Here is a 144,179-nt window from a genome sequence, read left to right as displayed (position 1 = left end):
CACATCCATTGTTCTCCCCACCTGAGGGGTTACTGGGCCCGGGCCCAGCCTCTCTCCGCTCATGCCACCGCAGCACAATTTGTTACTCATAAATTAGCCGTGCTATCTATCTCCCCGACTGCAGGGCCGTCCCCGCTGCCAGACTGGCTGTACAGGCGAGCCCGGCCAGGATTCATTATCACGAGAAATTTGACAGGATATTAAATTTACTAATCCTGAACTTTCCGGACTGACCCCTAACTCGTGAACAAACAATACCGATATCTGCCGACGAAACACTTTCCCTGTTTTTTCCCTTTCTCAGTGTGTTCCACAACCATGCCCACACATACACACACACACACCTTATCACACACCTTTACACACAGTTATATATAAGCACATAGTGTTTTGGGCACAGAGACACCCCTCTAAAAGCATAGAGGCGTGAAATGCAAATTGTTTTCATTTATATCTCTCCCTCATATAATTTCCAGCACCTAGTTCTTACAGGTGTGTGTTTGTGTGTGATTATGCCCACACAAATCAAACTTCTTCAAAACACCCCCACAAAACACTTATCGACAAAACTTCAAGTTTGCAAGTTTGCTCTTCCCACAAAAAATGCACAAGCAAAACACACACACACACACACCACACACACGTTCTCATTCACTCATGAACATATCATTTTGTCTGCTGTTAGTTTGTGTAACCTATAATTCACCAAAGGGACACTCAATTCTGTCCTTTCCCTGCATCTACTAAATAAAAAAGGAAAATATTGTAACACTCTCCTTGTTTTGAATAATAATAATGGTATTTGTTGCACCGTCTGTCTCATTGCCTGCACAGTTCTTGCTCTCCCTCCCCGCACAAATCAGACACTGTACATATGTTTTGATAACTCGTGTTACTCTTTGTTTATTCTTCTTGGAATCAGCCTTCAGAGTAGCTTCCAGCTCCGGGAATATTTTTAGCAAGTTTAGTATATTACAGCAGGATTTAGCACATGGTTCATTCATCAGCTTTTGCTTTGCAAATGCAAAATAGAAACCCAGATTTCCACTCACATTCTGCCCATTTAGCATGGAATAATTCAGCTTTAAAAAACTGGTAGGCTCTCCTACCTAAAAAAACTCCCGCAAAACCCAGAGCCAATTAAGTTGCTGAAAACAGCAGATTTCCACTGATACCATCCAGATAAAGCTGACCATTAAATCGCAATTTAACATCCCTTGGCTGCAGTAGCTGCTGACAACCTCTAAAGCTTGTAATCTCATTTAACCCCCTCCTGTCATGAGCAGCCCCACCCCTTAGCATAATGCCGACCAAATTAGACCTGACATGGCAACAAGAGAAATAAAAATCTCTTTAGCTTAAAAGTCATGCCATAGCGGGTAACCCTGACCTTCGGCTACCCTCATCCCCCCCCCCCCCCAGGGCTTGGGGTCCACCGCCTTTCTCCAGGGACCCCAGAGAGGCTGGACAGAGAAAGAGGCATAGCTGTTTCCCCCTGGGGACAAATTACAGAGAAATTTCTTAGACAATGCAAAGGAAATTTCACCTGGCTGCTTCAAGCCTTTCTTTAGTAATAAAAGATGAACCCCGATCGTTCTGTTCAAACTAGTCTGGCTCAATATTTCCCTTTGCCTGCCGCGCTCTCTGACTTAGAAGCCAGGAGCAGCTCTGTTGGAAAAAAGTCCTCCCGTCTTTGCCTTTAGACTCCTTGCATTTTAAATGAGGTCATCTTAGCTGGTGGTTGGAGTCTTCAAAAGCCATCTCCCGTAACTGGCATTTACTGGAGGTCTGTTTTCATAAGGAGATCCGACTGCTTCTAAAATCCCCAAGAAGCAAACCCACCCAAGCTTCAGAGGTCCAGACAAAAATCCCCTCATTTTAGGAAGCTGGGTGGTGATGGAAACGAGCAGACAGGGTGGGCTAGGGTGGTGGGACTGAAAGGGGGGGGGGGGGAAATCACCCCAGGATACCCCTATGGTATTTAGGAAACAGCCACTCTGAGCAAATCCAGAGTACTTTCAGAATCAGAGAGAGGCTCTTTCAGAATCAGAGAGAGAGGATCAACGCGGCACGTTGATCCATTTGGAAAGTTAGAAGAGTTGATCTGACACGATTCTACCAGTGTTCGTTTCCCAAGGAAATTTCAAGCAGTCACTCTCCTGGACCCAGGGGGTCTAGGGAGCGAGGTCACTTTCCCTCTTTTCTAAAGCAAAAGATGTTTTCAGAACTCAAAAAGGAACCAATCGTTCAAAAGTCCAAGGTTTGGGTTTCCACAGTCGCTTTAGGCCAGAAAAATCCCAAACTCCAAACTGGCAATTCATTTGCTCTCAACTTTCTAAATCGCCTTCCTCTCGCCTGCAGAGCGGTGACATCAGTGTTGTGCACCACACTTCAAAAATACATTTTAAAACAGGAAACCTTAATGCCTCCTCCTCCTCTCTCCTTCCTCTTTCCCCTGGAACAAATTCCCTTCATAAGGCAGATCAAATAGAGGATGAAGAAACATCACCCTGTCCAACTAAATCCACACAAATGTGAAGATGCCCTTCTGAGAGAAACTTCTGAATGCCACCGCCACCAGATGCTTAACTTCATCCCAAGCCCTCTGAGCCTCTCTCTTTATCTGCTCCGGATCATTCTGTAACTTACCGATTCGCTGAAGAAACTTTCAGACCGTGTAGAAACGGAGTCCTAAAAGAAGCAGACTCATTACCTGGACACATGGATTTTCATTTCTCCACTGCTTCAGATGCCTGCTTTCTCGTGCTGCAGATTAACTCAGATTCTGAAGCACTCCCTTTTTTTTTTTTTTGACGCTTCACTAAAGTTGGCTAAAATTGCTGGGACGAAACCGCGTAAATGTTTATTTCGACTTCCCAGTTGCAGTAGTGTAGTCCCTCTCAGTCTGCCCAAGCCTCTTTAGCAATGGAGTGGTTTATTTAATTTGTCAGAATAATGGAAGCAGCTGAATGAGAGACAGAGAATGCAGTGTGCTATAAAAGAAACAAAGGCTAAAAGTACCACTATTTTGATTCCCTTTTTAAAATTACTTCCAAAGTGTGGTATCTATTGTGAAGAATAATGCTGAACAAAGCACAGTGTCTTGGCAATATTCACAGAGCTTATTCACACACAGTCAGTTCTGTCTGTACATTCAGAGGTAGAATACTCTTATAAATGATGTATTATAAGGACTATAGTTTCTATTGTATTCCCAGTGTAAACAAAAAGACAGACAGAGTCTGAATGGCATATGGGCAGTGAGGCCACACTTATTCAACCATTCTAGTAGGATTGGGAGGGAGGAAAAATGCGATGCTTTTTTTAAACTTAAATCGGGTGAAAAAACAAATCGCCGGTGAATTCGATAAGGCCACATTTCCTCTCCCTCCCACCATGCCAGGCCCATCTGGGCAGCCCGGGTCCCTGTCTACCATCCCCGAGGGTCACTTCTGATGCCCTTGGCTGGTGCTAGTTAGGGTGGGGGAGGAAGGAGAGGTGATGATGATGATGAGATGATGCCCTTTCCTCACTGGCTTAAGTGTTTGTCCTAGTGGCTAGGGAGAACTAGCACAAAGATGAGACATTTATAATATTTTTTTTAATAAGGGAAAAGAACCCCCACAAAACTCGCTGTCCTGACAGAAACAGACCCAAAAGTCACAGAGCAGGAGTCCCAGCCCAGATGGTCCTCCCAGTTCAGATGGTCATAGTCCACACTGACCCAGCCTAGAGTCCCAGATCACGACTATGCCAGAAGGTCCCAGGCCAGACAGTCCCAGACCACTTTCACTCCAGATGATCCCAGTCTACCCAGTCATTCCCCATCCACTCCCACTCCAGACAGTCCAAACCAAAAAAAATCCCAAACCACTCCCATTCTACATTTCCAGACCAACCCTATCAATCAATCAACCAGTGGTATTTATGGAGCATTTAATATGTGCAGAACAATACAACAGAATCAGAAGACAGGTTCCCTGCCCATAACGAGCTTATGGTCTAGAGGGGGAGACGGACATTAACTTGAATAAATAAGTAATTTATAATATGTAATCTAAAGATGTGTACCTAAGTGCTGTGGGGTTGGGAGTGGGGCAAATATCAATTGTCCAAAGGTCACAAGATTCAAGTGAGGAGATGACGCAGAAGGGAGATGGACCTAGTCCAGACAGTCCCAGACCACCCGACTCTAGTTGGTCTGAGTCCAGACAGATGTAGTTTGCCTAACAATGACCCGCTTCTCGTTTTTTGGGTCCCTGTATTGGGGATGAGCAGATAATAATAAATAACATTTGTTAAAGCACTGTGTGTCAAGCACTGTTCTAAGCTTTGGGGTAGATGATACAAGATTATCAGGTTGGATACAGTCTCTGTCCCATATGGGGCTCGTACTCTTAGCCCCATTTTACAGATGAGGTCACTGAGTCCCACCTCAGTGCCTGGCACATAGTAAGCACTTGACAAATACCATAATTATTATAATTTTTATTGTGAGTTAAACTGGGTGCCTAGACAAACTCAGCAGCATAGAATCTCTCAGTCCTGACTGTGTGGGTTTGAAAGGGATTTTCATATGGAAAAGTTGGTTTTTAATAATTATAATTATGGTATTTATTAAGCACTATACACAAAGCGCCAGATTTAGTATCTGGGGTAGATACAAAATAATCTGGATGGACACAGTCCCTGTCCCAAATGGGGCTCACATTATAAGGGGGTGAGGAAGAGAGGCTCAACTCTTTTCTGGTGCCAACCTAGCTGAGGTGAGGTCATGCCCAATTCTATCACCCACATGGCAGCCGCCCCTCCCAAGCCAGAGCCTGGGCAAATGGAGATGGAGGAGGTCAGCTTCTGATAGCTCAGCTGGTAGCATGAGGAGCTGTAGTTGTGAATCCTAAGACATACGCTGGTTCGATTTTGGCTTGAAGGACTCTTTGCTTTCCCTCTAGACTGTAAGCTCGTTGTGGACAGGGAATATGTCTGTTTATTGTCACGTCAAACTCTCCCCAGTGCTTAGTATAGTGCTCTGCACATGGTAAGTGCTCAATAAATACTATTGACTGATTCACTCACTGATGGAAATCTTAGCAAACCAGAAGCAAGCTCCAGCCCTCTTCCATGCTGATTTGAGGAAATGTCCCTCACAGAAACTTCCTCCCTAGTGTTAGAGATTCACAGGGGCATTTTGACACCTGTAGATTTTGTCGTTTTCTTTCTTTTTTCCAGACTGAAAGACATTTGACATCAACTCGACTCAGTTGATGAAAGGGCAGTTGAGCTCAGAAGAATTTTCCAGGAAAGCAGAATTAAGAGAAACAACTATTGGGAATGAACTACAGAAAAAAAAATCCTAATTTTGCATGTCCCCTGGTGAATTTCAGGTTGGAAATGTAATCATATTAATAATTACACTGATATTTGTAAAGTGCTAGCTAAGTACCAAGCAACTGTACTAAATGCCTCCGCTTGCTGGGATTTACAGAACTATCCCTATGACTCACGGTCTAGCACCTGGGATATTCCTTCCTTAAGGAGTTGATGCGAATATCCTGATACATAAGCATGAGCATCTTCTTGAGATTATGCACGATTGTGTTTGCATGGGACAAAAAACAATGTGCATTTACTCCCTTGAAGCTCCTTAAGAATCCAACTATTCCTTTACAGTGGACTTCTTTTCAGCAAACAGCAGGGCCTAGTAAAGAGAACTGTCAGAAGGCCCTGGGTTCTAATCTCTGTCACCATTTGTCTGCTGGGTGTCCTTGGGCAAATCACTTAACTTCTTTGTACCTCAGTTCCCTTATTTGTAAAATGGGAATTAGTGAGCCGATGTCCAACTCGATGAACTTGTATCTCCCCCAGTGCTTAGTACATTGCCTGACATATAGTAAACGCTTAACATATATCATTAAAAAAAACAGTGGGGCGATTTGCAGTTTGGCTGAAATCCATTTGGTTAAGGTCCTTCAGAGAGACATTGTTCCTTTAAAAGGGCATTCTCAGTCACTCCTTCTGATTGGCTGGGGAATCTGTCTGATTGACAACTGTTCCCTGGCAGGGCTTAGAGGTATCTCCACATTCCTAGAACAAGGGCATTGAAAGCTAGGGGGTTAAGTCGCAGCCAGCCTTTCGAATGAGGACAGTGGATTAATTGCTCTTATCTGCTAATGATTGTAGTTTAGATAAGAGCCAAGACACAGCTGGAGTCTAAGTGGCATGGTAAACCCCGAGGAGGAGGAGGGTGGGAAAAGTGGAAAAATCCCACTAGTAGTCTGTGTGGGGATAATTAACCAATCTATGGTATTAACTGAGCATCTACTGTGTGCAGAGCACTGCACTCTGGGTGGGTTTGCCCATATAGAGCATGGACTTGGGAGTCAGAAGGTCATGGGTTCTAAACCAGGCTCCTCCTTGGACAAGGACCTTCACTGGGCCTCAGTTACCTCAGTTACCTCATCTGTAAAATGGGGATTAAGACTCCTCCCTGGTGCTTATTTACAGAGTAAGTGCTTAACAAGTACCATTAAAAACAAAAAGTTTCTGATTTTTTTCAACATCCATCTGATGCTATTTCCTCGGAAGTGGAATCATTTAGTTTAGTTTTCAGGATCTCCAAGTTCCGCTTCCTTAACATCATAAGTTTTTTCTTCTTCACCTAGCTCTTCTCCCTGGTTTGGAGTCTTTCTATTTACTCTTGTTTGAATTTGGGTCAGGTCATAACCATCTACAAGCTGACTACTGATTTAAAGGGGGGAATGGGGGCAGGGTCGGGGTGGGGGGAATAGGGGAGAGGAATGGAAATGGTGAATTTCTAGGTGGTGAGATGTTTATAATAGTAATGGAGCACCTAGCTTTTGGGATCAAATAGCAAACTAATCTAAAAAGAACAATTCTCCGGTCTTTCTGTTTTTCATTTTCATTCTTTCGCTCTCATTTTTTTAGTTGCTTTAACATTCTCTACAGTCTTCCTTCCCAACCGCATAATATTAAAAGCACTCTGTTCTAATCCTCTCCTAGGCTGCCTCAATTAATCACTTCTTTATTACAAAACTTGGCTCCTTGCCCTTCCCTAACAAGCTTTTACCTTATTTTCACTCCGCTTCTTTGAAGCGGAGGCCTCTACTCATCAACCCTCCCCAGGTTCTCTGTCTTCCCTCTATTTCTCCTTCTTTCTGACAGTATTTCATCATTCAGCTTGTTTCTTCTTCTCTGATTTCAGTTTTACCTCTAGGTTGAAATGGGATTATTACTATTGTATTTTCTTTTGTTCTGATGTATTTCATGGATTTGCTTCTCTGCAGTTCACTTGATAGATTAGAATTCTCTCTCTACTCCACCTTCACCTGACTCCCAGAAGAGAGTAATCCCTTACTGCAGGACTGATTTGAGTACATTTTTTTAGGACTTTAGTTGTTCCAAAACCATAACTCCACCAACTAAAGAAACTGGTGAAAAATCCAAGAATGAAATGAACGTAAGAGCCAAAAATCAATGCTATTTATCAAGCTTTTTACTGTGTGCTGAGCATTGTAGTAAGCGTTTGGGAGACTACAATCCATCAGAGTTGGTAGAAACATTCCTTGTCCACAACAAGTGTACAGTCTAGAAGGAAATCATTCATTCATTGTCATATTTATTGAGTGCTTACTATGTGCAGAGCACTGTACTAAGCACTTGGAAAGTACAATGCAGCAATAAAGAGAAAGGATATGTCCAATATCAACCTTGTTTCTTTGCCTTCTAAAATTTCTTGATATTTGGATTTATATTAATGTTAAACTCTTTCCCATCCAGTGTTCTTTGTAGCAAAGCTTTAAGGGGGAAAATGGGCTAGCTATTGCATTCTTTTAAAAAATGTCAGCATTTCCAGTTCAGAGTTATTGTTACAGAAAAACACTGTCCAGCTGCTTAAGGAGTCTATATTCTGGAATGTGATTCTTAACAAAAAGGCCAATTTGGAAAATCAAGTTATTTGGGAGAATTCAGGATTGTCTCAACTGCTATGGCCAAATTTCCAACCCACTGAGAAGCTGCTCCATCCACTAGGCCACACTATTTCTCAATGGGTTGTTGGTTTTAACATAAAGGTCAGTCTTAATCCCATCAGTGTTCAAATTTGAAAATTAAACAAAATCACTGTCTCAGCTCTGACCTTTTGCTAATTCCCCCATTATCAAATATTTACTTACAGTGTTTCCCAAAGTCAAATTTGTAACTCTTGAGCACACAGTCACAGTCTAGTCACTCTCACAGTGAGCCCAAGAGTTACATGGTTCTTTGATAAAATTACAATTCCTTTCACTTTTAATATGCCACACACATCAGTCATCCCAGCAGAAGAAAACACAAATCATCAAACTGGGGAATAAATCAAAGTAAACTGCTCCATGGCTTTTGCTAATTTCATAGGGACCTCTTTCACAGGAAGAAAAACGAGAAGGGGAAGTGAAAAGTCTCTCAAGATAGTGTCTTTTATTGAATTTAAAGTGCCCACAAAAGGTGCAATGTTTACATTGAGGGAAATCACACCAGATGCTTGAATCTCTGAAGTTTTGGGAAAAATATTCCTGTTTCCTTCCTCATATTGTAGCAAATAATCTGACATTTTAAATAACTTCACACTTAAGCCCCATCAATTGGATCTCCCAAGGTTAATTGATTATTTCTACAGACAATCATGCTGGAAAGGGTCAGAGTGCTTACATCTTTTCATTAATCCTTGCTGATGGATGGGAGGGTAGGATTGATTTAACTCTTTCCCTGTCTACTTGCCCAGGTCGCCTCCTACATCCCTGGCAATTTTCAAATGTGCCACTGAAACCTAAGTGCCATAGTTCCACGTGGCTAAAATCGAATTCAACAAATGCTGGAAGCAATGTCCAAGTTATGAACAAATTCACACAGGAGTTAATAATAATGGAGTTAGTTGTTAAGCACTTACTATGAGACAAGAATCGGGTAGATACAATCTAAGTAGATCAGACTTAGATCAGCCCTCTTCCATAAGGGGGAGGGAAAACAGGAATTTTTTCACTGTTTTTCAGACGAGGCCCCTGAGGCACAGAGGAGTTAAGTGACCTGCCCAGGGTCACACAGCAGGCAAATATGGCAGAGTCAGGATTAGAACCCAGGTCCAGACTCTTTCCATGAGATCATGCTGTGCTTTCCCCTAAATGAGGTGCTCAAAATTTACCACTCAGCATTTTCCAACCCTAAATGTCCATCCACAAAGACCCTCTGGGGTTTTCTACAAAGGGTGAGCTGTATCAGCAATTGCATATTTGCTATTGGCATTGTTTCCAGTGGCTCGGGAGGACCAGGAAAAATTCCCTTTCACCTCATGCAAGGTCACTATGTTTCATTTGAAAAGCAGCCTGATATAATGGCAGCTTTCTTAACAGGTGTAAAAATCATTGCTGGCATAAACAAGTTTTGTAAGAAGAACCAACAAAAACATGAACTTGGTAATATGCCAGGAGATGGCAGTTTTGTTTTTTTCCCATGGTATTCACTAAGTGCTTACTATGTTCCAGGTGCTGTTTTAAATGCTGGGGTAGATCAGGTTGGACACAGTCCATGTCCCAAATAGGTCACAGTCTTAACCCCCATTTTACAGATGAGGTAACTGAGGCCCAGCAAAGTGAAGTGAGTTGCTCAAGGTCACCCAGCAGACAAATGGCAGAGGCAGGATTAGAAGCCAGGACCTTCTGACTCCCAGGCCCATTCTCTATCCCCTAGGCCACACTGTTTCTCAATTGTTCTAAACTCTTTTGCTGTGGGGCACTATGATTTTGGATGGCAGTGTCTGGATGTAAGTTAAGATGATTTTATTTTCTCACCGTTTCTCAGTCCCTCAACTTCTCCCCCAGGCATCTAAATTTCTGGTTTCTGAGGGGAGACTCTTTTGTATTTGGAGACTCTCCATATTTTTTATGGTATTTGTTATGCACTTACTATGTGTCCAGTCCTGTTCTAAGTGCCAGCAGAATCAAGTTAATCAGGCTGGATACAATCCCTGTCGCACGTCGGAGGGAGAACAGGTACTAAATCCCCATTTTGCTGTTGAGGTAACTGAGACACAGAGAAGTTAAGCGACTTGGCCAGGGACACAGCAGGCAAGTGGCAGAGCCAGGACAAGAACCAAGATCCTCTGACTGCCGGGCCCCTGCTTTTATCCACTAGGCCTGCACCCTCTTTTCTCCAGTCATGGCTCAAAGGGGCCGAAAACACTTTCTTCAGGAGAGTTGGCTTCCCTTTGCTAGCCTCTTTGAACCCCAGGATTCCATCCTGCCTGTCACCTCAGACTCTCTCCCCACCTTAATCCTAACTGCTTAATGATACCACCTGGAGCTGTAGAATCGGGTTCAGTTCTCTTATTCAGCACAGGGATTGCTGTTTTCCCTTTCTCATTTCACTTGGATTTGCTCCCTCTTTTCACCCCTCAGCACTTATGCCCATGTCCACAATGTATTTATTTCTACTAATGTCTGTCTTCCTCTCAACTGTGAGCTTGTTTTGGGCAGGGAACTTGTCAACCAACTCTGTTATGTTGTACTCTCCCAAGCACTTAGTTGAGTGCCCTGCACACAGTAAGCATTTAATAAATATCACTGATTATCACTGTGGCAGGTTCTTGTGTCTACTCAGGAGTCTGGGAGACATGGTCATCCACACTCCCTAATAATAGTATTGTGCTATTTCTTAAGCACTGAGTATGTGCCAACTACTGTGATAGATACAGGGTAATCAGATAAATTCCACTGGGACTCACAGTCTAAGGGGGAAGGAGAATAGATGTCAAACCCCCATTTTACAGATGAGGTAACAGGCACAGAGAAATGACTTCCCCAAGATCTCCTTCAGGCAAGTGGCAGAGATTAGAACACCAGTCTCCTGACTCTTACTGCTGTATCTGAATAATAATAATAGTAATTTGTTAAGCACTTACTTTGGGTCAAGTGCTAGATACAAGCTAATCAGGTTGGACACAGTCCCCGTCCCACTTGGGCTCACAGTCTTCATCCCCATTTTACAGATGTGGTAACAGGCCCAGAGAAGTGATTCTCCCGAGGTCACACAGCAGACAAACGGCAGAGCCAGGATTAGAACCCAGCTCCTTCTGAGTCCCAGGCCCGTGGTCTCTCCACTACGCCACACTGCTTTCTATTTCGATGAAGCAGTGACGGTGGCTCTCTTCCTTTGTGGTGGAGTGGGAGGCAGTTTTTCCAACCGTTGGCTAGAAGCTTGTGTCCAAGCCCTCAACCTACCCCCCTCAAAGCTGCCAGCCCTCCCCCTTTCCCTTCTCTCCCAGGAGAAGCCCCCCTCCCACTCCCGAATTGGAAGGAGAAGGCCTCAGCTTTATTTACATAACACAAGAGCGAGAACAATAAACAAGCATTAATCATGATCATTACCGCAAATCATCCCAAATCACACCGCAGACCACTCTGGCAACAAGCTATAGATTTGCCCTTTCCCCGTCAAAGAGGATGATGGTGACTTCTTAGGAGAGGACTCACCCCCCACCCCATACAAAAATAAAAACAACCAAAAACCACGTGTAAATTAAACACACGCTAAGAGCCCACTGTGGAGCAGATTTGTTCGGCAAATAGGGAGAAATGTGCATCTTCAGTATTCACCTGCACACTGTGATGTGACAGATATATTATTGCCCTCGGTACAATTATTTAAACCCTGTAGGAATTCCCGGTGTCAGGGAATGTCAGCCTACTGTTATTAGACAAGTTTAATTAGGATCTACCCTGCTGCTCCTAACAAGTATTTAATTAACTTCTAGGCAGGGTAATTAGCTTTAGATTGTGCCTGGTATTCTACCTCACCTTCTGTTGACACTGGGCCTTTGCTAAGGCAGCCTGCTTTGCTGACAGTGTAATGGATAGCGTCATTGGGAGGCTGGAGATCAAGCAGACTAGTCTAATAAAAAAAAGATGAAGATAAAAGACAAAATAATGACTGTCAGGTCACGGTCCGAGAGTAGGCCATAGATCAGGCCGGCGGACACAAAACAAGCAAGGAGGGAAGATTTGACCTGCGTATTCAGGCAGGGAAAATAGTGGTGCATTTTAGGAACTAAAACAACAGCCTTCTATCCCTTCCACCCGATATTCCACCCTTCCCTCCAGGCTCATAGTGGGAAAAGGGGATCTCTCCTCTTTAAGCACTTCACACTCACTCCCAGCTCTACTTGTGCTTGTAGTTATATTTTTATTTAGATTGATGTGACACCCTCTAGAGTGGAAGCGCCATATGGCCAGAGAAGAGGTTTAAAGTATTCTACTCTCTCTCAAAAGCTTAGTACCTGAATGCGGCCCCCCATAAACACCAATAAATATCATAGGTTGGTTGATCAGGTGCAGGCACTTTCAGTTGATCAGGTGTAGCCACGTTTCTGCTAATCAGGCTCAGCTGGGTGGGAAGGTCACAAGACCCCACTCTGCAGTTCCTTTGCATAGATGCCTCAGGTTTCACAAAACACTTTTCCCCTCTCCTGCACATTTTTAGAAGCCGGGACCCGACTTCAGGATCAATAGGATTAGTCAATCCAGTCAATAGGATTAGTCATTCAAGCGGCGGGGAAGACACACGGTTCGCACCACACAAGGTACGTTTAGGAAAATGCAAATCGTATTTTTTGACTCAAGATTGCAATTGACCTGGAATGAAGATTTGCGGCGTTGACTCCTTGACATTCCGTTTGGAAGTTCGACCTAAGGTTTGCCCTAGGAAGGGATATATTGACCTTATTAGTAAAGACTGATAACGGGCTTCACTGGTGCTAACGAGGTTTAACTTACTAGCTGGATCAAAGGGAGCTGTTCCCTTCAGTCACTGGTATTTATTCGTTAAGGGCTTATTATGTGCCAAGCACTGTTCTGAGTACTAGGGTAGATACAAGGTAATCGGGTCCGATGCAGTTCCTTTCCCACGTGGGGATTCACCGTCTTAATCCCCGTTTTACAGAGGAGGTGACTAAGGCACAGAGAAGTGAAGTGATGTGCCCAAGTCACACAGTAGACAAATGGAGGAGCCGGGATTAGAACCCGGGTTCTTCTGACTCCCAGGCCTGTGCTAAACCACCTAAACCATACTGCTTATTGAGTGCTTACTTTGTGCAAAACACTGTGCTTTGTGCTTGGTGGAACACAATACAGCCGAATTGATAGTTCCCCTGTCCAGATGATTTTACAGTTTAGAGGGGGAGACAGACATTAATATAAATAATTTATAATAAGTCTTGTTCCAATTCAACTGAAAAGCTATCGTTTGAGGTCTGCAGAGGATTTTTTTTTTTTTGCTTCTTTGGGGGTCCACTTATTTGACACATTTCCTGGGAGTGCAAGATAGATAGTCCTGAGAAGTGTCACCGCCCTTGTGATAAGACGTGGGCCCCGGAATCAGAGGAGCTGGGTTTTATTCCTGACTCTGCCCTTGCCTGCTGGGTGTCTTTGGGCAATTCATTTCACTTCACTGAACCTCAGTTTCCTCTTCTGCAAAATGGGGTTAAAATGCCGGTTCTCCATATTCTTTAGACTGAGAGCTCTGGGTGGGAAAGGGACTATGTCAGACCTGATTACCTTGTTTAGTACATAGTAAGTACCATATAGTATTATCATTATTGTTATTCTTTCTTCCGCTCCTGTTATCAGCCTGCTTGGGCTCAGAGGCTGCTCTGACACCACCTTGATGGTTTGCGGAGATGAGGGGGTGCCATCAATGTCAACCAGGAAGATAAGTGGAAACCAGGATTCCTGGAGGGCAGGACCCCCCGGTTTTTTTTTTTAAAGGGTTCCCATCTCTCAGAACCTCCCTCCTCATTAGATCCTCAGAGAAACACCTCCAACAAAAACGCTTCTTCAAAAAAATCTGATCAGCACAGGTTGGGCTATTTTGTCTGCGAGCTGGGAAGAACAGTTTCCCACAGAAGGTGGCAGAAGAGGCTAGAATGTTATCTTTGACATGACCTTTGCTCACAGAGGAGAATCAGTTGAGGTTCCAAATGGGAAAGGAGATGCGCGTTCTGGGGATCATAAATAATGGACAGAAATGGAAGGAGGGAGGTAAAGAAAATTTTAAAAAAGTGAATTTCAAGAAAGCAGTTGTTGTTAGTTAAGAGGAAGTGGAAGAAATGACAGCAACATTAAGGTCACAAGAAAATGCAGTCGATCCCAGCATCTAAGACCAGGAGCCTCAGTTAATTTTAAAAAAGGACTGTTCAGTAGTCTGGACTACAATAGGCACCCCTCAAAGGAGAAACTAAGCCATAGAATGTGAATAATAATATGATTATGGTACTTTTTAAGCCCTTACTATGGTGTCAAGCACTATTCTAAGCAGTGGTGTAGATACAAACTAATCAGGTCAGATACAGCCCCTATCCCACATGGGGCTCACGGTCTAAGTATGAGGGAGAACAGGTATTGAGGAAATTGAGGCACAGAGAAATTAAATGACTTGCCCAAGATCATACAACAGGCAAAGGGCTGATCCGCGATGAGAACCCAAGTCCTATTAAGAATTTGAGAAGCAGCATGGCCTAGTGGATAGAGCACAGGTCTGGGAGTCAAAGTCATGGGTTCTGATTCTGACTCTGCCACTTCTCTGCTGTGACCTTGGGCAAGTCACTTCACTTCTCTGGGCATCAATTCCCTCATCTGTAAAATGAGGATTGAGACTGTGAGCTCCACATGGGGCAGGGACTGTGTCCGACTCACTCTGTATCCACTCCAGTGCCTGACCCATAGTAAGTGCTTACCAAATACCATTATTATTATTATTACTACTAATTCTGTGGGCCTCTGGCCTCATCTGAAAAATGAGGATTGGGTCTGTGAGTCCCACGTGGGGCAGGGTCTGTGATCCCACGTGGGGCAGGGACTGTGAGTCCCACGGGGGACAGGGACTGTGAGTTCCACGTGGGGCAGGGACTGTGTGCCCCGCGTGGGACAGGGACCGTGTCCAACGTGATTTGCTTGTATGCACCACTGTATTAGGCGTATCTGGCTTATAGTAAGTGCTTAAATATAATTAATATTATTATAAAAGTGGACTTGACCCTTTGATAAACCCATATAAATGAAGACCCCTCCTAGCCAAAGGATGTGGAACTGGAAAAATTTGGATATTTGGATTCTCAGTTTTATGACAGGATAGGAGATTTCCTCTTACTGACTGGATATCCTTTTACGTGGTTCGATTGTTAATAGACCTCAACAAAGAGTCATGCACACGAAACAAAAACAATGCTTAAAAACCCCAAGAGCATTTCTGGCCTCTAGGGACTATTTAAATGGATGTTAGAGTTGTATTCACACCTGAGTGACTTCCTACACCCTGGTGAATACTCCAACTTTAATCTCTCTCTTTTTTTTTTTTTTTTTTGGTCCGGAATAAGAAATGCACGATTTATTCTTCGATCTCCAGGCTGTGGTTATCAGGAGCGCTAATCACACCCCTGTGGGATTAGAGAGAATTGGCTGTTTTTCCTGCCTTGTTACAACCCAGAGGTGTGATTATCTCACGCTCACCACACCCTCTTGTTTCTCATGACTTCAATGAAATAAATGAACTGTTAAATTGACAGAAATGAACTTCCAGCAGGCCCTGGAATCTTGGAGGAAATGGCACAGATATCTAGGGTTCAGTCTTCAGATTCGTTTAATAAGAATAATAGTAATATTTAAGTGCTTACTATGTGTCAGGCACTGTTATAAGCACCCTTTGCATGTACCTGATCTGAATGTCCTTGCTGGGATTTTTTTTTCCCCTTTGGAGTTACTTATGCCCTATAAGTTTGAGTTGTATGATTACTTATCTGGTCTCTTGAATTTTTTGGTCTGTGATCTACATTTTACCAGAGTCGATCAATCGTATTAATTGAGCACTTCCTTTGTGCAGACCACTGTATTAAGCAGTGGGAGAGCACAAAACAATGATTTAACAGACACATTCGCTGTGCACAATGAATTTACAGTCTAGAGGGGTAGACAGATATTAATGTAAATGAATAAATTATGGATATGTACATAAATGCTGTGGGGCTGGTGCTGGTGAATTAAGGGAACAAAAGTCAGGGTGAAAAGAGGAAATGAGAGCTTAGTCAAGGAAGGCCTCTTGGAGGAGATGTGCCTTCAATAAGGCTTTAAAGGTGGGGAGTAATTGTCTAAATCTTAAACATTTAGTGCTTTTTTTTTTTTTTCCAACATCCCCTAGGCTTTCAACAGGGCTTTTTTTCCTCAACTCCTTTCAGCTGCTTCTCCCTAACAAAGGCCTGCAACTTCTCAGTTTCCTTTCCCCAAATTACATATCCTTAATGATGCATTTGGGTTCTTCTCTTTCCTCCTTTCTTCCCACTGCAGAATTCTCTCCCACAGTTTACCTCCTGCACTAAAATCCTGCCCACTTCTCAGATTTAAATCCAGCGTATTAGATTTCCTTGTTGGCTTTCTGACTAGTTGTTCCAGGAAACAGCTATTTATCCTATCCAAAAACTTTACCTTCTCTTCCTGATGAGTTATTCAGTCAGTCTATGAGGAGATAATTGCAGTTTCTCACTCAAACATGTCCTAGTATTACATCTTCCCCATTTACTTCTAACATTTCCTGATCATTTTTCTCACCTGTTCTACTAAACCCTGCTACTAAGATTTTTATATTGAAGCTGGATTTTCTAACATTATTATTTTTTTTGGCATGTAAAAGTTTACCTATGTGCCATACACTATACTAAGCACTGAGGTAAGATATAAGCTTGTCAGTCTAGATACAGTCCATGTCCCCCATGAGGCTCACAGTCTTAATCCCCATTTTACAGATGAAGTAAGTGAGGCAAGGAGAAATTAAGTCACTTGCACAAGGCCACACAGCAGTCAAGTGGTGGAGGTAGGATAAGAACCCAGGTCCTTCTGACTCACAGGCCTGTGCTGTCTCCACCAGTCAACACTGCTCCTCTTATGGTATTTAAGTGCTCACTGGGTGTCAAGCACTGTTCTAAATTCTGGGCAGATACAAGTTAATCAGGTTGGACACAGTTCCTATCCCACATGGAGCTCACAGTCTACAGAGAGAGGGAAAACAGGTATTTAATCCCATTTTACAGTTAGAGGAAACTGAGGCACAGAAATGTTAAGTGACTGGCCCAGCAGATGAGAAGTGAGCCAGGATTAGAGCCCAGGTCCTCTGACTCCCAGGTCCATATGCTTTCCATTAGACCATCCTGCTTCTTTCGAAAGGAATTCCATAGTACTGCTCTTATCCATTAAGATTTGTCTGTTTTTCCTGTTTTTATTGCTTCTCATATACCCCCTTTGCCTGTGCATCTCTCCTGGCCTTTTCTATAATTTCTAATTTAGCAATTCTGCATCTTACTGATTTTTCTCCTCTCTCTCATATCTCAGAGACGAATTATGCCCAAATTCTCAGTAACTCCCAAGCCTTCCAATCCCTCTATTTTATATCTAAAAAACTGCTACCATTTGTACCACATCATTTGCAGATTGGGGATTCACTTTGTGGACATACAGATCTTTACAAATAAGCAAACCCACCAGATTTGGTCTAATGGAAATAGGATGGTTCTAGTCTCAACTCAGCTACTGGTTGTGTGTACTAGGACAAGTCACTCTGTGCCTTCAAATGATGATATTTCGACCTGCCTTTCTTTACCTTACAAGGATCTTGTGGGGGTAAAATGAGATAACTGGTGGGAAGACCTTTGATAAAAATGAACAGGAGTGGGTTTTTTTATAGTATTAAGACCTTGCTACATGCCAGGTGCTACACTAAGCACTGTGGTAGATACAAGATAATCAGGTTGGACCCTATCCATGTCCTCAAAGGGCTCACAGTCTTAATCCCCATTTTACAGATGAGGGAATTGAGGCCCAGAGAAGTCAAGTGATTTGCCCAAGATTACACAACAGACAAGCGGCAGAGCTGGGATTAGAACCCAGGTCCTTTGGATAATAATAGCTAATAGATAATAGTTATTATCTATTAATGACTCTCTGTCCCTCTAGACTTTGATTGTGGGCAGGGAATGTGTGTGTTATACATTGTTATATTACACTCTCCCAGGAGCTCAGTACAGATCTCGGTAAACAGTAAGCGCTCAATAAACATGATGGACTGACCATAAAAAAGGCATTATTAGCTGTTAGAGTGGTCAGGTAATGACTGCAGAACCAGGGGAGCAGTGGAGGGGAAGGGCCGTGGAGATGGAGGTAAAATCGATTCCAAACCATTGGCCATTATCTGCATGTAGGTTGAAAATGGAAGTTAAGATCGAGTTCAAGTATGGATGGCTTGAGGAGTTTAAAGAGATGGAGCAAGATGCTGTAGACTAGGAAGCAGCGTGGCTTAGGAGGTAGAACACTGGTTTGGGAATCAGAAGGACTTAGATTCTAATCCTGGCTCTGCCACTTGTCTGCAATGTGACAAGTTACTTCACTTCTCTAGGCCTCAGTGACCTTATCTGTAAAGTGGGGATTAAGAGCATGAGTCCCATGTGGGACAGGGACTGTAACTAACCTTATTAACTCCAGTGCTTGGCACATAGTAAGCACTTAACAAGTACTATAATCATTATTATCATTCTTCCCACTCTGTATTCATAAAATTCAGTTAAATAAAAGTCAATTTAGAGAACGTGAAAACAATCCTGAAAAACGTTTCTGGAAAACCTCTCTGACTGGCATACGAAAAGGGGGATGGGGGGAAGTGTTTCAAGGCAACGAAAACATCCCGATAGTCTTCTCTGCCCGCCAAGGCTGAGACTCGGAAATAGCGTTCTCTATAAAATCCATTTCTTTGGGCACCAGGTGATGATTCCTAAAGAAATATAAACCTGAACGCTGTGGTCTCTAGGTTCGGTTTCGGTTATTGCAGCCCGTGGAAAATTATACTACAATCAAATGTAGCAAATTCTATAACCGGCAATTTTAAATTGTGAATCCTAAATTGATATATTCTACACAAATAAAAGGGCCTGATTTTGTGCTTTGAAATCTGCTGTTTGCCTTCCATTTGCTGTATAATGCCATCTGACTTCTTAAAAAACGGCTGTTCCTTTTCTCCCTCCTGCACCTGCTTTGCTTCAAAAATGTCAGCAGCATAATCCTGGATTGCTCCTGTGTAATGTCAGTGCTGGCATCAGTTGATGAGCACTAGGCAAGAGAGAGGTGAGAGGAAGCAGACAGACTCTGATCTGGGCAATGGGAGCATGGCACAGGAAATACAAAAAATAAAAAAAAGCAGAAAAAGGCACCTTCTCCACCCCAGATATCCCCCACACCCTAAAAGCTAAGATGGGGAAAGTTTATCTGAGACAGAAAAGGAGGTTAAAATAGAGGGGCTGGATTAGAAAATAACATATTTTTAATAGTGTTTAAGTGCTAGGCACTGTACTAAGTGCTGGGGTGGTTACCCCAGCGCTTAGAACAGTGCTCGGCACATAGTAAGCGCTAAACAAATACCAACATTATTATTATTAAGTGCTTACCATGTGTCAGGCCCTGTACTAAGTACTGGAGTAGTTACAGGCTAATCTGGTTGGACACAGTCCTTGTCCCACATGGGGCTCACAGTCTTAATCCCCATTTTACAGATGAGGTAACTGAGGCCCACAAAAGTGAAGTGATTTGCCCAAGGTGTCACAGCAGACTCGTGGTAGAGACTGGATTAGAACCCAGGTCCTTCTGACTCCCAGGCTGTGCTCTATCCACTAGGTCTTGCTGCTTCTCTATAATTTTGCCTCACATAATAACTGTGGAATTTGTTAAACCCTATGTGCCAAGCACTGTACTAAGCCCTGGGGTAGACACAAGGTTATCAGATAATCAATTGATCGATATTATTTGACTGCCTACTGTGTGCAGAACACTGTACTAAGCACATGGAAGAGTACAATACAATATAATTGGTAGATACATTCCTTGCTCACAAGGAGCTAAATGTCTAGAAGGGGGAGACTGACATTAATATAAATAAATCAATTACAGATAGGTACATAAGTGCCGTGGGGCTCATGGAGGGGTGAATAAAGGGTACAAATCCAAGTGTAAGGGCGTCGCAGAAGGGAGTGGGAGAAGAGGAGATGAGGGTTTAGTTGGGAGAGGCCTCTTGGAGGAGATGTTCTTTTAATAAAGTTCCAAGGTTGGGGGAGCAATCATCTGTAAATTATGAAGTAGGAAGGTGTTCCAGGATGTGGGCTAACTTACTGGGAGCTCCAAACTGAACCCCTCTAGGGTGATCCTCAGCTGAGCCAGGAGAATTGTTGTCAGATGGATCACAACTTCAGCGGTGGCCTAGGGCGATTGAAATCAGTGCTGCGGGGTTAACGTTCATTGTGTTGTACTCTTACATGCAGAGTGCTCTGCACAAAGGAAGTGCTCCATAAATCCCTCTGATGATTATGATTACCATTATTATCATTATTACATTTAAGCACTTACTATGTGTCAAGCACTGTTCTAAGAGCTGGGATCGATCATTATTATTATATTTTTAAATATTATGCGTCAAGCACAGTTCTAAGGGTTAGGGTAGATAAAAGATAACTGGTTCAGACACAGTACCTGACTCAAATGGGGCTCACAGTCTAAATAGGAAAGAGATCAGGGATTGATTCCCTTATTTTACAGAGGAGGGAACTGAGGCACAGAGAAGTTAAGTAACCGGCCCAAGGTCACAAAGCAGGCAAGTGGCAGAGCAGGGATTAAAACGGAGGTTCTCTGCCTGCCAGGCCTGTGTTGTTTCTACTAAGCCACCCTGCTCCTTGATTACTATTGTACTGTTTTATTGTACTCCCTTAAGCACTTAGTACAGTGTTCTGCACACAATAAGCACTCATTAAATACAATTGATTGATACTCACTGATTATTCTATGTCATCCCTTTTAAACAGTCGGAGCCAGATAGATTTGTAGCAGTTGGTGAGTAGGGCCAATGTTTCAATGTTTCTTTAAGGGTTGCTTTAGCCTGTTTTTATGACACTATCGCTACTACCGGTAGTCACTTATTTTCAAATAAAATTGTGTAAAATTTATTGTACACGCCTTAAGGGCAGGGATCATGTCTACCAACTCTATGATACCGTACTCTTTCAAATGCCTAGTATAGTGCTCTATGAACAGTAACTGCTCAGCAAATATTGTTGATCGATTTGACTGTAAACCTCTATCGTCATTTCTTCATATGGCTCTCTGACACTGTTTCACCAGGAAATTGCTTTTGAGGTATGAATATGATGGATATTTTCCAGCTTGGGTGAGCAGTCTCCCCTAGCCTACTACTTCCAGCAATATCGGTTATTTCTAAGGTCACATGAGGATATAAATGGAGGAGCCAGGATTAGAGGCCATGGGTTCTAATCCCAGATCTGCCACTTACCGGCTGGGTGACTTTGGGCAAGGTACTTGACTTCTCTGTGCATAATAATTATGGTATTTGTTAAATGCTTACTATGTGCCAGGCACTGGACTAAGCCCTGGAGTGCATTTCCTTCATTTGCAAAATGGGGATTCAGTACCTGTTAATACTAATGATGGTATTTGTTAAGCACTTACTTAATAATTGAACATACTTGTTAATCGCTTGTTACTTGTTAAGTGGTAAGCATTTACTTAACAAGCACTGTTCTAATCTCCCTTCTGTTTAGTCTATGAGGCTACATGGGACCTGATTATCCTGTGCTTGACATATAATAAGTGCTTAAATACCACAGTTATTATATTTGAGTTTTGCATTTTCAAGACTATTGATTAAATACCTGTTCTTCCTTCTACTTACACTGTGAGCCCCATATGGGACAGGGACTGTGTCTTATCTAATGAGCTTGTATCTACCCCAGAGCTTAGAACAGTGCTTGACACATACTAAGCCATAGGAGATACCCTAATTATTACTATTATTGATGTAGTGGCTAGAGCATGGGCCTGGAAGTCAGAAGGTCATTTCGAATCCCAGCTCTGCCACTTGTCTGCTGTGTGACCTCGGGCAAGTCACTTAATTTCTCTGGGTTTCAGTTATCTCATCTGTATTATGGGGATTCAAACTTGAGCCCCACATAGGACAGGGACTTTGTCCAACCCGATCTGCTTTTATCCACCCCAGCCCTTAGTACAGTGTCTGGCACATAGTTAAGTGCTTAACAGATACCATCGTTATTATTAATAATCCTAATCAATATATTTTATTTTCCTTTTTCAATTAGTTTGACCGAGTCAATCCCTGTTCTACTTACACTGAGTCCCACTTGCATATATCTACAGTTCTATTTATATTGATGCCTGTTTACTTGTTTTGATGTCTGTCTTCCCCCTTCTAGACTGTAAACCTGGTGTGGGCAGGGATTGTCTCTCTTTATTGCTGAATTGTACTTTCCAAGCACTTAGTACAGTGTTCTGCACACAGTAAGTGCTCAATAAATATGATCGAATGAATGAACAAAGGATGTGTCCAGCCTCATTAAGTTGTATCTAGCTACCTCAGCGCTTAGACCAGTGCTTGACACACAGAAGGTGCTTAGCAATTACTGTACCACGAGTATCAATTATTATTATATTTTGATTTTTGCATTTTCAAGATGATTGAAAGTACCTGTTCGCCCTCCTACCTACAGTGTGAGCCCATGTGGGCCAGAGAGAATATAAAATCTTACTTGTATCTGTCTACCCCTGTGCTTAGAACAATGTTTGATATATAGTAAGCACTTAATGAATATTATTAATACTATTATATAATAGTAATATTAATAATTTCATAGTCCTCTAGACTGTAAGCTCACTGAAGGTAGGGAATGTCTGTTTACCATTATACTGTACTCTCCTAAGTGCTTAGTACAGTGGTCTACATGCAGTAAGTGCTCAATACGTATGATTGACACCATTATTTTTATTATTATTAGTATCTGCCTCCTGTGTACAAGGCACTTGGGCCAGAGAATACAATGGCAGCCAAAGGCCCGCAGAGTCTGGCGTTTCAGGAATACATTCCAGAGCTGAAGGAAAGAACAGATCAGCATTCTTAATGCTTGAATAAAATATGAGGCAACAGCACATTACATTTGCATGAGAATCTTATAGACAATAAGGCCATGAATATTCCAAAATGATTCCAAAAGGCAGCATACTAGAGGGGGAAAATCATCTATATCGGCAATGGGTCTGGAAGAAATCAGAAGTTTGTTTGATCTACAAGGTTTGGGTTTCCAACAAATGAATGTTCGCTTTAGAAAGGAAAGGCCAGGGTCTGCTGTTTTTTTTCGATCCGGGTTTTGGTCCTGTAGAATCGACTCAGAAAAAGAGGGAAGGTAAATGGTGAATTCGTTCTTTCAGAAACTGCACATTCTTCTCGCTGAGTGAAGGGCCAATTAATGCAGAAAGAGCCCTCTCACTAACATTTCAGCAATGCTGAATGCAAACAAAATGTGGGAGTGAATCATCATGCTAGCGGTTGGTTCAGTCTGCCTAGAACCCATAAAAGAGGTAGTGAGCACTGAGTTAAATCCTGGGATGAAAGTATAAACTGGAATCTTTCCTCTTGTTCTAGGGGTTAATCTTGAATTCATCCATCAACCAAGCAAGCAGTGGTATTATAGAGCACTTACTGAATGCTTACTAAATTCTTGGGAGAGTGCGATAGAGTTGGTAAACACGATCCCTGCTCTCAATGAGCTTACAATCTATTTATATTAATATCTGTCTCTCCCCCTGGACTGTGAGCTCATTGTGGGCAGGGGCTGTCACTATTGTACTTTCCCGAGTGCTTAGTACAGTGCTCTGCATAGTAAGCACTCGATAAATCACACTGATGAGAAGTGGCATTGCACAGTGGTTAGAGTCTGGAACTGGGAGTCAGAAAGTCGTGGATTCTAATCCCGGCTCCACCACTCATCTGCTGTGTGACCTTGGACAAGTCACTTGAATTCTCTGGGCCTCAGTTCCCTCTTCTGTAAAATGGGGATTGAGATTGTGAGCCCCATGTGAGACAGGGACTGCTTCCAACCCGATTTGGTTGTATTCCCCCGTAGCGCTTAGTTCAGTGCCTGGCATACAGTAAGCGCTTATCGAATACCACAGTTATTATAGCGGAGGAAGGGAATGTATGTCTCTTAATTTTGTTGAAATTGCACAGATTAATCCAGGTGAACCTGGTCAAGTTTGTGGTTCTCTAATTTTTGGATGTACTGTTCCAGGAATCAAGAGGGCAGGAAAGTACTGTCAGGATGTTTCAATAAGGGATTTCTCTCAAACAGGGAATTCAGTCAATCATATTTATTGAGCACTTACTCTGTGTAGAGCATTATGCTGCGTGCTTGGGAGAATATAACAGTCTTGGAAGACACATTTAATTCCTACCTGCAATGTAAATGAAAGGGAAGTGGTGTGGCCTACTAGAAAGAGCACAGGCCTAGGAGTCAGAGGACCTAAATTCTAATCCTGGCACCACCACTTGTCTGCTGTGACCTTGGGCAAGTCACTTCAGTGTGCCTCACTTCATCTGTAAAATGGGGATTAAGACTGGGAGCTCCATATGGGAATGAACTGGGTCCAAACTGATTATCTTTTACCTACCCCAGCACTTGGTATATCACCTGGCACAAAGTAAGTGCTTAACAAATATGATAAAAAATATAACTATATAATTAGAATACATGAACTGATATTTAAAATATAGTGTTGAACAAAATGCTAAATATTATCAAACTTTGTCAAAAAAGCACTCCAGTTTCCTCTAAGCAGATGATTTTAAAGTTCACCATCTTGATCATTTCAACATTTCATTTGAGCAATGATGTATTTAACCAATATTTTTAACTGTTTACTAAATATGTTTTGGAAAGATTGTACAATTTCACAGTTAGCATGGTGCTAAAAAAGTCTCTATGTCTATTCTTTTTGCAGTGTGTAACTCAGAAACAGCTGAGACCCTTTTTGGAAGTACTTCATTATAAATCATTGAAAACAGGAATGCATAACAGAAATGCTGACACACAATCCCAAGTACTGTAAGTAAACGCCTTAAACATTTTCATATATCTAAATATGACCGAACTACAATATTTGACAGGCTTCTTGCTGGGAGAAAGGAGGCTTGCAAGGATGATCAAACGGCTGCTCTGGGGTCAGTCGAAATCAAATAACTGTATGCATTATGGGCAGCGTGAGAAACAAGGTGGCCTAGTAGATAGAGCCGGGCCTGGGGGTCAGAAGGTCATGGATTCTAATCCCTGATCTGCCACTTATCTGCTGTGTGACCTTGGGCAAGTCACTTCACTTCTCTTGGCCTCAGTTATGTCATCTGTAAAATGATTGAGACAGTGAGTCCAATGTGGGACAGGGACTGTGTCCAACCTGATTTGCTTGTTTCCACCCCAGCTTAGTACAGGGCCTGGCACATAGTAAGCGCTTAACAAATACCACAGTTGTTGTTGTTAAGGGGGAGGGAATTCTAGGCAGGAGGGTGGGCACGGGCAAGGGGTGGATAGCAAGAGTTAAGACAAGAACCAATGAGTAAGTTGGCATTAGAGAAGTGATGTGTGGATGGGGTTTTAGCTGCGGGAGGAGGGTGTGTTGATTGAGTGCCTTAAAGTGGTTGGAGAGGGATTTCTGCTTGATGCATAGAGGAATGGGCAACTATTGGATGTTCTGGAGGAGTGGTGAGATGTGCTCTAATAATAATAATAATTGAAGTATTTAAGCACTTACTCTCTGCCAGGCACTATGCTAAGCACTGGGGTGGATATAAGGAAATCAGGTTAGGCACAGTCCCCCATACAGTAGTCAAGGTGGGATAGGATAAGTGCTTGGATATGTGAAAGCAGTTTGGAGGGAGAGGAAAGGATGGATTTTAGCAAAGTTGGGAAAGTTGAACCAACAGGACTTAGTTATGGATTTAATATATGGGTTGATAGAGAGGAGTCATGGATAACACCACCAAGGTTATGGGCCTGTGAGTCAGTAAGAATGGTGGTGTTTTCTACAGTGATGGAAAAGTCAGGGAGAGGACAGGGTTTAGGTAGGAAGATATGTTCTGTTTTAGATATAAGTTTGAGGTGATGGCAGGGCATCCAAGTAGAGATGTCTTGAAGGCAGGAGGGGAAGTGAAACTGCAGAGAAGGAGAGAGATCGGGGCCAGAGATGTACGTTTGGGAATCATCTGCATAGAGGTGGTAGTTGAAACCATGGGAGCGAATGAGTTCTCCAAGGGAGTGGGTGTAGATGGAGAATAGAAGGGGACCCAGCACTGAACCTTGAGGGATCCCCACAGTTAGGGGGTGGGAGGCCGAGGAGGAGCCCACGAAAGAGACTGAGAATGATGGGCCAGAGAGCAGGAGAACCAGGAGAGGACAGTGTCAGTGAAGCCGTGGTTGGATAATGTTTCCAGGGGAAGGGGGCGGTCGACGGTGTCAAAGGCAGCTGAGAGGTTGAGAAGGATTTGGATGGAATAGAGGACATTGGCTTTGGCAAGAAGGAGATCATTTGTGACTTTTTTAAGAGGGCAGTTTCTGAGGAGTGAAGGGGATGGAAGCCAGATTGGAGGGGGTCAAGGAGAGAATTGGAGGAGGAGAACTTGAGACAGTGGGTGTAGATAAGTCACGCAAGGAGTTTGGAGAGGAATGGTAAGAGGGAGATGGGGCAATAACTGGAGGGAGCTGAAGGGTCAAGGGAGGGGTTTTTTTAAGGATAGGAGAGGCATGAGCATGTTTGAATGCAGCGGGGAAGAAGCCATTGGAGGACAAACAGTTGAATTGCTTGCTTTTTGACCTCGGGCAAGTTGCCTAAGTTCTTTGTGCTTTATTTTCCCCATTTTACAAATGAGATAACTGAGGAAAAGAGATGTTAAGTGATTTGCCCAAAGTCCTGCATTTTTAGGATGAAGAAATAATAGAAGTGTTTGGGGTTAAATAACTCTAGTTAGTAGTCAGATGGTGTTATCTTCTTGACAGTCTCACAGAGCCCTTTCTCTCCACCTTCCTGATAGGGTTTTCTCATTCTCACCCTTTCCTGGACCTTAGGGATTTGTTTATTTCCTTCATTTCCCATGGCTAGAGGAAGAGGCCCAAGTTCAGCTTTAACTCAAAAAGTGTGCAGAGGCAGGATTGATGTGTTTTACCTCATGGACCGCACAGAAATATTGCCGTGGCTTTATCTGCTCGATCTTGAACCATTTATTATAGCTCCAGAGAACCCTGATATTAAGCTGCTCTTTGAGTCTTATCCAGGCATAATGTTCCGTTCAATTGAAAGGCTGGCACTGTGAAGAAGATGCAGAGTGTGTAATCACAGCCATTACAGAGAGCCATCAATGTAGCCAAACCTACACTTTCCACAGTCAGCAGTAGGCAGCTAGATGAAAAGGAACTATTAGAAACCAAACCTAGCCCTGGATGTGTAATAAATGGCAGAGAGAAAAACCTATTAGGGAACGGCTTCCACAAAGAGGGAAAATGCTGTCATACGGAAAGAGAAAAGATTCAGTGTTCGATGAAAAAGGTCACAACTTTTCAGGATAGGCTTGACAACGCCGGGATTGGAAAGCTGCCTTGGCCGTTGGCTGTTTAGAGCCTCAAATGCCACTCTTGACGCTGGTGTGATCTGGGCCCTGTTAAGGGCCATCTTCCCTCCCAGGCCTAATCCCTCGGTCCTGTCAGTGACTAAATGGGGCCAGGGAGCATGACATTTTCACAACTACCCGATGTGGTTTTTCCTCACTTCTGCCCCTGGCTCGCAAATCAGCGCTAAACAAAATGGGACCTTCTCTCAGCCCATGTTTGATAGAGTGTGAGGTTTGATGCAGCGTGGCCTAGTGGAGAGAGCCCGGTCCTGTGAGCCTGACAACCTGGGTTCTAATCCCAGCTCTGCCACCCAGCCTGCTGGGTGACCTTGGGCAAGTCACTTAAGGTCTCTGTGCCTCAGTTTCCTCCTCTGTCAAATGAGGATTCGGTACCTGTCCCTCCTCCTAAGAGTGTGAACCCCGTGTGGGGCAGGGACTGTCTGATCTGCTTTTATTGTACCCATCCCAGCGATTAGTATGCTGCTTGGCATATAGTAAGTGCTTATCAAATGCAGTTATCATTAGGAAGAAGGGTCACCTCTGGGAAACTAGTCTTCTTAGGAAGACAATCAGTACCTCTAAAAGGGAGGGGGAGAAGGCTCTGTGAGAAGGGCTGAGAGTGAGATAGAAGGAAATGGAAGAGTGCAGTCCAAATTTTAGATTCAGCTCTTTGCACAGATTTTTTTTTCTATGGTATCTGTTAAGCACTTACTATGTGCTGGGCACTGTACTAAGCACTAAGCGCTGGGGTAGATACAAGCTGATCAGGTTGGATATAGTCCTTGTCCCATGTGGGGCTCACAATCTTCATCCTAATGAAACAATAATAATATCACTTGTTAAGCGCTTACTTGTGCTAGGCATTGTTCTAAGCGCTGGGGTAGATACAAGTTAGGTTGGACACAGTCCCTGTCATTCATTCAGTCATATTCATTAAGTGATTATGGTGTGCCGAGCATTGTACTAATAGTGGGGAGAGTACAATACCCTTTTGGGGCTCACACTCTTAATCCCCATTTTACAAATGAGGTAACTGAGGCACAGAGACTCTAAGTGACTTGTCCAAGGTCACACAGCAGCTAAGTAGCAGAGCGGGAATTAGAACCTAGGTCCTTTTGACTCCCAGGCCTGTGCTCTATCCATTAGGCTATGCTGCTTCTCAGCTCTCCATTTAATCCCAGGCTTCAGGACCTTCTCTTTAAGATTTTACAAGAATTCTCAAGAAAGTCTGAAAATTTGCACTCCAGGCTAGAGATGCTGTGTTGGGTTTTTTGAGGCTGCAGATTTACCCCAGATTGAACCAGAATGAAGCAAAACAAAAAATGGAGAAAAAGCAGTGTTGGTTGTAGGGCAGGCAATTGCATCATTTTAAACGACCATCTTTTAAAAATAGAGCCCCATTCCAGGTCTAATGGAAATTGTTGGAACATTTTGCGGATTCTAATTATTAATCTACTGCTCACTGTTTCGCAGGATTCCTCTTCCTTCTGCTAGGCCCCATCAGTTAAACATTTCTGAGTATTCCACTGACATAGAGGTCAAACAAAGTATGTTTTCTCTTAAAGCATCAGTAAGGGGTGGAATTAGAAACCAAGGTCAGATGGCAGCCCTAGACTTAACCAATTAAGGGAAAAAAAACCTTATAATAATAACGGCCAACCACTTGGGTTGATAAATCAACATGAAAATAAGAGCGAACCCCCTTGCAGTTCAAACCCTTCCCATGATTATTAGCTAGCTCCAAACAGGGGCCACCGTGTCTTGAGGGTCTGATGTTAATGGATTATATTTGTAGTGTTTTCTCTTCTAGCAATTCTCCTTGACCTCAGGGTGGCTTCCGATTGTGCTGTTTTCTACTCTCGTTCTAATTTCTTCCTTTGGGGTGAGATGGGAAGTTTTGAATGACTCAGATGGCATCTTGTGAACGAACATAAGTGAGTGGACTATTGCACTTTGAGTCTCACCCCCTGCATCTACAACATCAAGCATCTTCAAAGGCCTAGCAGAGTAGGAAGGCAATAGAAACATAACGCAACTCTGAGCTCTTGAGTCCATGAAGGGCTTCTGGTATTGTTCATGCTCTCTACTGACGGACCTGGTGATTTCTCTACATCCTTCATGTACAAAAGAAAAATCCCTGGGAATGTCCCAATTCATCCAGTCAATCAATCAAATCAATCAATGGTATTCATTGAGTGCTTACTATGTGCAGAGCACTGAAATAATAATAATTTTGGTATTTGTTGAGCACTTACTATGTGCCAGGCACTGTATAAGTGCTGGGGTGGATACAAGCAAATCGGGTTGGACATAGTCCCTGCCCCAAGTGGGGCTCACATTCTCAATCCCCATTTTACAGAGGAGGTAACTGAGGCCCAGAGAAGTAAAGTGCTTTGCCCAAGGTCACACAGCAGACAAGTGGCAGAACAGGATTTGAACCCAGGTCCTTCTGACTCCCAGGCCCTACTCTATCCTCTAAGCCACACTGCTTCCCTAGGGCAGGGAGTATAGGAATAGGAACATTTGGCCACTCTGGGTGTCAGGTAGTGAAAGATTTCTGGAGAGATTAGGGAACAGAGATAATCGGGTTATCCTGACATCCCAGCAAAAAAAATGTATAATGGTTTCAGAATGAAAGACCAGACCTGTTGACAGTGTAGCCTTGCGGTGGGTAGTCACTGTTTTTGGAGGATGGCCAAAAGGAGGAAGTTTTTGGAGGGCAGCTTGAAAGTGGCATGAGATGGTGAAAAAAGTAATGGTCTCTCGGAGGGACGGACAGAGGAATAAGGCAATAGTAGTTTAATTTAAAAACACTTTTAATGTAGATGTTTTACTCTGAGCCACTTTTAAATTGCTGCCCTGTATCACAGAAAATAAAGATTTCCACTACTATTTTTTCTCCACCTATTTTTAACCTGCTTCCGTCCCCATCGAGTCAGCAAACTCACTGGCTGATTTCTCTGGTCTCCCCGCAGGGGAGAGAAGACATTTCATCCTTTTTCCAGCTCAGGTTTTCCCCCACTTTACTTTGAAATCCAAAGCTTTTGCCTCTGGAAAACAAGCTCATTTCCCGCTTAAATTGACTTTCTCTGTTGTCAGTCTTGCGTCATTTTAGACATCTAGGTCATCAAGGGGAGGAATGCAAATTAGTTTCATTACATGTCATTATCCTTTATCCTGGGATTCTCCCCAGTGTGTCATCCTTGGGGTAGTTGAAGGGAAGAGTGCCTTGCTATCAGAAATCTTATGGTTTCAAGATACCCTCTCTAACCTCGCTTGTATTTTATTGTCCTTTCTCGGAATTGTGAACAAAGCCCCAAACAGGGGAAGCAAATCTGGTTCTGGAAACAGAGATTGTGGTGGCACAGAAATGGCCTGAAGGGCAAGGATCATGTCTCTTTATTTCTGCTGCATTCTCTCAAGCAGCTAGTGCAGACCACTGAACACAGTGGGCGTTCAATAAATACTCAGGAGTGAATGAATCAATGAAATGGTGTCATCAAAGGTTAAATCAGCCCCAAGTGAGGAGTCTAATAGTTTCTGCCCTTTTCCAGCATTATTATTACTATTATTAATATTGCATTTATTAACTATTCCCCGATTGTTTGCCTCCCTTTCCTTTCTGCATCACCTATTCACTTGGATCTGTACCTTTTGGGCACTTGATATTCACCCCACCCTCAGCCCCGTAGCACTTGTGTACATAGCCGGATTTATTTATTTTAATATCTGTCTCCCCCTCTAGACTGGAAGCTTGCTGTGGGCAAGGAACATGTCTACCAAATCTTGTATTGTACACTCCCAAGCGCTTAGTACTGCGGCTTTCGGGGTAGAGCACGGGTCTGGGAGTCAGAAGGACCTAGGTTCTAAATCCGGCTCTGCCACATGTCTGCTGTGTGACCTTGGGGAAGTCACTTATCTTCTCTGCCTCAGTTACCTCATCTGCAAAATGGGGCAAAGAGTGTGAGCCCCGTGTCGGACAGGGACTGTGTTCAACCCGATTAACTTGTATCTACCCCAGTGCTTAGAGCATTGCTTGGCACATGGTAAGCATCTAACAAGTACCGTAATTATCATTATTATTATTACTGTGCTCTGCACAAAGCAAGCACACAATAAATACCATTATGGACTGATTTACTAGGTGCTAAGCGCTAGGGTAGATACAAAGTTATAAAATTGGACACAGTCCCTGTCCCACGGGGCTGGGAGTCAGGGCACCTGGTTTCTAATCCTGGCTCTGCTACTTGCTGCCTGTGTGACCTTGGGCCACTCATTTAACTTCTCTCAACCTCAGTTTCCTCATCTGTAAAATGAGGGTTCATTACCTGTTCTTTCTCCCTCTATTGAGAAAATTGACACTTTCAGGTGTGATCTCCCCAGTCCCTCCTCCATCCTGCCCCTACTTCAACTCTCCCATCTTTCCCAACAGTATCTCTAGAGGAGATTCTGCCTCTCAAAATCCATCCCTTCCACCCACGCATCCTATCCCTTTCCTTCGCACCTTATCGAAACACTTGCCCCCTCTCTTCTTCTCTCCCTAACTACCATCATCAGCTGTTCACTCTCCAATGGCTTCTTCCCTACTGCTTTCAGACATGCCCTTGTCTCCCTTACCTTTAAAAAAAAACCCCCAAAAACAAAACTTCGCAAATAATCATCCTAGTTTTTTGGGGTTTTTTTTGGGGGGGGTCCATTTGGTAAGTCTGGACCAAAGGGTTTTTAGTTTTGTTTTTTTTCTGGTGAGCTTTTGCCACCATATGCTGAAAGGTCAAAGAGAATCCCCAAGTCTACAAACCCCAAATGATAAGTTGAAGGAAGAATAGAAATGGAAGCAGCATGGCACAGTAGGATGTAGCGTGACCTAGAGCACAGACCTGGGAGGCAGAAGCACGTGGATTCTAATCCTGGCTCCGTCACTTGTCTGCTGTGAGACATTGGGCAATTCACTTCACTTCTTAGTGCCTCAGTTCCCTCATCTATAAAATGGGGATTAAGACCGTAAGATCTTGTGTCCAACCTGATTTGCTTGTATCTGCCCCAGGGCTTAGAACAGTGCCTGGCTCAGAGTAAGTGCTTAACAAATGCCATAAAAAGTAAGAAAAAAATGCAGACTGTTAATGACTTAGTAGCATGAAGAGCAGAACAGGCGACAGCAGTATTCTCAATCTGAAGACAACGGGGAAGAGGCTGTACCTTTCGTTGTCCAGAAAGCAAGTCATGTCACCAAGCCGCACAACAGCGTAGTAATCTGATCCCCCGGCCGATTTAGCTAAAAATAATTTGTCTGGTTGGCGCCTTCAAACAGGAGGACGGAATTACAGAGGGGGCAATCAAGACCCTAGTGGGGGGTTCTATATGGGGGCGTTCCTCGTCTTGTGCTCGCCATGGGAATTCTGAGACACGCAGACTCCCAGGGAGATGCATAAGCGGAGATCCTGGCCCCTTGGGGAGTAAGATACGTGCTCTTTTTGTTCTAATTGCCCTGGTAATGAGGGTTCAGCTCCATGAACTATGCCTCAGCCCACCACATTTCTTTCTCTGGAGGATGAGGATTTGTTACTGTTGGACTAAGTGACTTTTTCCCACTTGAAAAATGTTTGTTTCTCTGCCATTTTCTTCCCCCCAAACATCTGGTGTGACATTTGGTATCTATATCTTTGATGCACTGGCCCCAAGGGGCTCTTTTCCAACTCCATTAGCATTTAGGGTTTCTGATAAAAGTAGTAATAATGATAATATTAATAACGTATTTGTTAAGCACTTACTGTGTGCCAAACACTCTTCTAAATGCTGGCGGTAGATACGAGATCATCAGGTCAGACTCAGTCCCTGTCCCACATGGGCCTCGCAGTTTAAGACGGAGGGAGGAAAGGTATAGTAAATAATAATAGTGATATTTAAGTGCTTACTATGTGCCAAGCGCTGTTCTAAGTGCTGGGGTAAATACAAGTTAATCAGGTTGTCCCATGTGGGGCTGACAGTCTTACAGTTTACAGTTGAGGTCACTGAGGCACAGAGAAGTAAAGTGACTTGCCCGAAGTCATACAACTGACAAGTGGCGGAGCCAGGATTAAAACCCTCGACCTCTGACTCCCAAGCCTGGGCCCTTTCCGCTAAGCCACTCTAAGGTATTGAAATCCTTTTTGACAAAAGAGGAAACTGAGGCCCAGAGATGTGAAGTGACTTGCCCAAGGTCACACAGCAGGCAAGTGGCAGAGCTGAGATTAGAATCCAGGTCCTTCTGATACCTGGTGTCCATGCTCTTTCCACTAGGCCATACTGTTTCTCCTGTGGATTTCTAGTTCTCCAGGGGCTGTGTGGAGGGCCAATCTTTAAAACGCCACTGAGCATGATTCTCCCTGGTAAAGGACAAAATTAATTGGGCCCCATTTTGAGTTGGTGGAGGATTTTGGAGTGCAAGGCTCCCAATCAAACAGCTGTTTATCTGCTGTGTGACTTCACTTCTCTGTGCCTCAGTTCCCTCATCTGTAAAATGGGGATTAAGACTGTAAGCCCCACGGGGGGGAGGGACTGGGCCCAACCTGATTTGCTTGTATTCATCCCTCTGCTTAGTACAGTGCATTGCACATAGTAAGTGCTTAAAAATGCCACATTATTTATCATCTTGTGCCTCTGCTTCCTTAGCTATAAAAGAATGATGGTACCCACCTCGCTCAGAATAAAACATCTAAAATCATCATTACACTGATACACTCCCTTCCCTCCTCCCACTACTACTAATAATTTCAGTATTTGTTAAGCACTTAAGCGTCTCAGCCCTCATTTTACAGAGGAGAAAACTGAGGTTGCAGAGATCACCTCAGAATCCAGGTTCTCTGTTCCAGAGTTTATGCTCTTTCCACTAGGCCAGACTCTCTCTCCATATATGGGGTCTTATTTGGATTTTTCATCAATTCCCCCTGGGAAATAATATCAACAGGGGATATAATTCATTCAATTGTATTTATTGAGTGCTTACTATGTGCAGAGCACCGTACTAAGCACTTAGCACTGTGTGAATATCAGTGGCATTTTGTTCTCCAACAGATGGGCATCCTCTGGTTTTGCCTAGCTCTATTTATCCCTCTCTAGACTATAAGCTCCTTGTGGGCAGGGAGTCTATTAAACTGTACTCTCCCAAGCACTTAGAACAGTGCTCTGCACCCAGTAAGCGTTCAATAAGTACCACTGATTGCTTGCTTGAGAACGTTCATTATCTCAAGCCACTTGTTCTGAGACTAAAAGAGGCTTTTCCTTTTTCTTTTTCCAGGAAGATGGGAAGTCTTAAGCTAGGATTTCTTTAGTGCTCAAGTTCAGAGAACATTTATGAATGGGATTAGTAGTTAGTGACTTTGGTAAAGTATTTGGAAGATGGGCGGTATTGTAATCAGTCAGTGAGAAGTCCTGTCATTATTAGCTGGCAGTCTTCCTCTTCCTTGGGTGGCTTTGGTTTTGGTGTTTTTAAACAAGAATGGTTGTTTACTCATATCTTACTTGCACATGTTCTCCTTGATGGCACTGAAATATGCTGCTCTGCTTGGGTGTGCTGAGAAAGTTAGCGCTCAATAAAAACGATTGAGTGTGATTTACCCTTGGTTGGCTGTTCTGGGATTTTTTTTTTTTCCTGCTGATTTTAAGTAATTCCCATGAACGTTTTAAAAAGCATCATGGGTTTGATTTCCTTGAGGGACCCAGTCTTTATTGAGCCTATCCTGATTTCAACTCTAGAGCCTTTAATTATTGTCTGAGTTACGGGGTGTCTGTTAGTTGTTATTTTACTTTTGTCATGCCCATGCTAATTATGTACTGCATAATGACAGTATTTTTACCTGGATCATACAGTAAACTGCAATTCAAAAATTTATGAATACATAGTAGGTCTTGTATAGATTTCATCTGTGCTGACATGGATCTTTTCGGTTGGGTTTAGGCACTGCTTCTCTATCTTTGCTGACAGGAATTTCGCTCTGATCAGACCTCTGATTGCTTTGACACCATTTTGTTCTGTGACAATTCCTAATATTTTTTGAATAAAGTATGTGAGGTGAAAGCAAGGCTTTTATATATTTATACCTGTATATATACACACAGACACTGTAAAGAGCATGGGTCTGAGTAGGGGAAGTACAGGTGTTGAATCCCATTTTGTAGATGAGGGTACTGAGGCACAGAGAAGTTAACAGACTTGCCCAAGGCCATCGAGCTGGCAAGTGGCAGAGCCAGGGTTAGAACCCAGGTCCCCTGTCTCCCAGGTCTGAGTTCATTCCACTAGGCGTCACTACTTCTCTAGAGGCAGGATCCTCAGGGAAGCCAAAATGCCTGAATGGGGGAAAAAAAATGGAAACCTCTCTTGAAAGTTCCAGGTTCGAACAACACCCTCTCCCAGTAGAATTTCTATAGCCCCTCTGAGCGAGGTTGATCTCTGTCATCTCCATTGCACCACGGATGTGTCCGTCACAACAGTGATGTCCTGTCTGTTGGGTTTTTTTTTTTAAATGGTATTTGCTAAGTTCTTACTCTGTGCCAGACACTGAACTACTACTACTACTACTAATGTTGGTATTTGTTAAGCGCTTACAATGTGCAGAGCACTGTTCTAAGCGCTGGGGTAGATACAGGGTAATCAGGTTGTCCCACATGAGGCTCACAGCTATTCCCCATTTTACAGATGAGGTAACTGAGGCACAGAGAAGTGAAGTGACTTGCCCGCAGTCACCCAGCTGACAAGTGGCAGAGCCAGGATTCGGTTACCTCATCTGTAAAATGGGGATTAATACTGTGAGTCCCATGTGGGACATGGACTGTGTCCAACCTGACTAGCTTGTATCTTCTTCAGTGCTTAGTAGAATGCCTGGCACATAAATGCTTAATAAATACCATAAAAAAATCTGTAATATATTTTAACATCTGCTTCTCCCTCTACTTTACTTTAAGCTTTTTGTGGGCAGGGAACGTGTCTGCCAACTCTGTTGTATTGTACTTTCCCAAGTGCTTATTACATCAATTCTGTGCACAGTAAGCACTCAATAAATACCACGGATAGATTGATTAGTACCACAAGACAAGGAAAAGAAAGCAACAGTAAAACCACATCCTGTGGGGTTTTATTTTCACGGCAGTTTCATTTTTATGTTGATTTGGGGATTTATTCGTAGACTACACCGCATAGATAGCACAGGTTTCTCACACTGGAATGTCCTGAAATGTTGGTGCTCAGTCCACAGACATCTGCCTGGAACATAGGAAGCACTTAAATACTATTATTATTATTATTATCACTCTCCACCTTTGCTGATGCTAAATTCAGGCTAAGAGGAGATTCTCCCTCCTACTTGAGCCCTTTGTGGGACCTGCTTATCTTGTTTCTACCCCAGCCTTTTGTATGGGGCTTGGCACATAGTAAGCATTCATGGAATACCATTATTATTACTATTATTCCTTCTTGGCCCTCATGAACTTGGCAAGGATCAATATTGTGGTGGTGCTTCATTCATTCAATAGTATTTATTGAGCGTTTACTATGCGCAGAGCACTGTACTAAGTGCTTGGAATGAACAAGTCGGCAACAGATACAGTCCCTGCCGTTTGACGGGCTTACAGTCTAATCGACTTCAGGCAGAAAGACAGTTCTGCTTCAGGCAGAAACACAGTTTTCTTCATAGCAGGCAAGTTTAGTGTTTGCCTAATATATTGTAAGCGCCTTCAAAATGGGGATGCAATATCTATTCTCTCTCCCACTGAGTGTGTGAGCCCCACATGGGACCTGATTATCGTCTGTCTACTCTAGTGTTAGTATAGTGCTTGGCACACAGTAAGCACTTACCAAATATTATTATTATTACCAACTATTGCATTGTTCACTTCCAATAGTTTAGTTCAATGCCCTTCCTGCAGTAAGCACTTAATAAGTTGGTCGTGGGCAGGGAATGTCTGTTTATTTTAAAATTGTACTCTCCCAGGCCCTTAGTACAGTGCTCTGCACACAGTATGTGCTCAATAAATATGATTGAATGAATAAGTATCATTGATCGATCAGAGTTTATGATCTCTTACAGATGCATATTTATTTAGGAGAGGAAAACCATCTGATTTTATTGAGGTCATGGTCTCTAGCAGGACCCTCGTATTATCCCCTGAAAATGTTGGAATTGGCTCTTTGATCTGGACAGTCTAGGTGGTTGGGCTATTCCAGGCACCTGATAGTAGATAAAGTTAGCTGGGTGGCATGAAGCAGAACAGATTGGACGGACCCAGTGGTGGTGATAAACAGCCCTTCTCAATAATTATCTAGTTTAAACACCATTAACAATTAATGACATACATCACAGAACTTATTGAACCCATTAAAGACTAATTTACTAGCTATAAAAATATGGCATTAAGAATTTATGGATCATTACCTCTTACTCCGGAATGAAATATTGTCAACTGAAACTCTGAGAAACTGTTGAAAACAATTACTCATTAAAAGCACATGAAATTCAATGACATCGTGGTTCAGGAAAAAAAAAAAGAAAGAAATTGAAGGAAGTTTGTAAACGTTTTTGTAGAAAAAGCTTTAACTTTGCTTGGCCCTGAATGGATAAAGATTACAGTTTCCAATAAGATTAAGATCTACAATTAAAGAATTCAAACAAAGTAATTGTAATGTGCAATAAATTCTTCCCCTTTTACTGAGGAAAAAAAATCAGATCACGACTGATAAAAATTCGGATCATGGTCTATTAATCACAGCCAGTTATTTTGGAACACTGTTAAGGGGATTGTAACAATGTTAAAATTAATTAACTAATTCTTCTAAATATTCTATAACTATATTCTAATCTAACAGCTGTTGCAGCCTTGAACATCAGTGTATCAATTTCACTTTAAGGCCGAAACTCAGTGTCAGAACGGAACTAAAATCATTTACCGGAGAGAGAGAAGCTCAATGTGCTAAAACCAGGGGCTCAGGTGAAATCCAATTTTAAGGGCTTCTTTATGGCCACATCTGTCAGTCAGTTATATTTCTTGAGCATTTACTGTGTGCAGAACACTGTACGAAGCTGCTTGAGAGAATACAGCCTAACAATATAACAGACACATTCCCTGCCCACAACAAGCTTACAGTCCAGAGGGGCAGCTTCCGTTCCTTCCCTTCCCATAGTCCCATTTGGTAGTAATAATAATAATGATGATATTTGTTATATGCTTACTATCTGCCAGGCACTGTACTAAGTGCTGGAAGTGGGAATAAAAGCAAATTGGGTTGGATATTGTCCCGGTCCCACTTCAGCCTCACAGTCTTAATCCCTATTTTACAGATGAGGTAATTAGGCACAGAGAAGTGAAGTGCCTTGCCCAAGGTCACACAGCAGACATATGGGATAAGAACCCGTGAGCTTCTGACTCCCGGGCTTGTGCTGTATTCACTAGGCCATGCTGCTTCTCTAGGCCATCATCTCTCCCTCTCATTACCACAGGTGCTGACCTAAAAAAAATCATATTTACTGAGCACTTTCTGTTTTTATAGCACTGTATTAAACACTTGAGAGAGTACAATACAATAGAGTTGGTTATAATGTTCCTTGCCCACAGTGAGCTTAAATTGGATAGATAATATTACTTCGTTTCCTGAGGGGTGATTGAAACTGCTTTCTCTCTAGAAAAGCAGCGAAAAAAATCTTGCTATCAAAGGTTTTTTTTTTGGGGGGGGGGTTTGGGTTGTGTGTGTGTGTGTGTGAGTGTGTGTGTGTGAATAATTGCCTTCTCTGCATCATCTATCTGATCGTCACAAGATTCTGCCATGTTACATGCCTTTTCTACCAGAGGAGTCATCTTCAGGTTGATTTTATTCCTTTGAAAATGACAGGAGACTGCTAGTGTTTCAGAAGATTGCCTTCTTCGTAGCTTACAGACGAATCACTCCCAAACTATTTCATAATGTGTAAAATTGCCATTTTGCCTTCTCCTGACAGCACCCCTGTTCCTGGAGATGTCAGCAGGACAATGCTTCTGCAGAAAGTCGTATAATTACACTGTACCTATTTTCATTCATAATATCCATCAGTTACAGGCTGGCTTTTGAACATCATGTCTTGAAGTTCTCTTGTGTTTTCAAATAAATAGCGCACAAATATCCTAGTCACCTTGGGCTGTGGAGAGAGGGTGTTCCCTATGTATTTATCCTATTTTCTCTGTTATAAAGCCATATTAATTGGGGTCCATGACTAACCGGTAATTCTTAATGGTCAGACATAAATGGGAAGGAAAAAAGAGACTTCACTAAATCTAGCTATTTGTTTTTGCCTTTTTAAAGGCATTCTAATGTCTATTATATTGATATATGCCTTTCTCAGTGCTCAAAATATTAATGCCATTGTTCTAAACAAATACAGACTAATTTAGAGCCAGCATCATTTACCTATATATTCTAATTCATAGAAGAAATTCTTGGATAAGAAACTCCAGGAAATGTGTGATATTGCAGATGCCAGCAGGACAATATTTTTGTAGTATCTGCTGTACCCACACATGTTGAAAAACACAAAAGTATCTTGGGATCAACTTTTCAAGTTGGTCAGATATTACAGATGCAGTCCTGAAAAGCAGCTTGGCCTAGTGGATAGTGTACAGTCCTGGGAGTCAGAAGGACCCAGTTCTAATTCTGGCTCTGCCACTTGTCTGTTGTGTGGTCTTGGGCAAAGACCCTTAATTTCTCTGTGCCTGTTACCTCATCCATAAAATGGGTTTAAAGACTGTGAGCTCCATGTGGGACAGGGACTGTATCCAACAATGTTTAGAACAGCACTTGACATATACTATTATTATTATTGTATTTATCCTAGAGTTTAATACAGTGCTTGACACATAGTAAGTGCTTAACAAATACCACTGTATGACTTTAAGGCTAAGCCACAGAGAACCAGAGAGGGGCTGCTACTTTAGTGGTTCTGATTCACCAGAACTTTTTTTTCCCCCTCATGGTACTTAAGTGCTTACTATATGCCAGACACTGTACTAAGCACTGGGGTAGATGCAAGCTAATCAGGTTGGACACGGTCCCACATGGGGCTCACAGTGTTAATCCCCTTTCACCGACGAGATAACTGAGGCCCGGAGAAGTAAAGTGACTTGCCCAAGGTAGCACAGCAGAGTGGTGGAGCTGGGATTAGAACCCATGACCTTCTGACTCCCAGGCCCATGCTCTATCCATTGCGCCATGCTGCTTCTCAGCATGATTAATGATGGAAGATTCAAAGCGCTAGATATGATTTACATTAATTGTACAATGACTAATTGTACAGTGACTAATGACAGAGATAAATGTCTATAAATATCCTACAGAGTGTAAGCATCTAAGTGTGGGAAATTCTACTTAGCCAAAAAATGAATTTAAGGGAAAAAAATGTTAAAACTAGTGACACCTATTCATAATATTCTCATTTATCATGATTCCTGCATTTCATTTATCTCTTTCATACCCTATCTAACGTTCACACAAGCTGCTTCTTTTATGCAATGTTTTCCTCACTTGTGAAATATTGTTTTTGCAGTTCTTTGTGGGCAGGGAATGTGTCTGCCAACTCTGTTGTAGTGTACTTTTCCCAAACGCTTAGTAGAGTGCTCTACATATAGTAAGCACTAAATTTTTCAATTTTTTTTCTTTTTTCTGAAACTTACCTCTTACATGAAAAGAAATTCATTGCTGTAGGCTGGGGCTACTAGTTGGATTGTGTCTAACGTGATAAACTTGTATCTACCCCTATGCTTAATACAGTGCCTGGCACATAGTAAGCACTTGATAACTACCACAATTGTTAATAGGAACTGTAGATCCACCCCTGGTGGTGAGAGATAATGAAACTCAGACTCAACTTCCAAGGGCTCCTCTTTAGACTGTGAGCACAAGGGACTGTGTCCTATTTGCTTATCCTGTATCTACCTCAGTGCTTAGCACAGTGCTTGTGATGTAACAGGTGCTTATACCTCAATTATTATAACTGTTATTATATAACAGCAGTAATATTAATATCAATATTATAGAAATATAAAGCATTAATAATAATACTGGCATTTGCTAAGTGCTTACTATGTGCCAGGCACTGTACTAAGTGCTAAGGTAGATACAAGCAAATGGAGTTGGACACAGTCCCTGTCCCATGCGGGGCTCACAATTTTAGTCCCCATTTGACAGATGAGGTAACTGAGGCACAGAGAGGTGAAGTGACTTGCCCAAGGGCATCCAGCAGAGCTGAGACTAGAACTCGGGTCCTTCTGACTCCCAGGCCCATGCTCTATCTACTAGACCATGCTGCTTCTTGACTGATTAACCTCAAAACTCCCCTTAGTCCAAAATTCCAGGATTAGCTCTTTGCCTGTTCCACCTCATTCATTCATTCAATAGTATTTATTGAGCGCTTACTATGTGCAGAGCACTGTACTAAGTGTTTGGGATGAACAAGTCGGCAACAGATAGAGACAGTCCCTGCCGTTTGACGGGCTTACAGTCTAATCGGGGGAGACGGACAGACAAGAACAATGGCAATAAACAGCGTCAAGGGGAAGAACATCTCGTAAAAACAATGGCGACTAAATAGAATCAAGGCGATGTACAATTCATTAACAAAATAAATAGGGTAACGAAAATATATACAGTTGAGCGGACGAGTACAGTGCTGTGGGGATGGGAAGGGAGAGGTGGAGGAGCAGAGGGAAAAGGGGAAAATGAGGCTTTAGCTGCGGAGAGGTAAAGGGGGGATGGCAGAGGGAGTAGAGGGGGAAGAGGAGCTCAGTCTGGGAAGGCCTCTTGGAGGAGGTGATTTTTAAGTAGGGTTTTGAAGAGGGAAAGGGAATCAGTTTGGCGGAGGTGAGGAGGGAGGGCGTTCCAGGACCGCGGGAGGACGTGACCCAGGGGTCGACGGCGGGATAGGCGAGACCGAGGGACGGTGAGGAGGTGGGCGGCAGAGGAGCGGAGCACCTCCACCCGCTCTTCATTTCTCCCTGGAAGCTGGTGCCAGACCCCCTCCCCACCGATCCCTCAATACTCAGCCAGCCCTCCTTTTCCATTTCAAACGGATTAAAAAGAAATAAGCATTTACTATGTGCCAAGCAGTCTTCTAATCCTTGGGGCGGGGGGAGTACAAGGTATCAGGTGGGGCTCACAGTCTTAATCCTCATTTTACAGATGAGGTAACCGAAGCACAGAGAAGTTAAGTGACTTCCTCAAGATCATAAAGCAGGCAAGATGCGGAGCTAGAATTAGAACCCAGATCTTCTGACTCTCAGGCCCACGCCTTTTCCACTAGGCCATGCTGCTTCTAATCCATAAGAAAAATACTCCTCAGTATTTCAGCAGTGGAAAACAAAGAAATGAAATGGTTAAATTACTACTTAAAGGAAGAATTAAATTGAAAACATATCTTGCCTTTGTTTGTTCTGAAGCTCTGGTTACTTTGAACTTGGCTAATTGAGTCCATTACTTGAAACCTGGTTTTGAGAAGCTCATGGTGGTATACTATCAGAGCATTTTGCAAAGCTGATGCATCCGCCTCTTAGGACACAAGGGACAAAGCATCCTTGAAGTGCCATTAACTTCATCATTGTGACCTTCATAAGGTACTGGTGCCCTTCTCCACAAATTTCTAGAATTTCCCAGATGAACTGTAGCACAACAATCACATCATCACTCAGGACTTTCCTATCATAAAGATTGCCACAAAGCGTGATTTCCAAATGAAATAAGAACTACCTGGAGATTCAGTGGTCTGGACTCAGTCGATCAATCAGTAGCATTTATTGAGCACTTTACTATGTGTAGAACACTGTACTGTGCATTTGGGAGGGAACAATACCACAGAATTAGCAGACGTGTTCCCCACCCGTAGTTTCCGTCAGTGTCAGACCAGTGGTAAATAGAATACCTTTCAAAAAAAATTCCTACATACCAAGATCTGGTGGTTCTATAATCCCCGCTCTGCCTCTTGCCTGTTGTGTGACCTTAAGTGACTCAATTAACTTCTCTGGGCTTCAGTTTCTTCATCTGTGAAATGGGGATTTAATACCTGTTCTCCCTCTTACTTAGACTCACATGGGACAAGGACTGTGTCTGACTGACTTGTATCTACCCCAGCACTTAGAACAATGCTTGACACATAATAAGTGTGTTTAGCAAATACCATCATTATTATTTTAAGTGCTTAACAAATGTGATGATCTATCCTAGTGTTCAGCCCAATACTTGGCCCTGACAAATACCAGAAATATTATTATTATTATCAAACCATAACATGTTTGCAACTGGAGTACTACGTAAAATTCTCGTCTCCACATTAGAGTGTGGACTCAACAGGGCTGAGAGATTCCGTTGATAATTGTCTTGTGTTCTGATTTCTCCAGCTATTGACTCACTTTTGTTTTTTAAGGAATTTAAAGATACCACAAACCTCACCATCTTCCATCAATCACTGTTTATTACCAATCGATTAGACTTACCAAGCACATACTGTGTGCAGAGCACTTCCCTGAGTGCTTGAGAGAGTACAGTCCAGTAGGGTTTGCACAATCCATAAGTGCAGTAGAGCTGAGGGAGAGGTGAATAAGACTGCTTAGACCGCAAGCCCCATGTGGGACCTGATCATCTTGTATCTATCATCACAGTGCTTAGTACAGTGCTTGGCACATTATGAGCACTTAACAAAAACCACAATTATTATTACTTGTATATTTCATGATGCATAACCATGGATTGTGTGGGTTGGGAACTTGTCAGCTTACTGCTGTCCTGTACTCTCCTAAGCACTTAGTATACACTGCTCTGCACACAGTGCTCAATAAATACCAGTGATTAACTGATGGTTACTTGGAAGTCAGAGAACCAACGTTGATCCTGACAAAAAAAAGAACCTACTTTCTACTTTCTACTACCTCATTCTACTGCCTCATTTTCTGAGAGAAAATGTAGTCATCAGCTTTAAACCCAAGTATAAAACCTAAAACCAAGCCCTATAATAGTCTTTGAAGCAGTACTCAAGTCAAACATCTGTGTCCCAGGCTCTTCATTCTTCTATATCTCCACTTCCTAGCAGGGCATAGTCATGCTGTTACTTTACAGGAGTATTAAAAGTAGTAATCAATAAATATTTAATGGAGAGATTTGTAAGTAAAAAGTGGATATAAGCATTTGATATTTAAAGTTTCAATTCAACGGAGGGTTCTTTGGTAAGCAAGAGGGGATGAATATGAATACAGAGCTATTTTATTTCATGATTGATCTTGTGACAAAATTTATTACATACCATGGTTCATTTGTTATTTGATCATTTACTATGTGTCCAAGTCATTTAGAAGCCTAATTAGAACCGTGTCTTGTTTGCATATCACCAAGGCCCCTGTTGCTAAGATTTCTGAGAGCTTTCTAGTTCAGGTTGAATGAGGACTATTGACTTAGAGACTCTGGAAGTTCCTCATGACACAGATAAAAGGGTGGTTTCAGGTCCTCAGAAAGGATTCCCCTTAAGACTTTTTAGACTGTCAGCAGCCTTATTGTTTTTATGGTATTAAGCCAATCCATGCTTTTTCCTCAAGGCATGGCATTAGACTATTCCCCTCAAGAGGTAGTGTCCTAGCTCCACTGAATTTTGATTTATTTCTTGCCCAGCTGACCTGTGTGTTGTTCATCAGCGAAGCAACAGTGGGGCTTGACACACTCAGTGGAAGAAAATCATTCAGGATTCCACATCCTACTCCATGGAATTATTAAGTACCTTAGGGCTCACTGATTAAGCTAGGCTCTAGGGTCGAAGGGTTCACTAAGTATCCCTAGCAACTGTTTCATCTGAGACATGGTCTCATAATGTTGATATCTGTTAAGCGCTTACTATGTGCAGAGCACTGTTCTAAGCGCTGGGGTAGATACAGGGTCATCAGGTTGTCCCACGTGAGGCTCACAGTCTTAATCCCCATTTTACAGATGAGATAACTGAGGCACAGAGAAGTGAAGTGACTTGCCCACAGTCACACAGCTGACAAGTGGCAGAGCGAGGATTTGAAACCATGACCTCTGACTTCCAAGCCCATGTACTTTCCACTGAGCCACGCTGCTAAATAGAAGAAGGTGACAAGAAGGTATGAGACATTTTGTACCATCATTTCACACGGCCGATGAATTCCATTTTCATCTTGCACTAGAAGCATGAGGTAGAAGATGTCTGTACTTACAAAATACAGGTGAAACACACCCTTGGCTTGCTGCTTCTCTGCCAGATGTCTTTCTTCTAGCAATCCCAAACTCAGGTGAAGGGATTGAAGTTTCATTGGAATGGTGGGAGTTTATAAATCCAAGTCCACAGCAGTGTGGATTGTCTGATTTGGAGGCATATGACTCCAGGGAAGGCTTGAGTATATGAGAAAGACAAATTTTTCTGTTTGCTATTCCTCTGGAGTACTGTGAAGCCTCTTCTTCCTTCTTCCTCCTGGATTTTAGTTGAGCTTTTAGCTCCCTCTTGCCTAACCTGGTCATGTCATTGTCCTCATCAAAGTCTTCCATTGCTCTTAGCCTCCAAAACCACCACAGCTGCCCTCATTTCCTAGACTGGACACTGGACTCAACAACCTAAATCTGGGACTCTCCGCTCTGAAGATCAGAGCTTCAGGAAGTTTACTTTTTTTCTCTCTTTCAGATGCTAAGAGTGGCAAAAGGTAATAGGTGAGCAGCAAGTAAAAGTATGGGTGATTAGATTATTAATCGAATGAAGTCCACCTTTCTGGTTCCATAGTGAGTTGCTAATGATCGGAGAGTTCAGTCATCCTCAAATATATTTTCCCCCTATGCCCATCAGGTTCCTTTCATGGGGGAAAAATGGTTTGAGAAATCTGAGATGGGTCTTCATTGGAGGGGATGATATTAATTAAAAATAAGGCTCCTTCTAATGCAATGGCTCTACCATCTGCTCTGCCAGAGGAACTTCTCTCCTTCTCTCCCTCCCCACCAAAGGTCCACATCCCCTGCTTCAGAATTCCAGCCTTGATTTCCAGTTGAGAGGATCTGTTCTTCCTAAGCTTGCTTTGCAGCCTCGCTGGCAGTTCCCGGCATTGCTGAAGGGGCTTTGATTCCTGCAACCCAGACTCCTGGATGGCTTTCCTTGCTTTCTGGGCTAGCACATGTTTCTACTGGGAAGGACGTTAAGGTCTCCTGAAGCTGTCCAAGCTGGAATTAAGATCTGCTATTTCACACACTCCACTGCTCAGAGCTTTGGAATTATTTGGGGGGGGGGGCTCTCTTTTTAACCTTACTTTTTGTAGTTCAGAACTAGACCGAACAGATAGATGTGAAAAACTCTTCCATCTTAATGATCATATTTATTGATTACTGTGTGCAGAGCACTGTACTAAGCGCTTAGAACAGTGCTATATAACAGAAGTGGTAGATAGGCTCCCTGACCATAACGAGCTTACAGTCTGTGGATAGTCAAGCTTGCCTTCAACAGGGGAGAGGGATCTCCTCCCACCCCATTTCCTGCCAAGGACCAGAGTTCTGGGTGGTGGGTTTTCTTCAGTTCTGCCCCATCACCCGGACACTGTTCCCTTCTTCCACCTTTCCATCTCAACCTCAGCCGACCTGTCTGACTTTCCCAACGTGACTGCTGGGAATCTCTAAATCTGAATGTTTTCCTGTCAAAGCGATATACATGCACCTGCCTTTGGAACACCCATTCAGGATTTGTGTGTGTGTGGGGGGGGTCCCTACTGGGAGTCAGAATATCCGTCTGGACAAGTGGCAGAGGTAGAGGTCTCCTAAGGGCCTGGGTTTGCAGGGAGAAGTCACAGAAATTAGCCAAAGGACAGATGGCATCAGTAACCAGCCACTTTTCTCCTAGGAAGGCATATACTCATTTTGGAAGACCCAGGAAGACCAGACAGCATGACATCTTTGTTTTATTTGTCATGATGCTTTGCAGAGAATGGCTGCTAACATGATCTGCCAAGCAAAATTTCCTTGTTTGGGTCTTTCTAGTTTCTGGGTCCAAAGAAAGTTACTTGGCGGGTTTGGAAAATGGGGTTGAGAGCAGCACTGACCCCACTTCAGCCTTCAGCAGATCATGTTGCTTGCCATATGGGAAGGTGAATTTTTGCGTTCTCCCTCAGGCGAAGGCTGATCAGAGACAAATCAGATGAGTTCAGGGAGCTGACTTTGGAACACCCTGGAAGACCCCCCCATCCTGGATCTCCTGGGGTCAAGGTGGAATGAAAAAGCCCAAACTTTTTCATTCATCTCAGGATTTGTGAGATGAGGAGGAAACTGGTCAATGCTAAGTCCCGGTGTCTTGGCCTCTTGGCTGATGCTGTGGCTTTCTAAGATGTTCTCGTTTTGCCAGGAATAACTGGGAAGAGCAGCGAGATGCCACGTTGACCTCCATCCATCTGGGTTCCGGGGGGCGATCCCAGTGGGAGTCGGAGATCCCTGCGGTCAGATGGCTGAGGTATAGGTCATCGCAAGGCTTGGATCTGCAGAGAAAAGTTACAGAAATTAGACTAAGGACAGTTGCCATTGGTAACTGGCTACTTGTCTCCTCCTCCTCCTCCTCCTCCTTCTTCTTCTTCCCCCCTTACTGGTACAGGGCATAGTGCATGAAGCATGGGCCTGGGAGTCAGAAGGTCCCTACCACTTGCCTCCTATGTGCAGCTCGCTGCAATACCCAATGCCTCAGCTGCAACTCACGAACTACAGGAGGAGGAGGAGGAGGAGGAGGAGGAGGGGGAGGAGGAGGAGGAGGAGGGGGGAGAGGAGGGAGGAGGGGGAGGAGGAGGAGGAGGAGGGGGGAGGAGGAGGAGGGAGGAGGGGGAGGAGGAGGAGGGAGGAGGGGGAGGAGGAGGAGGGAGGAGGGGGGAGGAGGAGGGAGGGAGGAGGGGGGAGGGAGGAGGAGGGGAGGAGGGGGGAGGAGGGAGGAGGAGGAGGAGGAGGGGGGAGGAGGAGGAGGGAGGAGGGGGGAGGAGGAGGAGGGAGGAGGGGGGGAGAGGAGGAGGAGGAGGGGGAGGAGAGGGGAGGAGGAGGAGGAGGAGGGGGAGGAGGAGGAGGAGGAGGGGAGGGGAGGGAGGGGGGAGGAGGGAGGAGGGGAGGGAGGAGGGGGAGGAGGGAGGAGGAGGGGGGAGAGGAGGAGGGGGGAGGAGGAGGAGGAGGGGGAGGAGGAGGAGGAGGGGGGAGGAGGAGGAGGAGGGGAGGAGGAGGAGGAGGGGAGGAGGGGAGGAGGAGGAGGAGGAGGAGGAGGAGGAGGAGGAGGAGGGAGGAGCGAGGAGGAGGAGGGAGGAGGAGGAGAAGGAGGAGGGAGGAGGAGGGGAGGAGGAGGAGGAGGAGGAGGAGGGAGGAGGAGGAGGAGGAGGAGGAGAGGAGGAGGAGGAGGAGGAGGAGGAGGAGGAGAGGAGGAGGAGGAGGAGAGGGAGGGAGGAGGAGGAGGAGAGGGGAGGAGGAGGAGGAGGGAGAGGAGGAGGAGGGGGGAGGAGGAGGAGGAGGGGGAGGAGGAGGAGGAGGGGGAGGAGGAGGAGGAGGGGGAGGAGGAGGAGGAGGGGGAGGAGGAGGAGGAGGGGGGAGGAGGAGGAGGAGGGGGAGGAGGGAGAGGAGGAAGGAGGAGGAGGGGAGGAGAGGAGGAGGAGGAGGAGGAGGAGGAGAGGAGGAGGAGGAGGAGGAGGAGGAGGAGGAGGAGGAGGAGGGGAGGAGGGAGGAGGAGGAGGGAGGAGGGAGGAGGAGGAGGGAGGGGAGGAGGAGGAGGAGGAGGGAGGAGGAGGAGGAGGGAGAGGAGGAGGAGGAGGGAGGAGGAGGAGGAGGAGGGAGGGAGAGGAGGAGGAGGGGAGGAGGAGGAGGAGGAGGGAGGAGGAGGAGGAGGAGGGAGGAGGAGGAGGAGGAGCGGAGAGGAGGGAGGAGGAGGGAGGAGGGGAGGAGGAGGGAGGAGGAGGAGGAGGAGGAGGAGGAGGAGGAGGGAGGAGGGAGGAGAGGAGGAGGAGGGAGGAGAGGAGGAGGAGGAGGAGAGGAGGAGGAGGAGGAGGAGGAGAGAGGGAGGAGAGGAGAGGAGGAGGAGAGGAGGAGGAGGAGGAGGAGGAGGAGGAGGAGGAGGAGGGAGGAGGAGGAGGAGGAGAGGAGGAGGAGGAGGAGGAGGAGGAGGAGGAGGAGGAGGAGGAAGGAGGAGGAGGAGGGAGGAGGAGGAGGAGAGGAGGGAGGAGGAGGGGGAGGAGGTAGGGAGGAGGGGAGGAGGAGGAGGAGGGAGGAGGGAGGGAGGAGGGAGGAGGAGGGGGAGGAGGAGGAGGAGGGGGAGGAGGAGGAGGGGAGGAGAGGAGGAGGGGGGAGGAGGGAGGAGGGGGGGGAGGGAGGAGGGGGAGGAGGGGGAGGGGGAGGAGGAGGAGGGGGGGAGGAGGAGGGAGGGGGAGGAGGAGGGAGGGGAGGAGGAGGGAGGGGAGGAGGGAGGGAGGGGGAGGAGGAGGAGGGGAGGAGGAGGGAGGGGGAGGAGGAGGGAGGGGGAGGAGGAGGAGGGGAGGAGGAGGGAGGGGGAGGAGGAGGAGGGGGAGGAGGAGGAGGGGAGGAGGAGGAGGGAGGGAGGAGGAGGGGGAGGAGGAGGGGGGAGGAGGAGGGGGAGGAGGAGGGGGAGGAGGAGGGGAGGGAGGAGGGAGGAGGAGGAGGGAGGAGGAGGAGGGAGGAGGAGGAGGAGGAGGAGGGAGGAGGAGGAGGGAGGGAGGGGAGGAGGAGGGGGAGGAGGAGGGGGGAGGAGAGGGGGAGGAGGAGGGGGAGGGGGGAGGGGGAGGGGGAGGGGGGAGGGGGAGGGGGAGGGGGAGGGGGGAGGGGAGGGGGGGGGAGGAGGGGGGAGGAGGGGGGGGGAGGAGGAGGGGGAGGAGGAGGGGGAGGAGGAGGGGGGGAGGAGGAGGGGGGAGGAGGGGGAGGGAGGAGGAGGAGGAGGAGGTTGAGGTTGTTCTGCCCCCGACCCCCGCACCCGAGGATCCGTGGGTCATCTAAAAAGATGGTGTCATCTTTTTAGAAGCCCTCTGGTGGCCGCTCCCTGGTACTTCAGGGACGTGGGCCTCCAGACCTCACAGATCGGTCGGGGCCTCTTTCCGGGTGCTGTGAAAGCTGCTCTTGATGCTCATTCCAACGGGACCTTCTTTCGATCAGTTATTCAACTCTATTTATGGAGCATTTACCGTGCAGTGCACTGTACTAAATGGTTAGGAGAGTTCAATATAACATAGATAGTACACACATATTACATATTATTATTATTATTATTATGGCATTTCTCAAGGGCTTACTATGTGCCAGGCACCATACTAAGCACGGGGATGGATACAAGCAAATCAGGTCAGACAGAGCCCCTGTCCCACAAGGAACTCACAGTCTCCATCCCCATTTAACAGATGAGGTCGCTGAGGCCCGGAGAAGCTGTGCTAAATGCTGATTCCCACTGGAGCTCCTATCTATCAATCAGTTGTATTTATTGAGTTCCTACTGTGAGCAGAGTGCTGTGCCAAGCTCTTGGGAGAGTACAACATAACAGATATTAACAACGGCAATCATGTTATTCGTTAAGCGCTCACTATGTGCCGAGCGCTGTTCTAAGCGGTGGGGTAGATACAAGGTCATCAGGTTGTCCCACGCGGGGTTCACAGGCTTCATCCCCATTTTTCAGAGGAGGTAACTGAGGCCCAGGAAGGTGAAGTGGCTTGCCCAAGGTCACGTAGACAAGTGACGGAGTTGGGATTAGAACCCATGTCCTCTGACTCCCAAGCCCGGGCTCTTGCTCGGGATGATAGATACCCTCTCTGCCCACAACAAACTTAGAGTCTAGGGGGCTCCTAGGGCACTAGAAATCTTTGGATTGGTATTTCTTGAAACTGCAGCATGGACAAGCCGATGAGTTTCACGGAACACCCTGAGTCCACCAAACCCGATTGCCACTGTTGGATTTCACGAGTGAGTTCCTAGTCCATTAGCAGAACTGGCCCGAGCCGAGGGAATCGACTTCCAGGGAAAATAGCCCGTTTCACCCCCTATAGAATCAAGCACTTAGGATCTGATTTTCAAATTGCCCTCCTTTTTGCATTTGCATCGATGTTTTGCATTTGTTTGAGGCTCGCATCTGCTTCTAAACAATGAGCAGTAATTTTAAAACCTGTTTAGCGCTCATTTAACCCAGATACGTCTTTTGTGACCATTTCACATGCATCTGGGATTCAGTGCAAAGAGGTTGTGTGGAACAAAACAAGTGCAAAATGGCATTAACCAACAGCTGCAAAAAAAAAGACCGAGCAAAATCAAGGGTAAAACCGAGCTAGGGAACTACTAACCCAGCTTCCCGGAGGGAGACTATCCTGCCAAAGCCAACCCCTTTCTGGAGTGGGAGAGTTATTTCTTGTATGAGAAATGCCAGTCAACATTTCCCAGCTGGAACTGAGGCTATAAGGGCATCCAACTTAACAGGATATAAGGATCAGCAGAAGTCCAAAAGGCACTTATTCTGGGAGTACTGCCTGCTTTTTTTTATGGTGTTTTTTTTTTTTAACTGAATTCAAGGCGCAGTACTGAGCACTTGGTGGACTCTGTTCCCTCCTAACCAGGAGCTGACGACCGTGATCTGGAGGCATAGCCTCAATAAGAGGAATATGAACCGCTCTGTAGACGTGGCAGTAAGCCCGAGGGAAACCGGGCTCCCTTCTGACAACCCAAAACTTTCACTGGAAACACAGAACTATACGACGTCACTGGGTTATGCTACTTACACAGCACACAGTCCAACAACACGTGTATTGACCAAAAAAAAAAATGGAAATGATTATGAAGGTTCAAGCACTTACTATGTGCAAAGCACTGTTCTAAGCGCTGGTGAGGATACGAGGTGATCAGGTTGTCCCACCTGGAGCTCACGGTCTTAATCCCCATTTTACAGATGAGACAAGTGAAGCACAGAGAAGTTAAGGGACTTGCCCAAAGTCACACAGCTGACAAGTGGCAAAGCGGCGTTAACCTTTGACTCCCAAGCCCGGCCTCTTTTCGGCGCTTAGTTCAGTGCTTGGCACACAGTAAACATTCAATAAATACAACTGAATTGAATGAATGAATCAAGTGGGAGTTGGAAATGGGCTCAAGAAGCCTGGCAACTGCTTGGGGAGACTGACCGAGGGATTTTGGTGTCAGGAGGGCCCTCATGCTCCATATCAAACAAAAATGTTGTAACATATCTAACCTCCTCCTCCTCCTCCTCCTGTGTCCGATCTGATTAATCTATATCTCTTCCAGCTTTTAGAAGAGTGCTGGCCACAAAGTAAGTGTTTAACAAATACCACGATAATAATGATAATGTCCACAATTACCACCATCATTATTAAGCAAGACACATTCCCTACTGTCAAGAGGGTTACAATCTAATGGCAGAGATGGACCAATCTCATTATGGGCAGGGAACATGTCTTCTGCTGTATTATACTCTCCCAAGCGCTTAGTTCAGTGCACACAGTACTGGGCGCTAGAACAGGAAGACCTTTTGTGTTAGAACAGGAAATAGTAAAGAATGTCAGGTTGAAAAAGCTGAATACACAAATAAAGATATACCTATGTACCCTAAGTGCCAAAGTATAGGAATAAAATACAAGAATGCACCAAGAAAGAAGTTCCAGTATCTCATACAGTTTCATCAGCTCTGTGCTGATCAACTATATGGAGACAAGATTACAAACAATAAGGTCCCCACATTGAGTCGATACTTAAATTGCTATATAGAAGTAGTATGGCCCAGTGGAAAGAACACAGGACTGGCGGGGGGGGGGGGGGGGGCAAAAGACCCACGTTCTAATGCCAGCTCTGTCATTTACCTGCTGGGTGATGTTGGGCAAGTCACTTGTCTTCTCTGTGCCTCAATTTCCCAGTCTGTAAAATGGGTGTTCAGTACCCACTGTTCCTCCCTCAATTTCAAATCCCTCCTAAAAATCCACCTTCCCCTTTCTCCCAGAGGAATTCCTTCAGGGTCCGATCTTCTCAACAACCAGTCTTAGCATTTACATGTGTAACTGCTTAAATCTGTCTATTGGCTTGCCATCAGTGATATTTACTGAGCACTTATTAGATGCAGGGCACTGTATTAGGCAGTTAGGGACCTATGATAAAAGCAGAAGACACTACACCTGCTCTCAAGAGCAAACTCTGAGAAGACTCGGCCACAAGTAGGTCTGAAAACTGAACTGACCCAGACATTTCAGTATTCCAGCACCACATTTCAGCATGGGTTTTGGGGTGTGTTTTTTTTTAACAGATTATCAACAGTTAGATCCTGCAGGTGACTTCTTAGAATGTTACAATTTTCTTCTAAGTGCAGTTCTCATTCCATAATTGTTTAAATCATTTTTTAGTTATATATAAAATAGCAGAAAAGAGGACCATGTATATTAGTGCCCAGAAACTTAAGATGAAAATAAATACGTCATTATCAAAGGAATAACTTTTCTTTTGTGTCTTTTGGGTATTTTTTCCATTCAGATACTGTTGTTGTTGGGTTGTTGTTTTTTTAATGGCCGCTTCTTTAAGGACAAAGACAGATATTTTTTCGGAATGGTAGATCAGTGATATAGCAGTTATCCCTCCAGTCTTATCCAAAATCAGGTTCTTAACAAGATATCTCACTTGTAAAACAGTGATGCTTATGAGGACAGTCCCTCTTTAGACTGAAAGCTCCTTGTGAACAGGGAACCTGTCTCCCGAGTCAGTTATATTGAACTCTCCCAAGTGCTGAGTACAGTGCTCTGCACAGAGTAAGTGCTCAATAAATATGATTGATTGATTGAGGAGAGGAGCTGTCCCAGAATCATGTGTAGAGGGAAGGTGGAAACTGATCAATAGATAACTGAGTGGTATTTGCTGAGCACTCGCTGTGTGCAGAGCACTGTACTAAGCTCTTGGAAGAGGACAGTCCATCACAATTGGTAAATGTCCCTTCCCTGACTGAGCTCTTCTTTCCTCTCCTCCCACTACCTTTTGCGACAACCTGACTCGTTCCCTTTATCCCCCCTCCCACAGCACTCACAACTACATCTCTAACTTATTTATATTAGTGTCTGTCTCCTCCTCTGGAGTGTAAGATCGCTGTGGGCCAGGAATGTGTCTGTTATATTATTCTCTCCCAAGCACTTAGTACAGTGTTCTGCACACAGTAAACACTCAAATGCAACTGACTTACTGACTACCTCAGTGCTTAACAAATACCACAATTATTATCATTATTATTATCAGGCACTTCCAGGGCAGATCTTCCTTAGAAAGATCAACCCTTTAGAAAAGCTGCGTAGCTGCACGGGCTTGGGGAGTCAGAGGTCAAGGGTTCTAATCCCAGCTCCGCCACTTGTCTGCTGTTTGACTTTGGGCAAATCACTTAACTTCTCTGTGCCTCAGTTATCTTATCTGTAAAATGAGGATTAAGACTGTAAACCCCACGTGGAGCAACCTGATTATCTTGTATCTACCCCAGTGCTTAGAAGAGTGCCTGGCACATAGTAAGCGCTTAACAAATGCCATCATCATTATTATTATTATTATTATTATTATTAACTCATGTTCAGGGCAGGTTGCCTCTGCTCTGTGTACGCCTTTTCCCAGGTCCTTATTCCCTGCTTTCCTGGCTCCACAAAGAATAAGTGACCATGAGACAGTGCACGCTACCCTATGGTAAACTGGTTAAACCTATGGTACCCTATGGTAAACTGGTTAAACTAGGTGCCTCCACTGCTTAGTACAGTTCCTGGCCCATAGTAAGCGCTTACCAAATACCATCATTGTTATTATTATGCCAGTTGGCCCCTCACACAGGAGAATAAAGAATGTATGCACCTGTTCATTTCAATTTCACAGGGTGAGACTTTCAATCAGTAGTATTTATTGAGCGCTTACCCTGAGCAGACCTCTGTTCTAAGTGCTTGGGAGAGTACAGTACAACAGAGTTGGTAGACACGTTTCCTACCCACAACGAGTTAACAGTCTAGAGACTAGATTATGGTCTACCATAGACAATCCTTTAATCACTCATTCAGGAGCTCCTCTATCAATTGGTCAATCAATCAATACTATTTATTGAGTGCTTACTCTGAGCCAAGCACTGGACTAAGCTCTTAGAAGACTGCAGAAGAGTTAGTAGACATGATTCTTGCCCTCAGAGAGCTTTCAATCTAGCAGGGGAGATAGGAGCTAAAATAAATTGCAGCTTGGAAGACTATATTGATAATTACTCTGGCAGTCATACATGCGTATACACACTACTTCTCAGAATCATCAAATATTTAATTAATAATAATAATAATTAATCCATAGTGTTTACCGAGTGCTTTCTTTATGCAAAGAATTATTCTAAGCCGTTGAACACAAAACCAAACACTTAATAAATTCCAGAGAGACAATCAGTCTGAAGAGGAACAAAGTTACGTACAAGCTTGGGCCTTGAAAATACTCTACGCAGTTAAGGAGCTGTCTCAGAGGCAGAACTGAATGGGTCAAAGCCCCACTGCACTTATGTGCTTATCTCTAATTTATTAATTTATATTAATGTCTGTCTCCCTGTCTAGATTGAGTTCCTCCTCGGGAGGGATCGTGTTTACCGACTTTGCTGCATTATACTCTCCCAAGTGTTTTTGCAGTGCTGTACACAGAATAAGCACTCAAATACCATTGATTGATTAGTGTCACTGAATTCTGGAGATCTGGGTTCTCATGCCAGCTCTGCCACTTGCCTGCTAGGTAACCTAGGGCAAGTCACTTAACTTCCCCGTGCCTCAGTTTCCTCATCTGTAAAGCGAGGATTAAATTCCTGCTCCCCCTCTGAATTAAACCGTTAGCCCCATGTGGGACAAGGGACTGTATCTTACCTGATTATCTTGTATCTACTCCCTATAAGCACTTAATATTCACCCCACCAGAGCACTTCATGTTCATATTCATAGTTTATTTTAATACCTGTCTCCCTGCTCTAGACAGAAAGCTCCTAGGTGGTCAGGGAGCACACCTACGCACTCTGGGGTCTACCAACTCCCCAGTGCTTAGCACAGTACTCTGCACACAGTAAATGCCAACGACTACCACTTAGTAGAGCGCTTAGCCCACAGTAAATGCTTAACAAAAACCATGATTATGATTATTCTTTTCTAGATATTGGTGCCGCCAGGTAGGAGAGGAAAAAGCAACCCACTCCACCTCCCTCCATCAACCTTCCCCATGCCCCCCCAACCACTCCCCACCAAAATCCACCAATCTTCCTAACTGCCGTTTCACTCACCGGCCCCGTTCACCTCCGTCCCTCTCTAAACTCCGACACCGCTGCCGTTTAAGTGCACTTCAGTTTCGAACGCCTTGTCCTACAATCCGCCAGGCCTTTGAACTACCGCCTTTTAAACGTAGTTGTTGAATGAATAAGTAATTTTGCCAGGTGTCAGAGCGCACGAAGGGGCAACCAGCTACAGATCTGGGTTGATCTGGGCTCAGTTCAGTCTCGCAAAATATCTATTAAGGTAAGATAAAAGGGCTGGCTCTTCCCCGTATCTTTCATTTGATGCTGTAAAACGACCTCAGCGGTGGTTGTCAAAAACCTCAGGATAATGAACGAGAAAAACGCACTCCGAGGGGTGTTTAGGTGGCCAAACTACTCCCCCAGATGTGAAACACCTTTGTAGGGTTTTAATGAAGATTAGATAATGCCTGAAGCCCCCCCCCCTCCAAGAGAACCCCACAGCATGCCATGCTAAAAAAAGTCCAAGCGAAGCGGAATGGAAAAACTAATTCGGCAAGCGCACGCCAACACGTAGCTGTGTATATCTGCAACGACCTCTTTTGAATTCTACAGATCCTATTTTTTCTCTACTGTTCTTAGACAACAATTACTACTTAAATTGAGGAACAGGCCTCTTAAGAAAAGGATAAGAGACAAAGAGCCTCTTGTAGAATACATTGTGCAATAATAAGATAATAAAATGTTTGAATGCCGGTGTCATCGAAGGCTGATAATAATATAGCTAGCGCTTCTTTTATTTTATTTTTTTTCTACAAACCGGATCAATTAAATTAAATGAGCTTTTCTTTGCTCAGCAGCTAGAGCTACAGTGGTATCATGCCCCTAAATCTCCTTTTGCAAATCCAGCTGAGCTCAGGAGCTGAAGGTTAGGGTAAATTTTCCTGCCCGGGAGCTACTGGACTTGACAGTAGGTAACGGTGAACCCCCGTGTAGGACAGCACTTATGTCCACCTCTGTAATTTTATTTATTTCTGTTAATGTCTGTCTCCCCCTCTAGACTGTAAGCTTGTTATGGGCAGTGACTGTGTCTGTTATATTGTTCTGTTGTAGTCTCCCAGGTGCTTAGTACTGTGCTGTGCACACAGTAAGCGCTTCATAAATACCATCGACTGACTGACTGCCAAGATGTTTCAAAACAAATGTCCTATGAAATTGCTGGTCCTCTAGGGTTGGTGGCAGCAAGAAAGGATCCGATCAATTAATGGTATTTATTGAGCGCTTAGTGTGTGCACGGTGCTGTACTAAGCGCTTGGGAGAGTACAAACCAACAGAGTTGGTGGACACATTCCCTGCCCACAATGAGCTTGCAGTTACTGTCAATCAAATGCATTGAGTGCTTACTGTGTGCAGAGCATTGTGCTACATGCTTGGAGAGTACAACAATAATAATAATAATTACAGTATTTGTTAAGCACTTACTGTGGTCCGGGCAGTGTACTAAGCGCTGGGGTAGAGACAAGCAAATCGGGTTGGCTACAGTCCCTGTCCCATGAAGAGTTCACGGTCTCAATCCCATTTTACAGATAAGGTAACTGACTCCCAGAGAAGTGAAGCAACTTGCCCAAGGTCACACAGCAGACAAGTGGCGGGGCCGGGATTAGAACCCAATAAACAGAGGCATTTCCCTGCCCATAAGGAGCTTATAGTCTAGAGCTGAGCTTTGAGGTGACTGGCCACACATGCTAGAAAAGAATGGAGAAGAAGTTAGTGCACGATTCCCAGGGCCCAAACTATGTTTAGATCCATCTTCACGTTGCGTCGGTAAACACTGGGTATACTAATGTATATTGGGAAAATTAGTGTTTTCGTGCAGTGTTTTATGGTACGTTACCTAAACTCAATGAGAAATTCCCACTCTGGGCTTAGAGGATCACAATGTTGAAACACCAACTAGGGGTGTCTAAGGCTATTCTTCCACAGTAGATAAAAGAGAAATAAATGCTTTGGGACAAATTTTATAGTTCTCCACAGTCCCATTCACCAAAGTGGAAGCAATGAAGATGTATCATTAAAGCAGTATGGTTTATAAGCATCTAACTCGATAAATTTTCTTTAATGATTAATTGGATTGCAAATACAAATAAAATCCTCAAGGGGTGGGGCTGTCTGATTACAGGTGTTTTTGAATAGACAAAGGATAGTTTTTCTTCACTAACAAGAGACGTGTTAAAGATTTTGCAATACTGAAGACTATTCATTAATAATGACAACAGTAATGATACTTGGTAAGCACTTACTGTGTGTCAAGCACCGTTCTAAGTCCTGAGGTAGATACAAGTTAATCAGTTTCGACATAGTCCTTGTTCCCACGTGGGGCTCACAGTCGAAGTAGGAGGGAGAACAGGTGTGGAATCCCCTATTTTACAGCTGAAGAAACTGAGGCCCGGAGAAGTTAAGTGACTCACCCGAGGTCACATAGCAGGCGTGTGGCAGAGGGGCATTAGAACCCAAGTCCTCTGACTCCCAGGCTTGTAGTCTTTCCGCTAGGACACACACGCAAACACACGAGTACACGAACTAGCCCGGCTTAAATCCTTTCTCATAAGGCTCGGGGTAACAAATGTAGAAGATGGAGGATACTGGCTGTTCACCAATAGTGTGAGAACTTTATGTTGCCCGGTGACGGAGTAAAGAAAGAACAGTTTCGCCATCTTTATATGCGCTGACTCACACATTCGTGGTCGTCAGACGGTCTGGGAGACTAAGACTCCTGGGAGGCAGGTGCCCCACACAGTAACAATAGTGCTGTTTCTTGCATGCTTATTCTATGCCAAGCTCAGGACTAAGCACCGAGATAGATACAAGATAATCAGGTGGGACGTGGTCCCTGGCCCGCTTGGGGGTTGCAGCCTAAGTAGGAGGAAGTACAGGATTTGAATCTCCATTTCCCAGATGTGGAAGCCGAGGCCCACAGAAGATAAGTGACTTGCCCAAAGACACACAGTGGACAAATGGCAGAGCGGGGATTAAAAACTGAGACACCGAGTGGTCTGGCAGATAGAGCCCGGGCCTGGGAATCAGGACCTGGGATCTAATCCCGGCTCCAGCACTTGTCTGCTGTGTGACTTTGGGCAAGTCGCTTCACTTCCCTGGGGCTCAGTTACCTCATCTGTAAAATGGAGATTAAGACTGTGAGCCGCATGTGGGCCACGGACTGTGTCCAACCTTGTTACTATGAATCTACCCCAGTGCTTAGAACAGTGCTTGCCACAAAGCATTTAACAAATACCACAATTATTACCTGTGTCCATATCCTTATACTCTGTTGCTCCCCCTTCCCATATTTTATTTTCATTTGCCCTGCTAGATTAAGCTCCTTGTGGCCAGGGATCTAGTCTCCCACCCTGCTATACTTATCTAAACACAGTGCTCTGCACACAGTAAGCGCTCAGTAAATACCACTGACTGCTTGCTCACCATTCAGCACTCTTCACCCCACCCCTGGTAGTTTAGGTGCCGAGGCAGCTAAACTGCATCTGTTCTTCAAAAACACAAATCCCTTTAGCACAGACTCCAGGCTACCTCCTCCAACTTCCCTAATCCTGTGGCAGGCTTCTTCAGTTTTTTTCTTAACGAATTCTCCATCACTTCTTCCATCTGAACTGTTCTCCTCATTCCTCAATCCTTTAAAGTCTCTCCTCCCTGTTCCACCCAAAGAAAGGAAGCACTGGGAAGCAGATAAAAGAGAATTCATGGCCAAAACCTCAACTTGTTCTTCCCTGGAGTTGTCACCTTCCCAAGCCAGGACGGTGGATATTTCCCCGGATTAAAATGCTCCAGGGCACAGCCCCGGGTCCGGGAGAATCCTCAGCGGAGGATGACAGGGAGGTCTGGGGCAGCCAGGTCTTGGCTAGAAGTTTCTAGTTCCCATCCCGACAAGACCCACACATCTGCCGGCAAAGATAAACCGCCCGGGCTGGGTTTGTGCAGCTTGTCGAAAACGGCAGTGGCCGATTCCAAAAGGCAAAATCATCGCTCTTGCTTTTTTCTGAAGGCATCGTCCTCCACAGGCCCAGAGGAGCTTGCTGAGGAAGGAAAATATCGCAGGGCCAGCTCTGCTCTGTAGTGAGCTGAATCTTGACCTTTCTGAGTCCAAGTGAGTTGAATCAAAGTTTTTTCAACCCTCATTTTTTAAAATAGCATTTAAGCACGTACTAGATTCCAGGCACTGTTCTAAGCTCTGGGGGAGATGCAAGGCACTGTTCTAAGCGCTGGGGGAGATACGAGGTTGGACACAGTCCTCGTCCCACATGGGGCTCACAGTCTTAATTCCCATTTTACAGATGAGGGACTGGAGGCACAGAGAAGTCAAATGATTTGCCCAAGGTCACACAGCAGACAGGTGGCAGAGCTGGGATCAGAACCCCGGTCCTTCTGAACCCCAGGACCATATATATGCTCTATCGACGAGGCCATGCTGCTCCTGTAATAAGTTCATTGTGGGCAGGGGACATTCATTCATTCATTCATTCAATAGTATTTATTGAGTGCTCATTATGTGCAGAGCACTGTACTAAGCGCTTGGAATGGACAAATCGGTAACAGATACAGTCCCTGCCCTTTGACGGGGGAGACGGACAGATAAGAACAATAGCAATACCCTGTATTGTACTCTGCCAAGTGATTAGTACAGTGCTTTGTGCCCAGTAAATGCCACTGATTAAAACTGGGTGAGCTGCAGTGGAGTGGGTGGGGATAAGAAAGGGGACCTGAGGAGAGAAGCAGCGTGGCTTAGGTGATAGAGCAGGGAGTCAGTAGGACCTGGGTTCTAAACCCAGCTCCACTACTTGTCTGCTGTGTGATCTGGGGAAAGTCACTTAACCTCTGTGTGCTGTCGTTCCCTCATCTGTAAAATGGGGATTAAGACTGTGAGCCCCTTGTAGGACATGGGCCGTGTCCCACCTGATTAGCTCATAACTACCCCAGCGTTTAGTATAGTGCCTTGCACGGAGTAAGCGCTTAATAGCATTTAAAAAATCGGACCAGAAACATGGATTCACACAACTCCCTCATTCTCCTCTGCACATCCTAGAAACTGAAACGAGTCTTTGTCAAGGGGTTCCCAGGGAAAGGGAATGCTGAAGGGGAATCAGACCGGAGAAGATAAAATGCCCCAACATTTAGGACAATGTCAGACACATAGTAAGTACTTCACTGAAACCCCCATTATTATTAGCTCTGCAGTCAATAATAATAATACTAATTATGGTATTTGTTAAGCACTTAATATGTGCCAAGCACTATGCTAAACTTCGGGGTGGATACAAACAAAATGAGTTGGACATAGTCCCTCTCCCTCAAAGGGCTCTCAATCTTGGTCCCAATTTACAGACAAGGTAACTGGGGCCCAGAGAAGTGAAGTGATTTGCCCAAGGCCACAGAGCAGACAAGTCGCGGAGCAGGGATTAGAACCCATGACTTTCTGTCTCCTAGGTCCGTGCCGGATCCACTAGGCCACGCTGCTTTTTCAGGCAGCCCGGGACCCCTGAGAGAATGTGTTTCTGTCAGCCTGGCCCACCTCAGACGCAAACCAGATGCCCGGAGCCAAGCAGGACTTGTGCTTTGCCGCTGACACACAGCCTTGCTTTCTGCAGGGCCAATTCCAGGCAAACTCCAAGGGCGGTTTTATCCAATAATCACATTATACCAATCAGCATCATTTCTGCTGAATGCCTTTTGACTGTCCCTTTCATCCCCAAGTGACCTTTCTTAGAGGACTCAATGGGATAAATTAGGAGGATATTAGATAGGAAGATGGCACCCCGCAATTTACTTGAACAAAAGCATCCGATCTCGAAAATCAAGATTTTGAAAACACATATCAATATCGGCTACTCGCTGAATCTTCCAGGTACCCTTGATGCAGCTGAGGCTATTCTTGGGAAAGAAAAAAAAGGTGGGGGGGGGGGGGGAGGAGAAGAGAGCGTCTCTTAGCAAAGAAATCTAATTTTGCTTGGTGAGACCGAGGAAGGATTTTGATAAATAATCTATGATTCGGGGGCCTGAAATGCCTCCTCGGCTATCGGTGGCCCGTGAAAGGTTAGTAAATTAATACACACGCACATGAAATGAACGCTCTGATGTCGACGAGGGCCAGAGAGAACTGTAAATGAACACTTTGAAACCTAGCTTGGGTTCTCCTGAGCTGGTACACATTAGAGACAGAAGTACTTTAAAAGGATCAGCAGAGTGCAAAGGAACAGTCAGAACCACAGCATGATAGGCAAGAGATAAGCTTCCTTGAAAGAAAAAGAGCTGCCAGAACCATTAGCCATCAGGGAGGCTCTTAGAAAGTCCCTGGCCAAGGCCACAGGGGTGGGCTTCATTACTGGAGGCAGCCGTCTCGTGGACAATGGGCCGAGCTGGAATAAAAAGCAGGTCCAGCGCCCTGGGTGGATAGAAGCGCGCACACACGTACTCGTGTGCTATGAAACAGGGCATCTCTCCTGCCCTCGCTGGACCTACATAGCAGAGGCTGTTTTTACCGACCCCTGCCCGATTCTCTCCAAATCTAACCTTAAGGAAGCAGCATGGCCTAGTGGATAGAGCACGGGCCCGGAAATCAGAAGGATCTGGGTTCTAATCCCAGCCGCTTGCCTGCTGTGAACTGGGGCAAGTCACTTCAATTCTCTGTGCCTCAGTTCCCTCAATTGGGGATGAAGACTCTGAGCCCCATGTGGGACAGGCACTGTGTCTGACCCAATTTGCTTGAATCCACCCCAGCGCTTAGTACGGTGCCTGGCACAAAGTAAGTGCTTAACAAATTCCACTATTATTATTATTACTAATAACCTAGCTAGAGTTTGGAGTGTCGTGATGGTGAGTTTTTTTTCACCAGTGTGAAACGGTGACTGGGTAGACTGAGGCATAATTGAATCCTGTACCTGGAAAGATTTCCCTTGCTTTCCAGTTCTTTTGGTTTTCCACGTCTGTTGGTTTTTTATCCTCAACACTGTGCATGACACTGTACTAGGGATATGGGGAATTTACAAGAGAGATTAAACACCTAATACCTGTCCTCAACAAACTCACAATCTAACATTTTCTTGTGGTATTCTTTTTTTTTTCTTTATGGTATGTTTCAGCACTTACTATGCCAGGCATTGTACTAATTGCTGGGGAAGGTACGGCTACTAATAAGGTTGGGCACAGTCCATGTCCCACAGGATTAATCCCCATTTTACAGATGAGATAATTGAGTCATGGAGAAGTGAAGTGACTTGGCCAAGGTCACACAGCAGACAAGTGGCCAAGCAGGGATCAGAAACCAGGTCCTTTGCTATATGCTGAGCACTGGGGTAGATACTGAGCAAATAGATCAGTCACAGTCCCTTTTCTACATGGGATTCAGTCTAAGGGGTTATCTGATTGTTTCTTTTAGGGTCATGATCTTCCTAATGTCTTTTCTCTGAGAGAGTCACCTTATTTCCGATTACTGAATGTGACGGGTCTTCTGTGACTCTCTAGACTGTAAACTCTTAGTGGGCAGGAAACATGTCTGCCAACTCTGCTGTACTGTACCCTCCCAAGAGCTTAGTTCAGTGCTTTGCACATAGTAAATACTCAATAAATACCACTGTCTCGCAACTGTCCATTGGGATGATTGGAGGCGAGGGGAGGGCGGTTCCCTGGAATGGACAGGCACTATCCTACCTGATCATCTTGTATCTACCGTACGCTTAGTACACAGTCCTTGGCATACAGTAAGGACTTATATACAATTACTGTAAATATTATTCATCAGCCAAACTTTTTTTCCAAGGAATCGGGCTTAGGTGTGGGCGTATTGTGGGACTCCGAATTCATAGGTGTCATAGCTTAATTAATAACTGTAGTATGTGTTAAGAGCTTACCATGTGCCAGAATCTGTACTTAGCGCTGGGGTGGATACAAACAGATCGGGTTGGACACAGTCCCTATCCCACATGGTGCTCACAGTCAATCCCCATTTTACAGATGAGGTAACTGAGGCCCAGAGACATGAAGTGACTTGCCCAAGGCCACGCAGCAGGCAAATGGCAGAGTCAGGATTAGAACCCATGACCGGCTCCCAGGCCTATGCTCTATCCACCATGCTTCCAGGGAAGTGGCAGGTATGTTGTGCAGCTTCAACAACAAACGCCTCAACAAGCTGTTCCCTCAGAGATGTGATACTGAACTGAATCACAACTGCTATGCAAAAAGGCTACTCACATCCATGCACAACCTAGAGGCCACAATTAAGGTGATTTCTATTGAGTTGCTGTTTTGTGCATTTCCTCTCACTGCACCATGGAGGTCTTTCTGACAGTGTATGACAAAATATATTAATTACTTCCATTGGTAAAGGAAACAGTGAAATCAACTCCCTTTCCTTCTTTTGCCATGTTGAATGCTATAATGGCTCCACGTGCAGAGAAAATTCAAACTGATCTTTTAGAATAAACCTTCCGGTGCAGCTCCCAGGAACTGAACTGATTCCCAAAGAATCAGCCTTCTTTCCATGAGGTCAAATTAAATTCAGTAATAATGGGATGTCAGAACACTCATTTACAAAATGGAATTGGATTTCTGCGATTTATAGACAACTTGCATGAAGTGATGTGGGCCTAGTGGATAAAGCACAGACCTGAGTCAGAAGGACCTGGATTCTAATCCTAGCTCTGCCACTTGTCTTCTGTGTGATCTTGGGCAAGTCACTTCCCTTCTCTGTGCCTCAGTTTCCTCATCTGTAAAATGGAGATTAAGACTGTGAGCCCCACTGGGGATATGGACTGTGTCCAACTGATTCTTTGTATCTATGCCAGCACTTAGAACAGTGCCTGGCACATAATAAGCGCTTAACAAATATCATTAAAACAATGTTGCCAATGTTTCAGCAGCCCTGTTCCAGGTTTACTTAGATGCAATTATCCCAGTACAGAGGGGAAAAATGCTACTTTGACCTTCACTGCATATATCAGTAATCTCAGTAAGGGCATGTCCAGTGTTCTGAACCTGAATGAGTTTTCAAATGGAAAACTTAAATAATTTCTTGATATTTTCCTCTCTCTTAGAGTCCCCTCTTCTGTTGGAATCCCCAAGGTTAAAATGCTGGAAGGTGAAGCAGGTTGAATGTGAAATCCCTGGGACAGAATCAATCGGTCAAAGGTATTTACTGAGCGCTTACTGTTTGCAGACCACTGTAATAAGCCGTGGGTGTACAATAGAGTAAATAGATCTGATTTCTGCTTACAACCTCATGGGGGAGATGGACATTAAAATAAATTACAGGAAGGGGAAGCAGACAATTGTAAAGAGAAGCAGCATGGCTTAGTGGAAAGAGCCTGGGCCTGGGAGTCAGAGGACGTGAGTTCTAATCCCAGCTCCGCCACTTGTCTGTTGTGTTACCTCGGGCAAGTCACTTCTCTTTGCCTCAGTTATCTGTAAAATGGGGATTAAAATTGTGAACCCTATGTGGGACAACCTGATTACCCTGTATTTAACTTAGCGCTTAGAACAGTAGTAAGCGCCTAACAAATACCATAATTATTATTATTAGTACCTAAGTGTTAAGGAAGTATAGACCCAAATGCTTCCGCAATGAAAAGGATGGGAAGATAAACAGATTAGTCAGAGAAGCCTTCCTGGAAGAGATATAATTATAGTAGGGCTTTGAAAATGGGGAGAGTGGTGGTCTGTGATTAATGAAGTGGGAGAGAGCTCTAGGAAGGACAGAGGGCTTGGACAAGGGATCGATGGCAAGAGAAAGACGAGATTCAGGCCCAGTGAGAAGGATGGCATTAGAGGAGCGAAGTGTGCAAGCTGGGCTGTAGTGGGAGAGGAGTGAGGGCAGGGGGAGGGGAGATAGTTGATTTGAGTGGCTTAAAGCCAATGGGCAGGAATTTCTGCTTGATGCCAAGGGGAATGGGCAACGGTTGGAGGATTTCGAGGATTGGAGAGATGTGCACAGAAAGTGGTTTTAGAAAAACGATCTAGGCAGCAGAATGAAGCGTGAGCTGGAGAGGAGAGAGACGGGAAGCAGGGAGGTCTACGAGGAAGTTGATACAGAGTTGGACTATGACAAGAAATAGTGCATGCAGGGTTGCCATCTTCTAGGAAAGAAAATAATTGCAAATCAAGAACAGGAAACAAAAATGCATGGTGCCTGCATGTTAACTTAATGTGTACAGTTATTTATCGTAGTCACAAACATCTAAGAGAAGGATGCAGACAAGTTACTTGGTACAGGCTTCTATATAATGGTTCCATTTCTCTTGAATAGGTTCCTTTACAGTAAGACACTTAATGACCTGAGGAAATTAGTAACAGGTGAAGAATAGCTCAGCTATTTTTAAAAATGCATTTGTCACAGCAGTTTATCTTTGAAAATAAATCACAAGGGGCAAAGTGCTGCTGAGTAACTCTGGCTTTCTATTCTTTGACTTCCATTCACCCAGAATGGTCCTGGAACATCCGTTTTCCAACAATCCTTGCCAACGGTACTTCAGCACCTCTGAAAAGACAGTTCTGTTCCTCGCTTGTGGTAGATGCCACAGGCATGAGAACACTTCACGTTTTGAGGAGGGAAGCAAACAGAGCAAACGACCATTTTAAAAAAATGGAATTTTTGGGGGGGAACTAGAGAATTGTGCTTCCACATTTGATCTCACAGAAAATACAGAAAAATTCCTGTCTAAAGTTCCATGAAGTACATCTAGAGAAGTCCACAAATTCAATCCATCACTGATATCTACTGAATGTTTACAGCCTGCAACACTGTACTAAGCACTTGGGAGTGTACAATCTAAGAGCTGGTAGACACGTTCTCTGCTCACAAGGAGCTTTCAGTCTAGTTAGTCCAGTTTCCTCCTGTAAACTTCAAGGCTAGAATTTGCAAATATTTGTGGTTAAAATTGGATTTTTTTCAGCTATACGCATCCCACATATTGAGTACACTTTAAATTGCTTTCTGTTTAGCCATTTCTATTTATCAGTAACATCGTTGTAGTGGTGAATGGACCAAATCCTCATTTTACACTGCATATCAGTTCCCCTTCTGTTCCACAGGCTTCAAAGTGTGCAATTGCAAATCTTTGCAGAATGAGAGCACTATTCGCTGTTAAAAATGGATTCCTTTGAAAAGCCCTCTTGGCCTTTCTGTTTATACCCTGAAGGGCATATGTACGGAGTAACTAAAGTAATGCATCTTGTAGAGGATGAAGATCTCCCCAGCAGATTTTTAAGAACGATCCATTTTCTATCAAAAACCAAATGATAAATCATCCATGCTCATTTTGCTCCCTTAATTTTTCTTCTAAAAAGGGTGACTCCACCAGTGCAATATTCACAATTCAAATCCGTAAACTCCAAGTGAAGGGAATGCACAAAGTGTGGCGGATATTTTTTGTGGCTTTTTTTTTTTCCCTTAGGCATGGCAGACTATAATCTGGGTCTTCTGACTGCCTATCCTGGGCTCTTTCCACTAGGGCAGGACTCCAGTTTGATTTTAATGGGTTTCGCTGTCCACATTTTTTTTTTTGAAGTTTCCCCAGGTTAGCTGAGAACAAAGCAACTATTTGTGTTTCTTTCTGTTGTCCATTCTCCTCCCATGTTCCACTTATTGGAAGCCCAATGAGTGTACAACCTGATTAACTTGTTTCTACCCCAGCGCTTAGAAAAGTGCCTGTCACATAGTAAGTGACAAATACCATAAAAAAAAAAAATCTGTGATGACCATCATTACTCTGATGCTAGTAATCCAACTGGGCTCCTGATCCTCAAATTTTGTGAGCTCACTGACTTATAGGTGCAAGCTCCCTTGTCAGTCAATCAATGGTACTTATAGCACTACTTACTGCATGCAGAGCACTGTATTAAGCACTTGGGAGAGTACAATACAAGAGAGTTGGTAGATACAACCTCTGTCCACAAGAAGCTTACAGACTACAGGGGAGACAGACCTTAAAAATATATTTTACAGTTTTTTTTAGTAGTATTTGTTAAGCACTTACTATATGTCAAGCAGTGTTCTAAGCGCTGGGGTAGACTTAAGGCCATCAAGTTGGACACAGTCCCTGTCACACCTGGGGCTCACAGTTTAAGGAGGAGGAAGGAGGATTCAATCCCCATCTTACATATGAGAAAACTGAGGAACAGAGAAGAGAAGTGACTTGCCACATGCGGCTGACACCTACATCTAATTGAGGTCCAACCAAATCAGTGGCTTCAACTCTTCAGATCTGGCTACCCTAACATTATCAACAGTATTCATGCAGTGTGGCCTAGTACAAAGAGCATGGGCCTGGAAGTCAGAACTTGGCTTCTAAACCTGGCTCCCCTTGCCTGCTATGTTACTATGGGCAAGTAAGTCACTTAGTTGCCTCCATTTCCTCATCTGTAAAATGGGGATTAAACACCTGTTCTCTCTCCAGTGTGAGACAGGGTCTATGCCTGACTGCATCTTCTCCAGTGCTTAATACAGTGTGTGGCAAACTGTAAATGCTTTACGAATGCCCCAATTATCATTATATAAAATGTACTATATAATAAGACAGCCTCCAAAGGATGAATTCAGTTTAAATCTCCATTGTTTCAACCTCCCCACCAATTCTCTTCCGGAATTTCCGATAACAAAAAGCACAGAACGGACTGAAAATTTCACAGACTGTTTGGCTTCCCCGCTCCTGGCAACAGGGCCAAGAAGAGAGAAACGGCCAAAGGGGAAGAAGCAAGAGGACACGGTCCAACCACACTGGATGAGAAGCTCCCAAACCACCTAGAGTTGGCCTCCTGGGGCGTCTTATTCTCTTACAATGAAGTCCGCCATCGGAGGCTGTTCCAATCAGGGTAGCGGGAGCTTTTCCTCACTGGATGATCGAAAAAGCTCTGACAGCTCCTACCACGATTTTACACTTCAACTGCTACCTGCTGGGACCTCCCTTAGGAATGAGAGGGTGGTCCCGTCTCCGAGACCCACTCGACCCTTAACCTCTCTGCCGAGCCGGAAAACTGGGGAAATAATCGGCGCCTGCCCGCGAGGGCGTTAATTAGGGACATTCCTGGAGGGCTTTTGAGGTGAAGGTCCGACTTCCCGGAATGGGATTATTCTAAGAATTTATCCATGGGTGGGCAAGGAGTGTTAAGGAAAAAAGGCCGACTCTGTAGCGACTCCACAGCCTGCAGAATTGATCTCGTCTCCTGTGATTCTGAGATTTTTCCAGTCAAAATCAATAGAGCCTGGTTGTAATGCTCTAAGGCAACTTGAAGGACAATAAAATAGAAATCGTTTATTATGTAATGCAGCTGTAGTAGGTTTTTTAAGTAGGCCAATGCAACTGGCACCCTCCGCCTCTAACTTTCAAGAATATTAGTACCATGCTCCACTCCTGGGAATAATAACAATAATGGCATTTAAGTGCTTACTATGTGCCAAGCACAATATCAAGCCCTGGGGCAGTTACAGGATAATCAGATTAGACACAGCCCCTGGCCCACGTGGGGCTCACAGTCCAAGATGGAGGGAGAACAGATATTGAATCCCCATTTTACAGGTGAGGAAAATGAGGCACAGATAAATTAAAGGACTAGCTCAAGGATACACAGCAGAGAAGCAGCATGGCCTACAGGAAAGAGCATGAGCCTTGGAGTCAGAGGCCCTCAGTTCTAATCTCGTATCTGCCACGGGTCTGCCGTGACACCTTGGGAAATTCATTTCACTTCTCTGTGCCTCTGTTACTTTGTTGTAAAATGATAAGACTGAACCTCATGTGGAACAGGGACTGTGTCCAATCTGATTATCTTATATCTACCCCTGTGCTTAGTACAGTGCATGGCACATAGTCAATGTTTAAGAAATAGGAGGAGGAGGAAAATATGGTAGCCAGATTTGAGGGGTGGAGAGCCATTCATTTAGTCGGATCTCAGTTAGTTGTATTCACCAGTCACAAATTGCTAGGATAGGGGAATTTACATCAAGGAACTGAAAAGGATCATAAAAAGATGTCCAGGAAAACAGTCAGATTACTAACATCAAGCCACGGTTATCATCACATTAGGTCTTCAATGGGCAGAACATGTGAAGAAAGTGGATTACGGAAGGAAATACAAATAGCTACTTTGTGCTCAGATCAGATGGGGAAAATTTCAAAGAAGGTGGACAGAGAATCCTATTACAGTCAAACTGGGGTTGTGGGGTGGTCTAGGGGGAAGAACTCAGGTTGGGGAGTTGGAAGACCCTGATTCTAGTCTCAGCTCTGTTACTGTCCTGCTGTGTTATCTTGGGCAAGTCACTTAATCTTTCTGGGACACAAAAGCCACATCTGTAATGTGGTGATGAAGTAGACTGTGAGCCTAGTATGTGACTAAGACTGTCTGAATTGATAACCTTGTATCTCTCCCAATGCTTGCAAATGGTAGATGCTTAATAAAAGTTACTATTAGTGTTATAAGGAAGCAAAGCTTTAAATCAGTGTGGTAAAGCAGTGGAGAATGTGGTAAAGCAGTGGAGAACTGAGGGGTAAAGGCAAGTCAGGTTAGAAATGGGCAAATGTCTTGGAGAAGAGGTTTCCTGAAGATAGAGATGATAGGGAGAAAAAAAGTTAGCACCAGGCATTGAGGGCAGCAAATACAAGCAGCGTATCAAGGGACAATTTTTATATGCCTTAGTGCAAAAGGGATTGATTTGATAAGCCACAACTGCACAGATTAAAAAAAGATCTTTCCACCAACAGCATCAACTTCAAATATTGATATTATAATTGCTGCATATCAGGCCAGTGAATGTGAAGGCAATATTGTTTTTTTGTCTTGGGATAGTACAATACAATTGAGTTGGTAGACCCGATCCTGCCTTGAGAGATTTTACAATCTAGTGGAAGGCTCTCACAATCTTCTTCTCAAAATCTATTTGAATCACACTGAAATCAACTGCCCTTCCTGAAGCAAACTCCTTGTGGGCAGGGAATGTGACTGTTATATTGTTCTCTCCCAGGTGTTTAGTACAGGGCTCTGCACAAAGTAAGCGCTCAATAAATATGATTGATTGATGGAGCAATGGGGCTAAGTCACGGGGCGGCTATCATGGGTGCCATTTTCCCAAGCCGGGCACTTATTTCCGAGCTGGTCTCTCATGGCATCAATAGTCTTCCCTTCGTCCTGTTTCCTTGCTTCCAAGTGTGCAGAGTAGAATGGATTTAGGGATGGGGCACACCCCTGCCCAATTCAAACTCCTTGTTTTTCTGATTCGATGAAGACCGTCTATCAACCGGAAAAGTCGTCCCAATTCCCTCGGAATCCTACGGTCGCGAATATATCTGTTGGCCGTTTCTGACCTTTCCTGCAGCTATTGCTATATAACTGCATTTCACTTGCAAAGGTTCCAGTAAATTTCAGATTCCACCCTCTCCTCCCCTTCCCTCCTATCTATACACACATACAGACACACCTTTCCTTCACTCCTCCTGCTCTGAGAACCTCGCCCTCAAACGGTTCTACTGGGCCTGAATCACTTTTTTAATGTTTGGTTTAATACACTCAGGTACTCCAAACAACACACAAAAAAATGAGCAAACAGCCTCACGATCTTGGAAATCTCTTTCTTAACATAGAAAACGGTTTCTTAATGGCACAGGGGAGAAATCGGCAGCAAGCTTGACAACATAATTAGGAGATTGTTACGGGGAAGGGAAAAGCATTCTTTATGCGGCTCTTACGATTTTCAATAAGATTATTCTCCCTGAATAGCTAATCAGATTGTTCTTCCTTCCCAAATCCATGGGCTGTAAGGCGCAGTTCTACTGAGTTACTAAATGGCAAACAGTGACAACTCAGAAAGGGAAATTTAAAGTGTTAACCAAATGTGAGCAAACAGCGTGATGGAGGCTGCAGCTAAAGAGATCTATGGCAGATTAGCGGCAATTTAAGAAGATCGCACTGTTACACCTGGGTTGACAAGATCTGACAGGGTGTGTTGAACCCTGCTCCTAGCTCCAATTTGAGTGTCATGTTTCAACAGGAATGAGGGGAGTAGGGGAAAAAAAGAAACTCTTTTCTGAACTGAACGGTGGCTTCACAGCACGTGTTTGTGGCAACCGAAACTGAAAGAGACCCGAGAGGTGGATGACAGGGTGAACGGCTGCTAACTGCTGCTAAGTGCTTAAGGCTCCCTACCCATTTTGCTGGCCTTCTAGCTGCTTCCTGTCATGGGACTTTTTTTTAAAATGGTATTTGTTAAGCACTTTCTATGTGCCAAGCACTGTTCTAAGCACTGGGTAGATACAAGATAATCAGATTGGACAAAGTCCTTGTCCCACATGGGGCTGATATAATGATAATAATAATAATGGCATTTGTTAAACACTTACTTTGTGCCAAGCACTGATCTAAATGATGGATAATGATGGTATTTGTTATAATAATAATATTGGTATTTAAGTGCTTACTATGTGCCAAGCACTGCTCTAAGTGCTGGGGTAGATACATGGTAATCAGGTTGTCCCACATGGGGCTCTCAGTCTTAACTCCCATTTTACAGATGAGGTAACTGAGGTACAGAGAAGTTAAGTGACTTGCCCAAAGTCGCACAGCAGGCAGGTGGCGGAGCTGGGATTAGAACCTGGTCCCTCTGGCTCCCAGGCCTGTGCTCTATCCACTAGGCCATGCTGCTTCTTATCATCACACCTTTCAAAGCTCCTGATCAATCAATCAATGTGTTATTTATTAAGCACCTAGTGTGTGCAGAACACTGTCCCAAATGCTTGGGAGAAAATCAATCGACGAATGGTATTTATTGAATGCTTCCTGAGCTCAGGTTAGGATGGCGTAGTGAATAGAGCACAGGTCTGATAGAAGGTCATGAGTTCTAAACCCAGCTCTGGCACTTGTCTGCTTTGTGACCTTGGACAAGTTACTTCACTTCTCTGTGCCTCATTGACCTCATCTGTAAAATGAGAATGAAGACTGTTAGCAACATGTGGGACGGGGACTGTGTCCAACCCCATTTGCTTTTGTCCACCCCAGCGCTTAGTACAGTACCTGGCACATAGTAAGCACTTAACAAATACTATTATTAATATTACAAAGCACTACAATAAAACAGAGTTGATAGGCACGGTTCCCTGCCCTCAGTAAGTTTCCAGTTTAGTCCTCTCAGCAGCCTTGAGGGGATGGGAAAGGCAGATGTTACTCTTCCCGTTTTACAGAGGGGCTAATTGAGGCACTCACTGTCCCGAGTCGTCGGAGACTCCTGCCCTTTCCTATAGGACCGCTCTTCTTCCTCTCCAACCACTGCCGCTTCCGGTCTGCCGGCTAATCCAGACATCTGCCTGTCCACACTGAAAAAACAGAAAGAGGAAGGATGGCTTAGTCTCCTTCTGGGAGGAAAATCTGGTGCCAAACCCAACAGACTCAATTCCCTACAAGTCATCTTTTCTCCAGTTACCAGGCCTGGGCAGACAAAAGGACGACTTGTACTGGCCTTAGGAATCAGTCAATCAGTTGTATTTATTGAGCGCTTACTGTGTGCAGAGCACTGTACTAAGCACTTGGGAGAGGACAATAGAAGACACATTCCCCGCCACGACGTGTTTACGGTCTAGACCTAATGGAAAAGAGAGCGGGCCTGCGAGTCAGGAGGTCCGGGTTCTAATTCCAGCCCCCTCACTTGCCTCCTTTGTGACCCTGGGCAAGTCACTTCCATTCTCTGGGTCTCGGTTTCCTCATCTGTAAAATGGGGATAAAATACCCTCCTCCTTTCATTCTCCATCCTCCTTCAATTCTCCCTCTCCCTTAGACTGTAAGGCCCTGTGGGACAGAGACTGGCTGATCTGATTACCTCGTATCTAACCCAGTGCTCGGCATATAGTACCCACTTAACAAATGATAAAAATAATAACGATAATAACTGTGGTATTTAAGCACTTACTATATGCCTCACACTGTACTAAGCTTATCTGATTACCTCGTATCTAACCCAGTGCTCGGCATGTAGTACACACTTAACAAATGATAAAAATAATAATGATAAGAATTGTGGTATTTAAGCACTTACTATATGCCTCACACTGTACTAAGTGCTGGGGTGGATACATTCATTCAATTGTATTTATCGAGCACTTACTGTGCGCAGAGCACACAGACCTTGGGAGAGTACAGTACCGCAATAAACAGACCCATTCCCTGCCCACACAGTCTGGGAGAGAGAGGATAGTCAGGTCTCACATGAGGCTCACAGAGTAAGTAGGAGGGAAAACAGGTATTGAATCCCCATTTTGCAGGTGAGGGAACTGAGGCACAGAGAAGTTAAGTGACATGCCGAAGAACCCACATCAGATACGTGGCGCGGATGGGATTAAAACCAAGGCCTCTGACTCCCAGCCACATGTTCTTTTGACTAGGCCACACTGTCTCCCAAATACAAATACCACAGTTGTCATTATTATTGATCAAGAAACATGTTGGCTCATCAGAAAAGGGACTTCCAAGAGGCCTTCTCACCCAAGTCATCCTTTGCAACTTCCATTTTCAAGATCAATCAGTCAATCATCCCCACACTTCAATTAGAGTTTGGATGTTCCTTCTCCTTGGGGAGGGGGAAAGATGCAGAATTTAGAGTTTAATCATGCTAGGCTGCTAAATGGAGAATTAACCGGTGATCAAAGGTTGAGAAGAATGACAGAAAGCTGGCAAAGTCAGCTGTCAGTTCTCAGATTTTAAGACCCAATTTTACTAAGTGAGAGCGTGCTTTTTGAGATTGCTGTGCTATTTTCAAAAAGTAGGAGCTGTATATTTAAATACCTATTCTCCCCAAGTCATTATGTTAGGTATCCAGCTGGTGCAGGAGGTTGGGTCGATTTGGAAACAGTAAATACTTGTGCAGGCAGGAGAGCATACATTTAATAGCAGCCAAAATAAAGCCCCAATTTTTGTCACTATATTAGCAGGGTGGAGTAGTGGTTAGAGCACGGAGGACTGGGAATCAGAAGGACCTGGGTTTTAATCCGGGCCTTGCCACTCGTCTGCTGCGTGACCTTGGGCAAGTCACTTCACTTCCTCTGTTCCTCAGTTACTTCATCTATAAAATGGGGATAGAAACTGTGAGCCCCATGTGGGACAGGGACTGCGTCTAACCCGATTTGTTTTTATCCACCCGGTGCTTAGTACAGTGCCTGGTACAGAGTAAGTGCTTAACAAAGATTATTATTATTATTATTATTATTAACAGTCCAGTGTCATTGACATTTGCCTCACAAGACATACCAAGTAATTAATGCTGCCTTATTGTAACAGTGCTTGGCACATAGCGCTTAGCAAATACCATTATTATTATTATTATTAAATATAATCCAGTTCTTTTCTTGATAATGAGCGCTGAGCTAGGCCTTTGATTTGCATGGGAAGAGGAATCATTTCACTCTCAGGACTTTGAAGAAAAGAGGAATTCTCTGTGACAGTGGTGCCAGAGGCAAAGGGATGGAGTGAAAAAAGGTTCCTTCTATCCATACAACTCTCTGATGGATCCAAATTGGAAAATTTTCCCTTCCTTCCAGCCTAGATAAGTTTGCTACTCCAATATAGAAACAAGCTATTCCACTCCTGAACTGGAAATAGTGATAATTGTTGTACATTATGTCCATATCCCTAATTTATTGATTTATATTACTGTCTCCCTCTCTAAAGTGTAAACTCACTGTGGGCAGGGAACGCGTCTACCGACTCCAGTATAGCGTACTCTCCCAAGCGCTTAATACAGTGCTCTGCACACAGTAAGCGCTCAATAAATTTGACGGATTGGTTGATTTAGTCTTTACTAAGAGCCAAGCACTGTTATAAACACTAGGGACATGGAAAGATAACCTACATGGGGCCCACAGACTAAATGGGAAAGAGAACAGTTATTTAATCCCCATTTTATCATTGAGGAAAAGAAGGCACAGAGATGTTATGTGATTTACCCAAGGTCACGCAGCATGCAAGCAGTGGGGCTAGGATTAGGACCCAGGTCTCCTCTGATTTTTGGATGTCAAAGTGTGTGTCCACAGGGGAGAAATGAGAGGGAAAGAAAGGGTCGTTACTAAATGAACTAAGCTTCATCTACTGGCCAAATCGAAGACTTAAAAAGGGGCAAGGATAATGTTTTTCCCTTTGTGATGAGGTTGATTTTCAGGTTACAGGCCTAAAATTTCTTTCTCTTCCTACTGAGTCCACTGAGAATAGCAGAATCAGAACATGAAGTGCTCCATCTCTTAGAAGTATACCAAATGAAGAGTAAATTATGGTACACCTACAACTTCAATCAATCAATCAATCAGTGGTAATTATGGAGCATTTACTGTGTGCAGAGCACTGTATTAAGCGCTTGGGGGAATACAACAGAGTCGGCAGACATGCTCCATGCTCACAATGGACTTTATAGTCTAGAGATGTACTGATAAGCAGCTGCTATCCAAGGTCCGAAAAAAAATTCCTCGTGTTCAGATTTCCCTTGGATAGTTTTCAGACTCAGTTTCAAGAGTAACAGATAGAAAAGATATTAGCTAAAGGAATGCAGTGGTATTGAGAGAGAGAGAGAAAGGAAACTGGATAAATGAAATGAACAGATAAATTCAAATTCTCTATTTAAACCTATAGTTTTTACTTTCTCCTGGACTTTGCATAAGAATGGCTTCTAAATAACAAAATCCTGACACTCAACATCTTTAATTCCCTATCTAAAAACCTACCAATAGGCATCACTTATCCCTTCATTTCACCCAATTCTCTGACCACCATGTGCCAAAGATTATTACCCTTCCCAGCCTGCCTCCCCCTCCTTCCATTTGTCCACCATCCAGTGGAAATTCTGACAGAGCCCAGGCCATGGGAGTCAGAGGACCTGGGTTCTGATCCCAGCTTCACCACTTGTCTGCTGTGTGACCTTGGTCAAGTCATTCACTTCTATGTGCCTCAGTTTCCTCATCTGTAAAATGAGGATTAAGACTGTAAGCCCCATGTGGGACAGCGACACTTAGTACAGTGCTTGGCACATAGAGCTAAGTACTACAGTTATTATTATTATTACCATTACAATTAAGTAATCAATCAATAGCATTTATTGAACACTTATTGCATGCAGGGGACTGTATTAAGTGCCTGAGAGAGTACAAGACCATAGAGTTGGTAGACATGTTCCCTGCCCACAGTGAGCTTACAGTCTAAAGATTCATTCATTCTCTCAATCGTATTTATTGAGCACCTACTGTGTGCAAAGCCCTCTACTAAGCACTTGGGAGAGTACAATTTAACAATAAACCGACATATTCCCTGCCCAAACGAGCTTAAAGTCTAGAGGTGTAATATAAAGCTAGGTAATGAAACTACCAAAAAAACGCATGCCAGAGAGAGAAAACAGGCAACACCAAGAGTTTGGATCATCAGCCCCTGAATAATCGAGAGTTGTCTGTACTTTCCACAAGTTAATTGTTCCATTTGGAAATATCTGGATTGTAACAACAGCAATGTCGTTTCAGGACAAGACGGCAGCTTGATTTCCTTCACTCAACACAAATCACAGCGGATGGAGGTGGGGAAGGAGGGAAGCGTGTCATCAACCTTCTCCAATTTTAATCAATTGCTTATTATTTTCCCCCATACCAATTTATTCCCCTGATTTCTGCTGGGTGAAATAATCAAGAAATACTCACGGCAATGCTATTGACCTGAAGCGATTTCTGCACTAGCTCTTTCCTGAGAGGCTGGCCTCACGTCAATCAACCAATGGTATTTATTGAGCGTTTCCCGTGTACTGCACACTGTAATAAGTGCTTGGGAGAGTACAACGCAATATCGGCAGACATAATCCCTGCCCTTAAGGAGTTTACAATCTAGTAAATCCAAGGCCACATCCAGAAATTCAAGGAGCTGAATGTTTTAGACTAAAGAAGAATGAATCCTGATCCAAAGGACCCAGGATTCGGGAGATTCCCCCCAAAAACCCCAAAACCAGACAACCATCTATCCTGTACCAACTCTTCTGTAGCATACTCCCCCAAATGCTTAGTTCAGTGCTCTGCACACAGTAAGTACTCAATAAATACCTTTGATGATCATGAGGGTTTAGACTTTTGCCTGCTTGGAGACCGAGTTCTGGAAAAGTTGACCTCCACACACATACAACACCTTAAATTTGGAAATTCTCCATCATTTCCCCATTTTGGATTACTATTATGGCATTAATTAACAATTAATAATGGTATTTGTTAAGCACTTACTAGGTGCAAGGCACTGTACTAAGCACTGGGGTGGATACAAGCAAATCAGTTTGGACACAGAGTCCCTGTCCCATTCTACAGATGAGGTAACTGAAGCCCAAGGTCAAACAGCAAACAAGTGGCAGAGCCAGGATTAGAACCCAGGTCCTTCTCACTCCCAGCCCCATGCTCTACTCACTATGCCACGTGGCTTCTCAGAGGGGTCTGGTACCTCAACTTTGACATGATCCTCGCTCAGTTCTTTGGTCATTCTTTATAGTGGGGATAGACTTCAACTGGAGTGTGGCAAGTTTGGAGAGTTGCACTTTGATTTCTGATTCCCAGTTGACCAAAACATGAGCTAATTTCCCAAGATGCCTCGCTTACAGGACAATCCATGGTGAAATGATCCCACCCACTTGGGTTTGCAAAAACATTAAGAAAGTACCAGCTTCAGAGATGGGCAGAATCACAAGTTCTTATGACTGGAGGTGTAATAATATTGAGGGTATTTGTGAAGTGTCTTTTATGTACCAAGCACTGTTCTAAGTGTTGGTCATTGGAAGGGAGTGAAGTCTGTGTATCTTGACAACCCCACTCTACTCCCATTCCAGAGGCTTTCAGGAAAGGAGATTTCAATTAATCACATTTATTGAGTGCTTACTGTCGGCAAAGCACTGTAGTAAGCACTGGGAATGAATCCACAGGTGTGACTCAGAAGTGGTTTCTGTCCTTCGAGGGGCTCACAAGGTGGGGGAGAAGGAACTGGGCACACCAGGAGTGATGAACCAATAAAACCCTAAAATCAATGCATCAATCAATCAGTTACTGAGCGCTTACTGCATGCAGAGGACTGTACTAAGTGCTTGGGAAAAATCAATATAATAGTAATAATAATGGTGGTATTTGTTAAGCGCTAACTATGTGCCAAGCACTGTTCTACGCACTGGGGTAGATATAAGATTATCAGGTTGTCCCACGTAGGACACTCAATCCCCACTTTACAGATGAGGTAACTGAGGCACAGAGAAGTTAAGTGACTTGCCCAAAGTCACACAGCTGAGGAGTGGCGGATCCGGGCATTGGTGGTCGCTTTCCCTGTCCACAGAGAGCTTAGAGTCTAGAGGGGGAGATGGAAATTAATATAAATAGATCAATTATGGATATCAAGCAGTTGGATTTATTAAGTGCGTACTGTGTGCAGAGCACTGTACTAAGTGCTTGGGAGAAGTCAATATAACAGCATTGGAGGTCATGTTCCCTGCCCACAAGGAGCTTACAGCTTAGAGGGGAAGGGCAGACATTGAGAAATAAATCAATTATGGAAATGAATATGGTTCTCTGTATCTAATGAGGGGAGGGAGGGAGTCTAAGTGGGGTATGACAATGATGGTGGTATTTGTTAAGGGCTTAGCGGGTGTCAAGATATGTACTAAGCGCTGCAGGAGACCCAAGATAATCGGGTTGGACACAGTCCCTGTCCACGAGACTCACAGTGTAAGTAGGAGGGAGTAGGGTTTAATCTCTACTTTACAGATGAGGAAACTGAGGCACAGGGAAGTTAAGGGACTTGCCCATGGTTGCAAAGCAGGCAAGGGCTTAGTACAGTGTCTGGTACAAAATAAGCGCTTAGGAAATACCATTAAAAAAAAAGATTAGAATCCAGGTCCTCTGACATCCAGGCCCAGACTCTTTTCACTGGGCCACATTGCTTCTCAGTCAGTCGTATTTACTGAGTGCTTACTGTGTGCAGAGCACTGCACTAAGCGCTTGGGAGAGGACAACTTAATATAGTAGACACACTCCCTGCCCACAGCGAGCTCTCGTTTGGTTGAGAGGATCATCCTGCCAGGCTTGTTTCTCTGACCTCCTCAGAGGGTGCAGGAATACTACGTTGAGAAGTGCTTGAAGGGAAAAGTCCCCTTGGGAGCCCATTACTATCATTCTCCCATTTTTCTTTCAAAGGCCCAATTTTGCAGCACAGGATCTAATAGCTATGCAAAGCACTGCTTCCTCCTCACACCAAACTGTGGAAATTCACATCAGATTTACCCAAATTGACAGATTGTAGGCCATAAATGTAGTCAAGTAAACTGATTTTCTTAAGGATTTTCTTCATCTTAAGGACGTAGAAAAACTTTCAAATCACGTACAAAACATGAGTTTGTCAGCAGAGTAGGATTTATATTTGCTGCGTGGTTAGAGTTACATGATGCCTTTAATTCTGGAAACTCTCTTTGTACCTCAGCACCAAACATTAGATGCTCGCTTAGGACTTTTGGAAAGTGAAGGGGGTGGTTAATGTTTCCTGAATATTGCAAGTACTACCGCTTATTTTTCAAAATGTCATCTGTGATTCCAATCGCTGTACTAAGCGCTGGAGTAGGTACAAGATAATCAGGTCCCACATGGGGCTTACAGTCTAAGTAGGAAGGAGGACAAATACTGATTGATTTGCCTGAAGACTAAGCTTATTGAGGGCAGGGAACGAGTCTACCAACTCTGCTATGTTATACAGTGCTCAATAAATATGATTGTCTCATTTTCCAGGTGAAGAAATTGGGATTCTGAGTTCAGTGACTTGTCAATGATCACACAGCAGCCACGTGGCAGGTTCATGTTCTTTCCACTAGGCTATATGGCTTCCCCAAGAACTTACTTTTTTATGGTATCTGTAAAATGCTTACTCTGTGTCAGGCACTGTACTAAGCACTGGGGTAGATACAAGCTCATCCGGTAGGACACAGTCCATGACCTATATAAGGCTCACAGTTTAATCCCCATTTTACATATTACTTCTACTGATTTGACTTCTACCACTTGATCTGGTTTAATCACAGCCTTGCAAGCATTCATTGGCTTGGGGCCAACAGCAATTTATATGGGAAACAGAATAAAGAAAGCCCGTTGTATTCAGTTTACTTTCTCTGAACCTCCTGAGGTTAGGGTAAGCAGGAGCCATTTTCTAGGAGTTGGTAATGCTTGTTCTTTCAGGCAAAGCTGGTTTAATGTATGCTGACCACAGAACCATTGAGATCACCTAGAAACCAGGCTGATAAAATAGGGTGAGTTGTATGTAATGCCAGAGTGCTTCTACGGACAGAAAATGAAGGTAGGACAGGGTGGTCTACGTGGGAGAAGGGAAGACAAAGTCAAAAACTTAGTTTCGTCTTCCATTTTTGTCCTCCCATTTTTGAATGGTACATTCCAAGCGTTTAGAAAAATGCTCTGTGCAAAGTAAGTGCTCAATAAATACTAGTGAATTAATTTAGCATCAGGAAAGCCAATAACTGCTCTCTGTGCGTACTGACTGAAAGATGCTAACACCGGTTGAAGCGCTTCGTGCAGAGCTCTGCATACAGTAAGCACTCAATAAATACGCATGACTGACTTTACAAGGGTGATGTGTGGATTAACTAACTGCTGGAATAAAGAATTTAGAAGCATAAATTACTTTGAAATAGTATTTCAGAGATTACAAATGCTGGGTTAATCATGTTATCTGGCATTGAAATGATTGTTCTTAAGGAATTAATAGAAAGGATGAACCTAATGGATACAGCATGGGCCCAGGAGTCAGAAGGACCTGGGTTCTAATCCCGGCTCAGCTACTTGTCTGCCTTATGACCTTGGACAAGTCACTTCATTTCTCTGTGCCTCAGTTACCTCCTCTGTAAAATGTGGATTAAGTCTATGAGCCCCACGTGGGACATGGACTGTGTCCAACCCGATTAGCCTGCATCTATCCCATTGCTTAGTGCAGTGCCTGGCACATAGTAAACGCTTAACGAATACCATTTAAAAAAAGGAATACTTTCCCATATTCCTAGTTTTTCCTGGAACTAGGTTTAGTTTTCCTTTAACCAGATAAGCATCTCTTATCTCATCTCTCCCGATGTTAAACGTCTCAATTTTTTTTTCCAGAGTTGTGGGCAATGATAGCCATTTTCAGTAGCTTGAAATCCACTGCTGTTTCAGTGGGGGCGAGATGCTCAAAGGGCTACCAAAGGCCAACTCAGAAGAGAAGTGGGGTAGTCATTCTGTATTTCTGTGGCAACAGCGGGGACCCAAGCCAATGGATACGGCAGGGGCTGCAGGGTAAGACAATAAAGCCTCCATAAAGTCTGCAAAATTCTTTGAAGATGAAAAGCTCTGAAGTACTGTGACGTGGAAGAAGGAAGGGCAAAAATGATGAAAGCTCAGAGAGCAGCATCTGTAAGGCAGAACAGAATGGGGATAATCCCATATTGAAGTCGAAGGAGTATGAAAAGGGATGTGAGGTGCACTGCTGGAAAATGAAAGGAAGTCCACATGAAATATTAAGACAAATTATGCAATTTTAATGCACCTTTATAGTGCAAGAGGTCACAGAGAGAGACAATAGGGACTCTGAAAGATGGCAATGATAATTAATTCCAAAAAAAAATCAATTAATATTTTCTCTCATCATGCACAAAGGGGGTTGGAACAGATGATGGTATTACACGCATTTCCCAAAGGGGGAACAAGAAATGTTGAAGGGGATCAGGATCATGTCAACACAGGTGATCCAGGACATTAGAGCATCTAATCGCTACCCAATCCCCAGGGCTAAGGTGACAGCCATCTGGAGATTTTGTGGGAACTAGACAAGGAAATTGAAGGTAGTAAAAAAATATTTGACTGGAAAATGATGGTGAGATGTAGAGTTGTAATGGGGGAGAAAGGCATCAGATTCTCTTATTTTTTATGGTATTTGTTAAGCTCTATGTGCCAGGCACCGTCCTGAGCACTGGGGTAGATCAATCAGTGGTATTTATTGAGCACTTACTCTGTACACGGTACTAAGCGCTTGAAAGTGTACAATATAACAGAATTAGCAGACATGTTGCATGCCCACAAGGAGCTTACAGTTTAGATAATCACATGGGACACAGTCCCTGTCCCACTTGGGGCTCCCAACAGACAGGAAACGTGGGCAGGGAATGTGTCTGTTTATTGTTATATTGGACTTTTCCAAGTGCTTAGGACAGTGCTTTGAACACAGTAAGTGTTTAATAAATACCACTGAATGAATGAATGAATAACTATTTTACAGATGAGATAACCGAGGCACAGGGAAGCGAAGGACTTGCTCAAGGTCACAGAGCAGACAGGTGGCAGAGTCGGAGTTAGAACCCAGGTCCTCTGACTCCCAGGCCCATGCCCTCTCCTGCTAGGCCACCCTGCTTCTCTTCCCTCTCACAGGTGCAAGGTCTTTGACTAGTGTGTAGATGGGATCCGTTCTAAAATTACACTTTCCTCAAATGATCTCTCTTGGATGAACAATCCTGGAATCCCAGTCAATTGATGTACTGACATGAGGAATATCTTGGGGAGGTCAAAACCAGGAAAGCCCGCTCATCCTATTTTCAAAAGATAAAGAAAATCAAAATCACTCACAGAGAGAATTAAAGAAATAGCTAACATCTGGGGATTTTCTTTGGGGTAAATGCGATGGTCTCACAGAAAAATATTGAAGACTGCCTCTGCTGTTTTTTTATTAGAGACACAAAAGATAAGGATAAGGTCTTGAGGCCGGATTTTAGAAAGGACGGAAGCGGGGCCTCACTTTAAAGTTTAAGTCAGAAGTCATTAAATGAGGGCTTGCTGGGTCATTGGACAAAGGCAATAATTCGTATCCAATCTGCAAGGCTAGAAGAGTAATGCTACATGGATGCCTCGGATGGGTTCACGACATGAGTTAGCTATGGGTAGTTGGCAAAAGAGTTCAGAAAAGCCAAAAGAATTCTGTCAGAAGGGATCTCGAGTGGTGAATGCAATTAGGGATGGAGAAGTGAAGAAGAATAACATTAGGTATAAAAATATGAAAAGCCTAGTGGAAAGAGCACGGGTCTGGGAGTCAGAGGTCCTGGGTTCTAAACCCTGCTTTGACAATTACCTGCTGGATATGGGGCAAATCACTTAACTTCTCTCTGCCTCCATTTCCTCACTTGTAAAATGGGGGTTCAGTATCTGTCCTCCCTCCTACTTAGGCTGTGAACCCCATGTGAGACAGAGACTTTGTCCAACGTGATAAACTTGTAGCTACCTCAGTGCTTAGGACAGTACTTGATGCAAAATAAGTGCTTAACAAATGTCATTATTACAATCATGATTATTATAATCACATGACATCCAGCACTGGATAAAACTGTGTGGCGGTGCAAGATGGAGCTCTAAACCTTAATTCGAGTTATGATCAGTGGTTCAAAATAAAAATCAAGTGGTTATAAAGATCAATAACCAAAGATAAATTTGAAGAGATTACACAAGTGCTTTATAGAACTGTTCTGAACAAAATGACATTTAAAATAGTTTCCTTAATGCCTGCTAGTCTTTCAAATAAAGGATCGCATGTAAATAAAGAAAGGAAGGACAGAGGGCAACTAGGATGATTCAAAATCACAAACAACTTAATTACTACAGTAGGTCAGGGTTATGAAAGTACTTGGGAAAGAAGGAGATTAAGAGGAAGCTCATTAAGGAAGTGGTGAATCTTTGTATTTAACTTGTACACAAATAATGTCCTTTTCAAGAGATGGAGAAACAGTGTGGCCTCGTGGAAAGAGCATAGGCCTGGGAGTTGGAGGACCTGGGTTCTAACTCCTGCTCTGCTGCTTGTTTGCTGTGGGACCTAGGGCAAGTTCCTTCACTTCTCTATGCCTCAGTTCCCTCATCTGCAAAAGGGGGATTTAATATCTGTTCTCCCTCTTTCCATGTGGGACCTGACTGCCTTGTGTCTACCCATGCACTTAACAAATACCACACTAACTTCTTCACCGTCGGCTTTAAGGCACCCAACAGTTCTCTCCCTCCTTCTAACCTCGCTCCTCTCTCCCTAAAAATAATAATTATGGTGTTTGTTAAGTGCTTACTATGTGCCAAGCACTGTTCTAAGATCATCAGGTTGTCCCATGTGGGGCTCACAGTCCCCATTTTCCAGATGAGGGAACTGAAGCACAGAGAAGTGAAGTGACTTGCCCAAGATCTCACTGCAGACAAGTGGCAGAGCTGGGATTAGAACCCATGACCTTCTGACTCCCAGGTCTGTGCTCTATCCACTAACCCACGCTGCAGCTCTACATCCCAACCTGCGAACTTTGCCCTTCTAACAGCAACCTATTCACTTTGCCTCAGTCTTATATCTCTCTCCATAGACCTCTTGCTCACACTGTCTTCTACGTCCTGGAACTACCCCCTCCCCCCCCCCCAAAAAATCACATCCAACACCACTGCTCTCCCCCATCTTCAAAGCCCTTCTAAACTCACATCTCCTCCTGGAAGCCTTCCCTGACTAATCTCTCATCTCCCCAGCCTATTCTCCCCCATTGCATCACTTAATGCACATAACTCGTCATCTACTAAGGACTCAAACACTCACCCCTTATGCTTTACGTACTTTAAACTCTATTGCTTCCTCTACTTGGAATTTATTTTAGTGTCTCTCTCTGCCGCTAGGTTGTAAAATCTTTGAGGGCAGGGCATGTGTCTTCCAACACTATTGTACTTTAGTGAACAATTAGTACAGTGAGAAGCAGCGTGCCCTAGTGGAAAGAGCACGGGCCTGGGAGTTGGAGGACCTGGATTGTAATCCCGCCTCTGCCAACTGCTTGCGGGGTGACCTGGGGCAAGACACTTAACTTCTCTGGGCCTCAGTTTCCTCAGCTGTAAAATGGGGCTTCAATTCCTGTTCTCCCTTCTACTTAGACTGTGGGCCTTGTAGGGGACAGGGACTGTATACAACCCAATTAACTTGTTCCCACCCCAACACTTAGACTGGTGTTTTGTGTACAACTTGATCAACTTGTTCCCACCCCAGCACTTAGAATGGTGTTTGACACAGTATGTGCTTAAAAAATGCCACAAACAAAAAGAGTAAGTTGTCAATAAATATGACTGATTGATAGCCCCCTCCCCATCCACATACACCCAAATACCCACTCACCATTTTCACAGCACACACACACACCTACCCACTCACCATTTTCCCCATTCAACTGCAGTAGCAGTTTCAAATGTCTGGATATATTTGCTTCTCCCCCAGGTGGCCACCGGTACAATTTGTACTGGACAATAAGATTTTTCAGCCAGTCTAAAACCTGATAATATAGTTGCAGTTCTGGGCACCTTCATATTCAGTCTTTTTATTTTAAAAACTCAGCATCCTCCTTGTTTCTGAGCTCCTTGACTCAGAAGCAGGCCCTCTGTTTAAATGAGACTGGGGAGGTAATAACACTAAGGCTTTAGAGCAGGTTGCGAAGTCAGGGTGGAAGGGACATGGGCTTAGAAGTCAAAGGACCTGAGTCCTAATCCCGGCTCTGGCACTTGTCTGCTGTGTGACCTTGGGCAAATCGCTTGACTTCTCTGAACCTCAGTTCCCTCATCTGTAAAATGGGGTTTACATCCTATTCACTCCTATTTACACTGTGACTCCCATGTGAGACAAGGACTGTGTCCAGTCTCATGATCTTGTGTCTACTCTAGGGCTTAGTACAGGGCTGGGCACATAGTAAGATCTTAACAAGTCCTGCAATAATCTGGGATGGAGTTCTGCAAAATGGTACATCACTGAGCTGCTCTGTGTGACATCATTTTCATTCATTAATTCAGTCGTATTTATTGAGCACTTACTGTGTGCAAAGCATGGTACTAAGTGCTTGGGAGAGTACAATACAATACAGACACATTCCCTACCTACAATGAGCTCACAGTCTAGAGATGATCTAACTTGGGAAAGGGCCATCAGTGGTCATCTTAACAAAGAGAGAAAAAAAATATATCAAGTGGGAAGGTAGTTGCTTTTTCACTAGTCCAGTAAAAAAAAAAAAATCCACATTTGCTAAATCTCGCTTTTTTGTGACCACACTGCCTTTGAGTGAAATGAGACAGCAAAAGTGAAATGCAGAGAAAAGCAACAATGGTCAACTATATGGATCTGTGGAATCATTGGAATTTCTGGAGTGCTTTCAAGTGCTAAGCGCTGTGCTAAGAACTCGGGAAAGGATTAGGAGCCCTAATTAAAATCTATCGCTCCCCCTCCTCCTTTCTTCATCATCAGCTTCGAGTAAATTATGAAAGAATATATTGTCCGCAAGGCAGCCGAGACAGAAAGTGAAAACTCTACACAATTGAATCGACAATTAATCAACAGGAGGGATTTGTTAAGGCTGCTGGAACTAATGAGACCATATTATAAAATCCCATCCTCAATTTATGAATAAGGATTCCTGCCCAGGGCCAGGGCCCAGATGGATTATTTACTAAAAAGGGTCCAATTAAGGCGTCCTTTAAGCGCTTGATATTCACTCCGCCCTCGGCCCCTCGGCGCTTATGTACATATCCTTAATTTATTTTAATGGGTCGGTGATTTGCATAAGAGGTGTTCGGGTTGGCTCACGGATTTGTCTGGGCGTCCTCTCAATTTTACCAGTCTCGAGGCAGAGGGGTTGAACCACGATCCAACATGGCACCACCTCCACTTGCCAGTCATAAGATGCCAGCCAAGTGCTATTCCTCCACACGCTTCTGCAGCAGTTGCACTGTTTTGGTCCAGGAGTCCCCTCTGCCTCGGGTCACTTGCTGGCCTCGGGGAATTAATTTTTTGGACACTTTTTTTTAATTAAAAAAACAACAAACCAACCCGAGGCTTCTCGCAGGTGCTTTCCTGCTTTTCCATGATCCCGGCTGACGAGTAAGGAGATGGACCCCAAGCCACACAAACCCTGCCAAGGAGCTAGTATAGACCCGTCAGCTCGCTCACTTTGCTCCTCTAATGCCAACCTTCTCACTGTACCTTGATCTCATCACCCATCTCTTGTCCATGACCTGCCTGGAATGCCCTCCCTCTTCATATCTGAGACAATCACTCTCCCCACCTTGAAACCTCTGTTGAAAGGCACATCTCCTCCAAGAGGCCTTCCATAAATAGGCCCTCATTTCCTCTTCTTCCATTCTGTCCTGCGACGCCTCTGTAATTACATCTGCTCTCTTTCATTAATTCAATCATATTTATTGAGCACTTACTGTGTGCACACAACTGTACTAAGCACTTGGGAGAGATCATTAGAACAATATAAAGACACATTCTCTGACCACCACGAGCTTACAGTCTAGAGGGGGGCTCCCGTTCCTTCTAATAATAATGATAATTTTGGTATTCTTTAAGCTCTCGCTATGAGCCAGTCCCTGTACTAAACGCCAGGGAAGATACAAACCGATTAGGTTGGACGCAGTCCCAGTCCCTCAGGGGCTCACAGTCTCGACCCCCATTTTCCAGGGGAGGGAACTGATGCCCAGAGAAGTGAAGGGACTTGTCCCAGGTCACCCAGCAGACAAATGGTGGAGGAGGGATTAGAACCCAGGTCCTTCCGACTCCCAGGCTCGTGCTCTAACCACTGGACAACACCGCCCTTCGTGGTCGTGGCAGCGCTTTGGGCCAGAAAGTCAAGGAAGCGGAGCCTGCTGGTGTTTGCACACTGTAGCACAGACCCCAGCATAGCCAGCTTGGAACAGATGCTCTTTTCTTGCCTGTTGGGAAGGAACATATGTTTACGATCAGCTCTTTTGGCACGTGCCTTCAGCCCAACAGGTGGCAAACGGAGTTCTGTCATTCGGCAACTGCTATCTCGCTCGCACCGATTCCATTTCTGGGCCGAGGCCCTCGCCCTCCCACACGGCCTATCCACAGCAACTCCCGGGGAAACTGAGAACAGCAGCATGGCCTAGCGGAAAGAGGTCGGGCCTGAGAGTCAGACGACCGGGGTGGTCATCCCGGCTCTACCAACTGCGGGCTGTGTGACCTTGGGCAAGCCACTTCATTTCTCTGGGCCTCAGTTTCCTCATCTGTAAAATGGGACTCGATGCCTCATCTCCCGCCCCTATATATGGACTTCGCTGGGCCTCCAATACGATCATCTGTTCGTTCATTGTCATATTTATTGAACGCTGACTGTGGGCAGAGCACTGTACTAAGCACTTGTGAGAGCACAATACGACAATAAACAGACACATTCCCTGTCCGCAACGAGCTTACAGTCTAGAGGGGGAGACGGACATCAATACAAATAAATAAAATGACAGATATGGACATAAGTGCTGTGGATTCAGTGCCTGTTTATCCTCCCCATTAGAGTACCTTCTCTGGGCCTCAGTTACGTCCATCTGTAAAATGGGTATTAACTGTCAAATGGGGATTCAGTTTCTGTTCTCCCTCCCCTTCAGACTAACTTCTCTGGGCCTCAGTTATATTCATGGGTAAAATGGGAATTAACTGTCAAATGGGGATTCACTGTACTAAGCGCTTGGGAGAGCAGCCCCATAAATCTCCAGCTCATTCTGGACCTTCAGTAGTTAAATTTCAGTGTTAAAACTCTTAGCGATTTGAGTTGTCCTGACTATCATTTGTGAGCATAAGATAAGCTGTTGATTGACATGTGGATATGGAAAAAAAAACATATTTGGAGATGGAACAAGTTGAACAGAACACCCATGACAGAAGAAACATTATTCTTAATGAGACAGCACTTACAGAACAATGTCAAAGAAGAGAAAAGCATAAAACTAAACAGTATTCTAAAACTACATCAGTGTTGGAAAAGGCATCAAACTTTGTATGAACCATGAAACTTTGAGATTAAGTAAATCGTCAATGTTCAATAATATCGTTTAAAAGGAGAGATGCCAAATGGTAGGGGAGAAATTCAAATATTTCCTCAAACGGAGACAGGTGCAATTGGGTTTAGAAAAGCCGAGTTGTGTGGGAGGTGTCTCCAGAGAGAAGTTACATTTAAGACAGATTTCTGATAAGTGTGGAGTAGGGAAGACAGTGCTCTTTAGCCAGAACTGGCAGATATGTGCAGGTACTCCGGGAAGTTAAAGTTATTGAAAGTTATCAAGACCATTCGAGGCTGACATTGACATGTTTCCCCCTTTACTTGGCTCTCATTTTTTCTGACTTGTGACCATCTTGAATCAATTGATCAATCCAACAGTGCTATTTGGTATGACTGAATGAATGAATCAGACACAATCCCTGCCCCACATGGGGCTCGCAGTCAAAGGAGGAAGGAGAATATAAAATAACCCCCATTTTACAGATGAGAAAACTGAGGCCCAAAGAGTGTGTATCATGCATCTACCCCAGAGCTTGGCCACAATTCAGTGCTTAACAAATACCACAATTATTTTTAATTATTATTACCTCATGTCGCCATCCAACAGCCACTCTTAGGTTGAGTTTAGACTCATCATTAGTCCTGTGTATATGCAGCCCAGACTTAATTATTATGGTATTTTTGAAGCACTTACTGTGTGCACTGCAGTAAGCGTTGGGGTGGATACAAGCAATTTGGGGTGGATGCTATCCCTGTCCCACATGGGGCTCATGGTCTCAATCCCCATTTTACAGTCTTAATTTACACTTTACAAATAAGGTAACTGAGGCCCAGAGAAGTGAAGTGACTTGCCCAAGGTCACCTAGCGGGCAAGTGGCAGAGCTGGGATTAGAACCCGGTCCTCTGGCTCCCAGGCTTTTCAGTAAATATCATTGACTGACTGTACGTGTGCGTGCTATAAAACAGCAAATAATGGGAAATAATATCAAGAGAAATGTCATACTGTAAGAGACCAATGGTTCATCCAATTCCAGTCTTCAACAATATTACCAAAGAGAGCTTGGAAGAGAAATGTGATGGATGCTGAATTTCAGTCAGGGATCAAATTTGTACAATCCCTCACTTTTCTCCCTAATAATTCATCATGGACCTGTCATCGATCAATGCGTGTAAACTTTCGAGCCTTCCAACATCTGAAAATATTTCCTACTGATAATAGGAAACAGTTCCATTGTTCATAATTTTGTTGTACTCTTCCAAGCGCTTAGTACATAGCTCTGCACACACTAAGCGCTCGGTAAATATGATTGATTGAGATTTGGAGGCTTTATTTATCAGCTCTGTGCCTTAGCTAATCTGGAAGTGTCCTTGATATTGGGTGGAAATCCAGAGGATTGAATATTGATGCAAAGATTAAGTTAAAAAACCATTATAATGGGCAGTCCATGGCTGAACTGTTTACTCTCTCACGTGATCTGTTAAACTATGTGACGACTGAAAGCAACTGCATTACCGATCTATAAAGCCGGAGTTTCTGTTGGTTATAATTGACCAGATTTCGTGTGCTTCTAGTTTGGGTTTAAAAAGGAGAAATTAAAATTGTCATGTTTTAGGATTTGATTAGGCTAATGAAAATAGGGGCAGGGGATGTGTCAGTTATATTGTTGTGTTCTGCTTTCCCAAGCGCTTACTACAGTGCTCTGCAGACAGCAAGCACTCAATAAATACTGATAGATAATTGGGTGTGGATGGTCCCACGTTAGGGACGGCATCCCATTAGGTATGGCATCCTAATTAACTGGTTAGCCTAATTCATACAATCATTATTTACTGAGCGCTTACTGTGTGCAGAGCCCTGTACTAAACTCTTGAGAGAGTACAATATAACAATAAACAGACACACTCCCTGCCTTCAACAAGCTTACAGTTTAGAGGGGGCGACAGACATTAATATAAATTACAGATCATCATGGAGCGATGCTGAGATCACTCCATGTCTGTTGGATATATGTCTCAGGAATGTTTGCAGTCTGCTTTCTAGAACGCTCATATCATGCAACAATTAAGAAGTGTTTCCAACGCCAAAATCAAACAGTTTCCTCTTCATTTTGAACTTTTTTATGGTATTGGTTAAATGCTTATTATGTGTCAAGCGCTATACTAAGCACTAGAATAGATACAAGTTAATTGGGATGGACACAGTTCCTGTCCCACAGGGGCTCAGAGTCTTCACCCCTACATTCCCCCCTAAATCGTCCTGCTGGCATTTAACCATCTGCAGACATATAATGCCACTGGTACTCGGTGGCCAAAACGACATAAAACAGGCCCAAGGTGTCAGCCAAGGTCTCCTCGCTGGTTCCCTTCCTGACACTGGAGGTAGGAGGTTTGCAACGAGCTTGGCTTTGAGAAGCAGCGTCGCTCAGTGGAAAGAGCACGGCCTTTGGAGGTAATAATGTTGGTATTTGTTAAGCGCGTAGAGATCATGGGGTCGAATCCCTGCTCTGCCACTTGTCAGCTGTGTGACTTTGGGCAAGTCACTTCACTGGGCCTCACTTACCTCATCTGTAAAATGGGGATGAAGACTGTGAGTCCCACGTGGGACAACCTGATTCCCTTGTGTCTAACCCAGCGCTTAGAACAGTGCTCTGCACATAGTAAGCGCTTAACAAATACCAACATTATTATTACCGTCTCACAGAGTGACCTCCACCACTAACCTCTCACCACTGGCCCCAAAAAGGTGGGAGGTGCTTTGGTTTTTCTTCTTACTTGGCTCTGAGCCTCACCTGCTCTTGGCTTTTCCCTCGTATACACAAATAGAGGATTAGCGAAGGTGAAAATAACCCTCAACGTTCATTATTTCCCGCAGATTAATCTTATGAATGCCATTTGTTCTTTGGATCGATCCAGAGGGCATTAAACCAAGAGAAAGGGTACGACTCCAGTTACGGCATGCCTAATAAAACTTTGGCAAGTCTGAATCGCACCAGACCACCCCGTTTCACACGCTGAGTCCAGGTTTTTACCCCGGACTAAGTAAGATACCTGGCACTCTCCACCCCATACCTCGCCCCCGGCTCCAACCACTTGCCTGCTGTATGAACTTGGGCAAGTCACCTCACTTCTCTGGGCCTCAGTTACCTCATCTGGAAAAGGTGGATTGAGACAGTGAGCCCCACATGGGACAGGGACCGCGTCCAAACCAATTTGCTCCTATCCACCCCAGCGCTTAGAACGGTGCCTGGCACATAGGAAGCGCTTAACATATACAATAATTATTACTATTATTATTCCCCATATACTCAGTACAATCCTCCGTGCAGGCAGCTGAAAATATGTGGGAGTAACTGCGTGCCAAACAACATTCATTGACTCAACACACGGATACCACAAACAGGATGCGGTAATAATTGTGGTATTCGTTAAGCACTTACTATGTGCCTGGTACCGTTCTAAGCGCTGGGGTAGATACAAGATAAACGGGTTGGATATGTCCACCTGACTTGGGCCAGTTAGCTGGGTGATGTTCTTGGTGACAGGTGACATCAGGAGCATTATGTGTATCAAGGGCCTGGGAGAGTATAATATAACACAGTTGGCAGACAGGTTCCCTACCCACGACGAGCTTACAGTCTAGGGGAAATCTAGCAAAAACTGCTCACTATCAGCTTCAAAGCTCCCCATCACCTTGCCCCTTCTTACCTCCCTCACCTCCCTTCTCGCCTTCTCCAGCCCAGCCCGCACACTCTGCTCCTCTGCTGCCACTAACCTCCTCACTGGGCCTCATTCTCTCCTGTCCCGCCGTCGGCCCCCGGCCCACATCCTACTTCTGGCCTGAAATGCCCTCCCTCCTCCTATCTGCCAAACTACCTCTTCAAAGCCCTCCTGAAAGTTCACCTCCTCCAGGAGGTCTGGGAAGGTCTCTGCTCCTCCTCCCCCCCCATGGCCCCAACTCCCTCCCTCTGCTCTACCCCCCTTCTCCGCCCCACAGCACTTGAGTATATATGGACATATTTATTAGTCTATTTTATTAATGATGTGTATACATCTATAATTCTATTTATTCATATTGATGCTACTGATGCCTGTTTACTTGTTTTGATGCCTGTCTCCCCGCTTCTAGACTGGGAGCCCGTTGTTGGGCAGGTCTTGTCTCTATTTGTTGCTGAACTGTACTTTCCAAGCACTTAATACAGTACTCTGCACACAGTAAGCAGTCAATAAATATGACTGACTGACTGAATGAATGAATGTGGCACTGATTCTCTGGTCACTGCTGGATTTGAAATCATTCCTTCTGCCTCCACTCATTCTTTCCCCCATTCTCCCTTCCCTGAAAACTACTGGGATGCTGGTTCCCCCCGCCCCCGCCACCGCTCCCCACACACACACACCCCCAAAAAAAGAAGAAAAAAACCCAGTTTGATTGTCACTCTGGTGACAGCTTGATGAGACAGAGCAAGGATTGAGGTCTCAGGGGAAGACTCAAAAACCTTCACTCTTCCAGAGAAGTTATAAGAGCAAAGTTGTAAAGGCTAGACGGAGCGTGTAGCTGACCTGTTAGTTCCTAATAGGTTCCTATTAGTTTCCATAAGGGGGTGGGGGTTGGTGGAGAGGGGGATCAATTGCTGACAATAGGGAACATTTCCTGCCATTCATTTCACTTGGTGATAGGAGCTGAACCGACTCTCCTGTGAACTATGGTACTTCCTACAGTTCCCCGCTAATGATGTAAATAATGTTAGGGGAAGCACCGTGGCCTAGTGGCTAGACGTCGGGCCCAGGCGTCAGAAGGACCTGGGTTCTAATCCCGCCTTCGCCTCTTGTCTCCTGAGTGACCTTGGGCAAGTCACTTCACTTCCCTGTGCCTCAGTGACTTCATCTTTAAAATGGGGATGAAGACTGTGAGCTCCACAGGAGACGGGGATTGTGTCCAACCTAATTTGCTTGTATCTACCCAGTGCTTAGAACAGTGCTTGGCACATAGTAAGCCCTTAACAAATACTATCATTATTATTTACTTAGATCCAGAATCAATTTTATTTACTGAGTGTGTCCTGTGTGCAGAGCACTGTACTAAGCACTTGGGAGAGTGCAATACAACAGGGTCGGTAGACACATTCCCTGCCCACAATGAGATTAGCATATATTTACAACCCCAAGATCTCTGAACCCTTTAAGCACTAGATAGTCACCCCTCCCTCAACCCCACAGCACTTATGCAAGCATTAAATATAAACGAATGAATAAATGAACTTTCGAGCTATCCGTAACTTATTTCTTTATATTAATGTCTGTCTTCCCCTTTAGACTGTCAGCTCATTCTGGGCAGGGAATGTGTTTTCCAACTCTGTTATACTGTATTCTTCACATAGTAAGTGCTCAATAAATACCACTGAGTAGACTGAAGCAGGAACCTCGCGTCTGACATATCAGCGTACATTGGTACGGTGACTTTTTAAGAACCAATGTGTGGGATAAACACTGAATGAGAAAATAAGATGCTGCCAGTGAAGCTCCCTTCTCTTCTCTGGCTCTTGCACTCGGATTCGCTCTCTCTACTCACCCCTCCCTCAGCCCCACGGCACTTATGTACACATCCATTATTTATTTCTGTTAATGTCTGTTTCTCCCTCTAGACTGCAAATTCATTGTGGGCAGGGAATGTGTCTACCCATTCTGTCATACTGCACTCTCTCAAGCATTTAGTACAGTGCTCTGAGCAAAGTAAGAGCTCAATAAATACGACTGATTGATTGGATTGCTTGAATGATCTGGGAACACCTGCTGCTTTCACTTCCTTCCCCCCCTTTTTTTAATGGCATTTGTTAGGTATTTTTTGTATGCCACAGAGTTTACAAAGCACTGGGATAGATACAAGCAAATCAGATTGGACACAGTCCCTATCCCACATGGGGCTCACAGTCTTAATCCCCATTTTACAGATGAGGGAACTGAGGCAAAATGGTGGATGCAATCCTTTCCTATATATTAAGGCGATTTTATTCTATGCTAAATTCCTCCTGGACAGATTTTGGCTGCTAGAATACACCGGGCTAACACATTTAAAGTGAGACGGGGTTGAGAATGTAGGCCCTCCCCCTTTTTGGTAGGTGGCATATTTCCGAGGTGTTCATATGGCTCTCCAGAAAGAAGTTACTGAAATCATTTGTCTCTGCAAAATTACCATAAACGTGACTACCACTCCTGGCAAGCCTGCATCGGAGATGAGCTTTGCTTCTGAAGCGTAGCAACAGAGATTTGAGATGGGCTGAAAGGGAAGTAGTAGCACGGTCTAGTGGAAAGAACACGGGCTTGGGAGTCAGAGGATGTGGGTTCTAATCCCGGCTCTGCCACATGTCTGTTGCGTGACCTTGGGCAAATCACGTCACTTCTCTGGACCTCATCTGTAAAATTGGGATTAAGACTATGAGCCCCATAAGGGACAGGGACTGTGTCCAACCTGATTACCTTGTATCTACCCCAGTGTTTAGAACAGTTCTTGGCACATAATAAGCACCTAACAAATACCACAATTATTATTATTATTGTTAGAGCCAATACTGATCTCATCCAGCTTCTATCATTCATTTAATCATATTTATTAGTGCTTATTGTGTGCCAAGTACTGCACTAAGTGCTTGAGTACTGCACTAAGCGCTTGAATTGCATTTATATCAATATTTATCAAGCGCTTATTGTGTGCAAAGCACTGTACTAAGTGGCTGGGAAAGGACACTATTAACAATAAACAGATATCAATAAACTATGTGGATTAAAGAAGAGTACATGGCTGAGAATAAGGAGAGTTGGGTTCTAATCCCGGCCCTGCCGCTCACTTGCTGCATAACCTTGATCAAGTCACTTGACTTCTTTTGCCTCGGTTTCCTCATCTGTACGATGGGGATAAAATATCAGTTCTCCCTCCTTCTTTAGATTGAGAGCCCCGGGATGGATTGTCTCCATCCTTGAGATTACAATTTAACAGCCTCTTATTGCTGGAATGGCATAGCACTCTTTCACCGATGCTTCCCGGAGTCAGGATCATCGAAGTTGGAAAATACAGGGTCAGATTCACAGTGAGACAGTTGAAAGCCCGGGAACTTTTCCTTTTGCAGCTTTACTCTGACAAAGCTCAAAAATGTCTTTTTGATACACTTTGTAGGCCTCCGTGCAGAGTGAGGCCTTCCGACATGGCTAGTGCCACAACTTATTTATTCCTATCACACCACTTGCTTTTTTCTGATGGTGGTGGGGAGTGGGTCAGAGAGGGAATCTTCAACTTTCTCTCGACTATTCTGGCTTGAAGTACGGACTGAAGTGAGGAGAGGCAGGGAGGCCAGCAAGGAGACTGATGCAACCAATACAGGACTCCCAAGACCTAAAATCTAAGTTAATTTACTTTGCACAAATAGTTGACATTATCAATAGATCACGGCTCTGCAAACAGCTAAGCAAATGTGGTCATCCTGAGAAATCCACCAAGATCTGTAAACCATTCCAAGCCAGAATAGTTAGTCGAGAGTTGAAGATTCCCTATTTGACCCACTCCCCACCACCATCAGAAAAAACCAAGTGGATGTGATAGGAGTAAATAAACCTATGTATTCAGAAGAACACCTAAGTCTGTACTCAGACTGTGTCTCATAGGACAGTGACTTTGATCTGATGATCTTGTATCTCCTCCAGGGCTTAGTACAGTGCAAGGCACGTAGTAAGCACTTAACAAATACCATTATTATTACGAAGAGTGTTGCATGAGATGACATGCCCAGGAAGGCAAGGATTATTCAAGAAATGCTTCCTGGAGGAGGTCGTTTTTAAGAGGGATTGAACTTGGAAATTCATGAAACTTGGAAACAAAAACATTCTTCTCATAGAAGCCAGGCAATTGGGATAATGTAGTTTTTCCCAATTTATCTCACTTTTAAACTCTGGGAAACATTAAGGCATGAAACTAAAGTTATTCTACTGGAATGCATTTTTTCTAGTTCATCAAGCTCCCAAATCAAACTACTCCCTAGGTTGATGTGAAAACATCTTCTCCATCATGTTGGCATATTTCAAATAAGGCTTCAATTGTAACTTCTATATCTGTAGAAAATTTGAGAAAATTACCTATCATTTACCTACCAGATTTATAGACACTCTCATATTAGCACAACTAAATCCTCCCTCCGAGTTTGCTTCCAAGATCTCAGATTCGCTACTTTTAAATCTCAACCAACTCATAAATATCACCAACAAATTATCTGTGCATGGATATCTGTCCACAACCTCCCTATAAATCAATAATATCGAGTTTGTTCTCTGTGGAGAAGACTGAACTAAGACTTAGACTCCTTGAGGGCAGGAGACTGTGTCTACCAGCACTATTGTAACCTCCCAAGACCTTAGTGCAGTCTTCTGCACAGAGTAATTTATTTTAACATCTGTCTCCCTCTTTAGACCGTGAGGTCCTTAAGGGCAGGGAACGTATCTTCCAACTCCACTGTACTGTTCTCTAGGGCAGTGCTCGGCCCACAGTAAGTGCTCAGTAAATACCACTGATTAATCCTGATCCCCTCTCCCTTCTCTCCTAGGAGGAAGTTGAACTCAGCTGGCGGTGGGAGAGGCTGGTCATCTCACAGTGTCCAGAGGAAGGCCGGGCAGCCGTTTTGAAGACCCAACTGCGTGTCCTTAAAAATCACATACAGTCCCTTGGCAGCTTTAATACCTTGCGAGAGGCGGGATGACTTAGTGGTGAAGGGGCCCCACAGATTTACAATTTTAGAGGAGCAGTGTGGCCTATTGGAAAGAGCGTGGGTCTAGGAGTCCGAATGACCTGGGTTCCAATCCCGGCTCTGCCGCTTGTCTGTTGTGTGACCTTGGGCAAGTCACTTTACTTCTCTGTGCCTCAGTTACCTCATCTGTAAAATGGGGATTAAGACTGTGAGTCCCATGTGGGTCATGGACTGTGTGATTACCTTGTTAGTTCGGTACCTTAAGCGAACATAAAAAGCGCTTAAGAAATACCATAGAAGAAATTCACTCCCTGGAAAGGTAGAACAGTTTTTCATCAAGTGAAGGGGTTAAATGATTTAGTATATCTCCTCCACACCAAACCACATCAGGAGCAGAATACTGGCTACGTTATAAATAATTCAGCTGCAATTTGAATTTTCATGTCACCAAAATCCTAAGCACTTAAAATGCTTTACTGCCACCCGATTATTAAGGTTAATTATTACCTTGCCCATTTTACAGAAGATGGAAATGAGATCCAGATAATTAAAGGTATTTGCCCCAAATTACCCAGGGAGGCATGAAGTAGTGGAGTGAGATCAAACTCTCATCCACCAGACCACCACCCCACTACCCCAAAGCACGCTTTTTAGTTTAGCTTTTATGTAGTTGAAAAAAGAGGTGAAATCGGTTGTTAATGAGGCAGAAAGAATGGAAAGAACATGGAACTGGGAGTCAGGAATAACAGCAGTAATAACAATAAAAATAATAATAGTAATTGTGGTATTTGTTGAGCACTTACCACGTGCCAGGCCCTCTTCTAAGTGCTGGGGTAGATGCAAACAAGATGATAGCATTGGACAGAGTCTCTGTCCCACTTAGGGCTCAGAGTTTTGAAACCCATTTTACAGATGAGGGAACTGAGGCACAGAGAAGTGAAGCAACTTGTCCAAGGTCACAGAGCAGACAAGTGATGGAGCTGGGCTTAGAATCCAGATCCTTCTGTCTCCCAGCCATGAGCTCTTCCCACTAGGCTATGTTCTGCCATTGGTCAGTACTGTGCTTTCAGCCAAGGTACTTAGCCTCTCTGTGCCTCAGTTTCCTCAAGTAAAAATGGAGATGACATTACTCTTGAGAGGCCTGGGCCATATAGAGACTGTGCTACATCTCCCACACTTTGCTCAAAAGTAACTGTTTAATAAATACTAACATTATTATTAGTTGTAATAGTAGTTGTAAGCTCACTGTGGGCAGGGAACATTCTGCTAACTCTACTGTATTGTACTCTCCCAGTTGCTTAGTACAGTGCTCTGCACATAGCACTCAGTGAATACCATGGATTCATTATCATTTTTTAATGATATTTGTTAAGCGCTTACGATGTGCCAGGTATTACTCTAAGCACTGGGGTAAATAATAATAATAATGTTGGCATTTGTTAAGCGCTTACTATGTGCCGAGCACTGTTCTAAGCGCTGGGGTAGATACAGGGTAATCAGGTCCCATGTGGGGCTCACAGTCTTAATCCCCATTTTCCAGATGAGGTAACTGAGGCACAGAGAAGTTAAGTAATAATGTTGGTATTTGTTAAGCGCTTACTATGTGCCAAGCACTGTTCTAAGCGCTGGGGTAGACACAGGGGAATCAGGTTGTCCCACGTGGGGCTCACAGTCTTAATCCCCATTTTACAGATGAGGGAACTGAGGCACCGAGAAGTTAAGTGACTCGCCCGAAGTCACACAGCTGACAAGCGGCGGAACTGGGATTAGAACCCATGACCTCTGACTCCTAAACCCGTGCTCTTTCCACTGAACCACGCTGCTTCTCTATACAAGCCAATCAGGTTGGACACAGTCCATGTCCCACATGGGGCTCACAGTCTTAATCCCCATTTTAAGATGAGGGAATTGAGGCACAGAGAAGTGAAGTGACTTGCTCTAGGTCACCCAGCAGACAAGTGGTGGAGCCAGGATTGGAGCCCAGATCCTTCTGTCTCTCAGGCCCTGCTCTATCCACTAGGCAATGCGGCTCTTACTTATACTGGGAACCCTCTGTGGGACAGCTTTGTTCAATCGAAGCACAGAGAAGCAGCATGGCTCAATGGAAAGAGCATGGACTTGGGTGTCAGAGGTCATGGGTTCTAATCCCGGCTCTGCCACTTGTCAGCTGTGTGACTTTGGGCAAGTTACTTAACTTCTCTGTGCCTCAGTTCCCTCATCAGTAAAATGGGAATTAAGACTGTAAGCCCCACTTGGGGCAACTTAATTACCTTGTATCCCTCCCAGCGCTAAAAGAGTGTTTGGCACATAGTAAGTGCTTAACAAATACCATCATTATTATTCTTGACACCTAAGTAAGGGTTTCACAAATACCACAATTTTTATAAGGATTTAATATTCAAAAAGAATCATGTTATTTGTCCTCCCATTCCTAATAACATATTGGTCATTGTGTGTGGAATGTTTTGTTCCGTATTACAAATTTTAAATCTCACTGGAAAAACCAAGAGCTTTTCCCTGGTTGTTTCCTTAAAAGTTTTCTTTGGGGAAGCGGGAAGGTAGTCAGCAAGAAGGGATTGCTATATTTCCCCTCTCAGAATGAAAAGACTCACAAGTAGAGATGCATAGATTCTACCCACATATGTTCATACAGAATATTAAGAGAGAAACGGCATGGCCTAGTGGATAGAGCAAGGGCCAGGGAGTCAGAAGGACCTGAGGTCTAATCCTGACTCTGCAACTCATCTACTGTGTGACCTTAGGCACGTCATTGAACTATTTTGTGCCTCAATAATCTCAGTTGTAAAAATGGAGATTAAGACTGAGCCCCATGTGGGACATGGGCTGAGTCCAACCTGATTAGCTGGTGCCCACCCCAGACCTTAGTTACACTTCCTGGCACATAGTAAGTGCTTAACAAATAACCAAAAAAAATAACCATTCCCCTGCTTGCTTCCATCACGGCATTATGAGACCTTTCAATATGCAATTTCCTAAAAAAAATAAATCTATTTCTCACTGCAACCAAACTGTGGATGACTTTCTGGGATTTCTTCAAAGAATTCTAGTTGACAGGTACATTTTGTCAGAAACTAACCATAACTGTGTCTCCCTAATCCCAAAAAGCCCATTTTAATAGTCGTCATTTCATTCTAAATGTGTCAGCAAGAAAACAGGACTAAATACAACAAGCAACCGTAATAATGTGAATGAATAACATGGATGTTGGGTTATTGTTAGCCTTCAAGAAAATCTTATGTTACTCCTTTCAAAAGGGAAAAAAAAAGACGAAAAGTACGAAAGTGATATTAAGCAGATGTTAGACTGGAATTGTCAATCTTGTCTAAGCAGGTGCTAATGTGTTATAATTATCCCTTCTGGCAGTTGATATTTAGGATTTTGGTTCCCACCTAGTCAATCACAGCTGTAATTGTTAAGCTTCTTACATAGCTAATATGCTGGGTAATAACCAGATCAGGATTTGATATTTGACGTTTGCCATCAATTATCTATTCTTCTGACATATCTCCCCTACTCATATTTCAGTAGATTGGGCATTCTCCTGACTCTCAGATAAAATAAATAAGAATCTTGTTGTGGAATACGATTTAAAAAAAATCGGCATTTTACGTCTCCTTTGTGTTTCTAAATTTCCACAGCTCACAGGCAGTGTCCCTTCCGCTCAAAAACTAAGACGCCCGCAGTTTCTGAAGCATTTTTCGGTGAAGATCACTACCTGATCTACTCCCAAGGCTTTCTACTCCTCTTCTATCAGTGAACTGCACAAAAGCTTGTGTGGGAAAGGAACTACCTCCATTTTACTGACAAAGTAACAGAGACTCTGGGGATAAATGTCAAGGCCAACATGTGAATTCAGTGCTCTGCACACAGTAAGCGCTGAGTATATACCATTGATTGACTGACTGAGCCAGTGAAAATCCTGGAAAAGCCACTTGGGTCTCCTGATTTCCAACCACAGTCCAGCTGATTTCCACAAGAACCGGCTCCATTTCAATAGTCTAATCAGTTACTTCTCTTTCTTCCTCCAACGGATTCTGGGAGAAAAAGGCAGAGGTGGAGGAACTATGTTAAACTAGAACCAAGAGATTATACGGCCACAAATTAATTTAGATAGGGTAGTTCTACCTAGGAAAACACAACCTACCCTCCCTGGGGCAAGGCTAAAATCAATCCATCATTGATATTTACTGAGCGCTTGCTGCATGCAGAGTACTGTATTAAGCGACTGGGAGAGTACAATACAACAGAACTGGTAGAAACGATTGGTATAAACTGCAGAAGTATATTATAATATTTGCTAGGCACCTACTATGTGTCAAGCACTGTGCAAAAAGCTTGGGTAGACACAATACAAACAGATCAGACACAGTCCCTGCTCTACATGAGGTTCATGGTCTAAAGGGGAGGGAAAATAGGTTTTAAATTGCCATTTTGCAAATGAAGAAACTGAAGCACCTCAAAGGCTAGTACCAGGAATGGATCCTGGATCTAAATTGCCCAAGATTGGTTTCAGACCATGAGACAAGATGGCTCCTCAGGGCACAAGATGAGAGGAGACAGTGGTGTCCTAAAGATGGTGACCTAATGGGACTCCCTCCAAAATGGTGGCCACATGGAATGTCCCAAAGATGAAAGCCACGTAGGATTTCCCAAAGTTGTTAACCACTAGGCTCTCTCTAAGGTGGTTGCTCCACTGTCCTCCAAAAAGATTGTGGCCAAATAGAAGTGGGGTCTTAAGTGGGGGTCTTGCGGTCGAGCTGCTTGTGGTACTTGGTCAGGGGGTGGCTATAGGGGCAATGGCAGAAAAAAGCTCTTTCACAAATTTGAGAAGCAGCGTGGCCTAGTGGATAGAACATAGGCCTGGGAGTCAGAAGGATCTGGGTTCTTATTTCAACTCTGCCACTTGCCTGCTGTGTGACCTGGGCAAGTCACTTCACTTCTCTGGGTCTAAATTACCTCATCTGTAAAATGAGGATTAAGACTGTGAGTCCTATATGGGTCAGGGACTGTGTCCAACTTGACTTCCTTGTATCTACCTCCAGCAGTGCTTGGCCCATAGTAAGCACTTAACAAATACCATTATTATAAAGGAGTATGATATGAATCCAGAAAATTGACCCATCCCTATGCATATCAATATATATTTCTTTCTTTGCCAAAATAACTTTTAACCCGTGTCTATCCAGTCAGATAAATGTGTTTAATGACCAAAATCCAATTGGTCCTAAATCTCCTTTATAGATTGGTTGGATATCAACCTCCACACAGCAAAGATACTGCTGTAGAAGTTCCCCCACACTCCTTAGATTGCTTCAAGAAGATGCTACTCAAAGTTGAGCTGATTTTCAGGGCTACAGTCTGACATCCAAGGGGCATTAAGACTTCAAAGCAAAACAAATGAAGCCTGACAGAGTCATTTTGCAATAAAATGTGAAGTTGGGTAATAGTGCCCTTTTAAGCCACTTGTGACTTTTAAAGACTTCAAATAAAACGTTATTAGCCAAGGCAGATAAATACACTAAGCCGTCATTTGCCTGGGGTGATACCCCAGTGATTCACAAGGCCGCAATGAAAATTTAGCAGCCTAGGTGTTCAAGGAGAATGCTATGAATACTGGTAATCTCTTCCTAATGAAGTCAGGGCTTTGATATTATATCCACTCAAAATCTAGGCCGGCAATAACTGGGAAGATGTTTGCCACTCTGAGCACATCTCATATGTTCACTTCTGAGGAATGACCGGAATTAAGGAGTTAAAGTATTGAGGTGGAAAATATACTAATGATTTTTAATAGAGTTGGGGAGGGAGGCGGGGGCCGAGTGTGGAAATCTGTGGCGATGCAAGGACTAGACTATTAATTTAGGGGACAAAGGAAATCTGTGAATTCTCCAGGCTCATGGCCCTTGAAATAAATGAAGGGGTCTGTGGTGACCTTAAGTTAGCTCTGGCTGTATTGTTACCCTCCCACATTCAGTAAATGAGGCCGAGTTGATTGGTGCCGGGGAAAATAGTGGTGATGATATAGGATTCGTGGCTGCCCAGCAGCAGCGTGACCTTGTGGAAAAAGCATAGGCTTGGGCATCAGGGGATTTGGGTTCTAATCCCAGCTCTGCCAGCTGCCTGCTGTGTGACCTTGGGCACGTCAGTTAATTTCCCTGTGCCTCGGTTTCCTCATCTGTAAAATGGGGATTCGATACTTAGCCTCTCTCCCCCTTAGACTGCAAGCCCTGTGCAGTTTAGGGACTGTGTCTGACCTGATTAACTTGTATCTTCCCCAGGGCTTTAAACTGTGCTTGACACATGGTAAGTGCTTAACAAATATAACAGTAATAATAATGATAATAATAATACCAATTACCCAAACCAGCAGACTTCAATTGTACAAATGAGCTCTCTTCCATCTTTGACTGCAATCCTTTTAGACTGTAAGCTTGTTGTGGGCAAGGAACGTGTCTGTTATATTGTTCTACTTTCCTAACCCAAGTGCTTAGTACAGTGCTCTGCACACTGTAAGCTCTCAATAAATACGATTGACTGACTGACTGCAAAGGATGTGCCCAGCGCCCTCCCCCCACCCCCCACCGTTATTACACCAATCTGTTGTTTTGTACTCTTCCAGGTGCTCAATAAAGACCACTAATAATGATTTCTGCCTCATCCTCACCTCCCCCCGCACCGCTAGGACTCTACCAATGCTAGGATGGCAGCTGTCCACTTCCAAAAGTAGCATCTCCAGACAGTTTTAGAGACCCGCTCCATTCACTGACTCATGGGGCATTCAGAGCATCTCTTTCCCATTCTCTTTCTTGTGGTCCACCGGATTCCCATCAGTGATTGGTTCACCAATTCATCTGGCAGCTAGAATCAGATGAGCTCAAAAAGCCAGCAGAGGGACCCTTGATGACCTGGACCTCTTCACCCCAACGGGGACCGAAGACTATCTAAACACCATGGTGGTTATGACATTTTCCCAGTATCAGTGTAAACGGAGGAGACACTTCCCCACCAAGCCATCTCACGGTGGCCTCATTTTTCAGTCTTCTGTCTCTAAAATCCAGAAACCTCCCTCGCTGTCAAATCAGAGGAAGGGCACACACTCAGAATGAGTAATCCTTGCCCACCCATACACACATCCAATAATCACTAAACGGAAAAAAAGAGGAATCAAACGAAAGCAAACGAACCCTCCGTTATCAGGATCCCGCTAAGAAAGGAGCTCCTGTCCCTTTAAATTAAAAATGGGAAAAAAAAATATTCTCCAAGTTCCACCAAAAAAAAAAAGTCATATTTGTATGGACCCCCAAATCCCTTCTGTTTAAACAGGGTGATTAATATCAGCTCCTGTAGGAAATTAAATTCAGGGAAGAACAGTAATATGCAGATATGCAGATTTCTAGGCAGAATGGCTCGTTCTGAGTAACAGAGCTGGGTTGATTAATCTGCACCCTCAGAATACAAAATGAAAGGCCGGGCTCTCCTGGGTTAGCTCTAGAAATGACTTTTTCTCTCTCTCATATGAGGAAGAGGGGTGGACAACGCACTCTCTCAGCCTCACGATTAAGAGAGGGAGGGCACAGCAAAGTGACATGATTTAAAAGACCCCGTATGGAGAACTTAACGTTTTAGGCAGCTGGATTCAGTTAGCCTAAAATAGCACTTTTTCGAGCTTCTGAAAGAACTCCAGAGGTCTAGAAGGAGGAAAGGCAATCCCGTGGGTTAGGCCTGAAGGACCACTTTAATCCTTTCTTAAGAGCCTATCCTAAAAGAACGGCGTTTCAACCACACTAGGTTCCAACCCCCATCTCATGGGGGAAACAGAATGAGATCCCAATGCCTCATCCTTCCTTAGTCCTTAGCCCCTGCAGAACATAATTTCAGGTGCCAGGAAATACAAACATCAGAGACTGGGCGGATCCTACAGACTATCAGCAAATGCAAATTCCCAAGGAAAACAGCTCCCAGCATTTCTACATATTAATGTTGTCCCATTATCTGGAATGGGGTAAATCGAAGATGTCTAAGCATAAAATAATGCTATTTATTTTGAGAAAAAAAATATTTACAGCAAGATGCAAAATGTCATTTTTCAGTCCCCCTTTTTTTTTCGTAACTGGAAACCCAAGCCTGTTATTCAAAATCATTCAGGGTCTCTCCAATAATTGTATAGAAGTAGGCATTATGCTATATTATTAAAGCTGTAATTTCCTGCTGAATCTGGCTGGATGTTTCTTTTTATCACTTGGCAATTTCTATCTAGTTATGGCATAATTAAGTTTCCTGACCCTTGCTCTCTCTCTTAACAGGACGCTTAGAAATATACTAGAATTGCAGATCTTCAACCTGATGTCCTCTCTCCCCACACAGTAATGGAATAAAATTATTAATCCAGTAATTGTACAGAACACATTACTTTGCATTGAATGTTCCTATTTCTCATTTTCTGTTAGTGACAATCAGCCAGAGGTACAAATCATTTCTGCAGGGAGCAGAGCCCTTGAAAAAAGCCTCTCATTCACTCCACTGGAGTTACCTGTACAACTGTGATTATTCAAAGTCTAATATGGTACTAGCCTTGAGCGAACAAAACAAAGTTAATAAAATAGGGCTAAGGAACAAGATATTTTCCTGCTTGCTGCTTCCCAAGAGCCAAAATTAGAACTTGGCCTCTAAATGACACCCCATACATCTGATTGCGTCACCCTAAATGGTTTCAAGAAGGTCACTCACCCCTCAAAGTAGAAATCAATCAATCAAACAGTAGTACTGATTGAGTGATTACTGGGTGCAGAGCACTGTACTAAGCGCTGGGAGAGACAATGGAGTAAGTAAGCACGAACCCTACCCTCACAGGAGTTTACTCTCATTCGATCAATCAATCGTATTTATTGAGTGCTTACTGTGTGCAGAGCGCTCTACTAAGCACTTGGGAGAATGCTATGTAACAGAATTGGTAGACACATTCTCTGCCCACAATGCGCTTACAGTCTAGAGGGGAATACAGACATCAAAATAAAAATATTACGGTTATGAACATAAATACTGTGGGGCTTCGAGAGGGGTGAATAAGGGGGCAAATCCATGTGCAAGGGTGACACCCGAAGGGGGTGAGAGAAGAGGAAATGAGGGCTTGGTCGGGGAAGCCCTCGAGGAGGAGATGTGCTTTAAATGAGACTTTGAAGGTGGGGAGAGTGTTCATCAGAGAGGAAGAAGGAGGGCATTCCAGGCCAGAGGCAGGACGCGGGTGAGAGGTTGGTGACGAGATAGACGAGATTGAGCCAGTGAGTAGGTTGGCAGCGGAGGAGCAAAGTGTATGGGCTGGGGTGTAGCGGAGAGCAGAGAGGTGAGGTAGGAGGGGGCAACACGATTGAGTGCTTTAAAGTGGATAGTGAGGAGTTTCTGTTTCATGCAGCGGTGGCTGGGTAACCGTAGTCCTTGCTCTCAAGACAGCTGAGCCTTCCCTGGTTTGGAGAAGTTTCACCCACAACTTTGTCAAAGCATAGGGGGCTCCTCTGATGTGCTTTTTGAAGCCACAGCATCTTCAGGTGTAGGTGGGAACAGACAACAGTTCTCTCATCCTTCAGCCCCACATAATTCTGAGTCCGCCAAGAGTGAGAAGAGGACATAGAGACAAGGTTGGGGTGACTAGGGCACCCAGTTCAACCCCCAACCAAAAGCCCCACCTAAAATCGACCCCCAAACCATCATCCCACATACCCTCTCCCTGCCGGACATCCCCGAGGACCAAACCTCTCTCTCTCCCCGGGACCTAGGAAGAAAGATATCATCTCAAAAATAACTAAAATCTAAAGGCTTATTGCACTCGCCTCATCAGAGTGAATCTTCCACATGGCACTTCAACTGATGGAAAAGCAAGTGGAAAGTCAGCGAAGCAGGAAGCAGCGCTGCTGAGCTTGTTTAATAAAAACCTCATAAAAACCTGATCTTAGGGAGGATAAATAGCAAAACAAAATCACTATCTTCATAAAGACAGTAGTGATTTGATTCTGAGGCAATAACAGGTTTCCAAGTAAATCACTGCCAGGCTCTTTTGCCATTAAATGTGTGTGTTCTTTTCACTTTTTCCTAGACCTTGTCTTGGAAATGCTTTAATCTGTTTCCCGCTCTTCTTTCTCTAATAAATGCCTTTGGCCTTGCTCGTGCCCACCCGCAACCAAAGAGTGCTGGTTGCATAAGTATTTCTATGACAGACTGACAGGTTTATAAACTAATCCATGCACCTTCCTTTTACATCTATAGGTACGAAACGTGCGCAATTTTCACTTCCCTGGTAGCGATCAAATAATAAAAATACTCTTTTAAATTACATTAGACAATGGGCTTTTCCAGGCAAAAACCAGACAACGGCAGTCATCTGAGGGTTTTTTTTTATGTGCTACAAAATAGCTCTGATTTTATTTCCTTTGAATCAGTCACTATGGAAAAGGTAATCACAGTAATCATTCCAAAGACTTCCAAGAGCAATAGATTTTAATGTCAGTTTTACCATACACCAACTTTATTGGTTTAAGTTGTCAAAGAATCCATCACTGTTAAAAAAAAAAAAAAAAAAGAAGAAGAAGAAGAAGAAAAAAGGAAAAAAAAGGCCAAAGGAGAGGGCTTTGCATTCATCAATAGCTGACTCGGCCAGAGCAATAAACGTTTAAGTTCTCAACTTTTCAACCTCCAAAACATACTTGTAGAAGTCAGTCAGTCATTCAGTCAGTTGCATTTGTTGAGCACTTACTGTGTGCGGAGCATTGTACTAAGCGATTAGGAGAGGACAATATAACAAAAAGCAGACACATTCCCAGCTCACAGTAAGCTTACAGTCTAGAGGGGGAGACAGACATTAATATAAATAAATAATAACAGGAGTAAGTTTTGAAATTTAAAAGCAATGACTGGGTTTGCTTCTTGGTGAAAGGGGGTCATGGTAATAAAAACTAATAATGAACAATAGTAGGATTTATTAAGCTCTTACTATATGCCAAGCACCATGTTATGGGTTGAGGCACAGTTCCTGTCCCACACGGGCCTCACATTCTGAGAGGTGAGGCAGTAATCACCAGCTTTACCTTAGGGAAACATGGAAAATTCTACCCGGGGAAATCGAGACAATGGAAAAGAGCCATATCCTCTAGCTACCTTTGTTCTCTGTGCCTTCTGAAAGCAGTAAGCTCACTGTGGGCAGGGAACATGTCTACCAACTCTGTTGTATTGTACTCTTACCGCACACAGTCAGTGCTCAAATATGATGGAATGATCTTATCCAGGATTACTTAACATATAAATGTACGGACATCCAGGCATGCGTGTAAAAGCATCGTATGATGAACATGCTGTGTGACCTTGGGCAAGTCACTTCACTTCTCTGTGCCTCAGTTACCTCATCTGTCAAATGGGCACTGAGGCAGTGAGCCCCATGTGAGACAGGGACTGTGTCCAACTCGATTTGCTTGTATCCACCCCAGCGTTTAATACAGTGCCTGGCACATAATGAGCCCTTAACAAATACTATTATTATGATGTGAAAATAATCACTGCCACTGTTCACCACATCTGCATGATGATTCCAGCTCTTACGCCCCAGGAGTATTATTCATTCATTCAATCGCATTTATTGAGCGCTTACCGTGTGTAGAGCACTGTACTAAGCGCTTGTAAAGTACAATTCATTATTCTGATCATCCAACATGTGTGGTGGCAAAGGGCAGTTGAAGCTGTTTTCTCCTGTTGATCTAGGATTTAGTCATCTCTCTCGAAACATATGCCAAGCCCCTGAAGGCAACTCTGGAAGTCTGGGTGGCTGGTCAGACCACCTACATTTTGAGCGCCTCATATCACATGCTTTTCATCTCATTTGATTTTATTGGAAGCCTATAAATGCAATTTAAGGAAGAAGTCCCACACGAGTCCTGTTTCGTCCACTGGAACTGTCCTTAGGGCAAAATTCAATAGGGGATGAGGGCTTTGAAAAGCCGGCTTTTTCACAGCCTCTGAATCGACGCTTAATAAACACATGCGTTTGCTGTTAGAAGGCAGGAGGAGGAGGAACTGTCTGTTCACTTCCTATTGTTTCATTGATAAAAATGATCTTGGAAGCAGAAGAATATATTAACCGTTTCCTTTGGTTTTCTATCTGGGAGGCTGAGAGACGTTTCTAAAATAGATCTATTTTCTTTTCATTCTACAGAATAATACATGAATGATTATAACATATGCTCTATCTCCAGTTTTTTTTTTCAACCAGTGGAAAAGTGCCTGACACAGTAATCACAACTTGTTGTGTTTTCAATCTGATGCTGTCCTATTTTATCATGGTAGTTAAATGTCCATTCTTGTTCAGTGTGATAAATGTTATGGCCATTTAACAGGAACGAAAAAGAGAGACATGTTAAACCAAATATTGCTTCAGATTGTGTCTTTTATTCTCCTTTATCATCATATCTTAATTTATAGTATAATCATCATTATCACAACTGTCAGCCTCATTTAACCTTCCCTGATCTCCCATGATTCTTTGCTGTCAGGTCTGATTGCCTGCCTTCTGCTGACTGACTGATAATGGTTGACTGATTAGCCCTCCCCAAGAAGAAGACAATGATATATAGAACAGTGCGGTTTGCTCTATATATTAATGAGGAGCTGGCAAAGCTTTGATAAGACCGTGGAATAATCCATCAGTGAGAGAAGGAGCCTGGTAAAACCGAGGAACATTTCCTCGGAAAAACACCTGGGAAAGATGTAATGACCCAGTAGTTAAATACCTCTCAGCCGTCTTTCCTCTGTTGTAATTAACATCAGATAGCCGCCATATGGAGAACGGAAGAAGTTTATCAATCCTCAGTTTCTCTCCGTTTTTGCACCTAAGGCTCCGGGCCTTTCAGCATATTTAGCAATCAAGCAATTAATGGCTCATTTTCCTGGGCATCGCAAACTGTTTATCTTCTGAACTAGCTCTCATCCCAGACCGTTACCTCTGAAAAGCAAGAGTCACTGGTGTTTGGGGCCTCTGGTTGTCACACTTACTCAGCAGAAGCCTGCTTCACCATTAGATACAAAGCTTCTGTTGGCTACTTGACTTTGAATGCACTGTTATTACAGGTATTATATGAAATTGCTTGTGTTACGTGAAGGGGATTATAGTGGTTCTGGATCAATAACTTCAGTGGATGTTGGGAGTGATTACAGTGCTCTGTCAATTTTTCCCATTTGGCTGTCAGTACTAATTTACAACACACCACCTCTTTTATTCACATCAAATCACTCATTTCATTGGTAAATTCTATATATCTCAATTTACCTTAAGTAGCTGATTTGTGTAAAATCAAATCACTTCCTCTTTTCCGAGTGTCCAGCTGACATAATCCTATAGTCTAATAAAAAGTGCAAACACATCAGAAACTCTTTCTAGCCTTTTCAAAGAGCCCCACAGACCAGAGGGAGATGTCCGCTTACTCCCAAATAGCTCTGGTTCAGGTAGAGCTTCGTCCTCATCTTTGTTCATCGAGAAGCGGCTAGGCTTAGTGGAATGAGCACAGGCCTGAGAGTCAGGAGACCTGGGTTCTGATCCTGGCTCCTCCCCTTGCCAGCTGTGGGACTTCAGTTCTCTGTGCCTCCGTTTCCTCATCGGTCAAATGGGGATTAACGCCCCGCTCTCTATCCCCCTTGGGCTGTGAGCCCTGGGTGGAGATATCATCCATGGTATTCACTGAGAGCTCACTGCGTGCAGAGCACTGTACTAAGCACTTGGGAGAGTACACTACAACAGAATTGGTAGACACGTTCCCATTGTTATTCAATGCCTGAGACCACAGCACTGCCCCACTTAAAACGTACAGAGTCAAACCGCAAAGATCATTTCTTCCACTTCTTCGTTTTCCACTTCCCCCCTCCCACGGACACTACCGCCTAGAAGTTAAAATAGAATTGGAAAGAGTTGATGAATGGCCCACGGAAAGAAAGGGCTAAATTACCCTGGAGACAACAAGGGAGATCTTCAACGACCAAATCCAACGACACTAAATGGAATCTTGACTCGGTTGACATTTGACTAAATAGAACAACTTGGGCCCTGTAGTGATCCGCTTAGCTCCCCTGGCACAGAGATCTGTCAGGCGGCGAAATGCTTCGAGTTGACCACCCGGGAGGAAGTCCGGGCCAACGAGAATGCCAGGCAGAAATGGTTCAGGGTAGGAAATCGAGATCTAAAGCGCTCATTAATATTCCACAACAACAACAGTAGTCCGGTCAAGGAAGCCATTTTGTAAGTCCCTTTTCATGTCATTTGAGTGAGTTAGAGTAGCTAGCCCCCACCACATTTGAGGTGGCCTTTTCTACAATTTCATTTTAGGACTGACTTCTCTTCTTTCATGTTACCCTAGTCACTAATGCTTTCCGATAGTCATGACCTAAAGGACAGCCTAAAACGCCTTTCATTTTTCCTTAAAACAATAAATAAAACTCATATAAACAAAAAGCATAAAAAAAACATTAAAAGCAAAAAAAAAAAAACCCTCCAATTGTCAATGGTTCCAACAGACAAATGAATAAACCACTAGATTCACAAACCTATTAATGCTCACAATTTCTGGGTACTGAAGCTATTCAAATAACAGACTATAGAGGAGGAAAAAGGATGTGTTTATTGTCTGTCCTGGCATCAAATGTCCTTTGCATAAAAATATACAGATTAATCCTGCACATCTGCTGCTTTCAGATTTATTCATTCACTTCTGTATATTTTCTGATAGATTTTGCTCAAGTTATAAATATAGGAGAAAATACTGTATTCTGTAAGGAAAAAAAAATCTCCATAAACCATGTCGATATTTTCTGAATAGCTCTATTGTCCCAGACAGCATAATATTATTTAATATGCAACCGAAATCCAAGATCTTTGGAATCTGCCAACTTTATGCCCATGATGGATTGATTGGTCCCTATGGGGTGAGGTGTTACCTTCCTGATGGACTGCCCTTAGAGGTGGATAAACGCCAGGGCAGATCATAAAGATGGGGTGTCGTTTGTCTTACCTTCTGTATTAACATGACAGGAAATAGGGACCAGGGGAGAGAAAAAAACAAGGGGAACTAATTATTCACACATTAAAGTGGCTTTGCCTATTCAAACCACAAGCAACACCCTAGGTTCACTTATTCCTTTCCAATTCGGCTGCTTTAAGGGGTGAGTAGCATCTTCAGTCCTAAGGCATTTTGGAAACACGTTAGGTAATAATGGCTTTCATTCGATCGCATTTATTGAGCGCTTCCTGTGTGCAGAGCACTGAACTAAGCACTTGGGAGAGTACGATACAGCATTAAACGGACACATTCCCTGCCCACAATGAGCTTACATTCACCACTTGCTTCTCAGAATACTCCTTGAGACAGAAAAACTGTTCCCCTTTCAAAGGTGGAAAAAGCTGAGGCCCATGAGACTGTGCCTTGAACAGAAGAATTCAACTCTAGGCCATAATGAGGATCTATGGAGTTCTGGTATTTCTCAGAACAAACAGAACCTATACTGGGCTTTGGAGAAATCAGTTTCTGATATCCTCTAGTGCCCATGATTAAAGTCTGCTACGGATGGGATTAGCATGGAAATCTTCTCTTTCACTGACACCTACAATAATCCCCCTTAATTCATTCAATCATATTTCTTAAATGCTTATTGTGTGCAGAGCACTGTACTAAGTGCCTGTAATCAACTGAATATGAATTTGCTCCTCCCAAATTCACCTTTATTTCTCATGTCAAATCTGGATTTCAGCTTTAAGGCTCCCAAGTAAAATTCAAAAAAAGAAATGGGGGGGGTGGCTAATTTCTTGGTCAGTAAACGGCAAACCCATCTGGCTTGGACCTTATTGCTTCCCTAAGAATCCTACTCTGCTGTAAAACAAATATTATAAGTGTACAAAATTATACTGAGCTTTAATTCTAAGCCTCTGGAACAGAGACTCCTTTTATAGATATTGACTAACACATTTCAAATGATAATAAAACAAGTCAAAATATGGATTTACCATGGTCTTTGCAGCAATCATTAAACTCTCTTGGGTAAATAATATGAGTTGTCAAAACTGGAGAAAATGCCCATTTGCTAATAGACAGCCACAGATGAAATCTGATGGTAAACAGAAAGCGTTTTCGAATGAGCACAAATGCTAAAAACGGTGTGTAGTGGGGTAAAAAAAAAAAAAAAAAGGAGGCTGGTTTCTGCCCTTGAAAAACTCCACGCTCCAGTTGCCTGGACTAATCAACGGACCCAAGGAGTCAGTTCAGACAATAATATGGGTCGACTTACTTGCTTTTTAATAAGCTTCTTCTTGACAGGTGTAAACTGGGAAAATTAGAAAAAGGATGATTTCCAAACACCCAAAAGCTCCTCTCTAGACCATATGCTCCTTGTGGGCAGGGAACGTGTCTACCAACTCTGTTATGCTGTACCTTCTCAAGCGCTTACTACAATGCTCTTTTTATGGTATTTGTTAAGTGCTTATTATGTGCCAGGCACTGTACTAAGCGCTGGGGTAGATACAAGTTTGGACGTAAGTCCATGCCCCATGTGGGGCTCACAGTCTTAATCCCCATTTTACAGATGAGGTCACTGAGGCACAGAGAAGTGAAGCGACTTGCCCATGGTTACACAGCAGGGAAATGGCAAAGTCGGAATTAGAATCCAGGTCCTCTGACTCCCAGGCTTGTGCTCTATCCACTCGGCCACGCTGCTAAGCCCTCAATACATACCATCGATTGAACAGCCTCCCATCCTTAGGCTCCCTGCTGCATCTGACAAAAATAAGAGTCTTTTCTACCCACAGCGTGGCTCAGTGGAAAGAGGCCGGGCTTGGGAGTCAAAGGTCAGGGGTTCTAATCCCGGCTCCACCACTTGTCAGCTGTGTGACTTTGGGCAAGTCACTTCACTTCTCTGAGCCTCAGTTACCTCATCTGTAAAACGGGGATGTAGACTGTGAGCCCCACGTGGGACAACCTGATCACCTTGTATCCCCCCAGCACTTAGAAGAGTGCTTTGCACACAGTAAGCATGTAACAAATGTCATCATTATTATTATTATTACCCAACATGAGCAGGAATGGTATCGAGGGAACATTCGATAATGTTATCACTATTACTACTTCCAGATTCATCCAATTTCCCCTTCAAGACCGTGAATCAATAAGTCAATCCGTGGTATTTTTTGAGCACTTAAAGTGGTCAGAGCAGTGTACTAAAGCACTTGGGAGAGTGCACTAAGGTTGGTATAGACCTGATGCCTTACAGGCTTACAATTTAGTGAGCAAACCCCATTATTCCCACCCTCTCTCTCTAAACTGTCATTCAGATCTCTGTCAAGAAGGCAGGGATGAACTTCCAGTGACTGGCACAGTACTCCGAGATCAGGGTCCGGGAATCAGAAGGACCTGGGTTCTAATCCTGGCTCCGCCACTTGTCTGCTGTGTGACCTTGGGCAAATCACCTCACTTTTCAGATCTCAGTTACATCATCTGAAAAATGGGAATGAAGACTCGGAGGCCTAAGTGGACGCGAACTGGGTCCAACCTGATTAGCTCGTATCTACTCCGGCGCTTAGTACAGAGCCTGTTACATAGTGAGTCCTTAACGAGTACCGTTAAAAAAAAGTCAATGAGACGTGATCCCTGCCTTCAAGGAGCTTACAATCTAATGGGAGAGCTAGATGTAAATAATAATAATAATAACAATAAATAATAATAAGCAGAATAAGTAAATGAATCCGCCGCCAAGTATACGTAGAATCGCAAGTGCTGAGGATGGTACAAATGAATAGGTAAGCCACCAGAAAAGGGGAGATGATCCTGCCTTAGGATCAGTGAATACATCATTATAATGACCACTTTCTGGGTGCAGAGACTGTACTAAGCACTGAGGAGAGCACAATACAGTTAGTATGATCCTTGCCTTCAAGGAGCTTGCAGTCTAGCGGGGGAGACAGTCATTTAAATACCGCTAGGAAAAGCAACAGTGTATAAGGATATGTACACAAGTGCTGTTGAGACGGGGGTGGATAATCAATCAATCAATACCATTTATTGAGTGCTTACGGTGTTCAGAGCACTGTACTGAGTGCTTGGGAGAGTACAACAAACAGTATAAAAGATCCATTCCCTGCCCACAATGAGTTTACAATGCCATTGATCTGCATAGCCCATCCTTTTTCTTGAATTCTTTGTATTTTCCAAAGCAAGACCTAAACCTGCCTCATTCCTAGCACTAAGGAGGTGCAGAAATCATTGTATCATGAATTTGAATTGCTGAATTCTATAAATATGAACCCAAATCTACCCCCTTTTATGACTTCATGGGCAAGAAGATTAACATGAAACCCTACGATAGATCAGTTCATCAAATACCCAATCCACTAAACAGTAGCAGAACATTCTTTGGGGCCAGAATCTTTCTTACGGTAATGTTAAATGAAAAAATGTAAATAAAGTGAATGTCCCTCTTCCGCTAAGGGACTTTTAGGGAAAGAAATGCCTGGGATTCTTTCATGATTCTCTTGCTCATATCTGTAATTTATTTATTTCCGTTAAAGTCTGTCTGCCCTTCTAGACTGTAAACTCACTGTGGGCAGGAAACGTATCCACCAACTCTGCTGTGTTGTGCTCTCCCAAGTGCTTAATACAGTGCTCTGCACACAATAAGTGCTCACTAAATACAACTGGTTGATGACGGTTCCACTCTGAAAACACCAACATTGTAATTATTAATACACTGAGTTTTCAGTCAATCAGTGAGTTGCATTTATTGAGCACTTACGATGTGTAGAGCACTAGACTAAGCACTTGGGAGAGAACAATACAACAATAAACAGCCACATTCCCTTGCCCACAATGAGCTTACAGTCTAGACAGGGAGGCAGACATGAATATAAATAAATAACAGATATGGACAGAAGTGCTGTGGGGCTGGCAGGGGGCTGAATAAAGGGAGCAAGTCAGGGTGACGCAGAAGGAAATGGGAGAAGAGGAAAGGAGGGCTTAGTCAGGGAAGACCTCTTGGAGGAGTTGTGCCTTCAATAAAGCTTTGAAGTAGGGGAGATTTACTGTCTGTCGGACAGTTTTCAAGGCCGGGCTGGGGCCTAGCATGGCCTTGTTGCCATTTCAGTACAAATTTGCCACACTGTTAAAGAACATCGAAATTCCAGTTCCTAAAATGGACCTACTGGGGAGGTCAACTTAACCAAGTGGACGAAAGAAGAAGCGTTTCGACTTTGGAATACTCCAGGTGGTTTTCTCTCCATTAACAAACACCAATTTTTGTTAATTTAGCTCACGTTTTCAACCAGGTATTTTTAACTCTTTTCTGTTAGGCCCCAAATCTAGTAAAGTAATGTGCAGAATGGAGGTGAAACAGTAATGGGAATTTTTGGGTGACACATTTAATAGTTCAAATGAAAAATAATTGAATACTTTGCCATGCGGAAGTGGTTTTGTCACCATGGGTATTGTATTGTTTAGTGTTACTTAGTATGACCGTGTTAAAGTAAGAATGTTCAGTTGTGAAGCATATCATTTGTGGTCTATTTAGTTTCCTATTTCTCCTAGGGAAAATTCCTCTTTCTTGAGAGTAGAACGTTTTAACCCAAAGGAGTAGTGAAAGTAAATGCTTGCAATAATCAACTCTTTCCTCCTGTAAAAAGGTTTTACTATTTGGAGGAAAAAAATAATCACGAAAAAAAATCACTGAATCAACCCACAGGCTCCAAAAAGCAAGGGATACTTCTGCCCCCACTTTGCTGGAAATATTTTACAAGTCAGCCTTCTTTCTGTAACGCTGTTGCCTATTTTATATCAATTAGTCCACATGGCTGTATCTACTGTTAGGAAGGAGGATGATAAACAAGTTATTAATGTTGTATCTTTTCACTTAGTTACCTAAAACATCCCAACTCCCCTAAATGTTCATCATCACTATTAAACTAATTATGTTGTAGACCCCTGAGATGCTTTGCATTAGACCTGTTGTAGACCTGGTGTTCGCATTAAAATACGCTGCTGTGCCTCCCTTACTCAAAAGAACTTGTACCGTTAAAAGTGACGCCTTTTACCCAATGTGAAGTCTGCACTTCTAAGCACTGCTAGTCCAGCACTAGACATGTCTAATGCTTTGTGCAACCCTTTAATAATCAGATTAAAAATGCACATGCATCAAACTCTACCTTCCTTCACCTCAGGAACAAGAGCATCCCACAGTCCAGCTAAAAATGTTAACAAGCCCGATGGGCCTGCTTTTTATTTCTTCCATTCTAAGTTTTGACACAATTTCAACCCTGAGATTTGCTTTATAGGGAAGTGTCTGCATACCTCCTTCCTTTTGTCTCAACCCGGAGGGTTTAATAGCTAAAGTAACTGAAAAGGACTAGCACCAGAAAGGCTTTGGTTACCAGAGTAACCGTAAAAACAGTCCCCAGTCTCCATGGTAAAGAGAAAAGCTATTTGCTGCAGCCTTTTCAGACCTTGAGCAGACACTGACAGTTTTCCTATAATCACTGCAGATTATTTGTAGCAACTAACTATATTATAATGTTAACTATAGGAGGTCTTTGAAAATATGCAGGGTAAAAAAAAGAATAAAATAAATGTGAGGGTTTCTTTTTTTCCCCCCTCTACCATTTAGCTGTGAGTATATCATCAACTTAAAATTCATAAAGTGATTTGTCCTAATAATTCAACTCAATGGGGTAACCTCCATCTCTGCTTTTCTTCTCTTTCCACAAGCCTGCCTACGGTCTGGGTATCTAAAATTCATTCATTTCTATTGAAGATTGCAAAGTGACAATGAACACACAATAGTTTTATTGTACGCAATTTCCTGTGCACTTTCTTTTCAACTACTATAGATCAACTGTATTTTATCTTAAGTACTTGGGTAGCTGCTTCTTCCTTCGGTGGTTTGGAAGAGCTCCCCAAATTACACCATATATATTAAAAAAAAAGCATCTCCATAATTCATGGAGCTACAAACCCTGCAATACAATTACCTAAATTACCAGGGCACATTGTAAGAGCTCCTCTGCCTAATCATTCAGTCCTCGGTGAATTGCTTAACTTACCAGTGGTTCATTCTCGGCAGCGAGAGCAGGGCAAAATGAGGTTTGTTTTCACTTCTGATTGATTTCAGCACCAAATGGATTTAAAACTTTTGTCCTCTTAGTTTTCAATTTACCTATGGGCCCAAGCCTTTGACTAGATTTTGGAAGGCTTTCCCTAAGTCAATAATAAGGAATCTACAACTTTTCATCTGAGTGATAAACTGCTATTCTGCCTTGCCCATCCTACCAGGAGCATTAAAAAAAAAAGCAAAAAAACTCACAGCATCCCTTTAAACAGATTAAACTGCAAATCTAGAAGAGGGTTATCACATTACCAAGAAACTGCAATTTAATGAATGGCAATTGGTACTTATTTTGATTATCTTGACACAAGATGGAAACCTTTAATTCTCCTTTGACATATGCACCCAAAATGTAGCCAAAGTCCTCGTAGAAAAATTTTTTTTAGGTGATTACGTTCTTCCTCCATTCACTCACAGTTAGTTTACATTAGTTAATGTAACTAAACTTGTTAATCAATAACAAGTTATCTCAAAATGTTCCAATTCTGTGATTTTTCTTAATGTTAGAAGTAAAGGTAGCTCAAAAACCAGGAAATCTGAGAAACCTCATGGCCCAGTGGAAAGAACATGGGCCTGGGAGTCAGAGGACTTGGATTCTAATCCCAGCTCCACCATTTGTCAACTGCGTGACTTGGGGAAGTCACTTCACTTCTCTGGGCCTCAGCTACCTCATCTGTAAAATGGATATTAAGATTCTGAGCCCTATGTGGGCCAGGGACTGTGTCCAACTCGATTATCTTGAATCTACCCCAGTGCTTAGTATAGTGCCCGGCACATAAAAAACACTTTCCAAATACCATTTTTTAAATAAAGGTATATTGTTTTCATCTGACATTTCAAACAGAACTAGATCAAATTCATTCATTCATCCAATCGTATTTATTGAGTGCTTACTGTGTGCAGAGCACTGTACTAAGCACTTGGAATGTACAATTCGGCAACAGATAGAGACAATCCCTGTCAACAATGGGTTTTATCTTCTCCTTGCAGTGGTCAGCCTCATTGTATTCAAGATTTTAGAATTTGATGGTCATTTGCTGACAAGAAATAAGGTCTGAAAATGTTTATTATCCCAACATCCACAAAAACATTCTTTCTATCCTAAATGCACATAACCTAAATTTCTAAATCCACAAATTGCTACTCACATTGCTTTATGCTGATATAACAAAAGAGCCAAGGTGGGAAAAGGTATTTTTCATGATGAGCGGTCCTCGGTGTAGTAAAGTATTAAAGTGATAAGTTCACAAACATAAATATAGTACTTGAAAGGGGCAAGGAAATTTGAACATTAAAAATGATAAACACTTCATTTCTTTCCCATCTAGCTTCATTTCCAAAGTGCAGATACACTCTAGAATCAGCTAGTGTCAAACCAATTTCAGGCATGGACTCACTGAAGTAGGTGATCGTAGTAATATCAATCAATCAATGGTATTTATTAAACGTTCACTTAGTACCACTGTATGAAGCCCTTGGGTGAAAGCAGAAGTAATAGTTCTTATTAAGCACCTATTAAGTGCTCAAGAAAAAGCAACAGTAATAGTATGTACTAAGTACTTACTGGGTGCAGAAGCCTGCACTAAGCTCTGGGTAAGAATACATGGGAGAGAATCAGAGACATCCAAAGCATTTCCACCAGGAGGACTATATATCAATCAATGGTATTTATTGAGCATTTACTGTGTGCAGAGCACTGTACTGAGCACGAGGGAGGGTACAATACAACAGAGTTGGTAGACTCATTCCCTGCCCATAAGAAGCTTACAATTCTGTACAATAATAACTGTGGCGTTTGTTAAGTGTTTACTATGTGCCAGGCACTGTATTAAGTGTCAGAGTGGATACGAGCAAATGAGGTTATTAGACAAGGTCCCAGTCCCACAAAGGGCCCACAGTCTTAATCATATTAATTTCTGTCTCCCCTTGTAGACCGCAAGCTTATGTTGGCAGGGAATATGTCTTCTAATTCTCTTATATTGTACTCTCCCAAGCACTTGGCACATAGTAAGCACTCAATAAATACCATTTTTCTGATGAAGAAACTGAGGCACAGAGAAGTTAAGTGGCTTGCCCAAGGCCACCCAGCAGACAGGTGGCCAAGCCGGGATTAGAACCCAGGTCTTTCTGCCTCCCAGGCCCGGCCTCTATCCACTAGCCCCTGCTGCTCCCCCTACTACAGTGAAGTGCTGAGCTGCTTCCTAACCCAGACTCTTATAACTCATCAGGCAGGGTGTTGGAAAGGCTTGTATTTCTCTTTGCCTCAATTACCTCATCTGTAAAATGGGGATGAAGACTATAAGCCCCCTGTGGGACAGGGACTGTGTCCAACCTGATTAGCTCATATCTACTCCAGCGCTACAGTTCTTGGCACAGAGTAAGCAATTAACAAATACCATAAAAAAAAAAAAGGGATGGTCATGGGCTAGGTAGAGGATCTTATTAGGAGCTGACTGAAATAGTAAACAATCTATGATCCAGGAAAGTCTCCAGAAGTGAAAGGCTATTACTTTAATCCCACTGTATCACTTATCCTTTATCTCCAATGTCCCAAAGTATCTATTTATCTATCAGAGTGATCTAATGCAGGATGCCTTTCTCATATTACAAGCTGCTGCTTTAGAAATTGCTTAAAGATAAAAGGCAAACGCCGCCGTAAAAAGTAGCACCATACAACGTCGAATTGGTACTGAAATGAAAAGTTTCCCGATGCCCCTTATAGATTGAAAATTGCTGTTGTCTTGCAATGAGTGTAATTCACTCTGTCTTTTTCCAGAGTACAAATCCCACAAGGGTTTTGACCAAACAAAAAATGCTCTAATGATTGCAAATGGTTCAAATATTCTGTCCAGCGAGTTAAGTGATAAAAGTTTCCATGTTAAAAGAAATAATAAGTGGAATTTCACACATATTATAGTAATTGTGAAGCATCCAATTTACATAGAAATAATGTAAAAGAATTCTGACCATGACGGTTTAAGTGAATCATTACATGCATCGCTGATACATTTAGAAAACTGCAGTGTTGCCAGGTAAGTTTCTTTTAGCATAATAAGTCTTGTAATGGAGCCTTTAAAAGCCTAAAATGTATAGTTAGATTAACCTTTCTGTTTTGAGGGGTTTTTTTTCCTTCAAGAAAAGAAGAAACAGGAAATCATTAAAAAGCCAATTAAAGCAATACCTCCTTTCCTTTTACCTGTGTTAGATGGTTAGGGTTGCTCTGTCCAAGATACATTATTCTATTTGCTTTGGATTATGATTGAAAATGGGCCATTTTGTCCTGCTTCGCTCTACTGACAGTTTCACTCTCTCCCTTATTGAAGGACCAAGGGCACTACTGTGAATAGATCATTTCTCACAGGACAAAGTGGGTACACAAACTCCACACTCTATTAAGGTAAGATTTTGTTTATGGAATTGGCTAGCCACTGGATTCTAACATCAGAATTAGAGGCAGGAATTTCTGGTCCCTTAGAAATGCAAAAATGATCAACAGCAACATTATTCCTACAAAAACACTGGCCCCAAATCATTTTCCCATGTTTTTCGATTTGGATGGTCTGTTTTCCATATTTAATTGAGGAAGAGAGAGGAGAAGATGTGTGGAGGTTATCTTTTGTTCCTTGGCTTTTCATTATTATTATGGTGTTTGTTAAGCACTTACTATGTGTCAAGCACTGTTCCAAGCTCTGGGGTAGTTACGAGTTAATCAAGTTGGAAACAGTCCCTGTCCCATATGGGGCTCACAGTCTAAGTCGCAGGGAGAATAGAATAACCATGTTCTGAAGAAAGTGAGCAAACTGGATTAATCAATCCTGTATTTCAAGCAATATTCTGCCCTGGTCCAGCATGCCCCTAATTCAATACACACACAAGGAAAGACACATTAGTCCTGAAAAATTCTACACTCAGGAATGAGGCATCCATATCCTTGTCTACCTGACCCTGCCTTTTCATACTGGTTTTCTTTTTCTGTTTTGCTTTCCCCATCTTCAGGGAAAAGAAAAATAGCCCTGCTATCCGGAGAAAGATTTGGATTACATTTGATTGTTTCCGAGGCAGAGTTCAAACGGTTAAAATGGATCACAGGATCAATATGATCAAACAAAGACATTTCATACTAAAACAGAAAAGGAGAGTCAAAGGAAAAAGGAAGTTATTTTCTCAGGTATTCACCTCCTGGCCTTCACTCATGAAAGGATATACAAGATAACAAATTTAGTGGTTGTGGAGGTGACAAGGGGGGTTGCTACACTTTTGATGGCACCTGAGAGGCAAAACTGAGTTCAGTCACAAACCAGAGTTATTGATGTGCAGTAATAATAGTATTTGTTAAGTACTTTCTAGGTGCCACACACTGAGGTAAATGCAAGATCAGACAATCGATAGAGCACGGGCCTGAGAGTCAGAAAGACTTGGGTTCTAATCCCGGCTCCACCACTTGTCCGCTGTGTGACCTTGGGCAAGTCGCTTGATTTCTCTGTGCCTCAGTTACCTCTTCTGTAAAATGGGGATGAAGACTGTGAGCCCCTTATAGGACAGGGAAGGTGTCCAACCTGATTAGCTTGTATCTATTCTGGGGTTTAGAACAGTGCTTGACACCCAGTAAGCACTTAAAAACACCACTGTCATCATCACTACCACATGGGGCTTAGCCTTGAACTGGAGGAAGAGGTTTTTAAAGGTTTTTAATCTCCATTTTCCAGATGAGGAGACTGAGGCCCAGAGATGCTAAGCAACCTGCCCAAGGTCGCACAGCGGGCAAGTGGAGTCAGGATTAGAACCCAGGACCTCCTGACTCCTAGGCCCTCCCATTTCCATAGGCCAGGCTGCTTCACAACTGCCTTTCAAGTCTTCTCCCACGTGAGTTGAGCCACTCTACTGGCAAGTAGCAGAAGAAGCCTGAATCCAAATTGGAGTGTTCCTTGATTTCCTTGGAGGGAACATTACAGCCTACTCTGTTAGTTGTGGCGCTATTGGCAAAATCTTTGAGGGTTTAAGGTCCCCAGGAGGCCAAGTGGCATGCACACACCACCTTAAGCACACATCCTTACATCTCTCCAACTTGGCTGATGCGGATCAGGATCTAGTTAAATCTCCCTGTTTTCGTTTCAACCTAAAGGCAAGTCCTGAACCATTCATTCCTCCTCCACCTCCCTCCTCTCCCTCCGTGACCCGGTCCGCATACCCTGCCCCTTTAATACTGACCTACTTCTTCATTCAGTTGTATTTACTGAGCGCTGTGTGCAGATCACTGTACTAAACGCTGGGGAGAGTGCAATGCAAAAATAAACACATTCTCTGCCCACAATGTGCTTCCAATCTAGAGGACCTATTGTGCCTCACGCTTATCTCTCACCATATAACTCTTACTAACGACTCCCTCCTGACTCTAATGAGTACTTACTATGGGCAGAGCACTGTACTAAGTTCTTGGGAGAGTTCACACATGGGGGAAGATGACTTTCCAATCACCATCCTTTAGAAGTTATCTCAGCGTCTCTGCCATCAGATGCGCACCAGCCCATCTGGTTTATCTGAATCAATCTATGGCATTTATCGAGTGCTTACTTTAATAATAATAATGATGGTATTTGTTAAGCGCTTACTATATACCAAGCCCTATTCTAAGCGTTGGGGGAGATACAAAGTAATGAGGTTGTCCCATGTGGGGCTCACAGTCTTAATCTTCATTTTACAGATGAGATAACTGAGGCACAGAGAAGTTTAGTGACTTGCCCGAAGTCACACAGCTAAATTTGCGCAGAGCACTAAGTTCTTGGAAGAGTTACAATCCCATAGTGTTGGTAGACACACTCTACAAGGCAATTAGTATAGGCCTTTAGATTTCCTCTTAAATGATCTAATTTCAGAGGAAATCAAAAAGCCAATTAATGAATTAATTAGGTACTTGTTAAGCGCTTATAAGTTGTCCACAATGTTCTAAACTCTGGGGTGGATACAAGTTAATCAGGGTTTTTTTGTTGGTTTATTTTGTTGTTTTTACTATGCGCCAAGTACCGTACTAAGCGCCAAGGTAGATACAAGGTAATCGTGCTGGACACAGTTTCCTATTCTGCATGGACCTCACAGTCTAAATTGGAGGGAGTGGTTAGCTCGCTATGGGTAAGAACCATATGGCACCATTATATTGTACTATCCCAAGTGCTCACTACAGCTCTCTGCACAGAGTAAGCACTCATTAAATACCGCTGATTGATAATCCCCGCCCTCAAGGATCTTCAATCTAACGTACAGGCTTATAGCTCTAAGTCTGTTGACAGAATACAGGCCTAGCTTTTGGCTTCATTCTGAGTCTGGTATAGCGGCGAAAGTCAAGCCTTTTTGTTTTGATCAATTTTATGGTGAAAAGTATTTTAGCATAACACACTACCGAATTATGTTACCCCCATGTTAAGTTCCTGATCTTTGGCTAGTAGAGTTGTCCACTTCACATTTTTCTGCCATCCAATACCACCTAAAGCTGCCTGTTTAGAGAATTCTTACATATGCTGTTCAGTGTAGCCAACATACTTCAAGTCACTGCCCCTCATTGCTTCCTCCTCCTCTGCAAAAGAATACTGAAAACGGAGGTCTTCCTGTCAGTTAGGTATCCACAGGTGGATTATATACCACGGATTCTGTACCAGGGGATATTCAGAGTTTCTAGTTTGTCTCAAAACATCAACAACAGTCTTCTCATTCTCTAGACATTCTCTGAGCAGCGTGGCTCAGTGGAAAGAGCACGGGCTTTGGAGTCAGGGCTCATGAGTTCGAATCCCAGCTCTGCCACTTGTCGGCTGTGTGACTGTGGGCAAGTCACTTAACTTCTCCGTGCCTCAGTTCCCTCATCTGTAAAATGGGGATTAAGACTGTGAGCCCCACATGGGACAACCTGATTCCCCTATGTCTACCCCAGCGCTTAGAACAGTGCTCGGCACATAGTAAGCGCTTAACAAATACCAACATTATTAACATTATTATTATTATTAGACCATATGCTCATTGTGGGCAGGGAACGTGTCTACCAATTCTGTTGCATTATACTCTCCCAAGTGCTTTTTTCAGTGCTCTGCACACAGGGAGTGCTCAATAAATAAGGGATCCACTGGAGAAAAGAGACCCCGGATTCTGTTCTAGGGGATATTCAGAGTTTCTAATTTGCCCCAAAACATCAACAACCTTCACAGTCTCTGGACTCTAAACCAAACCTCTATATTTTAAGCTCATTGTGGGCAAGGGACATGTCTACCACCTCTGTTGTATTGCATTCTCCCAAGTGCTTTGTTCAGTGCTTTGCACATAGTCAGCACTCAATAAGTACCACTGATTGATTCACATGGTACTTTGGAAGAGGGATGTGTGTGTGAGTGTGTGCAGGTCATTTTAGGAGATCTAAGCAATGTCTCAGTTGTTGACATGCCTTTCTCCCACTGGAATGTATTTAAGTAGAGGCAGATGTAAGAATAGACTGATATTGGCAGCTCTGGCTACCTTTAACTTCTTTTGAAGCTATTTTGAGGTCTTTCTGCTATTTTAAATACACAAGCGTTGAGTATTAAATCTGTTCCTTATTCAGTAAGAAGATCTGTATTGTAATTTTTTTTCTTCTGGATGAATGGATTGTAATGGAAACAGGGTTCAAGGGTTAAATGCAATAGTCTGATGGCTGACTGTATGTTACTTTCCTTGAGAAATCCTGAAAGGTTTATTGCTCCTGACAATTTCTCCAACTTCAGTGTGGAACCCTGCCAACCTACTGAATCATATAGCAAGCCCGGTCCATGAAATGCTTTTTGTAATGCTATTTAAGCGCTTACTCTGTGCCAGGAACTGAACTAAGCTCTGGGCCACTGAGATTGGACACAGTCCCTGTCCCACATGGGGCTCAAAGTCTTGATCCCCATTTTACAGATGAGGAAAACGAGGTAAAGAGAGGTTAAATGACTTAATGGAAGTTGTCCTGAGAGGCAAATTTATCTTCAAGGAAATCAGTCACCAATCAGTGACATTTAATGAGCACTTTATGCAGAGCACTGCAATAAGCACTTGGGAGAATACAATACAGCTGGAAGACACAATCTTGCCCCAAGCAGACACAGCCCAAATCGCTCTCATACTCGCCCAAGCACTTTGTTCAGTGTTCTGTATACTGTAAGCCCTCAGTAAATGCCATCGGTTGGCTGAAAAGACCACATTACCGTGCGAGAAGTTCTCTACATCTCCCATGATAGCCACTGCTTCTCTCCTCTGCCTTTCGCCATCTCTTCCGCGCTACTTTTCTCTCTCCCTGTCACCGTCTCTGCTTTTCCCTTTATCCAAAGTTCTCTGCTTCAACTGGCCACACTGTCCCCAGGAGAGCATTCATTTCTATGACTGGCAACTTTGGAGCTCATAAAATCATGGCAACCCTCGCTCATCTTTTCTTGGGGATAAGAAGTGGGGTGCGGTCAGATCCTCTATCAATGCCAATGTTTTATTTTCACACCTGGGTGATTGGAGGTGGAGTTTTCAGGAACTGAGGCTACAATCACTTTTTATTGAGAAAATACGGATCGGGAGGAGAAAAGAGCAGGAAGGAGAAAAGGAGGTGGAAGAGGAAGAGAAGAACAATTATTAATGTATTATCTTCACCTTATATAAATGCTTCACTGGTGTGGGTCATGGACCGTGTCTAAGCTCGTTGTGGGCAGGGAACATGTCTATCAACTCTGTTATATTGTACTCTCCCAAGTGCTTAATACAGTGCTCTAGACACAGTAAGCACTCAACAAATATGAAAAACTGAGTGCGTATCGCATGCAGAGCACTGTACCAAGCACTTTGGGGAGTTCCAGCACTTGGCAAAGCGCTTCTCAAATACCACAATTATTAAATCCCCCCCAGGTTGTGGAGTGTGGTGCTGCCATGGCTTTCTTTTGCTATGAACTGCAGCAGACCCAAATAATAATGATAATAATGATAATAATATTTGTTAAGCACTTACTACGTGTCAAGCACTCTTCTAAGCGATAGGATGGATATAAATTTATTCGGTCCTACATAGGGCTCACCTTCTGAGTAGGAGGGAGAACAGGTTTTAAATCCCCATTTTGCAGAGGAGGGAACTTGTCATTGGCAGGGAAAGTGTCTGTTTATTATCTTCTCTTCCAAGCACTTAGTGCAGTGCTCTGCACCCAGGAAGTGTTCAATAAATACAACACTGAAGGAATGAACTGAGACACAGAGAAGTGAAGTGACAGTGTAAGGGAAGAGAGCAGCAGGATATGTTCATTCTAAAATAATCCCTCAGAAATTGAGAGAAGCAGATGTTGACTGAAGCTGAAATCGGCCATCTCTTCGGAGACGTGGAGGCCAGGAATTAAAACCTAAGGGAAATTTCCATCGTCACCTCATCACCTCCCCAGCCACTCAGGTTCTGATTGTTTCCCACTCTGGGTATCCAAGAGGGCTCCTGCCCTAGTGACCCACGTCAGAGAGCCTTCAGCCGAAGCCAACTCAAGCAGCAGCACATTAGAGTACAATAACGTCGGGGCCCTGGAGTATTTACTCTCTACAGAAAATGATCGCTCCTTAAGGCGAAAATGTGACTTCCAGTGGGCAGTAATAATGCCCTTCGGGAAATACGTGCCCTCCTCATTTGTCAACTCAGAGAGCAATGGTTTTCTCCTATCCAGCTTGTCAGTCAATATCGCTTGGCTGTTACGAACGTAATGACTGGCTGAAGAGATTTCCGACCCGTGTAATTAACTGGGGCTGCGGGAAACTCTGCGCTTTTGGGTCTCTGGCATTTCATGCTAATCGCTTGAAGTTCCAGTTCGTGTGACCTACCGGGCCTTTCTCTTGGATTTCAGGCTCGTGGACAGAAATGAGAATGGAAAGGGGAACCCGCAGGCTTGTGTAGGACTGTGAGCTAAGATGACTTCCCCCGGCCTTTCAAAACCCCAATTCGGTTTGGGGGAAAATGCTCTTTGGGAGTTGTGACTGGCTGAAGTCCCGGTTTATAACAACAACAACAATGGTATTTGTTAAGCACTTACTATGTATCAGGCACAGTCCTAAACCCTGGGGTAGATACAAGCTAATCAGATAGGACAGAGTCCCTGTCCCCAATGGGGCTCACAGTCTGAATCACCATTTTACAGATGAGGTAACTGAGGCACAGAGAAGTGAAGTTATTGCCCAAGGTGACATAGCAGACAATGGTGAAGCTGAGATTAGAACCCAGGTCCTTCTGACTTCCAGACCCCTGGTCTATCCACTAGGCCATGCTGAGTTTCTGAATCTATCAGTTTGAGGAAGGGGAAATTAGGGGTCCACTGGATGTGAACTTGTCAGGATGGAGGAGTTTCACACAGGGGGAGGTGGGGGGGCACAAGCAAGCAGTGTGTGGTGGGAGAGAGATGAAAGTGAGGCACAATGAATACCTTGGTGTTAGCGAAGCGAAGTGTGCGGGTGGTTGTAATAGGAGAGGAGTGAGGATAAGTATCGAGGTGAGAGCCAATTGAGTGCCTTAAAGTGAATGGTCAGGAATTTATGCTTGAAGGCCAAAAGTCATGTTCAAAATTGTTCAATTCCAGAAGTGCCAGCCCTCCTATTTCAATTACCCTCCCCCTATAAGTCAGAAGTGACCTAGTGGTGCCAGAAAAATCAGACATTGCCTGTTTCCTTCTCTTTTTCCATTTGAAAAGCTGCAAAAGTGTGAACAGGAGACACAGCGGAGCCATTTCTGCTCAACAGAAATGCACTGAACATGGAGAAATAAATACATTTGTAAATAATTTTTGTAAATAAATAAAAATTGTTTGCTCTATGATGTCTTAGCTGCTTAGCTGAACTGCATAAAACCCCCAAATCATATAGCATGGATTTGCAAATATATCACACCATTCACTTACCACTTTTTAAGTTCATTGGCTTGAACAATAGACACTCCCCATGCTATTGAACAAAATGTATTGTCAATCAAGCAGCCTGGTGTATTCCAAACTCTTTGCCAGTGGTAGCGTAGTTTTAAGATGGGTTGGTGACATGAAGCAGCTGGATCAGGGAAAACAGGTGAGCTAAGAACATCTGATGCAGCTGCACAAAATCTTTCCATAGCACGAGAAAGAGAAGCGACAAATCATCCTCCTTTAGGCTGGTATATTCTGAAACCCAAATTAAGCTTGAAGCTTGGAAGTGGTTAGTTAGTACTGGAGCTCTGAACTGTGAAAGAGTGGCCTAGTTAAGGGCATATAGGACTGATCCTATCCAGCCTTGATTACTGTATCAGCCTCCTTGCTGACCTCCCTGCCTCCTGTCTCTCCCCACTCCAGTTCATACTTCACTCTGCTGTCCCATTCATTTTTCTACAAAGACCTTCAGGCCCTGTTTCACCACTCCTCAAGAATCTCCAATGGTTGCCCATCCACCTCTGCATCAAACTGAAACTCCTTATCATCAGCTTTCAAGCAGTCAATCACCTTGCCCCCTCTCACCTCACTTCACTACTGTCCTACTCCAACCCAGCCCACACACTTCGCTCCTCTAATGCCAACCTTCTCACTGTGCCTCCATCTCATCTATCTCGTTGCTGACTTCTTGCCTACGATCCGCCTCTGGCATGGAATGCCCTCCTTCTTCATATCTGACAGTTAATTACTCTCCCTCACTTTAAAGCCTTATTGAAGGTGCATCTCCTCCAAGGGGCCTTCCCTGACTCAGCCCCCATTCTCTCTTTTCCCACTTCCTTCTGCATCACCCAGATTTGCTCCTTTCATTCACCCCCCTCCCAGCCCCACAGCACTCTCATCCATATCTGTAACTTTATTTAATTCATGTCTGCCTTCCCCTCTAGACAATAAGCTCATTGTGGGCAGGGAATGTGTCAGTTATATTGTACTTTCCCAAGCACTGAGTACAGTACTCTGCACACAGTAAGCGTTCAATAAATATGTTTGACTGACTGGACCTATCAAACCAGTGTTAAAGCAAGTCCATTTACTTCTCTGTGCCTCAGTCTTCTCATCTGTAAAATGGGAATTCAATACCTGTTCTCTTTACTATGGGACAGGAACTATGTCCAACCTGATTACCTTGCATCTACCCCAGCACTTAGTACAGTCCAAGGCATATAGTAAGGGGTGAACAAATTATCACCATTATCTCACTCATTAGTAAGAAAGCTTTGAGGACAGTAATAATAATTATGGTATTTGTTAAGCACTTACTATATGTCAGGCACTGTTCTAAGAGCTGGGGTAGATGCAAGTTGATCTACCCCACGTGGGGCTCAAATCCCCATTTTCCAGATGAGATAACTGAGACCCAGAGAAGTGAAGTGGCTTATCCAAGGCCACACAGCAGGCAGATCCGGGATTAGAACCAATGTCCTCTGACTCTCAAGCCCATGCTCTTTCCACTGAGCCACGCTGCTTCTCAGTAACGAGGAACGTTTCTACTAACTTTATTGTGTGTCACTCTTTCAAGCCCTTAGAAAACTGCTCTGCACATGGTAAGCACTCACATAATAACTGATTACTACAATAGTGTGAAGCACTCGTGTGCCAAACACTGTCCTAAATGCTGTTCTTGGCATAGGCTGCAATAAGACTTCCTACCACTGGAGGTATTGGTGCAGTGAAGTGAGTATTTCCTTTTTAGCCCGGAGCACCCTCTTGTGAGGGAAAACAGAATTGGCTACACCCCCTTTAGCCCCTTATTCATGCTGAACCCTTGCCAAGTGGGAGGAAAAAATTCCACTTTAAATGAGATAACTTATTTATGCCACACCCTCCCCAGTCTAGCTCCCCAATCAAATCACCATTGACGCGACCCATAATGTACTACGCCCATCTCCATTTCCCTTTTGATGTCTTCTTTTCCTTGTTTAGGTGTTCAATATAATGGGCAGGGAGTGAGATAACAGCACACAAATAATCTCCGCTAACCAGCTAGATTCCCTCTGGGTCAAGATATAATAAGTGTGGTATTTGTTAAGGGCTTACTGTGTGTCAAGCATCATACTCAGCGCTGGGGAGGATAGAAGCAAATCGGGTTGAACGTTGTCCCGGTCCCACATGGGGCTCACATTTTCCAGGTGAGGGAACTGGGGCACAGAGAAATGAAGTAACTTGCCCGAGGCCATACAGCAAACAAGTGGCGGGCTGGGATTAGAACCCATGGCCTTCTGACTCCCAGACTCCCACTAGGCCATCCAACTGTCCTTCACAGAGATTTGGATCAGGGTGCATAAGTGTGGCTGATGAGAACAACACACGATCAGCAACTCTGTCTTCATTGAGAACATGTATGGATCTGTCCTTTGCTGCAGTGTTAATTTTTTTATGGTATTTGTTAAGTGCTTGCTATTTGCCAGGCACTGTACAAAGCCCTAGGGCAGATACAAGCTAGTTGGACTCATAGGGCTCAGAGTTTTAATCCTCATTTTACAGATGAGGTAACTGAGGCCCAGAGAAGTGATTTGCCCAAGATTACAGAGCAGACAAATTGTGGAGCCGGGATTAGGACTCAAGTCCTTCTGACTCCCAGGACTGGGCTCTATCCACTGGGCCACGCTGCTTCTCAGACCAAGGTGAGGGAAGCTAGCATCGTGTAGACATTACTGAAAGGTTACAGAGATTATGTTTGTCCATTAATGGTTTCTTGACTTCTCCATTAGACTGAAAATTCCATTAGGGAAGGTACTGTCTTTAATTTTGTTTTTTTCTCCATCCAAAGTCCTGTGCTAATACAGTGTTGCTCTCAACATGTGTGCTCAGAAGAATACACAAAATTGTTATTAGTAATAATAATAATAATGGTATTTGTTAAGTGTTTACTAGGTGTCAAGCACTATTCTAAGTGCTGGGGTAGGTACAAGCTAATCAGGTTGGAAATAGTCCCTGTCCCACAAGGGGATCACAGTCTTAATCCCCATTTTACAGATGAAGTAAATGAGGCCTAGAAAAGTGAAGTGACTTGCCCACGATCACAAGGCAGATGAGTGGTGGAGCCAGGATAAGAACACAGGTCCTCCTGCCTCCCAGGCCCAAACTTTATCCACTAGGTCATGTTGCTTCACTTCTGCTTATTCTACAGTGAGACAGTGTAGTATAATCCTGTAGCCATCTGCTATAATGAATGCGAAGATTCTCCTTGCTTCTAATTTGGGCTTTGAAAGACTGTAATCTTATTATGGGCAGGGAATGTCTCTGCTAATTTTGCTGTATTGGACTCTCTCAAGCACTTAGTACAGTGCTCTGCACAAAGTAAGTGCTCAATAAACACCACTGAATGATCGACTGAAAGCGTTGCATTGTTGAAGTAGATTCCTGCTGACTGGCATCTATTCAAAATCATTTTGCCCCTATATATACATGTTTTATTCCCATCTCTCTCTCCATCTACCTCTTGTTCACATCCTCCCTTCCTGCCTGGAACTCCCTCCCACATGGCATCGGGCAAACCCCTGCTCTCTCTACTAAAATCATAGAGAAGCAGTGCAGCCTAGTAGAAAGGACTCTGCCTACAGTAAGTGCTCCATCAGTATGACCGATTGATCGATTGGACAGGTTGGATCTAGACTGTAAGCTCATTGTGGGCTGGCAATGTGTCTGTTTATTGTTATAGTGTACTCTCCCAAGTACTTAGTACAGTGCTTTGCACGAGTGCTGAATAAATACGATTGAATGAATGAACCGATATCTCAATAACGCTGGCCATGAGAAGACCAACTCTCCTACCTCAACAGAGCTCACCACAGCCATATCTCATGGCCCTCATGATCCTCCTTTCCAAAGTCCCTAAGACTAAAAATATTCAGGCTCTTTTGTTGCACTTTAGTGAGCAGTGGGATGGATGTTGATTGGTCAGAATCCCCTGATACGGATATGGCAGTTTCTGATAACAATCATGTTTATCAAGCACTTACTCTGTGCAGAGCACTGTACTAAGCACTTGGGAGAGTACCCTTATAAAAGAGTGATATCCAATCTGCGTCTTTGCCGCGCCAATATAGTAGATGAAAATAGTTTAAGCTTTTACAACAGCCTATTGTAACATATCTTTCCTTCATTAAATTTTCTCCCGAATTCTTCACCTGATGACTCTACACATGGAGAGGTGCCCTGGGAAGCACTGATGAATAAATATTTGATACATTTCAGTTTACTTGTAATACAGCTCTGATCCCCAGCTGTGAAACATCTAAGCTCTCTTAGTACCTTTTTATTAGTCCTTGAGCACCTAAAAGGATTAAAGTAAACACGATCTCTGGGTCACAAATAATTTCTAAAAATGTGAGATAATTTCTAGATAATGGAAGGGGAAAATATGAAATCCTTCTACTAGTCAAAGATACTGTAGGATAATGTTTTAGGAAAGCTTTTGGGGTAGGGTGTGGGGTGGGTGTTGTGTAAACCAAAGATAATTCTTTGCAACTTCTAAAGTGAATCATCAAGCAATTACCATAATTCCACAGATTTCCACTGTGAATTCCATTCTGCAGCAGACAGCTCCGCCTGTCGAACAGATTTTAGGAGAATGAATCCTGACTTCTCCCCCACCACCCCCCACAACTCTCGACGACTTCAACCTGCCACCAGCTAAAGCTATTTCAAGGTCCCTTAAGCGGCTTGGAAATCAATTATGCCATCATCTCTGATAACGTATCAAGATCGGGAGAGCGGGGTGGGAAAGAGGAAAACAAGAGACAACATCCAGCCAATCTCGGAAAAGTTAAAGGGAATTACATTTCAGTCAACAACCAGATCATAATATCACGTTTCTGACAAAATTAATCCTTTCAGAACAGTCTAATCGTGGGAAATGCTCCTCATCCTGAAATCCACGGAATGGGTGTCTATCAAAGGAAGCTGGGAGCTCAAATTCTTTCGTGTGAGATGAAGGAAGAAATCAGTCTGAGGGGAAGATGGTTGGGGCTACAGAAAAAACTCAGCCAAAAATGAATGAAAAAACCCATGAAACTATCTCGAGTGATTCTGTATTAGAGTGTAAATTAGAAGGGATTTAGACTAGGGTGTTCAGTGAAGCTCAGTAAAAAGGCCATCTTCAACAACAGTGAAACAGGACAATCATTCTCTTTTTGATCTTTGAAAATCCCACAGGCCTGAAAAAGAGGAATGTGTCTACTGTTGAGAGATTCCTTTAAAAATGAATATAATTTCACACTCACTCACTGCGTCCAACCAAATTTGCTTTTATCCACCCCAGCACTTAGTACAGTGCCAGGCCCACAGTAAGTGCTTAATAGCAAAATTAAAATTATCATTATTATAATACAGTCTCTGTCCCATATGGGGCTCACAGTCTTAATCCCCATTTTACAGATGAGGTAACTGAGGCAAAGAGAAGTTAAATGACTTGTACATGGTTGTACAGCAGACAGGTGGTAGAGCTAGGATTAGAACCCAGGTCCTTCTGACTCCCAGGCCCGTGCTCTATCCATTAGGCCACACTGCTTCTCTAGAGGCCAGTCAGTAATCAACCAATCAATTGTATTTATTGAGCACTTATTATGTACAGAGCAATATATTAAGTGCTTGGGAGAATACAATATAGTAGAGTTGATAGACACATTCCCTCCCCACAGCCAGCTTACAATCTAGAGGGGGAGACAGATAATGCTATAAATTATGGATGTGGATGTAAGTGCTGTGGGGCTGAGGGAGGGGTGAACAGGGGAGCAAATACAAGAGCAAGGCTGTCTCAGAAGGGAATGGGAGAAGAGGAAATGAGAGTTTACTGACAATCTGCTTTTTAAAATTCTAAATTCAATATTCACTTCACAAAAATAAACAACTTGTATCTCCTGACATTCCAAATAGAGATTCCATTGTAAAACATTGCAGTTTTTAAGGTAGTTAATAAAAACACTCATTTTCCAGTTCTGTAATTATATTTAATAGAAAAAAATATTTAGGGGGGTAAGCATTCCCTTTCCAAAATATACAAATAAATTCCATAACCCAGTATTGTATGACACAAAAGAAAATAATAATAATAATGTTGGTATTTGTTAAGCACTATGTGCCAAGCACTGTTCTAACGGCTGGGGTAGATACAAAGTAATCAGGTTGACCAACGTAGGGCTCACAGTCTCCATCCCCATTTTACAAATGAGGTAACAGAGGAACAGAGAAGTTAAGTGACTTGCCCAAGGACACATAGTTGACAAGTGGCGGAGCCGGGTTTAGAACCCATGGCCTCTGACTCCCAAGCCCTTGCTCTTTCCACTAAGCCACACTGCTTCGATGTGTTTTCTTGTACAATAAGGTTAGGTATAAATTACTTAAAACGCCCCCATCCTGTGAGCTTACTGCTAGTTTTTTTTAAATGCTTTTGTTTTCACTTGAAGAAAATTTCACTCCTGAAACTAAAAGGATGCATAGGATTCAGTGCTCATTTATTTGCTGTGAATGAAGACCAGAGTAGAATATTGGTACCTTCTAACAAACTTTATTCAGTCCATAAAGAACAGTCCAAGAGAAAGTGATCATAATCATTCCTTTTATTCTAACCAGAGATGTAAATAAGGGATGCCGCCTCCATATAAATCACGTTATGGTCAACACTAGAGTATCTACTCATCATTCTCTCCATGCCTACCAAACAGTCAAAATATGATCTTCTCATCATTCACAGACACCAGAAACTGGGTCACATCTGCAGAGGAAAAATAGTATTTACTGAGCACTCTCCTCCTTGAAGAGCACTGTATGATGAACTTGGGAGAGTACATCAGAGTCAGCAGATGTCATCCCTGCCCTCGAGGAGCTTACGATGTAATTGAGGGGGACGGACGTAAAAAATAATTGAGCTAGCTGAAGAAAGAGCAATTGCGGATATGCAGATAAGTAGGTGCCAAAATCATAAGTGGCATAAGTTCATATGTACTCTAGTGTTACAGGTGGCTGTGAAGGGATAAAAGCACAGCTGGTGTGAAGTGCTGAGGAATTAGCTAGGGTGACTGGGACCTGAGAAGGAAGCTGAGGGAGCAGTGATGTCAGATAGAAAGCAGTGTGACCTAGTGGATAGAGCCCTGGCCAGGGAATCAGAAGACCTGGGTTCTAATTCTGGCTCCGCCACTTCCCTGCTGTATAACCACAGGCAAGTCACTTCACTTCTCTGGGCCTCGGTTCCCTCATCTGCAAACTCAATATTGTGAGTCCCACGTGGGACCATATTACGGTGTATCTAACCCAGCACTTTGTACAGTGCTTGGCATATAGTAAGCACTTACACACCACGGTTATTATTATTATGATTACTAGAAGGGCTTTGCAATTAGGGAGACCTGTGGTCTGAAGGATTTGAAAGTGGAGGAGGAAGGGTACAAGCAAGGGATCAGAGATGGGAGAGGCTCAGTGAAAAGGTTAGCCTGAGAGACGGGAAGTTTGTAAGATGGAAAGAAGAGAGTGAGCGTCAGCAAAGGAGGCCGGGGAAACTAATGTCTGGGATATTCCAACAAATTGGAGAAGAATAAACTAGAGCACCTTCTTGTCTCATTACTCAGAGTGATTATAAATTCCCATAACTGCAAAGCATCCAAACACATAGAATGTCAAATACCTCAAGTGGACACTTCTGTAGTTTGGGAATTTCCAGGGAATCAGAGAATATACTATGAGCTCCTTGCAAGGCCTCACCTGATCAACTTTGAGAAGCAGCGTGGCCAAGGGGATAGAGCCTAGGTGTCAGAAGGACCTGGTTTCTAATCCTGGTTTTTCCACCTCTCTCCTGTGTGACCTTGGACAAGTCCCTTCACTTCTCTGGGCCTCAGTTAGCTCATTTATAAAATGGGGATTAAGACTGTGAGCCCTATGTGGGACATGGACTGTATCTACCTTGAGTAGCTTGTATATACTTCAGTGCTTAGGACAGTGCCTGGCACATAGTAAGCGCTTAACCAATACCATTATAAAAGAAAGAAAACCAAAAAATTTGAATCTACCTCAGTGCTTAGGACTGTACTTGGCCCATTTGATGTACTTCACAAATATGATAACCACAATAATCAGCCGGGGTCCTCGTGTGGGAAAGAGAGGGATTGTGTTCAGTCTGACCATCCTGTATCTACCCCAATGCTTAACACAGCATTTGGCACAATGTATGCACTTAACAAGCATTGGCCTGGGTTCAAGAAGCTCATGGGTTCTAATCCCAGATCTCCCATTTGTCTGCTATGTGAACTTGGGCCAGCCACTTCACTTCTCTGGACCTCAGTTACCTCATCTGTAAAATGGAGATTAAGAGTGGGAGCCGCATTTGGGACGGGGACCTCGTCCAACTTGATTAATTTGTATCTATTCCAGTGCTTAGAACAGTGCCTGGCACATAGTAAGCGCTTAACAAGTACCATAAAAAATGCCACTATCACTATTATTCAGAGCTTTTTAAAAAGGGGGTCCCAGGCAGATTCATGTTCACTGAAGCTCTTCTCAGGCAGTAGTGTGGATGTGAACCCCAAAGAAGCTTCAGAATCTTCTCCCGGCTGCTTGATTTTTTCATTTCCTGAGCCAAAGGAGTTTGGTGTGAGGGAATGGAGGAAGATGGTGCGTTACCGGATCTAGGGCAGTAGTCAGTGATAGCCATTTTCCCTTTCTCCAAGAGATGCGGAAGGAGAGAGACCTGCTCCTTCATCTCCAATCCCGAGGGGGAATCATTCTTGGAAAACAGAAATGGATTTTGTCTTTCCATCTCGTGACTTCCATCTCCTACTTGTCTCAGAAACTCTTCAGGTCAGCATCCCCCTCCCAGGAGCCCAGGAAACAAATTCTCCTTAAAACCATCGCCCCACGGCCCTGACATGAAAGATCCGGCAAGGTACTTTCGGCATAAAAATAGCCCGGCCTTCTGGAGCAAAATTAGAGCTAGCTGCCGTTTCCAGATTTTCTGTGGTAATTAACCTAGATGTAACGAAATGATGAGTGCTCTCGCTAATGACTCTATCGGTTCAGAAAGGGAACGTTTTTCCTGTGATCTCTAGCCGACAGTATCATCAGGATGATGTCAATGGAAACAATACCCTTATCTAGCTTCTTTTCAAGTCACCTGATTAACTGGAGAAAATAGAAACAGAAAGAGAGTGTCCTTGCCCATCGGCTATAAATGTCATCAAAAGGCCACGAGATCTGGGCTCTCTCTACTTCCTGCCTGTGGGAGCTTCTTCTCCTGCTAAAAAGTGGCAGCTTCGAACCTGTGAGGAAGAGTTGGATCTTAGCCGGATAGAAATCCGGTTCCCGTTATCCTTCCCACAGTGACCCATCGCTCCCTGCCGCCATGCGGTACGGGCTTTTGAAAAACAGGAACTTTCTCCTTGTGCCTCAGAATCCTATGGGTCCCATTATTCCACCAAACAGTGGCAACATAATGCGTTTTCATTTACTTAGCCTTAACCATATGTAAATTAAAGGGTTTTCTTTTATTAAAAATAAGAGTGAAACCTACCACTGATGTGTTTTTGTTATTTCTAAAAAGAAACATTATCAGCGGAAGGCGGCAGTAATGACATTTTGCATTCAGATTTGTATCTTGCTGTAAAATAGGGGCCGAGGCTCGCCCTGGGGTAGAGTCCCACACAAAAAGCTCAGCCAGAGGGGTGCTGTCACCCACAAGTTCAGATCCCAGATTCATTTCCATTGTTTTAAGTTCCGCTTGAGGCAATGGGCCTGCCACGGTTATGGCATAATGGGAGACTGAGAAAGAAAAGAAAGTCCCCCACGTAGATGAACGGTGGAGATTTTTTTGAGCAGGAGTCTTCTGTGGTGGGGAGAGGAGTGTGACGTGAATTAAGATGTCAGGCTCAGTGGAGGCCAATACACTTTCAGAGCCAACCAAAGAGAGGAAAACATTAGAAAACGCTCTCCCAATTTGGGTTGGGGTAGAATCTAGGAGATGCTTTGAGGCAAAACCAGAGCGCTTAATAAAAACTGGTATTTGGCAAGTGTTTACTATGTGGCAAACACTGTACTAAATACAACATACACTGATTCAACACAGTTCCTGTCCCATGTAGGGTTCATGGTCTAAGGAAAACAGGTATTTAATTCCCATTCTATAGATGAGGAAAGTGAGGCAAAGAGATGTTAAGTGTCTTGCCCAAGGTCACAAAGCAAGCAAGTGGCAGAGTCAGGATTAGAACCCTGGTCTTCTGCCTCCTCCAAGACTTCTGCTCTTTTCACTAGGCCACACTGTTTCTGAGACAGAAGAGACCTTCTGGCCATAGATTCTAAAGGGAAGCTGCTCTGGCCAGATTTTCCAGCCTAATCCTTTTTTCCCATCAATCTGCTCCTTCTTCGAATACTCAAATCTGTTTAAGGATTACATCCTGGAGAAGCAGTATTGCCTAGTGGACAGAGCACTTCCTGAGAGTCAGAGGACTTGCACCCTAATCCCGGCTCTACCATCTGTCGGCTGTGTGATCTTGGAAGTCACTTCACTTCTCTGTGCCTCAGTTACCTCGTCTATAAAATGGGGATGAAAACTGGGAGCCCCATGTGAGACTTGGGGTGTGTCCAAACTGGTAAGCTTGTATCTACTCCAGCGCTTAGTACGGTACCTGGCATATAGTAAGCACTTAAACTCCATAAGAAAAATAAATAAACCCGCGCTTAAGTTACCATAGCTAAAACAGGAAAGATCCACCTCAGTGCCCAGTGTTTTTGACTGATCCAACTCCTTTAGCCATTTGTTTCCAGGTCACCCAAAATCCAACATCCTCCAGGATGTCAATCCTTCTCAAGTGGAAATGGGAAATGGGTCCCCCACTTTCCAAATCCTAACACACGGTCCTCTCACACACCTTCCTGAAATCAGTGCTTCTCTGCTTAGCCACTTTATATCAAACTTCTAGAAAGCCAGGACTCCATGGAGGTGTGAGCAACTTCACAACACCAAACACACTGTGGCTGTTCAATTGTTATCAAGTAGAGTATACTAAGCACGAAGAAGGCTAAGCTATACGTGGGGAGAGAGAGAAGCACCCATTTCTAGAAAGCTCAGCACCTTCTCAGCTCTGGCCAGGGAACATGTCTGTTTACTGTTGTATCGTACTCTCCCAAGCACTCAGTGCTCTGCCCACAGTGAGCACTCAATAAATACGACTGACTGACTGTATGATTTAACCCCTGGGTCCTGTGCATAGATATTACCCCAAGCCTATTAAGACCAACCCGACATGAATTGGGCTTCAACATCTGGCTCCTGGGGCAGCGGTGAGGTAGGGGAGAAAAGGCCCCAGAAACTCCCTGGAGCCACTGCTGCACCTTTAAAATGAAGGAGCATCCTGTAACTGGATAATCAGTTTGAATAATTGAGAACTGACTGTAATCAGTAATGGTGAAAAGAAGCAGCCCCCAAAGTAATATCTATTATATGGACACACTTGTCTTAGGTTAAGTACAATGTTGGAATTGCCATCATGCAGAAGAGATCATGATTAAACTTCAGAGTCATCAGTGAAGTATCACTAATGTCTAACAGAATAACCATCATTATTACCTTTTGGCAGCGCCTAAAAATCAGAGCTTGTTGGATTCATTTTCTCCTTCCAAGGGACAAAGGGGAAGGTCTTGAAAAATTCTGTCAGATTTTATCCTGGAGGGGCCTCCTCTTAGATTCTACTGGCCTACCCATAGTAAATATGATAAATGATAAAATAAGTCCCACCCCAATGGACTGTGTGTAACACTTCTCCTCCTCTTGAATTAGAACACTTCTCAGCCAAAGACTTTGACGAGTCTAAGAGCACTAATAAAAAGGGATTGGGGTGAATGACACAAAGCAGAAAACCAAGAGACACTACTGAGGTCAATCCAAAAAGGCTACAGAAAGTGCAGCAACTTGATGATATAAAATTAAAGAGAACGGCCAGTGCGTAGCAAGAATATTGAACTCAAGAAGAAAATAAGGTACCTTTTACAGAAATGCATCTAGGAAATGAAAGACCAAATGAAAAGAGGTTGTCACCAGCAAACTGAAGTGAAATGAAGGGGAGAAAGGGAAGCAGTGTGGTCTAGTGGATAGCACACGGTCCTGAGAGTCAAAAGGTCATGGGTTCTAATCCCAGCTCCACCATTTGTCTGCTGGGTGAACTTCGGCAAGACACTTAACTTCTCTCTGCTTCAGTTCCTTCATCTGTAAAATGAAGATTAAGATTGCGAGCCCCATGTGGGACTTGGATTTTTTCCAAACTGATTAACTTGTATCTATCCCAGTGCTAAGTACAATGCTTGGCACATAGTAAGTGCTTAACAAATACCACAAAAAAACAAATTTAAAAAAACTTGCAAGATCTGTCCTGAACTACAGTTCTGCAGGATTTGAGGATCTACATAAAAATCATATGTATCATCCTGATCAAATAAACTTCCCAAAAATGATAAGCAATTGGTAAACATTGGTTCAGCTTTAGAAGTTAGATAATGAGCTTCGCACAATTTCAGAACTGAAAAACTTGGGCCAGAAGACAAAATACTTTCTTCCAAAAAAAATAATAATAATAACTAGTAGGGAGGAGCAATATAACCTGAGAGTGTGCTCTTGTTTAAGCACCTTCATTTTCTACTTTTGCCATTAAATTCTGATATGACTATA

General features: G+C 43.7%; 1 long non-coding RNA gene and 1 pseudogene across 1 annotated transcript; one reads left to right on the top strand and one right to left on the bottom strand.

The window, feature by feature from the left end:
• Nucleotides 1–47,870: 47,870 nt before the first annotated feature.
• On the bottom strand, nucleotides 47,871–89,673 carry LOC103170474 (annotated as a pseudogene).
• Nucleotides 89,674–113,488: 23,815 nt separating this feature from the next.
• Nucleotides 113,489–131,391, top strand: LOC114805871. Its single transcript, XR_003753935.2, has 4 exons — nucleotides 113,489–113,688; nucleotides 123,905–123,978; nucleotides 124,578–124,749; nucleotides 131,273–131,391. It is a non-coding gene; the product is annotated as an uncharacterized LOC114805871 (long non-coding RNA).
• Nucleotides 131,392–144,179: the final 12,788 nt, after the last annotated feature.

Source organism: Ornithorhynchus anatinus, chromosome 20, assembly GCF_004115215.2.
Source record: "Ornithorhynchus anatinus isolate Pmale09 chromosome 20, mOrnAna1.pri.v4, whole genome shotgun sequence".
NCBI lineage: Eukaryota > Metazoa > Chordata > Mammalia > Monotremata > Ornithorhynchidae > Ornithorhynchus > Ornithorhynchus anatinus.
This window is presented reverse-complemented; position numbering and strand designations above follow the sequence as displayed.